This window comes from Zingiber officinale, chromosome 1A, assembly GCF_018446385.1.
Source record: "Zingiber officinale cultivar Zhangliang chromosome 1A, Zo_v1.1, whole genome shotgun sequence".
Classification (NCBI taxonomy): Eukaryota; Viridiplantae; Streptophyta; class Magnoliopsida; order Zingiberales; family Zingiberaceae; genus Zingiber; species Zingiber officinale.
In genome coordinates this window covers 184,995,182-185,139,360 of record NC_055987.1, presented here as the reverse complement: position 1 = coordinate 185,139,360, position 144,179 = coordinate 184,995,182, and the positions used below count along the sequence as shown (strand labels likewise).

The 144,179-nt window shown below is 36.7% G+C and overlaps 4 protein-coding genes and 2 pseudogenes across 4 annotated transcripts; 2 read left to right on the top strand and 4 right to left on the bottom strand.

Annotated features, from left to right (window-relative positions):
* Positions 1–13,103: 13,103 nt before the first annotated feature.
* Positions 13,104–15,563, bottom strand: LOC122007999 (probable basic-leucine zipper transcription factor I). Its single transcript, XM_042563562.1, has one exon. It carries the CDS (start codon positions 15,561–15,563, stop codon positions 13,104–13,106), a length of 2,460 nt encoding a protein of 819 aa, XP_042419496.1.
* A 20,345-nt stretch (positions 15,564–35,908) lies between these two features.
* Positions 35,909–58,697, bottom strand: LOC122007992 (disease resistance protein RPS2-like). Its single transcript, XM_042563548.1, has 3 exons — positions 58,589–58,697; positions 37,366–38,700; positions 35,909–37,312 (listed from the first exon to the last, which is right to left on the bottom strand). The coding sequence occupies exons 2-3, from the start codon at positions 38,691–38,693 to the stop codon at positions 36,064–36,066; spliced, it is 2,577 nt and encodes an 858-aa protein (XP_042419482.1). The 5' UTR covers positions 38,694–38,700; positions 58,589–58,697; the 3' UTR covers positions 35,909–36,063.
* Positions 58,698–65,515: 6,818 nt separating this feature from the next.
* On the bottom strand, positions 65,516–68,993 carry LOC122038653 (disease resistance protein RPS2-like). The gene is made up of 2 exons (XM_042598496.1): positions 68,844–68,993; positions 65,516–68,335 (listed from the first exon to the last, which is right to left on the bottom strand). The coding sequence occupies exon 2, from the start codon at positions 68,326–68,328 to the stop codon at positions 65,707–65,709; it is 2,622 nt and encodes an 873-aa protein (XP_042454430.1). The 5' UTR covers positions 68,329–68,335; positions 68,844–68,993; the 3' UTR covers positions 65,516–65,706.
* A 3,954-nt stretch (positions 68,994–72,947) lies between these two features.
* On the top strand, positions 72,948–109,173 carry LOC122007976 (annotated as a pseudogene).
* A 9,958-nt stretch (positions 109,174–119,131) lies between these two features.
* Positions 119,132–122,629, bottom strand: LOC122038652 (disease resistance protein RPS2-like). The gene is made up of 2 exons (XM_042598495.1): positions 122,501–122,629; positions 119,132–121,991 (listed from the first exon to the last, which is right to left on the bottom strand). Exon 2 carries the CDS (start codon positions 121,982–121,984, stop codon positions 119,363–119,365), a length of 2,622 nt encoding a protein of 873 aa, XP_042454429.1. The 5' UTR covers positions 121,985–121,991; positions 122,501–122,629; the 3' UTR covers positions 119,132–119,362.
* A 12,143-nt stretch (positions 122,630–134,772) lies between these two features.
* Positions 134,773–137,098, top strand: LOC122007968 (annotated as a pseudogene).
* The last annotated feature ends 7,081 nt before the right edge of the window (positions 137,099–144,179 follow it).

The following is a 144,179-nucleotide window of genomic DNA, read 5'->3' as shown; positions in this document are numbered from 1 at the left end:
AGAATGCCCATACAGCTCACACCCAAGTGGAATTCACAAGGCACAAGGAAACAGCGCCGGAATCTGAAGATGCGCAAACTCCAATCGATTGATCAGACCGATTCCGGAGTTGCTGATGGAATGGAGAACGCAAGTGTGATAGGAACCTCAGAGAATGCCCATACAGCTCCGGTGATGATGGAAATCGCGGATCGGAGAACGCCCCTGCATCCGGATTGTGAAATGGACAGAAACCAACTGCGCGGTCTGGAGAACACCCCTGCCGCTTCTGTGACCTCGGTCGATGATCGCCGTCAGCTCCTAGATCGTCGCCGGTGAAAAAGGCTAGCTCACGGATCTGGAATGAGGGAATGGGAGCGCCGGCCGTCGCGCGAAGAAGACGACACTGTAGCAAGAAATCGCGAAGCCGAGCCCCAAAGGTACTGTAGCTTCTCACGCGGCTTTTAAACCTCCTCAAAACTGATCGGATGGTCCAAATCGATCCAAAGCTTGATCGCCTCCTTTTGCCCTAGATTTGAGCCCAAGTGTGACCTGATCTGATCGGGTCCATGACCCTTTTGATGCCTACAAAATAATAAACAAATATTAGCATCAAATACCATGAAAATAGCTAATTTGCAATTAAGTCCAAGATTACATGCAATTATGAAATGTAATGTAAATGTGATAGTAAACTATGAATAGACCATTAAAAACCTGCATTATAAATTAAAATAATATAGCCAAAATCATGGTTATCAAATCCCCCACACTTAATCTTGGACGTCCCGTTCAAGTCAAGAAAATTAAAAATCATCTCTAAACAAATTCCCTAGCAATACCTAGAAGATGGTAAGAAGTAATTAACTAAAGTCATCTTAAAGAATCACAAACAATCATGAATACAATCCAAACAATAATCAGTAGGTATGGTAGTTTCAATCCAATTGAAAAATTAAGCAAGTTGCAATCTCACAAAGGATTTACCTATTCTAGCCCTCACACTCAAAAATACATATTAGTGGAGCTCACTCAATGTCACTCACAACATTTCACTACCATAAGCTTGCTTATTTTCTAATTCTCCACCACTATCAACATAGTATATATGAATCAAAAGGATTTTATCAACAAGAATTGAAATGAAAGCAAGAAGAACAATGAAAGTGAATGAAAATGGCAAAAGAAAAGTATTTAATGAAGAAAATGAGAAGATGAGAGTATTGGAGGAATATACTTGATGAGTTGACCATTTTGATGTGAAAAGAGATGAATACCATTTGTTTTTATCAATTCAAAATACCAAGCTAACCTCCCCTCCAATTTGAATGCCAACATAGAATCTTGATACATTGTCTTCCTTTTGATACTCTCTTGAATGTGCCAATTTTCAAAAAATTTTCTTTCACTATTTTTCCACTTCAATTTCAGCAATTTGGAAGCTCAAAAATAATCTCAAATCATGAAGAATAATTCCCTTCCCCCACACTTAAACTTGGTCATCTCCGGCAATAAAACACATCATGCATTCACTTAATTGATACTAATCTTGCCACTGTTTGCATCATTCTGCATATTTTGTTTTCTTTTCTTTCGGAATTCAAGTAACCAAGCAAATTGAATCAAAATCTCAATTCCAACAGGAGCTCAAATTATTACAGCAACTTAGAAATCAGAATTACAGCAACTTGCTTATCCACAATGTGTAGAAATCACACTGTCAACTTGGAAAGCCTTTAGTTGGCACAAAGATTCAGAATTCAAGAAATCAGAAAATCAAATCTAGCAGCACAAAAATTCACAATTTAAAGGATTTAAGTTAATTCGAAACATTATCAGTTGGCACACAACTTGATACACTTCCTTTGTGCCACTGTTTTTTTTTCTTTGCTGTTTTGCATCTCCAACAACCATTGTACCATTTACAAATTACCTCCTACGGATTCAGTTCTCAGTTTCCAGCTTGAGCATTTCAAAAATACTCCTATTCAATCCATCCTCAGAAAGACAATCCATTAAAAGCCCCTACTAAGCAATCCAACTACTGATTTCAGCTTTATTGTGCAGTTGATACCAGGTTCTGCATCTTTGGAAATGCTCTACATCATGCTACAAGTGCTGAAATTCAAGTGCAAAAGCATCCTCTTAGAATGTTGTCATGGAATATTGCAATAACATTTGAATGCAGCTCTTGAATTCCAGCTTATTTCACAAACAAATCTGTTAAACACCATTCTGCAACTCCTGCAAAAATCCAGCTCTCGAATTTCAGCAATTCAATTAATATAGTTCTGTTGAAGGCATGAAGAAATCAGCTCATATTCTGTAACTTAATGATACCAGTTCAAACTATACAGATTTTTGAATTCTGAATTCTGAAACTTGACATTCTAAAGTTCATTTGATACAAAAGATTTCTGAATTCTGTATCTGCAGTTCCTGATACTTTTCTCTGTTTCTGTCTTTTTTTTCTGTGGTTTCTCTTCAGTTACAGATTTCTCAAAAATACAATAGAAAAGTTCAAGATTTCAGAAGTTAAGCATTCAAGTAAATCTTCATTTCAACTACCATTCCAAGGCTTTATCAATAATTCCCTTCCAAATTCAGTAGCTCTGCTAAAGAGGTTTAGAACATAGCTCTCTTAAAATTCCAGAAATCAATAGCAAGAAAAGATATAACCTCTTTGTAGTGCAGTTAGATTTGTAAACAGATTCTGTTTCATTCTTACTTGACCTCTGCATTTTTGATATTCAATCACCAAGTTAATGCATCTTATGAATTCTGAATTTTTTTCTATCAGCAAATGCCTTTTGTGTCATGGGATATCTTGAAGATTTGCATCACCTTGAACATAAATAGAATTCTGGAACTCTGCATTTCAAATTCCAGCAACTCATAATTCTATTGTCTTACACATACACTTCATTGAATCACAGACATCATGTTTATTCAAACTAATTATCAGTTGCCTCGACAGTAATGACAATAAGAGAAAGAAGCAATTAAAGCTTCACAAGTTCAGCAGCAAAATTCAATAACTCAGCTCAACAAATCCTTACAATTTCAGGATTCCCAATCTGAATTTACAGATTATAAATTTGCAGAAGTGTGAGAAACTACTTCCATGAATTCTGCACTTCTTAGTGCCAGATTGCAGATTGTACAAAATTCCAGCAACAAAATCTAAATCCAGCAGCAACATTTTCAGGAATCTAAATTCAGTTAACACTATGCTATCAACAGTAGAATTGTTTTGATGCTGGATCACAATTTAGAAGGATATCATTAGCCAATGAATTCTGCAATTGTCAGAACTCGATCAGACCTCAAGTTTCTCAAACAGCAGTATTAATCACAGAATTTAGCAGCAACCAGCACAGCTCCAAAACTAGTAATTCAAATCTAAATCTATACTCACAATTTTTCAAAGTTTGCCTATTGCAGGAACAAGCTGAAACAAGTGCAGCAAGGTGCAGATTTCAGCATTTTCTTTAGCCACAGAAAGGAAACCATTGTTTTCCTCGTATACATCATTGGCAAGATGATCATTACTAATGTTAGGCTTTCACACTCATTTCCATTGCTTCCTTATCAACATACAAGTTCAGTGTCACAGCTCCATCTGCGTTTAACAAAATTTCCAGCTCTCCTAAACAGCTTGAAAAATGCATTCATGTATTTCAGCATGAAGGTTTGAAGAGAATAGAATACCAAAGGGTAATAGAAGATCATCAATTTCACTTGGACCTCTTGCTAATTAGAAGTCTATCACCAATACTTGGCATACAAATAAAACTGAATTCCGGATTCAAACATCTGCTGCACAAATTCTGTAAAGAAAATCTTATAAAACTGCAAAGGCAGTACCAAATAGTGGCAAGGAAACACAACATGTACCCAAAAACTTGATACTCTCTTAGCAACTATTTTCTAATTCTGCATCTCTAGTCCATTTCTCAATTCAGATTTAGATCCAGCAGGAGCACATATCATTATAGCTGCCAAAGATATAGAAAGTCACAGCCACTGCTGATTCCATTTCTGCACATTCTGGTCTTTGTACCAACTTGCCACTGTTTAGCCTCAATAAACTTTAATACTTTTTATTTTGCCTCTTAAGACTCTTTACAATGCATCACTGAGAAGCCTACAGGTTTTAGAATCTCTTAATAGTTACAATCCATATCTCAATTTGGCACAAAACTGCCATATTTCTGCAGAATTCTGCAATTCTAAATTTCTGCACTCTGCTCATTCCTTTCATTCCAGCATTCTGTACAGTTCAAGCAATTTCTAGACAATAGCAACTTGAGTTTAACTCTTGTTAATTCAGTGATCAATAAGAAGCCCTCAGTTACTTAGACAAAAGAAGAATGCAAAAAATGAAAGAAGTTACTGATAGTTACTGGAAAACAGATTGAATTAGTGTGGAAGCTGGAAATTCAGAAATCAGCTCCTATTCTGTGCAATTTGAGGTTGATATCAGATTTGAGGTTGAGTATGAATGTACATCAGAATTTCAAATTCTGAAATTGACTTCTGAAATCTATTGCTTTAAATTCTAATCACAGAAATTGTGAACCAACACACAGATTTGAATATTGCAATTCCCAGTACTTAAGAAATTAATTCAAGTATCAAATGTAAAGAAATTGCATATCTTCACAATTGCATCAAATCAGTAACTCTTTTCCTTTCTTTTTATTTTTCTCAAACTTTACTCTTCCACCTTCTATTCCAACAGCACAAGATCAGAGCCAAAAACAGAATTGAGGCTGATTCTGAACCTTAGTTTCAGAATTTGAATTCAAGGAGATCTTGGCTGGCTTCATGAAAAGTTAAACTTGGAAGTAGACATCTTTTAGCACTGCACTAATAGCAATTGAATTCACCCTTATTCCTGATCAGAAATTGGATTGAAAAGTTGGCACAACTAGCACATCTCCTGTAAATTTTTCTTATTGCTGCAGTCACTTCTTAACTTGAAATTCATCACTGCCTTCCTCCATTTCTGCTTCTACATCTAACAGCAGCCCTCAATTTGCTGTTAATGGACTTATTTGTAAAGCTTTGCTTGGGTTCCTGACTGATCAAGAAACTTTGAAAGAACTTGACACAATACTTGCTTCATCTACATTTCAGAGATCAGAGTTCATTCCTGCATTTCTGTTCATTTATGTCATTGCAGCAAACTTCTTCTTTAACCTTCATTTGTTTTATTCTAAAGCTGAAATTATAATCCTTGAATGAGTCTCACTAAACAACTTTTAAATCCATCACCGTCTTGTTTAATTTCTTCTTATGCAACCAGATTCAGCCTTCAAGCACTATCAAGTGTCATTGCTATTTCATACTTTTCAGTAATTGGATTCTGAATTTGTCTTTCTTTCTTTCTGATCTTCTCTAAATTCCCAACAACAGAATCTCGATTCAGAATGTTTTTTTCTCAAATTCTTTTAAAAACATGAGCCAAGCTTCATAGTAGAAATCAAGTCCAATTAAATTGGCACACAATAGTCAAAATTGATACTTCAGTTTCAAAATCTTCTCTGCAGTTTCCAACTTGCAGCAAACATTTCCCTTGTTACAACAATCCACTGCTAACTAAAATTCAGCACTGCATCTATTCATTTCTGAATTCCTGTCATTGCTCCAGTCTTTCCAATAGCTCACTATTTTGAGAATCAATTCCTGCCCTTTTCCTCAGCTTTTCAGAATTAAGGATACCATCTTGGAGTAGTTCATGACTAAAATGGTACTCCCCAATTGAAGTTCGAATTTTGATCCATGATTTAACATGCAAGAATTTTAGAACTGTAAACCTGCATACTGCTGTGAGCAGAATTTCAGAGGTTGAGTTGAGTTTAAGAGGAAATGCAGAAAGCAACTTGATACAAGTTCATACAAGTAGTACTTCTGATTTTACTGCACACTGTCACTGTCCATTTCAGCAACATCTCATTTTGATTCCATTCTTTGAATTTAGTTTCACTTCCCACTTGGAATCCACCTTTACCTTCTTTATTTCTTCTCATGCTTCAAGTGTGCTGTCAAGTATCCAGATTGGTAACTTGGTACACATGTAAAGAATTCTGTTTCAGCTCCATTTCTGATTTTCTTGTATTGTTTCAGTGATCCTTCACTCTGAAATGTTGTTCATAAGTTGAAAAGGCCACCAAGCAAGGATACTATTTGTTACAGCACAACTCAGCTCCTGCTCATTTCAAATTCTTCAGCTCTACTACACTCAATTCCCCTCTGCCATAGATGTGAAATTCAATTGTATTGGTACAACACTCTTGCATTTCCAATCTTCCTCATATCTAGATTCTTCACATAAACTTCACAGTAGAGCTTCAACATATTTCTCCTACAATTTCTACTTAGAACAATGTTTCAGATTCAAGCAACTTCATAAATTCAGTTCTTCCTCAATACTTAATTTCAGCACATGCAGATTTCAGCTTCATTTCACATCTTTCTGCAGATTAAGCACATCAACATCTTCTTGCCACATATGTCTCCTAGAGTTTTGAATGTATCAACATAGTACCAAGTTTTAAGATTCAAAACAATTGTAGCTTGTTCTTAACATGATAAAACTCAAGAAATGGACACATTTAGCATACAACATTAGAGTCATTCTTCCACAAACGAATTTTCAGAGTTTTGCACCATAAACACCTCCTAAAATCAGCCCTTGCTCAAACAATTTCCAAACCTTGATCCATTTCCGGATTGTACAGAATTCATACACCTCCCCCACACTTTATACTTTGTCCATCTAGTCAATCACTCATCAAGCTAATCACCCAAAACTCTCATTGAAATGAATGACAAGCAAAGAAGATCAAGAATAAGAATTCTAGATGACAATGTTTCAAGAAAATTATGAGGAAAGGAATTGGAAAGTATGGGGAACAAAATTGACAAAATCCTCAATTTCCATGTGCATACTTATGATATTGTGATTTTGAAAAGAAACTAAGCAAGTTCTAGAGTTTCAATTGCTATAAGTGCATGCCACACAAGAATATAATAGTGTTTAGGCTTAAAGTGGTCCTCTCTAGGTATTATTCATGCAAACAAGCTCAATCGATCAAATTGAAATGCATCACCATTTTAACCAATTTCATGTAAGAAAAGCATCCAATCATGCCAAGTGACCTAAAATTGATGGTCAAATTTAAGAGACTTTTACTATCTTAAAAGTATCACTAAACAATTCATGGAGACTTTTCTTCAAATGATATGCTATGTATACCAAACTAAATGCAAAGTATGGAAGCAAAATGTAAAAACAAAGTGCAAGTGCAAAGTATGAAACCAAAGAAACGTATAACGAATTTATTAACAAAGCATGAATTAAAATGCAAGAGCAAGCAAGATTGGAACCAACTCCCCTTAATTCCCGGTGGTTAAAGAAGGTTTAGAAGTAGTAGCCACCCCGGAAGTGGAGTAATCATGGTTCCACTTAAATTCTTCTTATTAATCCTTTTTCCCTTCACCATTCTTTCTGGAGGTCTTAATCGGTTCAGTTTTAGCACCCACTCTGGAAGCTCATGTTCTCCTACCACATCAATAAAACAAAACACCTCCCACACACATGTGGGGCAAAAAGAAAATAGGAGAATATCAGTGTGGTTAAAAGATATTTCAAGAATTGCATCACAACTAATAAAATCAACAATTGGTACCTCAATAAAATTCTCTGAAAAATTACACAAAATACTCACCTTGTCATCTTGAGAGGTACCTGGAGTGGTGTTTGTTACCTCTTTCCCCTCAAATAAATGCTCAGACTCCAGTTCTGGCGAATGTTCAACTTCATGTAGTGATTCTTGGGTGCTTGGCTCCATAGCACAAGTCCCTACACTTACATCCTCAATTCTGGGTGATTCTTGGGGTAATACTTCCAGTAAGCATTCCCCTACACTTAAATCATCTTCAAAAATAATACCTGCATCTTCAACAACATCTAAAGCAACAACATTAGTAGAATCAACAATTTGAACAATTACATCATCATCACAAATAATATTAGAAAATTCTTGTGAAGAAATAGAAGTAGTGTCAGGCCTGACAAGATCTCCACAATCCACCTCTTCACTGGCTCTTTGTGCTTGTAACTGATTAATAGATGATGCTATCTGATCTAACTGACTCTGTATATTCTGTATCCTTGCAAATTGCTGCTCTTGATGCTCTCTCATTTGCTGCATAACTTCATTGCATTTCCACATTGATTCTTCAATTTGTTTGTGTGCATCCTCATACCTATTCCGCTGCTCCATAGGTAGGTAGGACTGATAGAACTGAGTCTGAGGCTGATAAAAATAATTCTCCATCCCATCTCCAAAATACTGATGATATGGATCCATGGTCACATGAATTTCCTGTTCTTATACTGAAAACACTAGCAAATAAAATCATAAGACTCAGGAACAAATAAAATCAACACATGAATATATAATCATGAAAGCAATCAAAACAACAATCCTAAAATTACTAAACATTGCATATTAACGTTTTCCCCGGCAACGGCGCCAAAATTTGATAACGCGAATCTGTCACATCCGCTAATCAAATTGTACAAATGTATTTTCCACTGAACCCCTTAATTAAACAATAATGTTGTAGTAACGAGCCCAGGATCGATCCGAGGAACCAACGGTAGAATGTAATTTAGGATTGTCTTTTATTCCTATTTTTTAGGGGTTTTTGATATAAAAATGGAGTTGGGGGTTTAAAAGCTTTGAATATAAATCTACAAAGGAAAACATAGCAGTAAATAAATTAATCTAAAGCAAGAGTGAAACATAATGAACAAATCATTACGCATTGTCACACTACGTTGTGATAAATCCATCAACACACATCAAACTAAGGATGAAATTACGAGACTCAAATAAATCTGATCTAAAGCATGATTTAAACCCTAATTTGAAACCTACAACTTATCAATTAAACAAGCTTCAAAGAAGACTTAAACTAAGCTTCAATTACGTAAAGAAATGCTAAACTACTTGCTAAAACATAACAACCATTAAAATAAATATGTTCTAAGCTGTTGAACAGTAATAAAAAGAACTAGAATGAAATAAAAACCAATCCTCTCACAATCAACTCACAAACTTCATACTCTTGCCGTCACACAAGAGTACCAAAATCGAAACCACCCAATTTCGGACCTCAGTGGAGATTCTAAGCTGCAAATCAGTTCGAGGAATGCTCACAAGTGCCGACGGACCACCCCTGACACGTTGGAAACAACCCGAACCCAAGAAAATGCCGAAAATGCTGGAAATCTGGTCTCTGGATCTGATGGAAGGCTGTGGAACGCGGATGAACGTCGAGTAAAGCTCAGGAACACCGGAAGATCACCTCCGAATGTTGCTGATGGGAATCGGAGCCGTCGATTAGAAGACCACCTCCAAATCGAGCTGGAAAAGGGAGATGCCGCGATCCAAATTCCACCGGAGAGAACACCCTCCAATGGCTCCAGAAGATCGGGATGATGCCGACGAGATGCTCACTACCGAGATTGAAGCTCGGGAGAGTGATTGGAGAAGGAAAGGGGCCGAAATCCGGAAGATTGCCGCGAGGACGAGGCTGCTGCGCGCTGTGGAGTCGACGAAGAACACGAAGCACTGTAGCTTCTCATTTAAACAGATCTCAGATTTGAACTGACGGCTGAGATTGATTTGGAGCTAAATCAACGGTGAAAGCTTGCCCAAAATCCGATCCGAAGTTACTGATGTTGATCTAGGGTCTGGATCTACTCTCCCATAGGTCGGATCGATCAGATCATCACTGGATGGCCCAGATCGGCCCAGTCTTCATTGAACGGCCCAGATTAATTCGTCTTGATCAATGGCTAGATGAACTCAGATCTGGATCAAAACTTCTGGATCTTCATCAATGGCTCAGATCTGCTCCCCATTAAGTTGAATCGGCCAGATCTTCAACGGATGGTCCAGATCTGTCCTATTCTTGATAAACGGCCCATAATGCTTCAAAGCTTGATCTTCTCGTTTGAACTCCGATTTGAGCCCAATTTCGGTCCAAATAGATCCAAATTCAAGATCCTTTGATGCCTACAAAATAAGAATCAAAGATTAGCACCAAATAATATAAAAATAAAGTAATTTGTAATTAAGTCCAAAAAATACACACAATGCACAAAATGTGATGTAACCATGATTTTAACCTATGAAATCAATATCAAACCATGCATATATGAATCAAAATAATACAGTAAAATCATGGTTATCAAATCCCCCACACTTAAACCGTAGCTCGTCTCGAGCAATGAAAGCTCAACAAAATTGAAACAATAGCTATAGGAACAGATTTTCAATATCTGGTATGTTCTGTTTCTGCAGAAATTCAATTTACATTTAATCACTGATTATCTCTTCTGATTTACAGAAAATTCTTATCTTCAGATAGTTAACAAATTCCTTCTCACATTGGCATACTTGAACCAAATTCCCATTTCAAACAACTAGTATTAAAGGTCTGTTGCATGAAAAAAAAAACAAAGAAGATGCTCATAATTTCAGTTACTGAAATTTCCAGCCACAAATTTACAGCTCACTTTTCCAGCATTTTTTCCATTTCCTATATCCACAGCTTCCTTTTATATTTACCCAATTCTTCTTGAATTACACCTTCAATGACTACAAATTCAGCTAAACTGCAAATTAAAACTCAACTGCAAAATGGACAGAATCAGATTTCAAGTTCCAACTTCCAGTTTCCAGCTAATGTCACTGTTCTGTATCAAACTTCCATTCTAAAAACTCAGCTACACGATGAAGATGCAAAGTCTTCTTTTATTAACATTCTACAATCAGCCAGTTTCCAGAATTCCAGTGAAAAAAAATAGCTTTAAACCCAGTTATCACAGCAAAAACAGGTTTCCTGATTTTCCTGTACAGCCTCTGAATTTTGTATCAACTGAACATCATCAAAACTCCAAAAATTCCAATTTCTTCACATCTGTCCTCTTCAGATCCCTATCAAATTATCCTCCAAAGATTTCTGGATTTAAACAATTCAAGCTTGCTACAACTCATATTCCAGAATTTGTACATAATCTGCCCAGAAATCTGCAGATTTCTGCATTTACAGTTTCAGAATTTTTCTGCAGAATTTTAAGATATCTTAATGACATGTATCAATAGCACTTCACATCCCAAATAATATCTAGAATCACATTTCGATTAACTGCATTTAGAATTCATCAAAGTTCAACAATTTAGTTCTTCTGCCCTGCCCAGATTCAGCACTTCATATTCATAGTATTTAACTTCAATCTTCTCAAATTCTCTTCACTATTTTGAAGTTTGTATCAAGTAGTAGCTATTGTCCTCATTCCTTCAGTGTAAAAATTTCAATGCTGTTCATTTCCTGAATCTGCATTTTCATTGCAGTTCCTACAACTTCACAGATTTCATTTCAGCAATTTGATACTTCTAAAATTCCATCCAATTCAGCTTATGAAGTTATAGAAGGCAATAGAATTCCATAGTTACTGAAAATTCAACAGCTTCAATGTATTTCTTCATTGATTTGAGTGTTGTTACTGATAATGAGCACTGCTTCCATTTCTAGAATTTTGTTCACAGCATTGAAGAATTATCCCTGTCTGCCATTAATCTACAATAAAAGGTCTTCAACAATTCCTCACTGAATTTAACAACTAACAATGCCAAGTTGATACATCTTGGACAACATAAACAATCACAAACAAAATCTCAACAATTCACTCTTCATTTCTTGCAACTGCAATCACTGAATATTAGAGTATAAAAACAGCATCTCATCACAAATTCAGTATCTTGCAATCTAAATTCTAATTGCCTAGAATCAATACAGCATAAAGGGTACTTTCAAGGAATCACCATGGTACCAATTTCCGGAAATCAAAGCTAATTAAGCTCGCTCTATACATGATAAAGCTCAAGGAATGATTCTTTTTGACAATTCAATATTAAAAGCTTGGATTTAAAACCTTGCAATTCAAAAATAGAAACATCCATGAAGCAAATAACAGAAACTTACAAGTTCCAAATGCTTCCAAAAATTCAAAATCAATTCACATTTCCCCCACACTTAAATCCTTGTCCTCTTGGCCAAAGAATCCATCATATAACACTTAATGTATCCATATCCAAGATTTACAAATGAGAAGACAAAAATCGACATGAGGATTATCAAGAAAATTAGCAAGAATTCGTGTGGAAGAGAAACAAATTGATATACCTTCATAAACATGATTTAATCCATTGGATTGTGGTTTTGAAAGAATCAAAGCAAGTTCTAGAGTGCAATAACACAAGTGCATCACTCAATTAAGGCTCATCCTCACTAGGCATGAAAAAGCATCAATCTAATTTACCAATCAAGTGTCCATTATTAAGTAGAAACCTTGAGAAAATTAAAAATCCATTATAGACATTAAGCTCCAAAATAGATTCTCAAATCTAGCTCACATTCTCTATTCCTAACATGTTATAGAAAACTTGTAAAGGGGGTACCATTTTTTATTCCAAATTCAAACTTTATTCTATAGGAAAATTATAACAGTAAAGAATTTATTCCCATATACTAAACTTATTATTTGAAAACAAAGAATTTATTAAGCAACTAAGCAAGCTAAAAGAAACGAACTAAAAACTAAGTTGTGAAAGCAAAGACTTATTATTTGTGAAAGCAAAAATAAAAGCTAAGTTGGAACGAACTCCCCTTTGATTTTGGTGAATTGCATCATTATTGTCCACCTTGTCCACTCTGCATCATTTCCTCCCTCGAAGGAATTTCTTAAGTTGGTTGCTATACACTTTAAAAGGTTGACCAGTAGACACCTCCTGCATCTCAATCACACCATTAGAAAAAATATTGCTAACACAAAAAGAGTTCAATGGGTTAGTCATTTCCTTTGGTTGTCTCACTGGCTTTTCAACTTCCTCTGCAATGTACTTTGAAATTTCCTGTGATTCAATATCTAGTTCTGATGAAGGTACAATAATTGGTAGTGATTCTTGGGTGCTTGGCTCCATAGCACAAGTCCATACACTCTCTTCACTTACATCCAATTTAGGTGATTCTTGGGGTATTTATTCCTTGCAATCCCCTACACTTATAGATTCATCCACAGTAGTTTGACCACAATCAGATCTTACCTCAACTATTTCCCTGTTATCACTACAACCTCCGGAGTGTTTGGATTTACATCCCAATTCATCAGAGTCTGAAACAATTTCCTCACAATCTTCATCAACAAAATTCATAGTATCCAGCCATTCAGATTTATAAACACTGAGAATAGAATGGCTCTTCTTTTGTTGCATCGTGTCAAAAATACTGAATTGAACAACTACATCAGCAATCTCCATAGATAGAGTTCCTGCATGCACATCAATCTTGGTTCTGGCAGTCTTAAGGAATGGTCTTCCCAAAATAATTGGAGCTCTATTCATTAATACATCACCTTCCATATCCAAAATGTAGAAATCAGCTGGAAATATAAGGTCACTCACCTTAACCAAAACATTCTCAATCACTCCAGTTGGATGAGCCTGACTACGGTTGGCTAACTGAATAACTACTCCCGTAGGCTGTAGAGGACCAATACCCAATGATAGAAAAACTGATTTCGGCATTACATTAATAGAAGCTCCTAAATCCAGCATAGCATCCACAAATACATAATTTCCAATAGTACATGGCACAGTGAAAACTCCTGGATCATCACACTTCTGAGGAATAGGTCGAATAAGAGCAGAAACATTTTTTCCCATGCTAACTAATTCATTTCCCTTTAATTTCTTCTTATGCACACATACATCCTTGAGAAATTTTGCATATTTCGGAACTTGCTCTATCATAGTTAACAAGGGCACATTCACCTCCACTTTGCTAAACAAATTAACAAGTTCTTGAAATTCCCTAGCTTTCTCTTCCTCAACATGTTTCTTTTGCTGGATTCTTCTTTGAGGAAAAGGTAATGGAGCAGAAATCTCAGTACCTTGCTGTTGTGATTCTTTCTCTACATTTTGAGCTGAAATTGGAGCTGATTGCGCATCATTTTGTTCTGCTGAACCAAAATCTGTTGAAATCTGTTCTGCTGTATTTCTCCCACTGTTCTGTACTGGTTGAGTGGATTCTGAATTCAATTTTCTTGGTACAAGATCTGGTGATTGTGAGTCCGAAGCTGGTGCAACAAAATCTGATCCAATTGGAATATTCTTCATTGGTTCAGTTATGGTTCTTCCACTTCGAAGAGTCAACGAACTCACATTCTTTGGGTTTGGCATTGTTTGAGAAGGTAGTTTGCTTGAACCTTGAGCTTGCATTTGATTTAAGTTTGTTGCTAGTTGGCTAATCTGTCTTTCAAGATTTTGCAAAGCTGAATCTGTCCTTTGTTGATGTTGCTGCTGCTGTAAAAATAATTGCTGCTGTTGCAAAATCTGTTGCAACAAATCATCCATCTTCTGTTGTGAATCGGAATTAGAAGAGTTATTAGAACTTCCTTGAGTCAAACTTAACCTTGAAGGTGCTGGAAGTGCATTCTGGATTGCATTTTGCCCCTGCTGAACTCCCTGATTTTGGAATTGCCATTGCTGATTTTGATTTGGAAACTGCTGAAAAGGCTGAAATTGCTGCTGGAATTGATTTGCAGGTTGATAATATTGCTGGAAAGGCTGATTTTGCTGCTGGAAACTTTGCTGAGGTTGCTGGAAATTGCTGGAAGTGTGGCTGAACTGCTGATTTGAAAATGGTTGTCGATAGAATGAGTTGCTATACTTAAAATTAGGATGATCTCTCCAACCAGGATTATAAGTAGATGAGTGGGGGTCATATTTTTGAGGAAACTGAGCTCTAGAAAATGCTGCTACTGACTCATCTTGATGAAGATTTGGACACAATTCTGAATTGTGGTCTTGGCTTGAACAAATGCCACAAACTCCCTTCGATTGATATGGAAACTGTGTACTTGGCAAAATGGAAGCTTGATTAGCATTATTCAGTGCCAATTGCTTTACCAAAGATGTTAACTCCAATAATGAGCTTCTTATCTCCTTTTGTTCATTGGAAACCATTTGAACCTCTCCAACCCCTCTTGTTGTCAAAGCTCTACTTCCAAATTGTTGTGAATTTTCTGCCATGTTTGAAATAAGCTCCCTAGCTTGTTCTGGAGTCTTGTTCACTAAAGCTCCTCCAGCTGCTGCATCTATCATACTTCTGTCCATAGGTAGCAAACCCTCATAGAAGTATTGGACTAGTAGCTGCTCACTGATTTGGTGTTGAGGACAACTTGAACATAATTTCTTGAATCGCTCCCAATAGTCGTATAATGTCTCTCCCACCACTTGCTGAATCCCACAGATACTTTTCCTGATAATTGCAGTCCTTGAAGCTGGAAAGAATTTCTCCAAGAAAGCCTTCTTCATATCTATCCAAGAAGTGATGTATCCTGGTGGCAAATAATACAGCCAATCTTTTGCTACTCCAGTTAATGAAAATGGAAAGGCCCTCAGCTTGATATCTTCTTCTGAAATCCCTTGTGGCTTCATGGTTGAGCAGACCACATGGAATTCATGCAAATGTCTATTTGGGTCTTCTCTAGATATCCTTGATATTTTGGAAGCAAATGAATCAATCCAGATCTAAGCTCGAAGTCTCCTGCCAAATCTGGATATGTAATGCAAGAATATTTGAAAGCCTCATCAGGAGCTGCAAGCTCTTTCATTGTTCTGCTATGATCAGCCATGGGGGTATCTGAAGATGATAAAGAACTTCCTGAGTCCTCTGAAATGTTCTCTTGAATTCTCAAAGCTCTGAAGGTCCTTTCAATTTCTGGATCAAAATCAAGTAGTTTACCACACGAGGATCTGGTCATATTACCAAAAATCAATAGTTAGAATAAAAATAGATAGACAATTAAATCAAGAAAGTGAAGACAAGGAAAAGATGAACTATACGCAATCTAAAAACAAGCAAACTCCACTAGTTTATCCAGCAACGGCGCCAAAATTTGGTGTTAACCTTTTTGCATGTCACGAGGCACTCCAAATTAATTAAAATTAAAACTCATTTAACATAAAGATAAACATTGTAGCAACGAGTCCCAAGTCGTATTTTTTTTTCAAGGCAACTAGTAAGTGTGTGAAAATCCTAGAATTGTTTCAAATCAAAATCTTGCATTATCATGGTCCAGAATAGAATCAAGGTAAGAATGTTCTTAACTAGACATGCTCTATTAGATCTCATCACGTTAATATCAGTAAAGTTTAGCTCCCAAAGCATCATCAAATCAAATAATTCAATTCCCGAACTCCAAACCAAGTAAATTCAAAACTCAAGTCACATTTGCATAAATCAAACTACCTCCAATTCTCATTAACAATCACCTCAACAAACAAGCTCAAGAATTCAGTCACAATAAAATTGAATAGAGGTAGCAATCTAAACATCAAATTAAACATTCCAACACTTAAACAAAATTATAGAAACAAAGATTGAATTGCTAACTAAATCTTAAAACTCTACAAACTGTTAGTATCAGAATTGCAAAAACTAATCAGAATTAGGTCTAAGGGTGGGGTTTGTAAGCAAGAAATCACAAACAGAACTGCATAAGGAAACATGAAACAAAATAGAAATTGCAAAGAAATGTAATCAGATCACAAGATCTGAGCATGTTCGTGGACAATTCAAAGATTAAGAAATAAAGAAAACTAAACCCTAAAGCATTCCACATCCAAATCCTTACTGCAAAACCTTCATCATCCTGCTGTCAACAGAATTGCCTCAGAGAACGCCCATATGGCAATCGGCAGCAGATCTCGAGCTTCCAACTAATCCACCGGATGATCTCAGCCTCAGAGAACGTCCATACAGCTCACACCCAAGTGGAATTCATAAGGCACAAGGAAACAGCGCCGGAATCTGAAGATGCGCAAACTCCAATCGATTGATCAGACCGATTCCGGAGTTGCTGATGGAATGGAGAACGCAAGTGTGATCGGAACCTCAGAGAACGCCCGTACAGCTCCGGTGATGATGGAAATCGCGGATCGGAGAACGCCCCTGCATCCGGATTGTGAAATGGACAGAAACCAACTGCGCGGTCTGGAGAACGCCCCTGCCGCTTCTGTGACCTCGGTCGATGATCGACGTCAGCTCCTAGATTGTCGCCGGTGAAAAAGGCTACCTCACGGATCTGGAATGAGGGAATGGGAGCGCCGGCCGTCGCGCGAAGAAGACGACATTGTAGCAAGAAATCGCGAAGCTGAGCCCCAAAGGTACTGTAGCTTCTCATGCGGCTTTTAAACCTCCTCAAAACTAATCGGACGGTCCAAATCGATCCAAAGCTTGATCGCCTCCTTTTGCCCTAGATTTGAGCCCAAGTGTGACCTGATCTGATCGGGTCCATGACCCTTTTGATGCCTACAAAATAATAAACAAATATTAGCATCAAATACCATGAAAATAGCTAATTTGCAATTAAGTCCAAGATTACATGCAATTATGAAATGTAATGTAAATGTGATAGTAAACTATGAATAGACCATTAAAAACCTGCATTATGAATTAAAATAATATAGCCAAAATCATGGTTATCACCAGCCCCCTTATCATGGGTATGAAGGTGGGTATAGGTGGGTATAGTACTCTATAAATAAGAGGCTACGATAGGGACCGAGAGGAGGAATTGGTTTTGGTCTCCCGATAAAATTAAGCATCCCGTGTTCGCCCCGAACACACAACTTAATTTTATCAATAATAATTCATTCCACTAGAGAACTATTATTGAACTACCGCACCAATTCTAAATTACATTTTTGGGCTCCTTCTTATTATGAGTGTGTTAGTCTCCCTGTGTTTAAGATGTCAAATGTCCACTAATTAAGTGAGTTACTGACAACTCATTTAATTAATATCTTTATCCAAGAATAGTACCACTCAACCTCATCGTCATGTCAGACTAAGTCCACCTGCAGGGTTTAACATGACAATCTTTATGAGCTCCTCTTGGGGACATTATCAACCTAGTATCTCTAGGACACAGCTTCCTTCTATAATCAACAACACACACTATAAGTGATATCATTTCCCAACTTATCGGGCTTATTGATTCATCGAACTAAATCTCACCCATTGATAAATTAAAGAAATAAATATCAAATATATGTGCTTGTTATTATATTAGGATTAAGAGCGCACACTTCCATAATAACTGAGGTCTTTGTTTCTTTATAAAGTCAGTATAAAAGAAACTACCTCTAATGGTCCTACTCAATACACTCTAAGTGTACTAGTGTAATTATATAGTTAAGATAAACTAATTCCTAATTACACTACGATCTTCCAATGGTTTGTTCCTTTCCATTTTGGTCGTGAGCTACTGTTTATAATTTATAAGGTACTGATAACATCATCTTCTGCATGTGACACCACATACTATGTTATCTACAATATAAATTAATTAAACAACTACAAGCATGTTGGAGTGTATATTGAAAGCCTAAGCTTTTGTAAACATTTGTTTTGAATAAAGAATCACATTTGGTCAAATTGTCTACATTTGTTTTTAGTTGTTCAATTAATTTATATTGTAGATAACATAGTATGTGGTGTCATATGCAGAAGATGATGTTATCAGTACCTTATAAATTATAAACAGTAGCTCACGACCAAAATGGAAAGGAACAAACCATTAGAAGGTCGTATTGTAATTAAGTATTAGTTTATCTTGACTATATAATTACACTAGTACACTCAGAGTGTATTGAGTAGGATCATTTGAGGTCGTTTCTTTTATATTGACTTTATAAAGGAACAAAGACCTCAGTTATTATGGAAGTGTGTGCTCTTAATCCTAATATAATAACAAGCACATATATTTGATATTTATTTCTTTAATTTATCAATGGTTGAGATTTAGTTCGATGAATCAATAAGCCCGATAAGTTGGGAAATGATATCACTTATAGTGTGTGTTGTTGATTATAGAAGGAAGCTGTGTCCTAGAGATACTAGGTTGATAATGTCCCCAAGAGGAGCTCATAAAGATTGTCATGTTAAACCATGCAGGTGGACTTAGTCCGACATGATGATGAGGTTGAGTGGTACTATTCTTGGATAAAGATATTAATTAAATGAGTTGTCAGTAACTCACTTAATTAGTGGACATTTGACATCTTAAACATAGGGAGACTAACACACTCATAATAAGAAGGAGCCCAAAAATGTAATTTGGAATTGGTGCGGTAGTTCAATAATAGTTCTCTAGTGGAATGAATTATTATTGATAAAATTAAGTTGTGTGTTCGGGGCGAACACGAGATGCTTAATTTTATCGGGAGACCAAAACCAATTCCTCCTCTCGGTCCCTATCGTAGCCTCTTATTTATAGAGTACTATACCCACCTATACTCACCTTCATACCCATGATAAGGGGGTCGGCCAAGCTAGCTTGTGGTTCAAGCTAGGGCCGGCCAAGCCTTGATTCATGGGTGGCCGGCCCTAGCTTGAACCCAAGCTTAGGTGGCCGTCCCCCATTAAATTAAAAGGAATTTTAATTTTTAATTTGTATTATGTGGAAGATATAATTTATTAAAGAGAATTAAAATTAAAATATCTCTCTTAAAAGGATCTACAAAAGATTAAAGAAAGAGATTAGATCTCTTTCCTTATTTGTAGATTGGAAAGATATTTTATTTTCTCTTTGAAAATTATTCACATGTTGAAAAATTAAAATTATAGAAATTTCTTTTTATGAACCATGAAGGGTTTTTTGAAGAGAAAATTTATTTTTAAAATTTCCGGAAACAAATTAGGAAGTTTTAATTTGTTGATTGAAACTTGTCTAATTTGTCTCTCTATGATGTGGTCGGCCATTATAAGTTTAATTGGGAAATTTTATTTTATTTTTCTCAATTAATTCATGTCAAGGAAAATTAAGGAAATTTTATTGTAATTAAATTTCCTAATTTACCAAGGCTAAGGAATATAAAAGAGGGGGTTGGGGGTGCATTCATGAGGTACAACCTCTATTATTTTTCTCCCTCTCTTATTCCTTGGTGTGGCCGGCCATCCTCTTCCTCTCTTCCTCTTTGTGGTGGCCGAAACCTCTCTCTTGGCTTGGAGCTCTTGTGGTGGCCGGTTACTACTTGGAGAAGAAGAAGAAGAAGGAGAGAAAGCTTGCATCCCTTGGAGCTTGGTTGGTGGTTTTCTTCATCCTTGGTAAAGCTCTTGTTTTGGCCGAACCTAGCTAGGAGGAGAAGAAGGTGTTTTGGTGGTTTCTCATCTCGGAAGATCGTTGCCCACACAACGTCCGAGGTTAGAAGAGGAATACGGTAGAAGATCAAGAGGTCTTTCTAGAAGGTATAACTAGTAATTTTTCCTTTCCGCATCATACTAGTTATTTTTGGAAATAATACCAAATACAAGAGGCTTACGATTCTAGTATTTCGAATTTATTTTCGATGTAGTGTTCTTATGTTTATTTCTTTTCCTTGTGATTTGATTGTTCCTTTCGGTTAACCTAAAGTTATTTTAGGAAATTAAATATTAGCTTTCCATAAAAGGTTTTGTCTAGTTGGTGGTGGTTGCTCCCATATCCAAAAAGGCCATGTGCCTCGCCACGTCAGTACTGGGAACCAATTATGGAAATTAATATTTAATGGAATTAATAACTTAGGTGATTTGGATCAAACGTGTTAAGTTCCGTAGGAGATCCAAGTCTAAACCTAAAAGAATAAATAGATTAAGTTTTGGATCAAATGTGTTAAGTTCCGCAGGCGATCCAAGATTTAATTTAAAAGAACACATGGTAGCTAGGAAAAGGTTCAGACCTTTGTACAAAATTTTTGTACAGTGGAACCATTAGGTTTTCCGAGTAGCAACCAACAAAACAAATGTAGATAATTTGACCAAATGTGATTCTTTATTCAAAATAAATGTTTACAAAAGCTTAGGCTTTCAGTATATACTCCAATATGCATGGCGAGGCACATGGCCTTCTTGGATATGGGAGCAACCGCCACTGCCTAGACAAAGCCTCCTAAGGAAAGTTAATATTTAATTTCCTTAAATAACTCTAGGTTAACCAAAAAGAACAATCAAAGCACAAGTTCGAAAAGAAAACAAAAGAACACAACATCGAAAACTAATTCGAAATCTAGAATCACATGCCTCTTGTATTTGGTATTTTTACAAAGAAATAAAACTAGTATGATGCGGAAAACAATTACTAGTTATACCTTCCTTTGTGAACTTTTAATGACCTCTTGATCTTCTACCGTATTCCTCTTCTAACCTCGGACATTGTGTGGGCAATGATCTTCCGAGATGAGAACCACCAAGGCACCTTCTTCTTCCTTTCCTTCAAGTTTCGACCAAACAAAAGCGTCCAAAGGATGAAGAACTTTTTCCACCAACCAAGCTCCAAGGGATGCAAGAAACAAGCCTCCTTTCTCTCCTTTTCTCCAAGCTAGATCCGGCCACTTTTATGTCTCCAAGAGATGATGAAGTCTCGGCCACAAGAAGGAAAAGAGAGAAGGGGAAGGGGAACCTCTAGGGGCCGGCCACACCTAGGAAGAAAAGAGAGGAAGAAAAAGAATAGAGTCGTTCACCATTAAGGCACCTCTACCCCCTCTTTTATAATCCTTGGTCTTGGCAAATAAGGAAATTTTAATAAAACCTTCCTTAATTCTTTTGCCATGAAAAATAAAAATTAATTAATTAAAAATAAATTTCCTTTTTCCAATTTTCTTGGCCGGCCACTTTCTCCCCAAAACAAGGAAAGTTTTAATTAAAAACAAGAATTAAAACTTCCTAATTTGTTTCCAGAAATTTATAAAAATTTCTCCAATAATTTTTATCCCTTCATGATTGGTTAATAAAAAGGAAATTTTATAAATTAAAAACTTTCTTTTAAACATGTGGATAATTTCCAAAAAGGAAAGTTATCTCTAAAAATTAAAATCTCCTTTCAATCTACAAATAAGGAAAGATATTAAATCTTTTCTTAATCTTTTGTAGAAACTAATAAAAGAGAATTTTTAATTTTTAAACTTTATTTTAAATCATGGACATGATTAAAAGGAATGTTTTTACCAAAATTAAAATCAACCTTTTAATCTACAAATAAGGAAAGAGATTTAGCTCTTCTCTTAATCTTTTGTAGAATCTTATAAAATGAAAGATTTAAATTTTTAAACTCTCTTTTAAATCATGTTATCCACATAAGAAAAATTTTTAAAATTAAAATTCCTTTTTATTTTAATAGGGTCGGCTACCTAAGCTTGAGTTCAAGCTAGGGCCGGCCACATGAATTCACCCATGAACCAAGCCATGGCCGACCCTAGCTTGGTCTCCAAGCTAGCTTGGCCGGCCCCTATAGGATGGGTAAGAAGGTGGGTATAGGTGGGTATAGTACTCTATAATTAAGAGGCTACGATAGGGACCGAGAGGAGGAATTGGTTTTGGTCTCTCGATGAAATTAAGCATCCCGTATTCGCCCTGAATACACAACTTAATTTCATCAATAATAATTCATTCCACTAAAGAATTATTATTGAACTACCGCACCAATCCCAAATTACATTTTTGAGCTCCTTCTTATTATGAGTGTGTTAGTCTCCCTGTGTTTAAGATAACAAATGTCCACTAATTAAGTAAGTTACTGACAACTCACTTAATTAATATCTAGCTCCAAGAGTAGTACCACTCAACTTCATCATCATGTCGGACTAAGTCTACCTGCAGGGTTTAACATGACAATCCTTATGAGCTCCTCTTGGGGACATTCTCAACCTAGATCACTAGGACACAGTTTCCTTCTATAATCAACAACACACACTATAAGTGATATCATTTCCCAACTTATCGGGCTTATTGATTTATCAAACTAAATCTCACCTATTGATAAATTAAAAAAATAAATATCAAATATATGTGTTTGTTATTATATTAGGATTAAGAGCATACATTTCCATAATAATTGAGGTCTTTGTTCCTTTATAAAGTCAGTATAAAAGAAACGACCTCTAATGGTCCTACTCAATACACTCTAAGTGTACTAGTGTAATTATATAATTAAGATAAACTAATACCTAATTACACTACGACCTTCCAATGGTTTGTTCCTTTCCATCATGGTCGTGAGCTACTGTTTATAATTTATAAGGTACTGATAACATGATCCTCTGTGTGTGACACCACACACCATGTTATCTACAATATAAATTAATTGAACAATTACATTTATCATAAATGTAGACATTTGACCAATGTGATTATTATTTCTAGATAAATATTTATACCAAAATATAAGCTTTTAGTATACATCCTAACACTTAGCATAATGTGTTTCCAATGTTTTGTGCCCTTTTTAATTTATTCTTGTATTTCCTTATCAATTATCAATGTTTTCTTTAATCTCATTTGTAATTCAACAAAAGCTCTTAGATTAGTGAGGTGTTCAACACTATTTCCATGGTGTTTAAGTTTGTCACATAAATGTTTCCAGTCATTAACTCCTTCTTTTGCTAAATTACATTTGGTGTGTATTACTTTAAACAACTTACAACAAATACAAAATACTATGTCCAACTCCTTCTAGTACACTAACCATTTTCGATCATGAGTCTCACCATTTGATAACATTTGAACATAGTAAGTATGAGAAAAGTGTCAAGATTCTTTATCTAAAGGAAACTTGAGAATATCTTCTCTTTTATAACCTCTTTCCATAAGTAAATCTCTCATTTTTGTATCAAGAGTATCCCAAACTCTTGGATCAAATATGTTCAAATCATATTTAGGTGTCGAACATTGATATTTGTTTATACGCTCATCATCACAACACTTATCAATATCTTTAGTTTTGTCAATTTCAATTTCATCCAAAACATTAAAATCTGTATTCTCTTTGTTCTCATTTTCTACAAATTCTCATTCTTATTACTTTCATTTCTCACAAATTCTTCATTTTCATCATTCTTGTTTTCAACAAAATTTTCATTTACATTTGATTCATTAGTTAAAATCTGAACTAAGCTTTCCGTTGTGTTATGTGATTCATTACCAAAATATTTATTCAATAAACCTCTTAAGTTTTGTGTTATCCCTTTTTTTTGTTTGTCTTTTTTGATATCTAGAGAGTTGTTTCATAATGATAGATAATTATGAACAAAAAGTAATAAACAAATAACAATAAAACATGACATGGAGACTTTTTTTTATTCGAAATCCACTTATACAAGACCTTACACAGATATCCTGTAAGTTTAAAAAAAAATGCTATTCAATTGTTTAGAAGTTAAGACCTTATTCGTATTATTAAAGACAATAGTAAAATAATGTTCCAAAAAAAGAGAACACTGAAGTCAACTAAATTTCTATGTTTAGATTGCTATATTATATTGTTTGCTATTGGATTTTAACCAATAATTAAGAAAGAAATTAACTAGGTTATTTATTAAAACAATCCATCATATCAAAGATTATAAATAGAATAAGATTTTCAAGTAATACTAATTTCTTTATATTAAGTTTGAATATAATAAAAAAATTAGAGAGCTATTATGTGAAATTATGAAACATGCATCTATCATAATATGAAATTGTCAATATGTTCAAATGTCTATAACAAGGATTATAAATCAGTTGGTAGAACACCCTTAACTTTAGAGTCATTATAAAAAATATTCCACCAAAAATCATCTTATATTTGAGAGTATATATTTGATTCATTTGACACATATTATATTTGAGTTATAAAACTGATTGTAACATGTGATTTGATTCGTTCCTATCCATAATGTCTAGAAGCTTTCTAGGAATAATTGTTTATTTGAGCCATTTACCCTAATCATCAATCCCTAACCTCACTAAATTAGGTTGTCATAGGCCTATTCATATCTATTTATTTGCTAAAGAACCACACACCTACAATAGATATCCTATTTTGATGCAAAATTGTGCACACTATATTCACCAAATTGATGTATTGTTTGTCTTTTTTGATTGACATCTTATGCCATTGTTCTCACTATTATGTTTAACGGCTAAAATTGGCTCTATGGGAGCACAAGCCCTATCTTTAAATCGAAGTTGTACGAGTTGATCTAAACAGAAGAGATCAAAACAAAAAAACAAAGATGATGACCTTTAGAATTTACATAAGCATGAAGAAACAAGGCAATCCAGCCGCATAGAGGACGCCTTTGAGAGAGCCAGAGAGAGGCCATAGTCATTGCAATAAGGGAGGGAAGTGTTGGTTGCTACTCGGAAAACCTACTGGTTCCCTTACAAATTTTTTTATACAAGGTCTGAACCTTTTCCTAGCTACCATGTATTCTTTAGAAATTAAACTTAGAATCACAAATGAAACTTAACATTATTGATTCCAAATTTAACTTATCTGTTTTTAGAGGTTTAGACTTAGATCGCAAGCGGAACTTAGCACTATTAATCCAAGTCAGAGCCATGTTACAAAGTTGATTAAATATTTATTTCTAAAATTGGCTCCTAGGTCAAACATGGCGAGGCACTTGACCTTCTTGGGTATGGGATCATCTACCACTGCCTCGACAAAGCCTTTTAAAGAAATTCAATATTTAATCTACTTATGGTAACCCTAGGTTTAACCACTAAGAACAATCGAAATACAAGATCGAAAAAGAAAAGAAACATAAATCGAAATGAAAATTTGAAACTTAGAATCTCTAGCCTCTTGTGTTTGGAATTCATACAAAGAAAAACTAGTATGATGCGGAAAACAATTACTAGTTATACCTTTCTTTGTATGCAGCGATCTCTTGATCTTCTACCGTATTCCTCTTCTTATCTCGGACGTTGTGTGGGCAACGATCTACCGAGATGAGAATCCACCAAGCCTCCTTCTTCCTTCTTCCAAGTTTCGGCCACCACAAGAACTCCAAGAGAGGATGAGGTTCAGCCACCACCACCAAGCTCCAAGGGATGCTAGAAACAAAGCTTCCTTTCTCTCCTTCTTCTCCAAGCAAGATCCGACCACCTTCCAAGCTCCAAGGGATGAAGAGGTTCGGCCAAGGAGAAGAAAGAAAAAGGAGAAGGAAGAATAAGAGGGCCGACCACACCAAGGAAGAGAGGAGAGGAATAGAAGAGAGTTGTGTCTCATGAAGGCACCCCCTCCTTCTCTTTTATAATTCTTGGTCTTGGCAAATAAGGAAAGTTTTAATAAAAACTTTCTTATTTTTCTTTGCCATTGAAAAGAAAATTTAATTGATTTAAAAAATTTTCCTTTTCTTTTCTTCATGTGGTCGGCCACCTCTTAACTCCAAGCAAGGAAAGTTTTAATAATACAAGAATTAAAACTTCCAAATTTGTTTCCGGAAATTTTAAAATAAAAGTCTCTATTAAAATTCCCTTCATGGTTGGTTATAAAAGGAAACTTTTTATAAATTAAAATCTCTCTATTAAAACATGTGGATGATTTCAAATAAGAAAAGTTTTATTCAAAAATTAAAATCTTCCTTTTAATTCTACAAATAAGGAAAGATATTAAATCTTTCTTTTAATCTTTTGTATAAAGCTATAAAAGGAAAGATTTATAATTTTTAAAACTCTCTTTTAAATCATGAACATGGTTACAAAAAGGAAAGTTTTGTCAAAATTTAAATCTTCCTTTTAACTACAAATAAGGAAAGATTTCAAACATTTCTCTTAATCTTTTGTAGAAATCTATAAAAGGAAAGATTTTAAATTTTAAACTCTCTTTTAAACCATGACTTCCACATAAGAAAGATTTTAAAAAATAAAATCCTTTTTAATTTAATGTGGTCGGCCACACCAAGCTTGGGCTCAAGCTAGGGTCGGCCACACAACTTGGCTCATCCTATTTGCTTGGCCGGCCCAAGCTTGGGTTCCAAGCTTGTTTGGCCGACCACCTTAGGATGGGTATAAAGGTGAGTATAGGTGGGCATAATACTTTATAAATAAGATGTTACGATAGGGACCGAGAGGAGGAATTGGTTTTGGTCTCCCGATGAAATTAAGCTTCCCGTGTTCACCCTGAACACCCAACTTAATTGTTGGTTAGTCCTAGGAAGATCGTACCGGTTACACTGTACAAAAATTTTGTATAAGTGTCAAACCTTTCCTAAATAACCTATTTTGTTCTTTAGAAGTTAAATTAGGAATCGCAAACGAAACTTAAGATTATTGATTCCAAATTTAACTTATCTGTTCTTAGTGGTTTAGATTTAGATCGCAAGCGGAACTTAACACTATTGATCCAAGTCCAACCTATGTTACAAAGTTAATTAAATATTTATTTCTAAAATCGACTCCCAGGTCAAACATGGCGAGGCACTAGGCCTTCTTAGGTATGAGATTATCCACCACTGCCTCGACAAAGCCTTTAATAGAAATTCAATATTTAATTTCCTAAAATAACATTAGGTTTAACTAAAAAGAACAATTGAATCACAAATTCAAAAAATAAAACAAAAGAAACATAAATTCGAAACAAATCCGAAAACTCTATAATCATATGCCTCTTGTGTTTGGTATTTCCAAAAATAACTATACAAAGAAAACTAGTATGATGCGGAAAACAATTACTAGTTATACCTTTCTTTGTAAGCAAATAACCTCTCAATCTTCTACCGTATTCCTCTTCTAATCTCGGACGTTGTGTGGGCAACGATCTTTCGAGATGAGAACCACCCAAGCCACCTTGTTCTCCAAGTAAGATTCGACCACCACAATAACTTCCATGAAAGGATGAGGTTCGACCACCACCAAGCTCCAAGGGATGCTTCATTTCTCTCCTTCTCCAAACTAGAATCCGGCCACCTTCAAGCTCCATGAGATGATGAGGTTCGGCCAATGAAGAAGAAAGAAAAGGAAGAAGAGAAAACTTCTAGGGCCGGCCACACCAAGGAAGAGAGGGAGAGAAAAAGAATAGAGTTGTTCCCCTTGAAGGCACCTCTACCCCCCTCTTTTATAATCCTTGGTCTTGACAAATAAGGAAATTTAAATAAAAACTTTTTTAATTCTTTTTGCCATGAAAAGGAAAATTTAATTAATTAAAATCAAATTCCTTTTCTCACATATCATGGTCGACCGCATCTATTTCTCTTTCAAGGAAAGTTTTATTCACAAGAATTAAAACTTCCTAATTTGTTTCCGGAAATTTTTAATAAAAAATTCTCTAATAATTTTTCCCTTCATGATGGATTGTAAAAAGGAAATTTTATAAATTAAAATCTTTCTTTTAAAAATGTGGATGATTTCCAAAAAGGAAAGTTATCTCTAAAAATTAAAATCTCCTTTCAATCTACAAATAAGGAAAGATATCAAATCTTTTCTTAATCTTTTGTAGAAACTTATAAAAGGGAATATTTAATTTTTAAACTCTCTTTTAAATCATGAACATGGTTAAAAAAAGAAAAATTTTCTCAAAATTAAAATCTAGCTTTCAATCTACAAATAAGGAAAGATTTCAAATCTTTTCTTAATCTTTTGTAGAAATCTATAAAAGGAAATATTTAAATTTTAAACTCTCTTTTAAAACCATGATATCCACATAAGAAATAATTTTAATAAAAATCCCTTTTTATTTTCTAGTGGTCGGCCACCTAAGCTTGGGACCCCAGCTTTGGCCGGCCACCTAAAATTGGCTCCACCATTAGCTTTGGCTGACCCTAGCTTGGGCTCCAAGCTAGCTTGACCAGCCACCTTAAGGTGGGTAGAAAGGTGTGTTAGGATGTATACTAAAAGTCTAGCTTTTGGTATAAACATTTATCTAGAAATAAGAATCACATTGGTCAAATGTCTACATTTATGATAAATGTAGTTGTTCAATTAATTTATATTGTAGATAACATGGTGTGTGGTGTCACACACAGAGGATCATGTTATCAGTACCTTATAAATTATAAACAGTAGCTCACGACCATGATGGAAAGGAACAAACCATTGGAAGGTCGTAGTGTAATAAGGTATTAGTTTATCTTAACTATATAATTACACTAGTACACTTAGAGTGTATTGAGTAGGACCATTAAAGGTCGTTTCTTTTATACTGACTTTATAAAGGAACAAAGACCTCAGTTATTATGGAAGTGTGTGCTCTTAATCCTAATATAATAACAAGCACATATATTTGATATTTATTTCTTTAATTTATCAATGGGTGAGATTTAGTTCGATAAATCAATAAGCCCGATAAGTTGGGAAATGATATCACTTATAGTGTGTGTTGTTGATTATAGAAGGAAACTGTGTCCTAGTGATCTAGGTTGAGAATATCCCCAAGAGGAGCTCATAAGGATTATCATATTAAACCCTGTAGGTGGACTTAGTCCGACATGACGATGAAGTTGAGTGGTACTACTCTTGGAGCTAGATATTAATTAAGTGAGTTGTCAGTAACTTACTTAATTAGTGGGCATTTGTTATCTTAAACATAGGGAGATTAACACACTCATAATAAGAAGGAGTTCAAAATGTAATTTGGGATTGGTGCGGTAGTTCAATAATAGTTCTCTAGTGGAATGAATTATTATTGATAAAATTAAGTTGTGTGTTCGGGGCGAACACGGGATGCTTAATTTTATCGAGAGACCAAAACTAATTCCTCCTCTCGGTCCCTATCGTAGCCTCTTGTATATAGAGATTTATACCCATTATATACCCACCTTCTTACACATCCAATGGGGCCGGTCAAGCTAGCTTGAAACCCAAGCTAGGGCCGGCCAAGACCAAGTGGATGAGCCAAGTTGGTGGCCAGCCAAAGCTTGGGTCCCAAGCTTAGGTGGCCGGCCACTAGAATATTAAAAAAGATTTTTATTAAAATTATTTCTTATGTGGATATCATGGTTTTAAAAGAGAGTTTAAAAATTAAAAATTTCCTTTTATAGCTTTCTACAAAAGATTAAGAGAAGAGATTAATCTCTTTCCTTATTTGTAGATTAAAAGGATGGTTTTAATTTTTGGTAAAAACTTTCCTTATTTGTAAATTATCCACATGTTTAAAAGAGAGTTTAAAATTTGAAATCTTTCCTTATTTGTTGATTAAAAGGTGGATTTTAAATTTTAAGAAAACTTTACTTTTTAGCCATGTTCATGATTTAAAAGAGAGTTTAAAAAATTAAATATTCTCTTTTATAAGTTTCTACAAAAGATTAAGAAAAGATTTGATATCTTTCCTTATTTGTAGATTAAAAGAGATTTAAATTTTTAGAGATAACTTTCTTTTTATCCACATAATTAAAAGAAAGATTTTAATTTCCTTTTTATAATCCACCATGAAGGGAAAAATTATTGGAGAAATTTTTATAAAATTCCGGAAGCAAATAAGGAAATTTTAATTTGTGTTTAAAATTTTATTTGCTTGGATATTTGAATGTGGCCGGCCATGATATGTGAGAAAAGGAATTTGATTTTAATTTTCTTTTTCATGGCAAAGGAATTAAGAAAATTTTTATTAAAATTTCCTTATTTGCCAAAACCAAGGATTATAAAAGAGGGGGTAGATGTGCCTTCATGGCTAACATCTCTATTCTATTTTTCCTCTTTCTTCTCCTTGGGTGTGGCCGGCCCCTCTTTTTCCTCTCCTCTCCTTTGTGTGGCCGAAACCTTCTCTTGGTGGAGATAGCTTTGGTGGCCGAATCTAAGAAGGAGAAGAAGGAGAGAAAAGAAGTCTCTTTTCTAGCATCCCTTGGAGCATTGGTGGTGGTTGAATCTCTTCATCCTTGGAGGTGCTCTTGTTGTGGCCGAACCTTGCAAGGAGGAGAAGAAGGTGTTTTGGTGGTTTCTCATCTCGGAAGATCGTTGTCCACACAACGTCCGAGGTTAGAAGAGGAATACGGTAGAAGACCTAGAGGTTTTTGTTTGCAAAAGAAAAGGTACACTAGTATTTAATTTCCGCATCATACTAGTTTTATTTCTTTGTAAAAATACCAAATACAAGAGGCATGCGATTCTAGTTTTTTCGAATTAGTTTTTGATGTTGTGTTCTTTTATTTTTCTTTTCCTTGTGATTCGATTGTTCCTTTTGGTTAACCTAGAGTTATTTAAGGAAATTAAATATTAGCTTTCCTTAAAAGGCTTTGTCTAGGCGGTGGTGGTTGCTCCCATATCCAAGAAGGCCATGTGTCTCACCATGCAGTCCTGGAAGCCAATTTTAGAAATTAATATTTAATGGAATTAATAACATAGGTAGATTTGGATCAAACGTGTTAAGTTCCGCAGGAGATCCAAGTCTAAACCTAAAAGAACAAATAAGTTAAACTTAGGATCAAACATGTAAAGTTCCGCAAGCGATCCAAGTTTAATTTAAAAGAACACATGGTAGCTAGGAAAATGTTCAGACCTTTGTACAAAATTTTTTTGTACAGTGGAACCGTTAGGCTTTCCGAGTAGCAACCAACAAGGTGGGTATAATTCTCTGTATACAAGAAACTACGATAGAGACCAAGAGGAGGAATTGGTTTTGGTCTCCCGATGAAATTAAGCTTCCCGTGTTCGCCCCGAACACATATCTTAATTTCATCAATAATAATTCATACCACTAAAGAATTATTATTGAACTACCACACTAATCCCAAATTACATTTTGGTCTCCTTCTTATTATGAGTGTGTCAGTCTCCCTGTGTTTAAGATGTCAGATGTCCACTAATTAATTGAGTTACTGACAACTCATTTTAATTAATATCTTAGTCCAAGAGTAGTACCACTCAACCTTATCGTCATATCAGATTGAGTCCACCTGCTAGATTTAACACAACAAACTTTATGAGCTCCTCTTGGGGACATTATCAACCTAGATTACTAGGACACAGTTTCCTTCTATAATCAACAACACACACTATAAGTAATATCATTTCCCAACTTATTGGGCTTATTGATTTATCAGGCTAAATCTCACCCTTTGATAAGTTAAAGAAATAAATATTAAATATATGTGCTTGTTATTATATTAGGATTAAGAGCACATACTTCCATAATAACTAAGGACTTATTCTTTTATTAAGTCAGTATAAAAAGAATTTTCCTTAAATGATCCTACTCAATACACTTAAGAGTGTACTAGTGTAATTTATTAGTCAAGACAAACTAATACCTAATTACACTACGACTATTCCAATGGTTTATTCCTTTCCATCTTAGTCGTGAGCTACTGTTTATAATTTATAAAGAACTGATAACACGATCTTCTGTTTGTGACACTACACACCGTGCTATCTACAATATAAATTAATTGAACGACTACACTCAGTATATATAAATGTAGACACTTGACCAATGTAATTCTTATTTCTAAATAAATGTTTATACAAAAAACTAGGCTTTTAGTATACACTCTAACATTAATTTCATCAATAATAATTCATTTCACTAAAGAATTATTATTGAACTACCGCATCAATCCCAAATTACATTTTGGGCTCTTTCTTATCATGAGTGTGTTAATCTCCTTATGTTTAAGATGTCGAATGTCCACTAACTAAATGAGTTACTAATATCTCACTTTAATTAATATCTTAGTCCAAGAATAGTACAACTCATCCTTATCGTCATGTCGGACTAAGTCCACTTGCAGGGTTTATATGACAATCCTTATGAGCTTCTCTTAGGGACATTATCAACCTAGATCACTAGGACACAGTTTCGTTCTATAATCAACAACACACACTATAAGTAATATTATTTCTCAACTTATCAGGCTTATTGATTTATCGAATTAAATCTCACCCATTGATAAATTAAAGAAATAAATACTAAATATATGTACTTGTTATTATATTAGGATTAAGAGCACACATTTCCATAATAATAGAGGTCTTGTTCTTTTATTTAGTCAGTATAAAAAGAACTTACCTTAAATGATCCTGCTCAATACACTAGAGTGTACTAGTATAATCTTATAGTCAAGATAAACTAAAATCAAAATACACTACGACTATTCCAATGGTTTGTTCCTATCCATCTTAGTCGTGAGCCACTGTTTATAATTTATAAGGAACTGATAATATGATCTTCTGTGTGTGACACCACACACCATGTTATCTACAATATAAATTAATTGAACAACTACATTTAACATATAAATGTAGATATTTTTTACCAATGTGATTATTTATTTCAAAAATAAATATTTGTAAAAAGCTAGGCTTTTAGTATACACTCTAACAGGAAGGTGTGGCGAGGAGGGCTTCAACGCCTTTGAGAGAGCCAGAGAGGACCCGTAGTTGTCGCAGCGAGAGAGAGAAGGCGCAGCTAGGAGAATCGCGAGGGTGCTTCGCCGAGGAGAATCGGCACTTTGGCGAGGAGAATCATTGGCATTCGATACATGAAGGCTTTGGCGAGGGATTCGACGAGGGTTTCGGATGAAGTAAAACGTATATATAAACTTATAAAAATGGGCCCTTGGGTATTTTTGAGCCCTGATAGGAGTCCTAGTAGCCTTGGCCCAGGGCTGGCTCTGCCAAGTTCGATGAATTAATTTTGATAGTTGATGAAAAAATTTTATGGGATTGAATCGATCACCTCCCAAATTAATCGGCATAACCTAAATACACTATGTCAATTAAAATATATATATATAAAATTCTCTCTCAGCTCGATTAGAAGGAAATTGAATATTTGTTTGAGAATTTTAGTTGTAAATGTTAAAAAAAAAATTTTATTGTGATAATCACAACTGTTGTAATGTTTGAAAAATACATAGTTAATTACAACTGTTTTAATGTTTGATAAATATTTTAAGTTAGTCTACGGATTAACATAGTCCATAATTATATAAATAATTGTTCTAGTAAATTTTAGATCTATTTTTAACATATTCAGAATGATATTATCATTGTTTGCTATGATAAACATAGTCCATAATTATATGGATAATTAAACTGTGACGCAAATAATCTGTTGCTGAAGATATACAGAGTATTAGACGAATTTAAATACTCAAATTAAATTCAACTTACAGCTGAAATGACCTAAGCTAACTCAGGCTACCAACAGGGGCTGCTTTCTGCCAAGTGATGAAGACAGGCTGCACTGTGTTGATAAAGCGGGCTGAGCGACCAGGCAGGTCTGCCGAGCAGACAGTTTGTGCAGGAAGATCAGCCGAGCGGGTAGAGCGACTGATCGGGATTTAAAGCCGAGCGGTCTAGCAGACTAACCGAGTGATGTAGATAGGTAGGGTTGTTAGAGAGGCCGGGTGGTAGACAGGTCGGGCTGTCAGAGAGTCTCGGGTTGAGCAGACAGACCGGGCGACAAACAGGTCGGGCTGTTAAAGAGACTGGCCGACTGAGCGAGCTGACAGGTCGGGCGAAGATCCCGAGCGGGTAGAGAAGTCTGTCGGTCGGATAAAGAGACCAACCGAGCGAAATGACCGAGGCCTGCGAGTCGCAGTTTCCTTGAAACAGATCCGCCCACCTCCAGTTGTGCTTCGAGGCTTACAAGGGTCATCTGCTTCCCAAGATACAACGACCTACCATGAATCCGACCAAGCATTGGTGGTCATGGCGAGCTGAGTGGTACCCGAACGCTACCACGGGCACTCTGCCGAGCAGGAGTTGCACGACAGAGGAGGAGGAAGAAAAATGGAGAGCCTTTGCTTTAATGATCTTAATGGTCAATGCATCTGCGACAAAATATTAGTTGTTCCACTTGGGTAAATTTTGCCCCAACCGGTCCAACGTTCGTGTGCGTAAGTCGCACTCACACACAAGTTAAGTTGGTTTAGTGCAATCTGAGCTCTAGATTTATACTCTTTTTGTGTACTCACACATGAGAGAGAGTCTCTCTCCATGTATTTATTCACATTTTTAATGTATGTGAATCAATATAAACCAACAAAAATACCTTGAAACTTTCAATATGGAACTAAAGTTCCATTCACAATAGAACCTTTTTCCTCTTCCATTTTTTCTCCATTCATTTATATTTAACATAAACATAGTCCATAAATATTTTAAGTTAGTCTACGGATTAACATAGTCCATAATTATATAGATAATTGTTCTAGTAAATTTTAGATCGATTTTTAACATATTCAAAATGCTATTATCACTGTTTGCTCTGATAAATATTTTAAGTAATATTTGACTTGGGAAGAAGTCTCACTATTCGAAGGAAATTTTAGATTTTAGTCGGACTCGACATCAATGGATTTGATCTCACTCGGAATAGATAAATGGATCTAATTTGGTTTTGAGATGTTAATGTCATCGAAAGATTTCAAGCATCAACTTTGTCGTGTAAAAGATTTCGTGGGGATCCAAACATAGCATCAACTTTGTCGTGTAAAAGATTTCGTGGGGATCCAAACATAGGTGAAGCGTGGAACTCTCATGCTATCCATCATAAAGATGTTAAAATAGTTTTTTTTTTTTTATTTATAGATTATTTAACAATCGAATCATAATTTCAATAAATTAATAAATAATTTTTTTTCAATGAGTATATATATAGCATATAAAATATTGAACCGGGGAGTTAACAATATTGAATCGTCGGAGATGAGTATTATCGCTTTGTTTCAATAAAATATTATATTTTAGACATTGAATATTGCATACTCAAACTCTCGAATATATGACACTCATACGTCTCATAGAATTAAAATTAGTACAAAGATTTGCACAACTCTTGTACAAAATACTTGCATTGTTTGAAGAGCTGTACAAAATACTTATGGAACTTGAATTAAGCCCTCGTTACACAATATCATATTTTAGATACTCAGGTGGTGTCTGGTTAAATGATGCAAATAATTATAGGTATGAGTTTGATAGTAAAGTGGAATGAGAATGAAATCCACTTAGCTATATAAGTTTGACTGATTCTCAAAAATTTAGAAATCATTTTCAAATTATCATTTCTAAACTCATAATTTCAAATACTATCTTTTACTATCATTTCATTTACTCATTCTCAAACCTATCAACCAAACACCCCTTATTACATAATCAATCTCTCAAATACAGGACACTCATATATCGTAGACTTTCACAATATTTGCATAAAATGCCTACATTCTTCACATACCCATGATGAATTAGCCATCAATCTATATACATGGGTTTGTAGAGGTGTTGGAAGGACTTGGTTCGTTCGTCGCCCCAATTGAGCTGCTCCCACCATGATCTCTCACACTCGATCTCTTTCAGCCCATCAGCAACCAACATCAGCTTCGTCAGTTTGGGGCAATCTTCCACCTTGATAGTCTTCAACGATGGAAAAATTAATATTCGTTCCCCATCACTCAAACTCTTCAATTCTGGAAGCCGCCGTAGCACCATTGTGTGGAGATCAGGAAAGATTGTTATAACTGTCTCCCCACTACCATTTGCCTCTCCCTCCAATTTGATCAATCTATCTATTGCCCCGCAACCCTCAATTTTTAGTTCACGAAGAGTATTAGGGAACATAGCCCTCCAAACAAGCTTTGCTTTTGGGAGACTCGAAAGTTGAAGATCTTGTAGAGGTAGAAGAATAGGCTGACGATTGCCAATTACTACCTCTTCTAGCTCACTCATTGCGTGAAGCTGGATTTGACCTAGACTGGACATAGTTTCCGCGTGAAAATCCATGGATGGGATGTTGAACATCGTCAAATCTGGACACCCTTCTATATGGAGCCAGTGTGTCAATGGTGCCAGTCTTGGAGAGTCACAGAGGTTTTGAAGAGCAGCAAGCGTGCTGACTGTCATCCCAATGACTTTTAATCTCTTCAAGCTTTCCAGCTCTTCAAAACTCACACCTCCTTCGCAACTCTGTCCTTCCTTCCACCCACTGTAGCTGTCCATCATGATAAGCCACTGCAACTCTCGAAGACTGGAGATTAGTTGGTCAGGAATGATTCTCAAATATTTCATGAATGCCAACGACAAGTATTTGAGATTTACTAGTGCTGCCATCTCCTTAGGTAGAGAAGTAATCCTAGTTCTGGATAGTTCAAGAAAGTGTAGTTGCACCAGATTACCAATGCTTACCGGTAGCTCCTCTATAGAAGTATTTTGCAAATCAAGGATTCTGAGGAGAGGCATGTGCAAGAAGAAGCCATTAGGAATCTTCCTGAGAAATTTGTTAACTTGAAGATTCAGAAAAACCAAGTTAGGACATTGAGGTGCTTCTGGAAGGTCACTTATTTGGTTCCACACAAGTGCAATTCTCTCTGCATCTCGCCATTTCTCAGCTGCCGGTGCTTCTTCGACCCGCTCCCTATCCCGCACCAACCATTTGTTCTCCTTCTTCCCGCACTCACGTTCCACAATATCATGGCCCGGGTCATGGGATGCATCGTGAAGTAGTCATCATGAACCCTTACGGTTAAAGATGCTGCATGTAGTATGCCAAGTAGAAACTGTGTCTTGTGGTCAGCATCCATTACATTCTGCACATTATCAATAATCCCTTCACCTATCCATGAATTCCTAATATTATATTTGCCAATCCAAGATCCTTTTATGAATAATACACCATAAGAGGCGCAAACTCGCATGTTGTCACTGGATAGACGATCATAGCTTAATTTCAGGATAGAAAAAACATTATTTGTCATACCAGGAAGTTGGTGTGGTGTGTCCTTCATGATGGTCAAGGCATGCATCCACTCTTCCCAAGTCTTTTTAGGGGCCATTGCTTGTGCCAGCACAATGAGAGCTGCAGGCAAGCCGCTACATTCCTTGACTAAATCTCTAGCTTCGATCCGTACATTCTTGTCGGCGTCAATGACATCCATCCTTGCACTATTTCTGAAGAGATTCCAGGCTGCCTCCTCTTCTAAGCATTCCATTTTAATCATCTTTTCTGTGCCCATGTGGCTGCAAGTGTCTTCTGTTCGGGTTGTGAATATGATCTTGCACTTTGATGGAGGCGCGGGAAGTGGAATTCCAACAACCTGATAATTTAGGGGCTCCCATAGATTATCGAGTAACAATATGAATTTCAACGTACTCAGGACTCTAAATAATTTGGTTGCTCTGTCTCTGTGTGTGACCTCATCCTGCCATGTCAAACTCAGTCGATCGAATAAAGATTTCTGGACTTCCTCCAGCTTATAGTCTATTGATAGCTCAAGGAAGATTACCACGTCTGCCTCTGTTTCACTCGGGAAATCATTGTTGAATCTTCTCAAGAGTGCTGTCTTGCCCACACCACCCATTCCGTGGATGCCAATCACACTCAAACTATCATCTTTGGCATGGCGTTGAAGCTCCTCGAAGACCTTATCCATGCCGATAGTTTTGGTGGTTGGCATCTTGATGGAGCGGGTAAGATTCAGGTTATCTGCGAGCTTAGTGAACTCTACACTTTGTTTAAGCTCTCTGATTGTGGCAAGTGCTGCTTCAGCTCTGTTTCTGAGACGGTAGGCAGAACAAACGTTGAGTGGGAAGCTACACAAACACTTGATCTTTTGGTTGTATTTTCTCTCTATCGACTCGGCTTCACCTTCCATGTCTTGCACGGAGCTTAGCCACCCAAGCACTTCGCTCCTGGGAGTCTGGCCATCCCTTGTTGCTGCCTCGATATCTCTCTTGACATCGGAACTTTTGTCCTTCAGCTGCCCAACCTCACTGGCCAAGGAGCTAAAAGTCCCCTCATAGGTCATGATATAATTGCATGACGGAGAGCAACAAGCCTTCAATAAGTTGAAAATATCCATAAGAGAACTCGGGGAAACAGACCCCATTGTAGAGCTGCTGGAGACGTAACAAACATTTGTAAGAGCTAGTTTGATGTTCAATTTAATAAAAGTTTATTTTTGTTCATTCAGTATATACAAAATTAATTAAATAAAAAAATTTAAATAAATTATTAAATTAATGAACAAGTTTAAATAGATATATATTCAGTTTGTTAATATTAATGAATAAAAATTATGAACTCTTCATAAATAATATTTATGAATAATGTTACTTATAAAACATATTTATCAATAAACTCTTATCAACATTGACAAATAAATAAAATTTACAAATAAACTTGCATTATCAAACTCAATAACTAATCAAATAAGTTTAAAAAGTTAAAAATTTTAAACAATTAAATAAATTTGAATTGAGAGAGTTCAATAATATTTAGACAAACTAAGTTTAAATCAAATTTCAATTAAAAAAAGAAACCAAACTAAACTAAGCTTAAACAACTATTTTAATTGTTTGGTTCATTTTAAATTAGCTTTAATTTAGCTAGATTACCTTATTAAATAAGTCGAATTCTATAAATTTTAGCTGGACTGGACTCATTTACAACCACTTCTCCATTGTAGTTGTTGCAGCAATAGGGTTGGAGAAAGTCAAGTTTGATGCAGGAGAAAAATAATTATGAGATGATGAAGAAGGAGAATGACACGGTGCATTATAAATAGCAGATGTAGAATCAAATCCAAATCATGATTGCTCTATGTGGAAGCAAAGGAGTTGTGCAAAGAGAGAGGGCATCCCATGGGCATAGTTCTTGAAGAGAGCAAAGTAAAGAATAAAAGCTTGTGCTAAGAAAAGTATTTGGTCGGTACAGAATTTGTTCTCGATTTTATGTGGATTCGGAAGAAGGTTTTAACTTTTGTTGGCTTGTTTCTAAAACTAAAGAAGAGTGTGTTAATTAGCCTTATTAAAAGAAAAGTAAAAACTCTTCTATCAAATAAAAAATATTCAATTATAGTTTCTTTCTATAATTGTGTGATCAGACGATATAGTTTCCTTTTATGCATATCCAAATTTTATATTTAATAAAATATATACCTAATTATCATTATATTCTTCTTTCACTCTGTATATAAATCACCTGTTCCTTCAAACCACACTACGCAATCGAAACAACCATAAATTCTTCCCGACAATAACTATGTAAAATAATGCTTCTAGGGTTCTTCGTGGCAACAAGTTGTCTTTAAAAGACTTGAAGTAATCTAACGTTGCTCCAAATGAAGACATGTTATAAAATATTCATAATATGTACATATGAGAAATATATAACAAATGAATCATATTTGAAATTTAATCAATTTGAGTCTATATAGTATAATCAAGTTCCTTAGTTCCTAAAATTTGTTGAAAGGCTATAATTAATTTCTTTCTCAAATTTAGATCAACTCAGCTACACATAATAATTTTAAATGAAATTGTTACTTGAAACTTAAATAATTTGATTTCACAAATAAATATTTGTCTACGTGACTTTAAACTCTTTTGGCGTTTGTTCAATACCTTTCCCAATTTATATTAGTATATATTTGTATAGCAATCAAAATTATTATATATTGACTTAAACTTGTACAATTTTATAAAAAAATCTGTTTTTTTTTTAAGCATTTGGTCTCACTTTCATACTAGGAAGTAAAAAACATAGAAGAAAAATAAATCAAAATTCGGGAAAAAATAATAGAGAAAAAACAGTGATTTTCTTCTTTCATTTTCCATAACAGAATAAAATCAAGGTTTTTATCTTGTGAAATCAATTTTAGAATATTAGGAAAACATAAACAAAAGAATAATTTTGAACTTTATTGATTAAGTTCCGGGACCCTACTTTTTGCTCCGAAGCGTTTTTAAGAGGAAAAGCAATAAGAGAAGTGTTTTTTCACCATAGTTTTTTTCTTTCTCATGCTAAGAACACTGAGAAATTGGATCTTCCGATCATTAGAACAAACCCTTAATGTCTCCATCTCCTTCATGATATTCGCCGACGTAGATCCTTTTGTCTCCCTGGTACTTTGTTTTCTTCCGAAGTTCGATGCATTGTCCTTCTCTATTTTTGAATTTCCTTTTTTTCTTATATTTTTCCAATCAAGAATAACCATAAATTACGTATTTCAGTGATTAGTTCAACTAAATGATGTCTAATGATTATGAGATTACTAAATTTACACTGATAATTATAAGGAGTATTGTTTTCTTGTACTTCTTTATAATTGCTCATGCGACTATTATTTTTAGGGCATCTTCAATAGTTACACCTATAAATGAAATTTTTTATAGTTCCATTGTGTCACATCAAAAATGAAAAATCTACTATTTTTTTTTACCATGAAAAAACTCCTCTACAATTTTTTTATGAGCTCTATATTATAAATCATATAACTCTTTACATTACAAATCACACGTCATAATGCAACACTACTTTATCATTAATTACTAGTTCCATTTTCAAGAGAAAGAAAATAAGTAAGTTTGAGTTTTCAACACCATTCTTGAACTATAAATGTCAAATTTTATCCCTATAATATTTCAAACTTTTTTATTGAGATTTTTTAATTTTATAAATCTTTTGTAAAACTTATATTGGAGATGTCCTTATCCACTTTCCCTTTTAATGTAAAATAATAGTACTTTCTTGAGCAGCTGTATCCTATATCTATTTTTTAAATTTATGATTTCTCTTTTAATGTTCACAAATTACAAAAAAATTAACATAATTTACTTGTGGATATATTACACAACAAATAATCTTACCACATCTCTCATATCTATGGCTTTGAGGTGTAATCGAGTCGAGTCGAGCCAAATTCTTGAATGTTTAACATTGGCTCGTTTATAATCGAGCTGAGCTCGAGCTTTATTTAACGAATATATTCATACCTCACAAACTTATTTGAGCTTTTATCGAGTATAAACGAACTTAATAAATATAAATATAAGTATAAATTATAAATTTAAATATTTATTAAAATTAAATTATATATTTAGAGAAAATTATAATATTCATATTAAAATTTATAATTTTATTCTAATAAATAAATTTAATATATTTATCTATTATTTTCATAAGTAGAGTGTAAAATCTATAAATTCAATATCAAAACTATTATTTTTTTTTATTTAAAAGTTGATTCATGAGCTTACTAATGAACATGTTTACGAGCTAACGAGTGTATTGTGAAACTTAAGCTTATTTGTTTATCTTAACGAGCTTCATTAAATGAGCTTTTATTGAATCAAGTTTCGAATAAGTCATAAGCAGCTTGATTTATTTACCCCCTTAATTTGGAAAGATATTCCTTAGTATAAATGAGTTTTGGTTAAATAGTAGGAACAATTTTATTATGTGGTTCGTAATACACTTTTTCATTTTCAAAATTTTTTATAAAAAATGACAAATAACTGTTAAACTTTTAGAAAATTTTATATCCTCAATCATTAACATCATTATTTCATCTAGGTAAATACAAATATTATCACCATTTTTTCGTCTAGCAAAATAATAGCATGTCAAATTTTGCATGGTTGACATGCCCACTATTTTATCTACAAACATTTTCAAGTGATATATATGGAAGAAAGTGCATAATTTAATAAAAGGGAATATTGATCTGAAAAGTATTTGGCAATAACTTTAAATCTCTCATCATCGTGTCAGTTTGAAGACATTTGCACAAGTTTAAAACAATTAAATATAATTAGAAAAAAAATAGAGTGAATCAATCTATCATATGAGTGGATTTTGTGCAGATAATCTTTGTTAATATGAAAATTCATTCAACCATCCTTTGTATTATTTCTTATGTTTAAACTTGGTCCCTGGACTATGTACAACGGTCGAATATTTAGATTATCATCTACCCTACTTATTCACGGTTTGATCCTAACTATAATGTATTTGTAAAAATTTTTCTTCTAAATGGGACGTACAACCAAAGGATGTTGGGCTGTTGGGCTGGCTATCATGTGTACTTTCCAATTTATCTTGGTGGCCGATAAAAAAATTTTATGGGACTGGGCCAGTCACCCTATGGATAGTCAATGAGATCTGTAAAATATCGAAAAGGGGCGAATAATCATAAAAGAATTTTTTTACGAATTTTCAGAAATTTTCTAAGAATTTTTCAGAGCTCGTATGATAAATTTAAAGGGATTAAAAATTAGGTCAAAGGGAAATCTATTTAAACTACCCTATTTAAATGAGTAAAAATTGAATTTTTTTTTTCTTTTTCTTTTCTTTTTCTTCTCCCGTCACCATGCCACCGTGCCGTGTCCCTCTTCCTCTTCCTCGCCTAAGCTCCTCATCTTCCTCTCCTTCCCCAACCTTAGCCGCCGACGCCTCCTCTCCTTCCACTGTTATAAGTGTTAAAAATTTCTTTTTATTGTGATAATCGTTGTAATATTTGATAAATATAGAGTTAATCACGACTGTTTTAATGCTATTACACTGTTTCCTCTGATAAATATTTTAAGTAGTATTTGACTTGGGAAGAAGTCTCATTATTCGAAGGAAATTTTAGATTTTAGTTGGACTCGACATCAATGGATTTGATCTCACTCGAAATAGATCAACGGATCTAATTGAGTTTTGAGATGTTAATGTCACGGAAAGATTTTAAGCATCAACTTGACCGTGTAAAAGATTTCGTGGGGATACAAACATACGTGAAGCGTGGAACCCTCACGTTATCCATCGTAAAGATGTCAAAATAGTTACCGGAGCAGTCAGAGCATTTTTTTTTTTTTTTTTATCAATTATTTAAGACTCGAGTCATAATTTCAATAAATTTATAAATATTTTTTTCAATGAGTATATATATATAAATATAAAACTGATGATCTCATCGGTCCTCAATTTTCAAATCAAATTTTGCTCTCACGATCTTTTCTGTTGTTTTTAGTTAAATACGTTTTTAGCTCTGATAAATTAATTTCTGACTACGTAACTGGAGTTGCGCCAGAGTCTTGGTAGCTTGCCCATTTTACACCTCTTATTTAATATTGCAAAAACCCTTGTGCTACCTGGCTTGAGGATATAAACTATAATTTTATGGACACATACAAGACGACATTATAAACTATAATTTTATTCTCTATAGTTTATTTTTATAAATGATAGATAGTAAATAATACATGGGATGAATACTAATTATTTATATATGTATTTGATTTCATTAAATATAACGGGTATAAAAATAGAAAATTTAAAAATTGATAGATAAGAACCAATTAGATAATGTGTGCGCATGTGTGTATATATATACACACGTTGTGCGTAATATAATTTTAAGAATTAAAAATTAATTATTTAGGTAAGATTTATCAGACTCATGTAATAGTACAATAATGCAAGGGTGACGCTAGAGAATCCCAATAACAAACTACGGCTTCTTTATGTAAAAAATTAATTTAATTTAATATTATACTTATCTTAGTAAAAAAAACTAAGAAAAATATATTTTTTAACATCATCGGCCTAAAATATTTATAGAAACTTTTTGTGAGACTAAAGAGAACTATATTTTATTTTTATATAAAACAACAAGAGAAAATTAATGATGAGAAAAATTTATAATAAAACGTCGTAGCTGAGTCTCAAACTCTAGATCATTGTTTCGCTTGTGGAATTACTAATAAACCTTGGAATTATTTTTAGTGGGAATAGAAAAAGGATATTAACGTAAATTCATTTTAGGCTTCACCAAACTTATAGATATATATTAGTGATCGTGCACATCGCGTGTTTAATATAATACATTGAAATCACATTGACCCTTTATAATGAAATTATATTAATTAAAGTATTTTAGCATTAAAATAGAGTCATTAATAGAGTCATTAGGGTAAAATACCTGACTTTTGAAAATCTGAATTATTTGGGTCTTTGAAAATTCGAATTGTTTGAATTTTCGAGTGTCACCCTTACGACTTCCCTGTGAAAAAAATTAATTTAATTTAATATTATACTTATCTTAGTAAAAAAAACTAAGAAAAGTATATTTTTTAACATTACCGGCCTAAAATATTTATAGAAGCTTCTTTGATCATAGTGTTGTCAATTCTAAAATTTGGGACTAAAGAGAAATTATATTTTTTTATATAAAACAACCAGAGAAAATTAATGATGAGAAAAATTCATAATAATATGCCGCAGCTGAGTTTCGAACTCTAGATCACTGATTGTATCGTTTGTGGAATTACTAATAAACCTTGGAATTATTTTTAGTGTGAATAGAAAAAAAGATATTAACGTAAATTCATTTTAGGCTTCACCAAAGTTAGTTAATAAAAGAAGAAGATTTATATATATATATATCTTCTTCCTTTATTAACTAACTTTGGTGAAACATATATATAAAGAAAAAGAAAGGTAGTCTTAGTGTAACGGTAAAGTTATTATTTTGTGATAAAAAAGACATGTTTTCGAATCCTGAAAATAGTCTCTTGCAAAAAGCATGATAATATACGACTTAGTTCACACTATGCAGTAGACTAACCTGTATGTATAATCACCCACGTCGTAAAATGATGAAATAATATTTATTATTAATTTAAGCAAAACATCCTTATAATTTATCTAAAATCTTATATTTTAGACATTGAATATTGCATACTCAAACTCTCAAAAATATCTGACACTCATACCTCTCATAGAACTAAAATTAGTACAAAGATTTGCATAACATTTGTACACAAAACTTGCACTATTTGAAGAGCTGTACAAAATACTCATGGAACTTGAATAAAGCTCTCGTTACAAAATATCATATTTTAGACCCTCAATATTACATAATCAATCTCTCAAATACCGGACACTCATATATCTCTCATAAAACTAAAATTAGTACGGAGTAGACTTTCACAATATTTGTACAAAATGCCTACATTCTTCACATACCCGTGATGAATTAGCCATCAATCTATATACATGGGTTTGTAGAGGTGTTGGAAGGACTTGGTTCGTTCGTCGCCCCAATTGAGCTGCTCCCACCATGATCTCTCACACTCGATCTCTTTCAGCCCATCAGCAACCAACATCAGCTTCGTCAATTTGAGGCAATCTTCCACCTTGATAGTCTTCAACGATGGGAAATTTAATATTCGTTCCCCATCATACAAACTCTTCAATTCTGGAAGCCGCCGTAGCACCATTGTGTAGAGATCAGGAAAGATTGTTATAACTGTCTCCCCACTACCATTTGCCTCTCCCTCCAATTTGATCAATCTATCTATTGCCCCGCAACCCTCACTTTTTAGTTCACGAAGAGTATTAGGGAACATAGCCCTCCAAACGAGCTTTGCTTTTGGGAGACTCGAAAGTTGAAGATCTTGTAGAGGTAGAAGAATAGGCTGACGATTGCCAATTACTACCTCTTCTAGCTCACTCATTGCGTGAAGCTGGATTTGACCTAGACTGGACATAGTTTCCGCGTGAAAATCCATGGATGGGATGTTGAACATCGTCAAATCTTGACACCCTTCTATATGGAGCCAGTGTGTCAATGGTGCCAGTCTTGGAGAGTCACAGAGGTTTTGAAGAGCAGCAAGCGTGCTGACTGTCATCCCAATGACTTTTAATCTCTTCAAGCTTTCCAGCTCTTCAAAACTCACACCTCCTTCGCAACTCTTGTTAAATATCAACTCCAACCCAAATAAAGGATAAAACTTATCCAATAAAAGATAAGAGTTATAGATAAGATTTGATATTTAATTATTTATTTTTCTAATAGATAAAGATGACGACTTGGTAAAAGATAAAATTAAATGTGTGGTCAAGAGTGTTTTTCTCATTTCATGGATAAGAATTAGAATTTCAATGGCTAGGATTTAATTTAATTGAACGGTCCAGATTGTATGAAGAGTACTATAAATACTCTACCTTGTATTTAGTTTCATTGATCAATCAAGTATCAATTTGTGAGTCAAAGTTTTTTGTTTTTCTTCTTTATCTTAGAATTGTGAGTGATCCACAAAAAGGGTGTTGTAGTGTTGTTATTGTTAGTGTAAGACAAGTAATTTATTTACTTGTTTGTTGGTCCAATTTTCAACAATTGGTATCAGAGCCAAGTTAATCAGGGATTATTCTTGGTGGAGCTATCTTAGATTGTGAGGAGTTTTATGCTTTACAAGTTTTTTAATCAAACTTGTTTGGTATAATCAAAGCTTTTCGACGTGATGGGGGACCTTCAAGTAGTAGGAGGTATCAAGAAGCTCAACAACAAAAACTACAACACGTGGGCAACATGCATGGAGTCTTACCTACAAGGTCAAGATCTTAGGGAGGTTGTTGGTGGTAGTGAAGCTACGCAGCCGGCAGAAGACGCCAATGGCATTTTGCGAAAATGGAAGATTAAGGCAGGTAAAGCAATGTTTGCCTTAAAGATCACAATTGAAGAAGAAATGTTGGAGCACATCCGAGATGCCAAAACACCAAAGGAAGTGTGGGATATCTTTGCTACACTTTTTTCAAAGAAGAATGATACAAGATTGCAACTTCTGGAGAACAAGCTATTGTCAATAGCGCAATGTGACAAGACGATTGCCCAATACTTCCACAAGGTGAAGTTGATATGTCGCGAAATTTCAGAGCTAGATCCATCAGCTCCTATTGGGGAAGCAAGGATAAAAAGAATAATTATTCATGGTTTGAGGCCAGAATATCAAGGATTTATTGCCGCTATACAAGGATGGCCAACACAGCCATCGCTTCTTGAATTTGAAAATTTACTTGCAGGTCAAGAAGCTATGGCTAAGCAAATGGGAGGACTCTCACTAAAAGATGAAGAAGAAGCGCTCTACACCAACAAAAATAAAGGCAGCTTCAAACGGCACACTGGTGGATCTAAAAAGGATGGCGACAAAGGAAAAAGCTATCATGGGAGTGGAGGCTCTCGTCCAGGGGGAGCCTCGAAGAATTATGGTGATCGTAAAAAATTTTCTGGCGAGTGCTACAATTGTGGGAAGGTGGGCCACATGGCAAAAGATTGTTGGTCCAAGAAAAGGTTCGTTCAAAGCAACACTGCTACTTCCAATTCTAAAGAGAATAGCGAAGATGATTGGGATGCTGAAGCTTTGATGGCTACGGAGGAAAAAGACTTGGCTCTCACAACAACGCCAGAACAGATTGACTACAAAAATGATTGGATCGTGGATTCAGGCTGCTCAAATCATATGACGGGTGATAAAGAAAAATTGCAAAACTTATCTCAATACAAAGGAGCTCGTATGGTGGTTACAACCGACAACTCAAGGTTACCAATAGCACATGTTGGTAAGACGGTAATTACGCCTCGATATAATTCTAACCAAGTGCCTCTTCAAGATGTCTATCATGTCCCAGGAATGAAGAAGAATTTACTGTCTGTGGCCCAATTAACATCTTCAGGTCATTATGTTCTATTTGGTCCTGAAAATGTAAAGGTATATCGAAACCTCAAAATTTCAGAAACACCAACAATGGAGGGTCAACGATTAGAGTCGCTCTACGTGATGTCAGCAGAGTCTGCATATATAGACAAGACAAGAAAAAGTGAGACAGCAGTTATATGGCACATGCGGCTAGGTCATGTTAGCTATTCCAAATTAAACATGATGATGCAGAAGTCGATGCTCAAGGGACTTCCTCAACTAGACATACGAACAGACACAATATGTGCAGGATGTCAGTATGGTAAAGCACACCAATTACCATATCAGGAGTCAAACTTCAAAGCAAAGGAACCATTGGAGTTAGTTCACTCTGATGTATTCGGGCCTGTTAAGCAGTCGTCAATTGGTGGTATGCGGTATATGGTGACATTCATTGATGATTTCTCAAGGTATGTGTGGATTTTATTTATGAAAGAAAAATCTGATACCTTCTCAATGTTCAAAGAGTTCAAGCAGTCAGTCGAAGGAGAATTGGGAAAAAAGATATGTTGCTTGCGCACAGACAATGGAGGAGAATATAGCTCAAGAGAGTTCTCTCAATACTTGAGAGAAAGTCGAGTATATCATCAATACACTTGTGCCAACACACCACAGCAGAATGGTGTAGCAGAAAGAAAGAACCGACATCTTGCAGAAATTTGTCGAAGTATGCTGCATGAGAAGAATGTACCTGGACGTTTTTGGGCTGAAGCAATGAGGACTGCAGCTTTTATCATCAATAAACTTCCTCAACCAAGGTTAGAATTTATTTCACCCTTTGAGAAGTTATGGAACAAAAAACCTACAGTTAGCTACTTTCGAGTATTTGGATGTGTATGTTATGTATTTGTTCCTGATCACTTACGAAGCAAGTTTGACAAGAAAGCTATTAGATGCATCTTTGTGGGATACGATAGCCAGAGAAAGGGGTGGAAATGCTGCGATCCAACAAGCGAAAGATGTTACACTTCACGAAATGTAGTGTTCGATGAAGCATCTTCTTGGTGGACCACAGAGAAGGAGGTCTTGCCAGAATCTAAAGACCTTGAAGATAAAGTACAACAAAAGATGAGGGAGCATATAGTTCAACTTCAATCAGGTTCAGATGAATCAGGAGGTCCAAATGATAATGATGAAGAGCAAAGAGTGACTCAGAGTCCTTGGCAAACCGGCATATATCAACATCCAAATGAAGAAGAAAGGCCTAATGAAGTGGAAGAATTAACTCCACAATCTCAACTCCGAAGGTCAACAAGAACACAAAGGCCAAATCCAAAATATGCAAATGCAGCCATAGTTGAAGAAGCAGTAGAGCCTGAGACGTTTGAAAAAGCATCACAAAGTTCTGAGTGGATGACAGCCATGAAACAAGAGATTGATGCACTGCAACAAAATCAGACTTGGGATCTCATACCAAAACCAAGAGATGTGAAACCCATTTCGTGCAAATGGGTTTACAAAATAAAGCATCATCCAGATGGGTCAATTCAAAAGGTTTCGTGATCAACTCGGCATAGTACAAAGGGTTGGTGTTGAGGGGGAGTGTTAAATATCAACTCCAACCCAAATAAAGGATAAAACTTATCCAATAAAAGATAAGAGTTATAGATAAGATTTGATATTTAATTATTTATTTTTCTAATAGATAAAGATGACGACTTGGTAAAAGATAAAATTAAATGTGTGGTCAAGAGTGTTTTTCTCATTTCATGGATAAGAATTAGAATTTCAATGGCTAGGATTTAATTTAATTGAACGGTCCAGATTGTATGAAGAGTACTATAAATACTCTACCTTGTATTTAGTTTCATTGATCAATCAAGTATCAATTTGTGAGTTAAAGTTTTTTGTTTTTCTTCTTTGTCTTAGAATTGTGAGTGATCCACAAAAAGGGTGTTGTAGTGTTGTTATTGTTAGTGTAAGACAAGTAATTTATTTACTTGTTTGTTGGTCCAATTTTCAACAACTCTGTCCTTCCTTCCACCCACTGTAGCTGTCCATCATGATAAGCCACTGCAACTCTCGAAGACTGGAGATTAGTTGGTCAGGAATGATTCTCAAATATTTCATGAATGCCAACGACAAGTATTTGAGATTTACTAGTGCTGCCATCTCCTTTGGTAGAGAAGTAATCCTAGTTCTGGATAGTTCAAGAAAGTGTAGTTGCACCAGATTACCAATGCTTACCGGTAGCTCCTCTATAGAAGTCTGTTGCAAATCAAGGATTCTGAGGAGAGGCATGTGCAAGAAGAAGCCATTAGGAATCTTCCTGAGAAATTTGTTAAATTGAAGATTCAGAAAAATCAAGTTAGGACATTGAGGTGCTTCTGGAAGGTCACTTATTTGGTTCCACACAAGTGCAATTCTCTCTGCATCTCGCCATTTCTCAGCTGCCGGTGCTTCTTCGACCCGCTCCCTATCCCGCACCAACCATTTGTTCTCCTTCTTCCCGCACTCACGTTGCACCCACAATATCATGGCCCGGGTCATGGGATGCATCGTGAAGTAGTCATCATGAACCCTTACGGTTAAAGATGCTGCATGTAGTATGCCAAGTAGAAACTGTTGTTGGTGCAACATCCCTCAGGTCAAGGTTGACCTAGTTGACCAAGCTTGAGTCTTGGTTTGAGTTTCGATGTTTGACAATGCAAGGTTGATTGAAGAAGAGTCAAGTAGGTCAAGGATGACCGGATACTTGACTGGGAAGTCCTAACTGGGATGTTAGGCAGGAGGAAAATCCTGGTGAGTGAAGCCAGGTGAAAGACCTAGTGAGTGAAGCTAGGCAATTGGGAAGTCCTAGTGAGTGAAGCTAGGCAGGAGAAAAATCCTGGTGAGTGAAGGCAGGTGAAAGACCTAGTGAGTGAAGCTAGGCAATTGGGAAAGTCCTGGTGAGTGAAGCCAGGCAAGAGAAATCCAGAAGGGTCAAGGTTGACCAGACATCTGGTGAGAGTCCAAGTAGGTCAAAGGGATTGACCGGATACTTGGCACGAGAAAGAAAAGTCCAAGTAGGTCAGAGGGACTGACCGGATACTTGACAAGAAGAGAAAAGTCCAAGTGGGTCAAAGGGATTGACCAGACACTTGGTGAGAGAGTCCTAGCCGGTCAAGGGTGACCGGATGCTAGGTCTTATGTACCAACAAGTCATGGTTGACTAGATGTTAGTTTAGGGAGCTTTGGACTTGGTTTTGGGCAAAAACCAAGGTTTGGATTGATCCGTGGATTGATCCAGCAGGTTTGGATTGATCCGTGGATTGATCCAGCAGGTTTGGATCGATCCGTGGATCGATCCAGCAGATCTGGATCGATCAGTGGATCGATCCAGAAGATTTGGATCGATCCGCCGATCGATCCGGTGAGTCCCCGCGAACAGAACCCCTCTGGATCGATCCGTGGATCGATCCAGAGGTCCCAATCGATCAGTGGATCGATTGGGACGCTGCTGCTTCGCGCGATAAGCGCTGGATCGATCCGTGGATCGATCCGTGTATCGTTCGATAAGCGCTGGATCGATCCGTGGATCGATCCAAAGCCTCCCCGATCGATTGGGAGCAATCCAATCGATTGGGATTCGACCGTTGGCGTCGTTTATAGCTGTTGGCGTGCGATTCCTTCGGTAGAACTTCACCGTTTCATCTCAGATCTTCGCCAGCTCCTCCACAGCACTCTCAAAGCTCGTGATCGCCAGTTCTTGAAGGTTCTTGGAAGCTCTCCGAGTCAAGAGGCGGATCAAAGGCAAGAAGAGAAGCTAGGGTTAGGGTTTTCTGCATTCATTGTAAGCTTTGTGCTTGTATTTTGTTTCCCTTTCCTTCTTCTTGTACCGAGAGTCTTGTAGGCCTTCTCCGCCCTCGGTAGTTACCGAAAAGGAGTGTTTCATAGTGGAGGGTGCGTGCGTGGTGTGGATCCTTGGATTAGTCACCTCCTTTGGAGGTGGATACCAAGTAAAATCCTAGTGTTAGCGTGGTTGTATTTGTTTCTGTATTTTCCGTTGCATATTCTTGAAGAAACAAGCAACGACGAGCAACGCCAAGCACCGAGCGAACGCGACGAGCTATTCACCCCCCCCCCCCTCTAGCTAATTTTGGTCCTAACAAGTGGTATCAGAGCGAGGTTGCTCTTCACCGGAATCACCGCCAGAAGGGGCAAACATATCAAGAAAAGCTAGAGGGTGAAGAAGTTGGAGCAATTTCTTCAAGTTCAAGACTTTATCAAGCTCAACTTCAAGATGCAATTCCAAGATGGGCTTGGATTTGACACAAGGGTGGCTCCACCATACACTTCTACGAGTTTCGATTCTTGGAAATCAAGAATCGAAAATTTTCTTATGATGGAGATAGAGCAATGGTTTGCTCTAATGGAAGGCTTCAAGGCTCCAAGAAATTCAAAAGGGTAAAGTTCTAAAGAAAAGCAAATGGAGCCCGGAGCAAGTCCAAAGGTGCGAGGCAAATGACAAAGTGACCAAGCTTTTGGTCAATTTATTGCCAAGCACCATTCTTTGCAAAATTGGAGAATTTGAAGATGCAAAGGAACTTTGGAGCAAATTGGCTAAGCTTCATGAAGAGATCCCCTCCACTGTACAAGATCATGAAGAATCCAGAGAGGGTGACTCTTTGGAGCAAGACCAAGAGGAGGACTCCGAGGTTGAGAGATGCTCAACCTCCGAAGAAGAGGAAATCCAAGAAGCTTTATCCTCAAGGGAATGCACCGAAGGGAACAAGGAGGGAGCATACTCCTTGTTTCATGTTCAAGATGATGAAGCCTCCACCTCTAGGATTGAGGGGGAGCAATTCTTGGTGACGCCGGATCAAGAAGAAGGAGAAGCTTCTACATCCGGGTCAAGTGAAGAAGAAGAAGATGGTGCCACCTCCGAAATTCAAGAAATATCAAATGGAGGAGCAAGTGTCATCCCTATACAAGAAGGTATAAATGTTTCAATTAAAAATAAAAATCATATAATATGTTTTGAGTGTAGGGAAAGTGGGCACTACAAGAGTAAATGCCCTAAATTGGCCAAGAAGAAGGGCCAAGTGGCACAAAAGGGCAAGGTGAAGCCCAAGGAGACCATTCCCGGAACAAAGAAGAGCAAGGAGCATATCATATGCTTCTCTTGCAATAAAAAGGGGCATTACCGAAGTCAATGCCCTAAGAGGAAGAAGGTGGTCAAGGCTCATGGAGGAAGCTCTAGTCAAGGGGGAGCCTCGAAGGTAAAGAAAAAGGTAACATTTATTGAAGCACTTTAGGGCAATCTAGGTTTAAGTTGTAAGTTTAGCTAAGGTTTTAAGGATACTTAGATAGTTAATCTAGGTATATTTTATTAATGCTAAATCTTGCCATGATTGTTTGCCCATCATATGCCATGACATCAAGTTTATTTGTGCATTCATGACTTATTATGAAAATACAAAAATACCATGTCATGTCATACATACATCATGTAATTATAGGAATCTTTCTTTTGAAAGTTATTTCATTTTGATGTATGCCATAGCATAATCATGCATTAAGTTTAATTCCTTGTAATTAAGGACAAATGGCATTTAACAACACTTATTAACAAGTGACATCCTGGGTGGATGTCTAATATCTCTAAAATGCCTAGATAGATATGCATGATCCCTAGAATAGGTCAAAACCAAATTTTACATCTCACAAAGACCTATAAGATGACTTGTATGTGTTTTGTCCACAATAGATACAAGTGACATGTTAGGATGATGAACAAAACTCAACATGTTGATTTAGTGCATTCTTTTGAGTTTTAGGTTCATCAAAACACATAGTTATGTGTATTCCCATCATTGGGAAAGCTAATGTACAAGTCATGTGCATTAAGCCCAAGGAACATGGTGGGATATTGGTTTTGAAAATGTTTTTAAAATGTTTTTGGAAAACCTTGGTGAAGGCTATCTTTTGATAGTAATCACCATTGAATAGTTAGACACAAACTTGAAGAAAACACTAAAGTTTTTGCAAGTTCTCAAGTTTGTGTCAATCTTTGAAAATATGATGTATTTTCATAGAAAACTATTTTTCCATGATAAATTATACCCTAAATAATGTCTACACAAATTTTTACGATTTTTGAAATTTTGTAGAATTTTCTAGGGGTTTCTGAAATTAGCTGAAATTGAATTTCAGCAATTTCAGGCCTCCAATCGATCAGTGGATCGATTGGAGTGCCTCAATCGATCAGCCGATCGATTGAGAAGGCATTTCTCGCGAGCAGAAGCTCGCTGGATCGATCAGCCGATCGATCCAAGAAGACTGAATCGATCAGTGGATCGATTCAGCAGGGTTTAATCGATTGGAACCCAACTCCAATCGATCGAAGATGCTGATTTTGGCTGGGAAAGCTTATTTTCAGCATTTTGAACCTATTTTAGTCTAGGTAACAATTCCAAACCCCTGAAAATACATTTGTATACATAAAAAGGGTGTTTTCGTGTGGAAAACAAGGATGGATTGATTAAGGAAGGCTAAGTTGAAGTTTAGGTTGAGTTTTGTTTCAAATTTTAAATATTTGAACCTCAAAACTTCTAAAATTGGGTTTCCTAAAGTTTTGGGGATTCCAAGTCATTGTTGGTGCAATGACAGAAGTTACCACCATGTCTTTAGGGGGAGGGACTCTTTAAAGACATAAAAACTATTTTTCATGAACCTTGGAAGGTGGTCAACCTTCCGTTAAGAACATGCTCAAGGTTGAGCATTTGACCTTTAATGGGGAGTGGATATCCTCATTGTTCAAGTGGCTTCAAGTGGATAATGCTCAAGGATGGGCATTTGCCTACATTGGGGGAGAATGTAGGGTTAAGGTTAATGAAGGGTATGGGACTTTCATTATCGTGTTGGTCACAACGAGTGAAGTTGTGAACAACGATGAGCAACTCTTCAGGGGGAGAGTTTTCAACAATGGGGCATTTGTTGAAGAGTGCCCAAAATTGAGGCACGGGTTGATGTGTGCTCAAAGATGGTTTGATGTGTGCCAATAGGGGGAGAATGAAAGGGAGTAAGTTAGGCTTTCATTACCTAGAGGGAGTTTGCCTTCTTAGGGGGAGAATGAAGGGCTTAACTTATGTATTCATTACCTAGTGGCATAAAGAAGGTTTAGGCTATGGAATTAGCCTAACTTACATGTGGTATTGTAAGTGATAGTGTTGGTATTGTCAAACATCAAAAATGGGGAGATTGTTGGTGCAACATCCCTCAGGTCAAGGTTGACCTAGTTGACCAAGCTTAAGTCTTGGTTTGAGTTTCGATGTTTGACAATACAAGGTTGATTGAAGAAGAGTCAAGTAGGTCAAGGATGACCGGATACTTGACTGGGAAGTCCTAACTGGGATGTTAGGCAGGAGGAAAATCCTGGTGAGTGAAGCCAGGTGAAAGACCAAGTGAGTGAAGCTAGGCAGGAGAAAAATCCTGGTGAGTGAAGCCAGGTGAAAGACCTAGTGAGTGAAGCTAGGCAATTGGGAAAGTCCTGGTGAGTGAAGCTAGGCAAGAGAAATCCAGAAGGGTCAAGGTTGACCAGACATCTGGTGAGAGTCCAAGTAGGTCAAAGGGATTGACCGGATACTTGGCACGAGAAAGAAAAGTCCAAGTAGGTCAGAGGGACTGACCGGATACTTGGCAAGAAGAGAAAAGTCCAAGTGGGTCAAAGGGATTGACCAGACACTTGGTGAGAGAGTCCTAGCCGGTCAAGGGTGACCGGATGCTAGGTCTTATGTACCAACAAGTCATGGTTGACTAGATGTTAGTTTAGGGAGCTTTGGACTTGGTTTTGGGCAAAAACCAAGGTTTGGATTGATCCGTGGATTGATCCAGCAGGTTTGGATTGATCCGTGGATTGATCCAGCAGGTTTGGATCGATCCGTGGATCGATCAGATCTGGATCGATCGGTGGATCGATCCGGAAGATTTGGATTCCGCGATCGATCCGTCCTCGCGGTCAGAACCCCTCCGGATCGATCCGTGGATCGATCAGGTCCCAATCGATCGTGGATCGATTGGGGCGCTTTCGCGCGATAAGCGTGGATCGATCCGTGGATCGATCTGGATGTTTCCAGAGCACAGAGACGCTCTGGATCGATCCGTGGATCGATCCAAAGCCTCCCCGATCGATTGGGAGCAATCCAATCGATTGGGATTCGACCGTTGGCGTCGTTTATAGCTGTTGGCGTGCGATTCCTTCGGCAGAACTTCACCGTTTCATCTCAGATCTTCGCCAGCTCCTCCACAGCACTCTCAAAGCTCGTGATCGCCAGTTCTTGAAGGTTCTTGGAAGCTCTCCGAGTCAAGAGGCGGATCAAAGGCAAGAAGAGAAGCTAGGGTTAGGGTTTTCTGCATTCATTGTAAGCTTTGTGCTTGTATTTTGTTTCCCTTTCCTTCTTCTTGTACCGAGAGTCTTGTAGGCCTTCTCCGCCCTCGGTAGTTACCGAAAAGGAGTGTTTCATAGTGGAGGGTGCGTGCGTGGTGTGGATCCTTGGATTAGTCACCTCCTTTGGAGGTGGATACCAAGTAAAATCCTAGTGTTAGCGTGGTTGTATTTGTTTCTGTATTTTCCGCTGCATATTCTTGAAGAAACAAGCAACGACGAGCAACGCCAAGCACCGAGCGAACGCGACGAGCTATTCCCCCCCCCCCCCCCCCCTCTAGCTACTTTTGGTCCTAACAATTGTGTCTTGTGGTCAGCATCCATTACATTCTGCACATTATCAATAATCCCTTCACCTATCCATGAATTCCTAATATTATATTTGCCAATCCAAGATCCTTTTATGAATAATGCACCATAAGAGGCGCAAACTCGCATGTTGTCACTGGATAGACGATCATAGCTTAATTTCAGGATAGAAAAAACATTATTTGTCATACCAGGAAGTTGGTGTGGTGTGTCCTTCATGATGGTCAAGGCATGCATCCACTCTTCCCAAGTCTTTTTAGGGGCCATTGCTTGTGCCAGCACAATGAGAGCTGCAGGCAAGCCGCTACATTCCTTGACTAAATCTCTAGCTTCGATCCGTACATTCTTGTCGGCGTCAATGACATCCATCCTTGCACTATTTCTGAAGAGATTCCAGGCTGCCTCCTCTTCTAAGCATTCCATTTTAATCATCTTTTCTGTGCCCATGTGGCTGCAAGTGTCTTCTGTTCGGGTTGTGAATATGATCTTGCACTTTGATGGAGGCGCGGGAAGTGGAATTCCAACAACCTGATAATTTAGGGGCTCCCATAGATTATCGAGTAACAATATGAATTTCAACGTACTCAGGACTCTAAATAATTTGGTTGCTCTGTCTCTGTGTGTGACCTCATCCTGCCATGTCAAACTCAGTCGATCGAATAAAGATTTCTGGACTTCCTCCAGCTTATAGTCTATTGATAGCTCAAGGAAGATTACCACGTCTGCCTCTGTTTCACTCGGGAAATCATTGTTGAATCTTCTCAAGAGTGCTGTCTTGCCCACACCACCCATTCCGTGGATGCCAATCACACTCAAACTATCATCTTTGGCATGGCGTTGAAGCTCCTCGAAGACCTTGTCCATGCCGATAGTTTTGGTGGTTGGCATCTTGATGGAGCGGGTAAGATTCAGGTTATCTGCGAGCTTAGTGAACTCTGCACTTTGTTTGAGCTCTCTGATTGTGGCAAGTGCTGCTTCAGCTCTGTTTCTGAGACGGCAGGCAGAACAAATGTTGAGTGGGAAGCTGCACAAACACTTGATCTTTTGGTTGTATTTTCTCTCAATCGACTCGGCTTCACCTTCCATGTCTTGCACGGAGCTTAGCCACCCAAGCACTTCGCTCCTGGGAGTCATGCCATCCCTTGTTGCTGCCTCGACGCCTCTCTTGACATCGGAACTTTTGTCCTTCAGCTGTCCAACCTCACTAGCCAAGGAGCTAAAAGTCCCCCCACAGGTCATGATATAATTGCATGACTGAGAGCAACAAGCCTTCAACAAGTTTAAAATATCCATAACAGAACTCGTGTATACAGACTCCATTGTAGAGCTGCTGGAGACGCATCAAATATTTGTAAGAGCAAGTTTGATGTTCAATTAATAAAATTTATTTTCGTTCGTTCAGTATATATAAAATTAATTAAATGAAAAATTTTAAACAATTTGTTAAATTAATGAACAAGCTTAAATACATATGTAAATAAAGATTATGAACTATTCCTAAATAATATTTAATTTATGAACAATAGTAATAAATAAAATTTATAAATCATATTTATCAATAAATTCCTATCAACGTTGACAAATAAATAAAATTGACAAATAAATTAATATTATTAAACTCAGTAACTAATTAAATAAGTTTAAATAGTTAAAAGTTTTAAACAATTAAATAAGTTCAATAATATTTAGACTGATCAAGTTTAAATCAAATTTAAGTGCATACAAAAAAAACCAAACTAAACCAAGCTTAAATAACTAATTCAATTATTTGGTTTATTTAAACTCGATTTAATTTAGCTCGATTACCTTATCTGAATTCTATAAACTCTAGCTTGACTGGACTCATTTACAGCCCCTTCTCCATTGTAGTTGTTACAGCAATAGGCTTGGAGAAAGTCAAGTATGATGCAGGAGAAAAATAATTATGGGATTATGAAGACGGAGAATGACACGGTGCATTATAAATAGCAGATGTAGAATCAAATCCAAATCATGATTGCTCTATGTGGAAGCAAAGGAGTTGTGCAAAGAGAGAGGGCATCCCATGGGCATAGTTCTTGAAGAGAGCAAAGTAAAGAATAAAAGCTTGTGCTAAGAAAAGTATTTGGTTGGTACAGAATTTGTTCTCGATTTTACGTGGTTTCGGAAGAAGGTTGCTCCAAATGAAGACATGTTATAAAATATTCATAATATGTACGAATGAGAAATAACAAATGAATCATATTTGAAATTTAATCAATTTGAGTCTATATAGTATAATCAAGTTCCTTAGTTCCTTAAATTTGTTGAAAGGCTATAATTAATTTCTTTCTCAAATTTAGATCAACTCAGCTACACATAATAATTTTAAATCAAATTGTTACTTGAAACTTAAATAATTTGATTTCACAAATAAATATTTGTCTACGTGACTTTAAACTCTTTGGCGTTTGTTCAATACCTTTCCCAATTTATATTAGTATATATTTGTATAGCAATCAAAATTATTATGTTGACCTAAACTTGTACAATTTTATAAAAAAATCTGTTTTTTTTTTGAAGCACTTGGTCTCACTTTCATACTAGGAAGTAAAAAACATAGAAGAAAAATAAATCAAAATTCGGAAAAAAAAATAGAAAAAAAATGAAAGCAATGATTTTCTTCTTTCATTTTTCATAACAGAATAAAATCAGGATTTTTATCTTGTGAAATCAATTTTAGAATATTAGGAAAACATAAATTACAAAAGAACAATTTTGAACTTTTCCGGGGCCCTACTTTTTGCTCCGAAGTATTTTTAAGAGGAAAAGCAATAAGAGAAGTGTTTTTTTCTTTCTCATGCTTAGAACACCGAGAAATTGGATCTTTCGATCATTAGAACAAACCCTTAATGTCTCCATCTCCTTCATGATATTCGCCGATGTAGATCATTTTGTCTCCCTGGGGCTCTGTTTTCTTCCACTGTTCGATGCATTGTCCTTCTCTATTTTTGAATTTCCCTTTTTTCTTATATTTTCCCAATCAAGAATAACCATAAATTACGTATTTCAGTGATCAGTTCAACTACATGATGTCTAATGATTATGAGATAACTAAATTTACACTGATAATTATAAGGAGTATTGTTTCCTAGTACTTCTTTATAATTGCTCATGCGAAACTATTATTTTTAGGGCATCTTCAATTGTTGCACCTCTAAATAAGATTTTTTATAGTTCCATTGTGTCACATCAAAAATAAAAAATCTAGTATTTTTTTACCATGAAAAAACTCCTCTACAATTTTTTTATGAACCCTACATTATAAATCATATAACTCTCTACATTACAAATCACAATGCAACACTACTTTATCATTAATTACTAGTTCCATTTTCAAGAGAAAGAAAAAGGTAAGTTTGAGTTTTCAACGATGGAAGGAAAGGATGATGAGGTAGGAGGTGTAGAGAAAAAGGAGAGAACAAACTATACTTTAAGTTGTAATTGAAACTCACAAAGTTAATTCTGTGTCAATACAAGCACCCTCATGGGGTATTTATACTATCTTAACATTGGTTGAAGAAGTTTACTAAAATACTCAATAGTATTTCAAGAGACCAACTTTAAGATCCTTTATTGCCCTTGAAATTGATGACATTTATTACTTTGCCAACTTGTCTTCAAATTGCACTTGTCTTCATGCAATGTTCTTTAGTGTCGTGAGACAATTAACTTTGGATTGTAGCATTTGATATCAACTGCAACAATCTCCTCCTTGACATCAGAGTTGCAAGTTATTCCAAGCCTTTCTCTAAGCTTTTCAAACCTTGCTCGTGGCAATGGTTTCGTCAGAACATCAGCCACCATTTCTTCTGTTGAAATGTGTTCCATATGGATTTGTCACTCCTCCATTTCCTTCAGATAATAAAACTTTATCTTCATGTGTTTAGTTCTATTGTGAAAAACTGGATTCTGGCTCATGGCTATGGCAGACTTGTTGTAGCACAAAATTGTTGTTGCCACTTCTTGATCGTGATTCAAGTCGCTCAGCATCTTCCTGAGCCATATAGCTTGATTAGTTGCTCCTGTTGCAGCAACATACTCAGCCTCGGCAATGGACTGTGCTACTACTTCTTGCTTCTTAGAGTTCCAAGTGATCATCCCCGATCCAAGAATGAAGCAATGCCCTGAGGTGCTTTTCATGTCTTCTTTTGAGCCGCCCCAGTCACTGTCTGAATACCCGTACAACACTACCTGTTCATTCTTCATGGACTTATGATACAGAATTCCATGGGTTCTGGTACTCTTCAAGTACCTCAAGATTCTCTTTGCTGCTACCATATGTCAACGCAGCGGATTGGCCATATATCTAGATAGGTAGCTTGTTGCAAACATGATATCCGGTCGGCTATGTGCTAAGTATAATAGGCTACCTATCGGACTTCGAAACTTTGTTGTGTCTGGCAAACTCATTTCATTACCATCATTAGTTCGGTCATAAACCATAGGAGTGGGCATTGGCTTACATTTCTCCATGTTGTGCGCCCTTAGGACCTGCATAAGATATTTTTGTTGATATAAGAAAATACCATTGGCTTGTCTTTGGATCTCCAGGCCTAAAAAAATAAGTCAACTCTCCAAGCTTGTTCATCTCAAACTTCTCCTCCATAGTAGCTTGAAAATCTTTTATTTGAACTTAGCAGCTCCCACTGATCAGAATATCATCAACATATATAGAGACTATGAGTATTTGTTCACCTTTGTTTTTGATGTAGAGAGTTGCTTCATTCCAACTCCTGAATTCTTGCGAGATCAAATAGTCGTCAATCTTTGCATACCAAGTTCTCGGCGCTTGTTTTAAGCCGTACAATGCTTTCTTCAGCTTATACACCTTCATCTCCTCACCTTCTTTGTAGAATCCTTCTGGCTGCTCTACATATATCTCTTCTTGGAGATCGCCATTCAAGAAAGCGGACTTCACATCCATTTGATAGATTTTCCAAGAATGGTGAGCGGCCAAAGCTAAGATAAGACGTATGGTATCATACCTAGCCACCGGTGCAAAGGTTTCGGAATAGTCTATTCCTTCCTTTTGAGCATAGCCTTTGACAACAACCTAGCCTTATACTTGTTCAAGCTTTCAACTGGATTGAACTTTAGCTTGTATATCCACTTCACGCCTATAGCCTTCCTGTTGCTTGGTCTGTCCACTAGACCCCAGGTTCCGTTCTTCTCTATCATCTCAAGCTCTTGTTTCATTGCTTGTTCCCATTCAGGAATGTCGTATGCCTCTTCAAAGCAAGATGGCTCTTCAATAGCCGCATTGCATCTTTCATAGATGTCCGAGAGGCTTCGAGTTCCTCTTATCAGGATGTCATCTTTGTCTTCCTCCAAAATTAATTCCGATTGGTTGACTTCCTCATCGTCTTCATCATGCATGACATTCAACACTGGCGTTACAGCATGGATAATTTTCTTGTCCTCCCAATTCCATATGGAATGCTCATCCACCTTGATATCTCTTGCCACGATAATCTTCTGACTTTCAATGTTGTAGAGTCTATAGCCTTTGGAATGTAGGCTATAACCAACAAAGATGCAAATGTCTGCTCTACTATCTAACTTGTCTCTTCTTATATCTGGAACCCAAGCATAACATGGACTTCCGAAGATTTTGAGATGTCCCACTTGTGGATTCTTATCAAACCAAGCTTCGTATGGCGTCTTCCCTTCCACAGCTTTAGACTTCGTTCAGTTCTGCAAATAGACATCAGTGTTTACTGCTTCTGCCCATAGAAACTTTGGTAAGGACTTCTCGTGTAGCATGCATCTTGTCATGCCTAGAATAGTCCTATTCTTCCGCCCACTCACTCCATTTTGTTGAGGAGTGTAATGTTGGTGCAACATCCCTCAGGTCGAGGTTGACCTGGTTAACCAAGCTGAGTCTTGGTTTGGGTTTAGATGTTTGACAATAAGATATTGATTGAAGAAGAGTCAAGTAGGTCAAGGTTGACCGGATACTTGACTGCGAAGTCCTAACTGGAATGTTAGGCAGAATGAAAGTCCTGGTGAGTGAAGCCAGGCAGAAGGAAAGTCCTGGTGAGTGAAGCCAGGTGAAAGTCCTGGTGAGTGAAGCCAGGCAAGGAAAAATCCAGATGGATCAAGGATGAATCGGACATCTGGTGTTGGGAAGTCCAAGTAGGTCAAAGGATTGACTGGATTCTTGGCACAAGGAAATCCAGATGGGTCAAAGGGATTGACCAGACATCTGGTGGAAGTCCAAGTAGGTCAAGGGAGTGACCAGATGCTAGGCATGATGTACCAACAGGTCAAGGTTGACCGGATGTTGGTTTGGGAGTCTTGGAACTTGGTTTTGGGCAAAAATCAAATTCTGGATCGATCAGTGGATCGATCCAGACCTTTCCCAGCGAACAGAAAGCTTCTGGATCGATCCGTGGATCGATCCAGAGGTCCCAATCGATCAGTGGATCGATTGGGACGATGCTGCTTCGCGCGATAAGCGCTGGATCGATCTGTGGATCGATCCAGGCGTTTTTCCATAGCACAGAGGCGCTCTGGATCGATCCGTGGATCGATCCAAAGCCTCCCCGATCGATTGGGAATAATCGAATCGATCGGGATCCGACCGTTGGCGTCGATAAAGGCCGCAGGCGCACAATTCCTTCGGCATCTCTTCGCAGATTCATCTCAGATCTCTCGCCAGCTTCTCCACAACACTCACAAAGCTCAGATCGCCAGTTCTTGAAGGATCTTGGAAGTTCTCCAAGTCAAGAGGCGGATCAAAGCCAAGAAGAGAAGCTAGGGTTTGGGTTTGTACTCATTGTAAGCTTGTAAGCTTGTATTTCTTGTATCCTTTCCCTCTCTTCTTGTATTGAGTCTTGTAGGGCTTCTCCGCCCTTGGTAGTTACCATAAAGGAGAGTTTTACTTAGTGGAGGGTGTGTGTGTTGGTGTGGATCCTTGGATTAGTCACCTCTTATGAGGTGGATACCAAGTAAACCAACCGTGTTAGCGTTGTGTGATTGTTTCTTTGTATTTCCGCTGCACATCATTGAAGGAACAAGCAACGCCGACCACCGAGCGAAAGCGACGAGCTATTCACCCCCCCTCTAGCTACTTTTGGTCCTAACATGTAAGGAACGGTTAGCTGGTGATGAATTCTAGCTTCTCTCAACATGTCTTTAACTGCCGTGCGGTAAATTCTCCACCGTTGTCACTTCTGAAACTAACAATTTTCCTCTTCGTTTGAGTCTCCACCATTTCCTTGAAGTACTTGAAATGGCTAAACACTTCCGACTTGATCTTAATGAAATAAGCCCAAGTGTACCTGCTTAAATCATCAATAAATATTACAAAATACCGACTCCCATTTAATGAAGGTATATTCAGAGGACCAAACACATCGCTGTGTATCAGTTGGAGCTTCTCCTTAGCTCTCCACACTTGCCCAAGTCCGAATGGCTGTCTATGAAATTTGCCGAGTTGACAGATTTCACAAATCCCATTTGTCTCTTTAAACTTCGGCATACCTTTCACCAATTCTCTTCTTGACAGGCTAGCTAGCGACTGATAATTGCAATGTCCTAGCCTTTTATGCCATAGCTCTCTCTCATCGGTGCTTACAGCATTTGCCAGAACTTCTCCCCAATTTATAGGAAAGCTCCTATCCACCATCTTTACAACAACAATTAAGTTCTTTTGAGCATCTCTAATTTCACACTTCTTATCAAAGAAATGAACATCATAATCTTCTTCTAACAATTGTCCAATGCTTATTAGACCTTGATGCAAATCAAGAACATAAAGCGTAGTGAATTTGGTTTTTGTACCTGAAAGTGTTGGTACTTCAATGTTGCCCTTGCCTTGCACACGAACTAGCTTTCCATCACCCATTCTTACTCGCAAGCAATTGCATGAGTGAACAATATCAAACAATGATCCGTTCGGCGTCATGTGATGAGTACAACCACTGTCAAGTAGCCACGTATCTTCTTTCCCTTCGACAGTCTTATGCACTTCCATTTTAGCCATCAAGGCTATTTCTTCAACCTCTTGATCATCCCTTTTGACTTGAGAATTTTGTTGTTGAGAAAATATAGAAAATATAAAAATTGATAGATGAGAGCCAATTTTATATATATATATATATATATATATATATATATATATATATATCTAAAGAAGGGTAGTCTTAGTGTAACCGTAAAGTTATTACTTTATGATAAAAAAGTCACGTTTTCGAATCCTGGAAATAGTCTATTGCAAAAAGCATAGTAAAGTACGACTTAGTTCACACGATGCAGTAGACTAACCTATATGTGTATCGCCCACGTCATAAAATGATGAAATAATATTAAAGCATTGTCTTTGCGCTCATTTCTTTCATTATAAAATGGAGATAAAATGTTTTGTAAAGTTCTTTATCTTTCCCATGCAAAGGACCTTTTTACTAGGACAAAATAGCCATGTGACATAAGTTCTACTTGTAAAAAGAGAGAGAGGTGTCAAATAATTATATTTTTTTTATTTTTTATTTATAATTATTTATTTAATTAATATATTAAAATAATATTAGTTATATTTTAAGCAAACATCCTTGTAATTTATATAAAATATTATATTTTAGACATTGAATATTGCATACTCAAACTCTCAAATATATCTGACACTCATACTTCTCATAGAACTAAAATTAGTACAAAGATTTGCACAACATTTATACAAAATACTTGCACTGTTTGAAGAGCTGTATAAAATACTCATGGAACTTGAATTAAGCTCTCGTTACAAAATATCATATTTTAGACACTCAATATTACATAATCAATCTCTCAAATACAGGGCACTCATATATCTCTCATAAAACTAAAATTAGTATTGATTAGATTTTCACAATATTTGTATAAAATGCCTACGTTCTTCACATACATCCGTGATGAATTAGCCATCAATCTATATTCATGGGATTGTAGAGGTGTTCAAAGGACTTGGTTCGTTCGTCACCCCAATTGAGCTGCTCCCACCATGATCTCTGACACTTGATCTCTTTCAGCCCATCAGCAACCAACGTCAGCTTCGTCAGCTTGGGGCAATCTTCCACCTTGATAGTCTTCAACGATGGGAAATTTAATATTCGTTCCCCATCACTCAAACTCTTCAATTCTGGAAGCCGCCGTAGCACCATTGTGTGGAGATCAGGAAAGATTGTTATAACTGTCTCCCCACTACCATTTGCCTCTCCCTCCAATTTGATCAATCTATCTATTGCCCCGCAACCATCAATTTCTAGTTTAAAAAGAGTACTAGGGAACGTAGCCCTCCAAACGAGCTTTGCTTTTGGGAGACTCGAAAGTCGAAGTTGCTGTAGAGATTGAAGAATCGGTTTAAGATTGCCAATTACTACCTCTTCTAGCTCACACATTGCGTGAAGCCGGATACAAAATACTTCGAGCATATTTTCCAGATGAAAATCCTTGGATGGGATGTCGAACAACGTCAAATCTCGACACCCTTCTATATAAAGCCAACATGTGAATGCTGCTAGTCTCGGAGAGATACAGAGGTTTTGAAGAGCAGCAAGCGTGCTGACTGTAATCCCAATGACTCTTAATCTCTTCAAGCTTTCCAGCTCTTCAAAACTCACACCTCCTTCCCAAATCTGTCCTTCCCTCCACCCAGTGTAGCTGTCGCACATGTCAAGCCACTGCAATTCTCGAAGACTGGAGAATAGTTGGTCAGGAATGATTCTCAAAGATGTCGTGAATGCCAACGACAATAATTTGAGATTTACTAAAGCTGCCATCTCCTTTGGTAGAGAAGTAATCCTAGTTCTGGATAGATCGAGATAGTGCAGTTGCACCAGATTACCAATGCTTGCCGGGAGCTCCTGTATAGAAGTGTTTCGCAAATTAAGGATTTTGAGGTGAGGCATGTGCAAGAAGAAGCCATTTGGAATCTTGCTGAGAAGTTCGTTAAACTCTAGATTCAGAAAAATTAAGTCAGGACATTGAGGTGTTTCGGGAAGTTCTCTTATTTGGTTTACCCCCAGTGAAATTCTCTCTGCATCTCGCCAATTCTCTTCTTTGACCTGCTCCCTATTCAGCACCAACCATTTGTTCTCCTTCTTCCCGCACTCACGTTGCACCCACAATATCATGGCTCGGGTCATGGGGTGCATCGTGAAGTAGACATCATCGACTCTTACTGTTAAAGATGCTGCATGTAGTATGCCAAGCAGAAATTGTGTCTTCCGGGTAGCATCCAATATAGTATCGGCATTATCAATAATCCCTTCACCTATCCAATAATCCCTAATATTATATTTGTAAATCCAAGATCCTTTTTCGAATAATGCACCATAAGAGGCGCAAACTCGCAAGTTGTCACTGGATAGACGATCATAGCTTAGTTTCAGGATAGACAAAACATTATTTGTCATACCAGGAAGTTGGTGTGGTGTGTCCTTCATGATGGTCAAGGCGTGTATCCACTCTTCCCACGTCTTTTTAGGCGCCATTGCTTGTGCCAGCACAATGAGAGCTGCAGGCAAGCCGCCACATTCCTTGACTAAATCTCTAGCTTCGATCCGTACATTCTTGTCGGCGTCAATGACATCCATCCTTGCACTATTTCTGAAGAGATTCCAGGCTGCCTCCTCTTCTAAGCATTCCATTTTAATCATCTTTTCTGTGCCCATGTGGCTGCAAGTGTCTTCTGTTCGGGTTGTGAATATGATCTTGCACTTTGATGGAGGCGCGGGAAGTGGAATTCCAACAACCTGATAATTTAGGGGCTCCCATAGATTATCGAGTAACAATATGAATTTCAACGTACTCAGGACTCTAAATAATTTGGTTGCTCTGTCTCTGTGTGTGACCTCATCCTGCCATGTCAAACTCAGTCGATCGAATAAAGATTTCTGGACTTCCTCCAGCTTATAGTCTATTGATAGCTCAAGGAAGATTACCACGTCTGCCTCTGTTTCACTCGGGAAATCATTGTTGAATCTTCTCAAGAGTGCTGTCTTGCCCACACCACCCATTCCGTGGATGCCAATCACACTCAAACTATCATCTTTGGCATGGCGTTGAAGCTCCTCGAAGACCTTGTCCATGCCGATAGTTTTGGTGGTTGGCATCTTGATGGAGCGGGTAAGATTCAGGTTATCTGAGAGCTTAGTGAACTCTGCACTTTGTTTGAGCTCTCTGATTGTGGCAAGTGCTGCTTCAGCTCTGTTTCTGAGACGGTAGGCAGAACAAATGTTGAGTGGGAAGCTGCACAAACACTTGATCTTTTGGTTGTATTTTCTCTCTATCGACTCGGCTTCACCTTCCATGTCTTGCACGGAGCTTAGCCACCCAAGCACTTCGCTCCTGGGAGTCATGCCATCCCTTGTTGCTGCCTCGACGTCTCTCTTGACATCGGAACTTTTGTCCTTCAGCTGCCCAACCTCACTGGCCAAGGAGCTAAAAGTCCCGTCATAGGTCATGATATAATTGCATGACGGAGAGCAGCAAGCCTTCAGTAAGTTGAAAATATCCATAAGAGAACTCGGAGAAACATACCCCATTATAGAGCTGCTAGAGACGTAACAAACATTTGTAAGAGCAAGTTTGATATTCAATTTAATAAAAATTTATTTTTGTTCTTCGGTATATACAAAATTAATTAAATAAAAAATTTAAAATAAATTATTAAATTAATGAACAAGTTTAAATAGATATATGTTCTGTTTGTTAATATTCATGAATAAAAATTATGAACTATTCATAAATAATATTTATGAATAAAGTTAACGAACAAAATTTATAAAACATATTTATCAATAAACTCTTATCAACATTGACAAATAAATAAAATTGTCAAATAAACTTGCATTATCAAACTCAATAACTAATCAAATAAGTTTAAAAAGTTAAAAGTTTTAAACAATTAAATAAATTTGAATTGAGAGTTCAATAATATTTAGACAAACTAAGTTTAAATCAAATTTCAGTTAAAAAAAGAAACCAAACTAAATTAAGCTTAAACAACTATTTTAATTGTTTGGTTCATTTTAAATTAGATTTAATTTAGCTCGATTACCTTATTAAATAAGTCGAATTCTATAATTTTTAGCTGGACTGGACTCATTTACAGCCCCTTCTCCATGGTAGTTGTTGCAGCAATAGGGTTGGAGAAAGTCAAGTATGATGTAGGAGAAAAATAATTATGAGATTATGAAGAAGGAGAATGGCACGGTGCATTATAAATAGCAGATGTAGAATCAAATCCAAATCATGATTGCTCCATGTGGAAGCAAAGGAGATGTGCAAAGAGAGAGGGCATCCCATGGGCATAGTTCTTGAAGAGAGCAAAGTAAAGAATAAAAGCTTGTGCTAAGAAAAGTATTTGGTCGGTACAGAATTTGTTCTCGATTTTATGTGGTTTCGGAAGAAGGTTTTAACTTTTGTAATTGGCTTGTTTCTAAAACTAAAGAAGAGTGTGTTAATTAGCCTTATTAAAAGAAAAGTAAAAACTCTTCTATCAAATAAAAAATATTCAATTATAATTTCTTTCTATAATTGTGTGAGACGATATAGTTTCCTTTTATGCATATCCAAATTTTATATTTAATAAAATATATACCTAATTATCATTATATTCTTCTTTCACTCTGTATATAAATCACCTGTTCCTTCAAACCACACTACGCAATCGAAACAACCATAAATTGTTCCCGACAATAACTATGTAAAATAATGCTTCTAGGGTTCTTCGTGGCAACAAGTTGACTTTAAAAAACTTGAAGTAATCTAACGTTGCTCCAAATGAAGACATGTTATAAAATATTCATAATATGTACATATAAGAAATATATAAAAAATGAATCATATTTGAAATTTAATCAATTTGAGTCTATATAGTATAATCAAGTTCCTTAGTTCCTTAAATTTGTTGAAAGGCTATAATTAATTTCTTTCTCAAATTTAGATCAACTCAGCTACACATAATAATTTTAAATCAAATTGTTACTTGAAACTTAAATAATTTGATTTCACAAATAAATATTTGTCTACGTGACTTTAAACTCTTTGGTGTTTGTTCAATACCTTTCCCAATTTATATTAGTATATATTTGTATAGCAATCAAAATTATTATATTGACTTAAACTTGTACAATTTTATAAAAAAATCTGTTTTTTTTTTTGAAGCATTTGGTCTCACTTTCATACTAGGAAGTAAAAAACATAGAAGAAAAATAAATCAAAATTCGGAAAAAAAAAATAGAGAAAAAAAAATGAAAGCAATGATTTTCTTCTTTCATTTTTCATAACAGAATAAAATCAGTGTTTTTATCTTGTGAAATCAATTTTAGAATATTAGGAAAACATAAACAAAAGAATAATTTTGAACTTTATTGATTAAGTTCCGGGGCCCTACTTTTGTTGATCCCCGTGTAGCTTCTGGAGTATGCAAACTGATCGTCGAGGCTAGTGTTCGACACTCTCTCCGTAAACGATATTGCTCCGCTACGGTGCTTAACGGATTGTTGCAATTCGTTCCCAAGATACAACGACGACGAACGTCTCGGAATCGTAGCACTCCGACTTCCGAGACCAGCGAACCTTTTAGTAGACTTCTTGGACTCTTGAATGCACAAGATGAGATGAATGCTTGAGGAGGAGAAGAGAGGATTGAGTGAGTATTCCATCATCTGGAGGGTTCTATTTATACTGAAAGAAGAGGTTGAGTGTCCTTTGAGTGAGTGGATGTGTTCCTTGGGCTGGATCGATCTAGATCATCTATTCTGAAGGGTTGTAACCCTTCACCAAGCCCACTTCAATCTCATCCATCAGATCTGAGGAGTTGTGACCCTCAGATCCCGCCTATTGTCATCGGCCATCGGATCTGGATCCATTGATTCGATGCTTCAGATCAAGTCTCATCCCAGGCCGTCAGATCTTTACTCTTTGCGATCTAACGCTCTAGATCACATCACAAGCGATCCATCATACCTATTTGATCAACGTTGATCAACGGTAGCCATCCATTCCCTAAGTCAACTGTCCAGTCATCTCCCTTTGCCCACGAGGATGACGCATAGGTACTGCCACGTCAGGTACGAGCCTGACACGTCACCCGAGTGCCACGTAGGCACTGCAATGTCACCTGGAGCATAAATTTAAGCTCCTCAATGCGAAATGCAAAGTGTGCCTACAAAGCGCCCATTGCGCACGTGGCGGGCTCACATGCTCGCCCTGAGCTAAGGGGTCACCTTTTATTTTTGTGTTAACTCCATTAACACATCTTCATTAATAAGTAGAGAATACACATCGAGAATTTCCGATGTGGGACTATTCTCCCATGCACTTTATTAATGAATAATAAATATTATTTTGGGCTGACTTTAAACATTAATTTCTCATTCACCCTTAATCGGTTTTGAGCAAATTAATAGTCTAAATCTATCTACGCGAATCGTAGATTTCAATTTTGAAGTCAATTACGACTTTCAACAATTGATGGCTTCCTTCCTCTAAATCGTTTTGGTCCATTTAAGGCCCCAATATCCAACAACTTTTTGCTCCGAAGCATTTTTAAGAGGAAAAGCAATAAGAGAAGTGTTTTTTCACCATAGTTTTTTTCTTTCTCATGCTAAGAACACCGAGAAATTGAATCTTCCGATCATTAGAACAAACCCTTAATGTCTCCATCTCCTTCATGATATTCGTCGACGTAGATCCTTTTGTCTCCCTGATGCTTTGTTTTCTTCCACTGTTCCATGCATTGTCCTTCTCTATTTTTGAATTTCCCCTTTTTCTTATATATTTTCCCAATCAAGAATAACCATAAATTACGTATTTCAGTGATCAGTTCAACTACATGATATCTAATGATTATGAGATAACGAAATTTACACTGATAATTATAAGGAGTATTGTTTCCTGGTACTTCTTTATAATTGCTCATGCGAAACTATTATTTTTAGGACATCTTCAATTGTTACACCTCTAAATAAGATTTTTTATAGTTACCATTGTGTTACATCAAAATTAAAAAATCTAGTATTTTTTTTACCATGAAAAAACTCCTCTACAATATTTTTATGAACCCTATATTATAAATCATATAACTCTCTACATTACAAATCACAATGCAACACTACTTTATCATTAATTACTAGTTCCATTTTCAAGAGAAAGAAAAAGGTAAGTTTGAGTTTTCAATACCATTCTTGAACTATAAATCTCAAACTTTATCCCTATAATGTTTCAAACTTTTTTATTGAGGTTTTTTAATTTTATAAACCTTTCACAAAACATACATTAGAGATGTCCTTATGTGAGACATCGAAAAATTTAAATAAATAGGGTTATTTGAGAAATAGCCTTATAAAATTTTCTGAGAACTTTTAGGAACTCGTACGAAGGGTTTTGAGGGGATCAATCGGCGGACGCGGATTAAGCCTGGGATACTCATTTAAGTGACGAAATGTTTTAATATATATTTCCTTTTCTTTTATTTATCTCCCAAAACGCCGATTTCCCGACCCTCTCCTTCCCTGATCTCTCCTCTGCTCGACGCTCTCTCACAGACGACTCGACGACGACGGAATGGAGCTTCGACCTCCGGAGATCTTCCTCTGCCGGCATCGACACCCTAAGCTCAGATCCAGCCGGTGCTTTTCCTCTCTGGGTCGCAGACATGACGTCGCGTCTCCTCTAGCCGACTGTCGACGCCACTAGGTCGAGTCTTTTCCATCCGATCGTCTGCGTGAAGAGGCAATTAGGGCTCCGAAGGTAAGGCATCATGTTCGGTTGATCGTTAAGGATTTCGTGTGATGATTCTTGATCCTTCTTCATTGGACTCTCTCCGAACCGTGCCCTAGGTCCATCGCCGGTGCTTTGCCTTCGAATCGTTGCTTTGTGTGAGCAAATCTCCGATCAAGAAGGGAGAACCTAGCCCTAGCCTCGGTATTTCCTCTTCATCACCGGCTTGGATCTACTTTGCCGTGCCCTAGCTCCGAGCTTCGTCTCCTCTTCATAGTAGCGGTGTTCGGGGAAGGTGACAGCAAGGTGAGGTTGTTTGTTTGATCTGTGATTTCCACTGATTGATTTCTACTTGATCCGATTGATTCCAATCTTGAACCGAACAGTATACTGGAATCCAGCAAGGTTGTGTTCTGTGGATCCGAAGCTCTATTCTATGGGGTGTTCCCATTCCGGCAACACTCCAACTAGCAACTCCCTTGGTTGCAGCAATCAACAGTGGCTGTTAATTGAGGTATGTGTAGAGGTAATTGATACATGTTTTAGATGAATTATGTTTATGTGTAGATTTAGGCATGATTTGATTACATGATCATGATTTGAATTAGGGTTATGTATGTATTGAATTAAGAATAAATTTGATTACTAGTTGCTACATGATTAGAGTGATTGATTAGTTGAATATAGGTTTTCATCTTAGGTGTAGATCATGGTTAGATTTGATTATTTTAGATGGTGATACATGTTGTAATTAGTTGTTGATTGTTATTAGATTTATTTGCTTAGATTAATCTAATGGAATGATTAGGGTTAAGACAATTAATCCTAGTCAACTATTGGATTTAATTTAAGTTTAGACTACTAATCTAATTGGTGATTAGGGATTAGGTAACTAACCCTAATTGACCGTTAGATTTAATTAGGTAGGTTGTGATTGTGTTTGATTAGGGTTTTGCCCTAATTTAGTTTTGGAGATTTTATTTAGCTATTCATTTGGATTTAACTAAATAATATATATATATATATATATATATATATATATATATATATATATATATATATATATATATATATATATATATATATATATATATATTTATATATATATATATATATATATATATATATATATTGACGCAGGACTCTGATTCGAGACGAGCGTCTCGACCTTGGATTGCTTGATTGGACCCTATATTTGAGGTGAGTACACTTTAACTTATCTCTTGATAGTGTCTTATGATACTTATAGTATATATATAACTAGTGGTAATTGGTAGATTTATCTCTTCCCTAGTTTTAGCTTATTTGATACCTGATACATGCTTCTACTGTTATCTGCTATACTTTAGTCTAGTATGCTTTTATCTCTTACTGTGTGTATATATGTTCATAGAGATAGATATTTAGAGTGCTTCTTTATACTTGATTAGTTGCTAGACATACTTGTTATGTGTTCTTGGATTTATGTTACTTATATCATTGTTATATATGCGTTTATCTTTCTGGCACATATATATGGATGAGGATATGTTCAGGTATGACATACTGTAGCATCATGCACCATCCCGCATAATTGCATGCTGGGCGATTGACGACTCCATTATTGTTGAGCTCGTCAGCCGACTACATGGGCCTGCACACAACGTGACCACTGCATGGGTAGTGACACAACACCCAGGGTGTGTATGCCAGTTTGCTCTGTAGGGCACTGCTGGTCCGCTCATGGGTAGTGTGACTGCAGCGTAATAGCAGGCAGGGATCCCTCCCTGTCATCGCGTACCGGGAGATGAGAGCATTGCGCTCCCTCATTATGATTTGAGGTAGGAGGATACCTGTACTCCGACAGCATCCCGTCCACCCGGTCACTCATCAGGAGTAGTGATGACAGAGTGCACGGTGTCACAGCCCTACCCACTCGGTCTCACTATCGTGTGTGAGATGGCTGACTGGCGTCAGGGGTGACCAGGACATGTCATTTGCATCATATGTACAGATTGCATTCTTTGTGATTGTTGCATATTATATGATATATTTTGATGACTGCATATGATTGACATGCATACAAGATACATTCTTTTACTCTGACTATTTTTATCTGTGTATGTTCACAATTACTGCTCAGAGGACTTGCAGGTAAGTACAGTTTATTTCAGTTATGCATGTCTTATTATTCTTGCTATAAACTGTATTACATGCTTATTGTTAGTTATTACAGTTTATTCAGCTATACATACCTGTTATACTATTAGGAGACTGTACTATAAGTTCTATGGTTTAGGAGATTGAACTATAGGTTATTGCTGGTGGTTATATGTTGTTGTACATATCTATTGGTTACCTGCTGAGTTCTTTGGAATCACACTGTTATATTACCACTTTTCAGGTTGAGGTCGTCGGGAGATTCCAGTCGCTATCCCCCCTTGTTGCAAGGGTTTTCAGTTCTCGACTTTTGTTTTCAATTTTATGTCCTTATACACTTGTGATGTGGGTTTTTGTATTATGGACTTTATGTTGACATTTGAGTTTGCTACTCTTGTTTTCCGCTGCGGATGTTCTCATTACTTCGTGGATTTCATTTCTTCGTTGTAGTGGAGTAGGATTTATATATATCTGTGATGATTTCTTTATCGTCTTTTCTTTTAGTAATTTTTGTTGTCAGTTGGAGACTGTATATTAAACTGCGTGGATTGTTTGTTATTTGTGTTATATTTGTTCCGGCCGTGTGGGTCGAGGTATATGTATTCTTGGATTCATATTGTCATCAGTACAGGAGAGATACTGTCGAAATTTTATCGGTAGGGACTACCTGGGGCGGGACACCTTATCCACTTTCCCTTTTATTGTAAAATAATAGTCCTTTCTTGTGCAACTGTATCCTATATCTATTTTTAAATTTTATGATTTCTCTTTTAATGTTCACAAATTACAAAAAAAGTTAACATAATTTACTTGTAGATAGATTACACAACAAATAATCTTACCACGTCTCTCATATCTATGACTTTGGTGTGTAATTGAGTCGATCCAAATTTTTGAATGTTTAAGTTTGACTCGTTTATAATCGAGTTGAGCTCGAACTTTATTTAACGAATATATTCATATCTCACAAACTTATTTGAACTTTTATCGAGTATAAACGAGCTTAATAAATATAAATATAAATTTAAATATTTATTAGAAATTAAATTATATATTTAGAGAAAATTATAATATTCTTATTAAAATATATAATTTTATTCTAATAAATAAATTTAATATATTTGTCTATATTTTTCATAAGTAGAGTGTAAAATCTATAAATTCAATATCAAAACTATTATTTTTTTATTTAAAAATTGATTCATGAGCTTACTAACGAATATATTTACGAGCTAACGAGCATATTGTGAAACTTAAGCCTGTTTATTTATCTTAACGAGCTTCATTAAATGAGCTTTTATCGAATCAAGTTTCGAATAAGTCATAAGCAGCTTGATTTATTTACCCCCTTAATTTGGAAAGATATTCCTTAGTATAAATGAGTTTTGGTTAAATAGTAGGAACAATTTTATTATGTGGTTCGTAATACACTTTTTCATTTTCAAAATTTTTTATAAAAAATGACAAATAACTGTTAAACTTTTAGAAAATTTTATATCCTCAATCATTAACATCATTATTTCATCTAGGTAAATACAAATATTATCACCATTTTTTCGTCTAGCAAAATAATAGCATGTCAAATTTTGCATGGTTGACATGCCCACTATTTTGTCTACAAACATTTTCAAATGATATAGATGGAAGAAAGTGCATAATTTAATAAAAGGGAATATTGATCTGAAATAAAGTATTGGCAATAACTTTAAATCTCTCACCATCGTGTCAGTTTGAAGACATTTGCACAAGTTTAAAACAATTAAATATAATTTAGAAAAACATAGAGTGAAACTCACCCAGATCAATCTATCATATGAGTGAATTTTGTGAAGATAATCTTTATTAATATGGAAAATTCATTCAACCATCCTTTGTATTATTTCTTATGTTTAAACCTGGTCCCGGATTATCTACAGCGGTCGAATATTTAGATTATCATCTAAGTATTCATGATTTGATCTTCGTTATAATATATTTGTAGAATTTTTTTCTCTAAATGGAGTGCACAACTAAAGGATGATGGGCTCTTAGGTTGGCTACTGCGTGCACTTCCCGATTTACCCTGATGGCCGGTGGAAAAATTTTGTGGGGTTGGGCTAGTCATCCTATGGATAGTCAATGAGGTCTATAAAATACCGAAAATGGAAGAATAACCATAGGGGAATTTTTTTAGAAATTTTATGAGAATTTTTCGGAGCTCATATGACGAGTTTAAGGAGATCAAAAATTGAGCCAAGGGAAAACATGTTTAAGCTACCCTATTTAAACGAGGAAAAGTTGAATTTTTCTTTTCTTTTTCTTTTTCTTTTCATTTTCTTTTTCTCCTCCCATCGCCGTGCCGTGTCCCTCTTCTCTTCCTCTTTGTTGCCGAAGCTCCTCATCTTCCTCTTCTTCCCCAACCTTCGCCGCCAACGCCTCCTCTCCTTCCCTCCCACGCGTACAAAGCCTTCGGCCGAAGATCTCCCTCACTTGTCTCACCCGACACCAACTCCCCTTCTCTCCCGATCTCCCCTGCGCCGACGTTGTGCCCTACTCCCGAATCAATCTATCATATGAGTGAATTTTGTGAAGATAATCTTTATTAATATGGAAAATTCATTCAACCATCCTTTGTATTATTTCTTATGTTTAAACCTGGTCCCGGATTATCTACAGCGGTCGAATATTTAGATTATCATCCAAGTATTCACGATTTGATCCTCGTTATAACATATTTGTAGAATTTTTTTCTCTAAATGGAGCGCACAACTAAAGGATGATGGGCTCTTAGGTTGGCTACTGTGTGCACTTCCCGATTTACCCTGATGGCTGGTGGAAAAATTTTGTGGGGTTGGGCTAGTCATCCTATGGATAGTCAATGAGGTCTATAAAATACCGAAAATGGAAGAATAACCATAGGGGATTTTTTTAGAAATTTTATGAGAATTTTTCGGAGTTCATATCACGAGTTTAAGGGGATCAAAAATTGAGCCAAGGGAAAACATGTTTAAACTACCCTATTTAAATGAGGAAAAGTTTGAATTTTTCTTTTCTTTTTCTTTTTCTTTTTCTTTTCATTTTCTTTTTCTCCTCCCATTGCCGTGCCATGTCCCTCTTCTCTTCCTCTTCGTTGCCGAAGCTCCTCATCTTCCTCTCCTTCCCCAACCTTCGCCGCCAACGCCTCCTCTCCTTCCCTCCCACGCGTACAAAGCCTTCGGCCGAAGATCTCCCTCACTTGTCTCACCCGACACCAACTCCCCTTCTCTCCTGATCTCCCTTGCGTCGACGTTGTGCCCTACTCCCGAATCACCGCCAAGCCCTAGCTTCCGTACCCGACGTCGGTAAAGGACTTGCCGCACCGACCTTCGCCAGAGCAACCTGAGGCCAGCTCTACGACGACCACGATCTGCCACCGTCGACCCACTACCGCCCTGCCGTGGCCACCACTCGGGGTCCTTATGACGTCGCCGTCCCTCTGCTCCAGTTCACTTCCTCAGTAGCCACCCACTTTGACCTAGCATCGTTGATTTCCCCTTTCCTTTACCCTCTGCCTTTGCCAAAGAGGATCAGATTCCGGCAGGAGCTCACTGTGTGTTGGCGTCTCTTGACCTAGTGCCACCACCAGCATTTGATTTCCTGCTGCCATCACCGAAGAAGAGGTAATCGGCTAACACTAGCACGATGTGAGGGTTTGGTTATTCTTACTGCTAATTAGGGGTGTTTGTGTTGGAGATCAACTACTCTGCTATGGATCTGAGCATCACCATCTAAGGGCGACTCACAACTCTGGCCACAATTTCCAACAGCAAGATCCCTGGCAGTGAATTGATAAAAGGATACTCAAATTCGGGTAACCTGAGTTTGATTCATGAATAAATTTAAAACCCGTTGGGTTGGTGACATAGCTGGAATTACTAAATCCGAATTAAGCTAGAAAGCTTAGGGATAATGTCCATGTGGTTTCGGTATGATTGAGGTTAAAATGTTGGATTCAATCTAGGCTTTGGATTGGATCCGATTTATTTAGTTAACCGAGATCAATGAAGGAAATTAGGATTTCCTGGTTAATAGAAATTTTGATTAAGCTATTGGATATCTGTGAGTGTGGCTTAATAATATGTATGTTGTTACAAGACTCTGAATTGCGACGAGTTGCCTTACGTGGGATTACTTTTGGCACGCACTATTTTGGAGGCGGATATCTGGACTTATCTTTAGATATTGTCATATGATATGCATAGTAAATTTTAACGAGTAATAATAATTATGTATATATCTGCATTGGTATGCCAACTTTTAGTTACGAGCACAAAATATTTGATATCTTCATATAGGTATTTTGATTGAATCAGCATTGCTAATGGGTAAATAAAAAAATTTGTAAAGTGGTTGACTAATAAATGCACCTACAAAACATAATGGCAACCATAAAATTTGATATAGTGTGCACTGAATGAATATAAATAAAATACAAAGGTTCATCAATATTTCTGAAAATTAAAATAATTAGGAAAGGTGAAAGTCTCAGGATCACTAAGATGAGTAGAAATTTGTTCTTATTGAGTAATTAAGATCTTTTAAAAGAGGAAATTTTGCTAGAGATAGTTCAAACTTGTCAAATTATGGCATACACGTACTTCCTTCCTAAGTCTGCCGTTTGTTAGTAATATATTAAAACACGATCAATGCAATTTTCTAATCACATTATTTGCATGTAGCTAACAGTGCAAGTCTTTAATTTAGTTGTTTACTTCTACATGATTATGTCTTATTAACATATCAAGAGTTAAGAACTATGCAATAGATACTCACAAATGGCCTGTACCACTACACTATTTGTACCTAGACAGCTTCCATGCAATGGCCATTAGCCTCTTCGATTGATCTTCCATTTTGGTAAGTTTCTATTTGATGTGTGCAGTTTTTATTTTCAATCAACTTCCCACTTCCCTATTCTTGCTTGCGACATAACGACATTAGTTCTCTACTTCTCTTGCTTTTGAATTGTTGTGTATTTTGTGTCGTTACAAAAGCAAGGAAAAAGGTGAGAGGGAGACAAAAGCAAAATTGATTTTTCTTGTAATCTTGTTCTCTACTTCTCTTCTACCGCTCTGCTCCAGAGCTTCCAATTCGATTCAATTAGTTTCTATCATTCAAGTAAGAGCTATTCTTATTAATTTTTCTATCTTTTATTTTATGTCTTTTAGGCTTAGTGGAGTTAGGGAGGAAGCAGGGTGAACAACCCTATCATTTTTTTTTGCTCATATCTTCTGTAGTTCTTGTCTCAATTGAATATGAGAAAAAGGGAAAAAAAGGAAAATGCCATTTTTCCACTGAAAAATTCTTTCAACTTGTTTATAATAGTTGCTTGATACTTGTAAATTATCTTTGGCTTTGCTTTCTGCATGTTGGCTAGGAGTTGGATAGAAGTTCTTGGTTGGATTGTGGATAGCCTCTATAGTTGCATGGTTAACTGCCTTATATTTAAGTCAGGTTCAGGCATCCAATTAAGTTGAACCATGAGATTTGGATTAAGTTTGAGTTTGTTTCAAGTTGTGAGCTCTTCTGGTCGCATTTGTGTATTTGTTACATTAAGTTGGGTATCTATTGTAAATTTTGTGGCTCGGCTTTCTTCATACTTGCTTGGAGTTGGATAATTCTGCAAGTGGCTTCCACACTTTTAAAAAAAAAGCAAGAGATATGCTACGATGATTTTTTTATATGTAAGTTGTTGTTTTCTTCCTATTCATCTGTTTGAGCGTAGCTTTTTGGCTCGAATCTATCATTTTGATTTTATTTTATGCTCATTTGTTATTGTAAAGGAGGACCTAATTGATTTAACCTCCCCGGCAAAAAACAAGCAATGAACAGGATCCCTCGTGCTGCACTTGAATTGTAGCAGCATAAAATCTTCATGACTAGTTATGAGTGCAACTAGAGTCATTTGCTGTGTCTTTGAATTCATGGCTAGTTTCGAGAGCAACAAGAATAGGCCATTGTAGTAAGTGTTTCTTTATATCTAATTAGGGCTTCCTTTTGTTCCCTCATGGATTGAATGGATGTTAGTGAGTGTTTCTTTACTTCTAATTAGATATACTTTTGATAGATATTCCTCACAAAGTTGTCTATCTCACACTTCAAATTGCACTTTTTTTTGATTTGGATGCGTTCTTTTCCAAATGCTTACTGTCCTTATATTGTTGGGAACCTGCAGGGGAAGTGAAGTGGACCAATCTGGCATAGCCGAGATCGCAACATTCTTCCCAAACTACACACGACAACGAAAGCCCTCACGTAATTTTTTTCCTTATCTTTCTTTAGCTATCTTTCTTTTTCTTTTTATTCTTTAAACTTTTTCTCTTTTCCCTTCTTATTATTTATTTATTTTCTTACACATTCATTTTTAATATTGTTTAGGTATAATATATAATCATGCCTCCAAAATATTTATCTGGATCTCAAAAAAGAAAAAGAAAACATAGAGAAGAGGCACTTATTCAAAGTTAGGCAGGAGATATTAATAAATACTTTAATATCAATAACAAAATAACTGTGGAACAGAAGATTGATAACTTGTTGGATGTTGAACAAGAAATTGTGAATGACTTGGATGAAGAAGATAATGATAATATTTCTGTTATTCAGCCTGAAACTATAGATCAAGAGATTATTTCAGATTTGAATATTGATGATCCTGGAAAATGGGAAAAAATTGATCAAAAATTAAGAGATTTTTTAGTGGAAAAAGGTCCAACAAGAATTGATGGCATCTTGTTTCCTAAAGATAAAGCTGGTAGACATTTTGATGCATTGCATTATAACCGAATACTGCAAAATGGAGAAAAAAAGGATAGAAAATGGCTAGTTTATTCATCTTCCTTGGATAGAATATTTTGTTTTTGTTGTAAGTTGTTCATAAATCACAACAACAAGACTACAATTAGTCAATTAGCTACTGAAGGCTACAAGGATTGACATAATTTGACTCGATGTCTTACAATGCATGAAGGAAGTAAGGAACATATTGGTTGTATGACAACATGGAATGATTTGGAGAAAAGACTGAAAAAAAATAAGACAATTGATGAAACCATTTAGATAGAAATTAATAAAGAAAAAGAGCATCGGAGATTAGTATTAAAGCGGTTAATTGCTATTGCCTATAGACTTGCAAAAAATAATCTAGCATATCGAGGAAATTGTGAAAAGCTTTATGTTGAGAATGATGGTAATTTTTTGCAAATGATTGAAATGATTGCTGAGTTCGATTCAATAATGCAAGAGCACATACGACGTATTCAAGAACATGAGACACATTATACATATCTTGGTCCAAAAATTCAAAATGAACTGATTCAGATGTTGGCAAATGAAGTAAAATCTGCAATTCTTAGAAAAATCAAAGAAGCAAAATATTATTCAGTTATACTAGATTGCACTCCAGACATAAGTCACGAGGAACAAATGTCTCTTGTAATACGTTGTGTGGATAATTCAACAAGCTCTGTTATGGTTGAAGAATAATGGGTATCTTTTTTGAAAGTAGATGACACTTCTAGATTTGGACTTTTTACTGAACTAAAAAATGTGTTGAATGATCTCGAGCTTAATATTGATGATATAAGAGGACAGGGGTATGACAATAGATCCAATATGAAAGGAAAATATAATGGGGTGCAAAAAAGATTACTTGAAATAAATCAAAGAGCCTTTTATACACCTTGTGGATGTCATAGTTTGAATTTGGCATTATGTGATATGGCTAATTGTTGTTCTAAAGCTATGTCTATGTTTGGAGTGATACAATGTATTTATACATTGTTTTCCTCTTCTACAAAGCGTTGGAAAGTTTTTAAAAATCACGTAGAAGGCTTGACAGTTAAGCCATTGTCACAAACTCGTTGGGAAAGTCATGTTGAAAGCGTGAAAGCTATAAAAGAACAAACATAAAAAATTAGAGATGTTTTACTTGATTTGGCACAAACGAGTAAAGATCCAAAAACAAAGAGTGAAGCTAAATCATTGGCAACATATGAACTTGAAAATTTTGAATTCTTACTTGGCAGGGTAATTTGGTACAAGTTGCTGCATGCGATCAATACTGTCAGTAAATTTCTTCACGGTGAAAATATGAATATTGATATTGCAATTAAACAATTAAAAGGACTTATTCTTACTTTTGAGGAGTATCGAGAGTTTGGATTTGATAAGGCCATGATAGAAGCAAAGCAAATGGCAGAAGAAATGGAGATTGAAGCTACATTTAAAGAAAAACGCATTATCCGAAGAAAGAAACAATTTGATGAAAGTAGTAGTGAAGATGTGATGCAATCAGCTGAAGAGTCTTTTAGAGTTAAGTATTTTATTTTCTTAATGGATCAAGCTATTTCTTCACTAAAAACTCGATTTGAACAATTTCAAGAGTACGAAGAAACATTTGGGTTTTTGTTCAATCCAGAAAGATTAAAGTTTGCTAATGATGATAATCTAATGAAATCTTGTAAAAATCTCGAAGAAACATTGAGATATAATGGCAAGTCAGATATTGATGGAGATGATCTGTATATGGAGTTATCAATCTTGAAACAGTCTTTACCAGTGGAAGCAAAAAGAGCAATAGATGTTTTGAATTATCTGAAAAATATGGATGATTGTTATCCAAATACTCATGTTGTATACAGAATTTTATTGACCATACCAGTTACAGTGACATCTACAGAAAGGAGCTTTTCCAAGTTGAAGTTAATTAAAACATATCTTCGATCAACCATGTCACAAGAAAGATTAAATGGATTGGCGATGTTGTCTATTGAAAAAAAAAATAGTTGAACATCTTGACTATACAAGCTTAATTGATATTTTTGCAGCTAAAACAGCAAGACGTGTTGTATTCAAATGATTATTGATAATATTTATTTTTTATTATATTTTGAAATATTCATGTTATTCAACTCTTTATTTTATTGTAAATTTTGTAGTTTCGTTAAAAAATTTTGATCACACATGTAAAGGAAGATTATTGTGTAAAAAGGCCCTTTTGATTGAAATTCGATTCAGACCATCCAAATCTCAGGTACGGGACTGCATATCTGACACTCCAAATCCAATCGCGAAAAGGCATGGCCAGGAGGCCTTATTGACCGCTAGATCAATAATGGACGAAGAGGATTAAGATTGTGTGAGTCGGTGCGACGCACGTCGTGGGAGGGCATCTGCCCATTAATTTACACTATTCGCAGTTTTATAACTATAAAAAAATGCTCTATAATTTTTATTTTAAACAAACTCTTCTATTATTAAAGATAAATTAATAAAATTTATAAAAATATATATATAGGAGTAAAATCGAATTCGTGAATAATAATAATAATAATATAAAAAATGTCATTAAAAAAAATACTTGTAGTTCAATTCTACTGATGGAAAAGATTATACAGACGCAAATCAAAAGATATATTGAATAAAATAATAGAAAGTGTTTGTCGTAATGCTCAGCAGAGTTACGATCAAAACTCAAATAAAAACATAGTATCTCATTCTAATAAATGACTGATCTAAAAATACTAATTTAATAGATTATCTATTATAAGTATTTTTTTTAAATTTATTTTAATGATTAATAAAATTTTTTTATAGGATCAATATTTTAAAATTAATTAATATAAATTAGATACATAGTGCTAATTAAAAAAAATAAAAAAAATCTTTATTTTGAGATAATAGTGTAACGGTAGGATACTTTTTTTAATTTTCTAGACTTCTATGGATCGAGTACCAATTTTCAAAGTCGGTATTTATTGTTTAAAGGCCCTGAGTAAAACTATCAATTATGTTCCAATTTTATCTTTCTATTAATTTAAATAATAATTATTTTAATCTATAAAATTTTGTTTCTAACAAATGGGATAAGGAAATAAGATTTTTTATCTTAGGGTGATTGTTCCGTTTTTATTTACATATAAATTTCTACAATTCTAACATTGAAATGAGAATGAAGTATTAATTTTAAAAATATGGATATAATTTTTTTTCCATTCTTACACTATTAAATTATCCAAAATAATAATTCTATTTATAATCAATTTCATTTAGAATGCAAGAGGTGTTTATAAAGATCAATCACTTGAATTTTTAGCAAAATAATGATGACAATGAACAAAAATTTAATTCAAGAATGTAAAGAAATAAGCAAAGTAATGTAACATAAAATCCTGATGCTAAACTGGGCAATAATAAAGAAGTGCAACCTAGTCAACTTATATCCATAATCCTTATTTTCAACATCAACGAATCTGGAAGATCAAAGAGAATATCAGCACAAATATATTCACTTCGAGTTTAAGCAACTTAAATAATTTATTCAATATAGTGGCTAAAAATTAAAATCTTTTTATAAAAAAAAAAAGGCATTGCTTATATACTTCATTTGATAAGAAAAATTAAAACTTAGTATAAATGAATTTAATATTATGCATAGGAATCCTAGCAATGACAAAAATTAAAAACACTGTAAATTTTTAAAATTTCAAATCGACTAGGGCATCATATGATAAGCAAAAACTTTCCATAGAGAATGACCTACTTGGTTACTCAATACAGAAAGTAAAATAATTTTTTCTTTATGAAAACTTAAAATGTTAGTTGCTTAGAATTAGCATAAACCTTCCACCTTGTTGGATGCCTCCTCGTTAATTTTGCATCTAAATCCAAAGTATCGCTCACATAAGACGTTGTAAACCTTCTTCTTCGCTTCCTCCTCACTAAATCAGAAGAAAAAATGAGAGTGAATGTTGTAATAGACCTATAAAAAGCACAGAGGTAATTCATTTAAAGTGTCTTCGTGATGCACTTTTAAAGGTAAAATCATCAATAATATCATCACATTCAATATTTTCTAAAAAAAAAAAATTCAATGCATAAAATTGCTAATTCATTTAGTCCATCTTAAGTCATTGTGGTTTGTAAATACGATTTTATTCATTTTAATTTTGAAAAACTTCTTTTGGCAGATGCCATTGTCACGGGTATTGTTAATAATATCCGATAAGTAATTATCATATTCGGAAGCATAATCCATTATTTTTAAAAACTCTAATATTTGAATGGAAGATCATTTTTTATTTGTTTAATAAGATTCACTTGGTAACATTACTTACAAAACTTGTAATTTTGAAAACATATATTTGACATCAATATCAGAAGTGTCACCATTTTTAAAGTATTTTTAAGATTCACACAAGAACTCATCAATTCATCATCATCCATTGAAACTAATTTTGCGACATCATATAAGAACCTTGTCAGGGTCGAAATGTGCTCTGGGGGGGTGAATAGCTCGTCGCGCTTCTCGTTGCTTGCTTTGATGTTAATATGCAGCGGAAATAGACTCAAAACAAACTCTCCAATGCTAACACAAGGGATTTACTTGGTATCCACCTCAAGAAGAGGTGACTAATCCAAGGATCCACACACGCGAGCACTCTCCACTATGAAAACACTCCTTTACGGTGACTACCGAAGGCGTAGAAGCCTTACAACACTCTTAGTACAAAAAGAAAGAAAGGGAAGCAAATACAAGTAAAATCTTACAAGATTTACACTGGTAAACCCTAACTTCTTCTTCTTGTTGTAGAATGCCTGTTGACTTGGACGTGCACCAGCACTTGCCTCCAAGAACCTTCAAGAATTGGCGGTGAGAGCTCGGAGATAATCGCTGAGGAGATCGGAGAAGAGTCGGGTGAAGAACTGGGAGGAAAGCGCTCGCCAACGGCTATAACCTGCGCAACGGTCGGATCTCAATCGATTGGGGAGAATTTGAATCGATTGGTTGATCGATTCAGAGCACCTCTATACTCTCTGGAAAATGCCTGAATTAATTACCCGATTGATTCAGCCTATATGCGTGATTTCCAATCCTCCAATCGATTGGAGGTGTCCAATTGATCGGCTGATCAATTGGGAGAGGTTCTGTGCTCATGATTTTTGCCCCCCAATCGATCAATCGATCGATTGAGCCACTGCTTACCGCAACACAACCCTCAATCGATCGGCTGATTGATTGAACCCCTGTTCAATCGATCAGTTGATCGATTGGACTCCCTTTGACTTGCTTAAACCAAGTCTAGGGTCCTCAATTCCAACATCTGGTCAACCGTGACCCTGTTGGAACATCATGCATAGCATCCGGTCAACTTTAACCTGCTAGTACTCCTTCACCAAGTGTCTGGTCAATCCCTTTGACCCACTTAGACTTTTCTTCTCGTGCCAAATGTTCGGTCAACCTTGACCCATTTGGACTTCCTTCCACTAGATGTCCAGTCATCCTTGACCCATCTAGATTTTCTTATGTCAAGTATCCAGTTAACCCTTGTTTACATCAATCTGGTCAAACCGTGACCAGAGAAGAATTGCACCAACAATCTCTCCAATCAGATGATTGCACCTGCAATCTCCACGTATTGTCAAACATCGAAACCCAAACATCAAGACTCAAGCTTGAGCCAACTCAAACCTAGTCAACCTGGTCACCCTTGACCCAGAGGATATTGCACCAATAATCTCCCCCTTTTTGATGTTAGATAATACTTTTAAGTTAGACTAATTTCATAACCTCAACTTCCTTTCATGCTAAAGTATGAATGAGAGTTTCCTTCATTCTCCCCCTTTCCTAGAGGGCAAACTCCCTCTTTAGGTAATGAAGGCCTAACTTATTAGCACACATCAAAAAGAATTCTCCCCCTGAAGAGCTACTCACCGTTGTTCATAACTTCACTCGTTGGTCACAACATCACAATGAAGGTATCATACCCTCCACTGTATCCAAATGATCACCCTTGAGCATTAATGCTTATCCTTAAGCATTCATCATTTTAACAATGAAGGTCCCACACCCTTCACTGTATCAAATGCTCACCCTTGAGCACTACTTCCTGTTATGATGCTCATCTAGAGCATCCATAACTCCACAATGAATATATTCACTCTCCATTATTTTTCAACGCTCAACTTTGAGCATTTTTCCTAAATGAAGGTTTAACCACCTTCAAAGGTTTCAGAAAATAATTTTCATGTCCTTAGCGAGTGACTCCCCCTAAAGACATGCTCGTAACTTCTGTCATTGCACCAACAATGACTTGGAATCCCTAAATCGTTAGGAAACCCAAATTTAGATGTTTTGAGGTTCAAAATTTTAATATTGAAATCAAACCTCAATCTAAACATCTACTTAGTCTCCCTTAACCAATCCATCCGTGTTTTCATCATGAAAACTTCCCCTAAATGTATACAAATGTATTTCAAGGGGTTAGGAGAGGTTACCTAGACTAAAAATGGTTTAAAAATGTTGAAATCAGACATTTACAGTCAAAATCAGCATTCTCAATCGATTGGGTTGGGTCACCTTCTCTAGGTCAACTCTAGGGATAACTTCCCTTGTGACGTTCTTAGTGACTTTGTGTCACGCCCTGGGGGAGTCCCTGTCCGAAGAAATTTCGGCAGCATCTCCCCTGTACGACGGACAATCTGAAACTTTCTACATCGCCCTCTGGGTCACATATACCTCGGCCAACACGGCCGGAACAATAACAGATAATAAAACAATCACCCATGCAGTTAATAATTTAACAAGCCGTAACAGTGATAATATGACTAAAAAACAACCCTACTCAACTACACCCACAAAGCTCAAAACATATTCCTACTCCACTACACTCATAAAGCTCAAATCCGACAATAAGATCAACTTACCTCTTCTGTCGTCCAGGCAGGCATGTAGTAAAGCAAATCCAAATAAAAATTCATCGACAATGTCCATATAAGATCCAAGTTATCAAAATAGAACAAGTCTCAACATAGTCTAGTAAAAGACACCAAAAGATAAATAAACATCCTCGTAGATTACAGGGGACTAGCGACTGGAACTCTCTGGACAACGTCAACTTGAAAATAACAACGGAGGAGGGTGTGAGTCCAACACTCAGCGGGTAACAACTGATATGCATAATAAAGAAAATAACATGCATCACTAATCATGCGTACAGTCTCCTGATACAAGAAGGATAAACGCAACTGAAACAAATAGGAGAAAACTGTACTAACCAGGACCAAGGTATAAGTACAACAGGGTCGTCAGACCGAGAGTGTCATAATCCTGTATGCATGTCAATCATATGCATCCATATAAATGCAGCAAGTAAATGCAGCAAACACAAGTAATAAATGCATCATGCATATGATGCAAATGTCATGGTCACCCCTGACGCCAGTCAGTCATGTCACACACAATGGTGAGACCGAGTGGGTAGAGCTGTGACAACCGTGCACTCTGCCACCACTGCTCCTGATGAGTGACCGAGTGGACGGGATGCTGTCGGAGTACACCAATCCTCCTACCCCAAATCATAAATGGGGGAGCATAATGCTCTCATCTCCCGGTACATGATGACGGGGAGGAATCTCTGCCGGCTACCACGTTGCGTCACACTACCCATGAGTGGACCAACGGAGCCAAACAGAGTCCAACCGCCTGCCGGCTACCACGCTGCTACACTAAACCAGCGGAACCAAACAAAGCAGAACTGCCTGCCGGCTACCACGCTGAGTCACCAGACCAACGGAGCCAAACAATAGAACTGTCACACACCTGTCTGATATACCACTAACCCATGAGTGGTGGTGTGTACGGATACATGTAACTGGCGATGTGCTTGACAATAATGGAGCAGACTATCGCACAGCATGCAATCATGCAAGATGATGCATGACACTAAACATGGCAATATCATGAATAGCATAACAAGATCCATATATAAATATAAAATATGTACCACAGGACAATGTATCATATGAAGGTACACAGATCAGATAGGGTACCAAATAAACCCTAGGTCCTGAACATAATGTATAATATGGTTGTGTCACTACCTCTAAAAGCATGTATGATCAGGTAAGTACTAACATGCAGTGCATAATAAGTAAACAAGCAAGCATGTAACAGATCATGTAGTGACCAACCGAAACAAATGGAAAACACAATCATTGTTATATGTTAAAAACATTATTATGCATATCAAAAGACATAAGTCAAAGAACCCGCCTCTAATCGAAAAGTTCAAATCTGGTAATCGAGATACTCGTCTCGCGTCACAGTCCTATGATATCAAACATAATGTCTAGTTTAGCTAATTCTATCATACCACAATTAGCCAAACTAAATTCTAATCCAATTTAAGAAGTTCTAAATTGGATCCAACTAATCCATCCAACACAATTAATGAACCCTAATCAACACATAACAATCTATTTCTTAATTCCAACTCATACCTAATTCAACCTATACATGATCAACAGCACAAATCAAATCCCTATGTCATACCTTAAAATCTATAGCCGTTCCTACAGTTGGATATACCCGTTGTCGGAGATTCGTTGCCGGAAACTGTGAATAGTTGCTGCGGAGAACACACAATCACTGTACCACAGCGATTAACCCATCATTCCAGCACAAAAATGAAAATCCAAATACCCAATAAACCTTACCTACTCGATACCTTCATGTTTTCTCTCTGCCGGCGACTGGTGGCGAAGAAAGAAGACCCACAGTGGAGTTAAGGCATGAAAGTGAGCAGGGGGGAGGCACTCTGCACTATGGCTCGCGGCGAGAAGGAAGACTAGGGCACTGTGGTCGGCTGCCGGCGCTGGGCATAGCAAGGACTGTCACGCCCCAGGTAGTCCCTGTCCGAAGAAATTTCGACAACATCTCCCCTGTACGGGTGACAATATGAATCCAGAATACATATATCTATACCTCGGCCACACACGGCCGGAACAATACAATACAAATAAGAACAAACCACGCAGTTTATATCAACATTCCACATAATTCAACATATAATCAATCCACGCAGTTTAATAAGGAAAGACGATATAGAATCTCGAAGATATATGTAAACATCCTACTCCACTACATCGAAGAAAACCAAATCCACGAAGTAATAAAAATATCTGCAGCGGAACACAATAGTAGCAAACCCGAATGTTTAATGTCCACAATACAAACCCACAATACAAGTATATAAGATGCAAAAGCAGAATAAAATCCGACAAAGAAAATCCTCGCGCTAATGGGGCTAGCGACTGAAATATCTCCCGACGGCCTCAACCTGAAAAATAGTAACAACGGGGTGAGTTCAAAGAACTCAGCAGGTAATCCAATAGATATGTACAACAACATATAACTACCAGCAACAATCCTACGGTACGGTATCCTAACAGTACAACATATAGTACAGTCTCCTAACAGTAAACAAGTATGCATAATTGAATAAACTGCAGTAACCAATAATATACATGTAATACAATCTACTGCAAGAATAATAAGAAATGCAATACTGAAATAAACTGTACTCACCTGCGAGGCTTGGGCAAATGACTGTGGACATACACAGACAAAGATAGTCAGAGCAAATAAGCATGTATCCTGTATGCATGTCAATCATATGCAGTCACCCAAGTGTACCATCTAATATGCAACAATCACAATAAATGCAATCTGTGCATATGATGCAATATGACATGGTCACCCCTGACGCCAGTCAGCATCTCACACACAATGGTGAGACCGCGTGAGTAGGGCTGTGACACCGGGCACTCTGTCGTCACTACCCCTGAAGAGTGACCGAGTGGACGGGATGCACCGGAGTACACCTATCCTCCAACCTCAAACATAGTGAGGGAGCGTAACGCTCTCATCTTCCGGTACGCAATGACGGGAAGGGACCCCTGTCCTGCTACTACGCTGCGTCACACTAACCCATGAGTGTACTAGCGGAGCCCTCGACAGAGCAACCTACCATACACACCCTGAGTGCTGTGCCACTACCCATGTAGTGATCACGTGTGTAGAGGTCCATGTAGCCGGCCGACGAGCTCAACAATAATGGAGTCGTCAATCGCCCAGCATGCAATCATGCGATATGGTGCGTATGGCTACAGTATGTCATATCTAAACATATCCTCCTCCATATGCGTAGGTGCCAAAAAGGTAAACGCATATATAACAAAGATATAAGCAACATGAATCCAACAACATATAACAAGTATCTACAGCAACTAATCCTGTGTAGATAAGCACTATAAATATCCATCTCTATCAACATACGTACATTTGGTAAGTAGTAAAGGTATACCAGACGAAAGTATAGCAGATAACAGTAGCAACATGTATCAGGTATCAACTAAGCTAACACCGGGGAAATGCTAAATCTACCAATTACTAGTAATTATATATAAGCTACACATATCATAAGACAATATCAAAAAGATAAGTCAAAGGTACCCGCCTCAAATAGAAGGTACAATCCAGTCCTAATCCAATATCAAGATGCTCGTCTCGAATCAGAGTCCTGTGTCAAACAACATATATATTTTATTTATCTAAATTTAAATGAAATAGCTAAATAAAATTCTAAAAACTAAATTAGGGCAAAACCCTAATCACGTCATCATTATCCTTCCTAAACTAATCTAACAATTGATTAGGGTTTATCCATTAGATTAGATACAATCAACATCTACTACAACCTCTAATCAAACCTACACATAAACCCAATTCCATGCATTTACATCAAGTATCAACTAATGAATCAATCACCATACACTTTACCTCTATCTCCAACCTCTGCTATTGATCCGCAGCCAAAGAGGTGCTGTTGGAACCCAAACAACACCACAGCAACAGAGCAGAACCTCGCAGGAATCTAAAGCCTCTGTCAACAACACCATGAAAGATAGTTTCCTTACTGGATCAAAAGAACCACAACAAGCTCTACTGGAATTCCACAACAAGCTCTACTGGAATTCTTCCTCACTTCAACCGAGACCTCAATCACAGTGAAGAAGAGAACATCCAAGTACTGATCTAGGGATTACAGCAAACAATTGGATCCGACAACAAGATCGCAACAAAGAAAAGAGAGTAAGAATCGGCAATGCCTTACCTCGATCGGTTGCCTCCAGAAGGTGTTGCTCAATCTGATCCAACTTGAGTAGACACAGATCGTTCCGTGAACAACTCAAGAAAGAGGAATGAAGGTCAATCAACTGAAGACAACACGATTCAAACCCTCTACCGTGTGTGGAATGGAAGCTAGAACATGAAACAGTGGATCCAAGCCGGCGATGGATCTAGGGTACAATTCAGAGAGAGTCCAGGAAAGAAGGATCAAGAATCGATCACATAAACTCCTCTACAACCAACTGAAACGATGTCTTACCTTCAAATTCACATTTAGGGCATGGATCGATGGTAGCTAGGGTAAGATCGTCGCTGCCACTTGCCGTCGACGATCGGCACAAGACACCACTGAACAGAAATCCCTCGGCCGAAGAAGACCTGGAGCCTGTCAAACTCCGGTGATGTGCTCCTCCAGTCTCGGCGCCAAGTCATCCGCGAGAGGGCTGAGAGAAGAGATCGAATTTGGGGCAGAGGTAAGAGGCACGGGTTCGAAGGAGAAGGAGAGTGGAGACCGGAGACTCGACAAGCTTCCCTCCTTGCTCCAAGATTGATCCCTGCCGGCGACACCAAGAAGAGTAAAGGATCACCCGGAGGAGAACCGCTCGAGGAACAGAGAAGAAGAGAGGAAGAAGGGAGAAGGGAAAGCTCGGCGTCAAGGGAGAAAATAAGGTCGGGATCGGCGATGAGGGAAAAGAAAAAGGAAATATATTTATAAAATATTTTCTCACTTAAATGGAAATCCCAAACAGGCCTTATTTGTACCCGGAATTGATCCCCTTAAAACCCGTCGTACGAGCTCCGAAAAATTCTCAGAAAATTTCTAAAAATTCCGGAAAAATTCTATAAGGCTATTTCTCAAATAACCCTATTAATTAAATTTTTCGAGATCTCACATCCTCCCCTACTAATAAAAATTTGGTCCCCAAATTTCGCTATAACCAACAGCAAACACTAGGATATAACCAAACAGTATAAATGCTGAAAGAAACTCTAACCCACATACCTCAAGTAAAAAGATGAGGGTATCGAGCTCGAAGCTTATCCTCCAGCTCCCAAGTAGCCTCCTCGTCAGAATGATGCTGCCATCCGACTTTAACCAGTCGGACAGTCTTGTTCCGCAGCTGACGCTCTCTATTGTTCAGAATCCGCACCGGAACCTCCTCGTAAGTAACATCAGGCTGAATAGGAACAGATATATCTGACAGAACATGTGCCGGATCGGATACGTATCTCTTCAGCATAGATACGTGGAATACATCGTGAATGCCAGCTAGAGATGGTGGTAGCGCCAAACGGTAAGCTACTGCTCCAATCCTCTCCAAGATCTGGAATGACCCAATATATCGGGGAGCTAACTTACCTCGGAGACCAAATCTCTTCACCTCTTTCATGGGTAAACTCTCAAAAACACATGATCACTAGTAGAGAACTCCAGGGGTCTCCGTCACCGATCTGTATAACTCTTCTGACGGTCCTGAGCCTCTGACATCCTCCGTCTGATAGTACGAATCAACTCTGCCTCCTGCTGAGCTCTCTGAGGTCCTACCAACTGGGCTTCCCCAACCTCTTCCCAGAGGGTGGGTGTCCGACAAGGTCTACCATACAACGCCTCAAACTGTGCCATCTGGATAGCCGAATGATAGCTATTGTTGTAGGCGAACTCTACCAATGGCAGATGGTCCTCCCAACTGCCTCCGAAATCCATAACGCAAGACCTCAGTAAGTCCTCCAAAGTCTGAATGGTCCGCTCTGACTGTCCATCTGTCTGCGGATGGAATGCGGTACTGAAACAGAGCTGTGTGCCCAAGGCCTGCTGTAGACTCTGCCAGAATCGGGACGTGAACCGTGGGTCTCTATCCGATATGATACTCAAAGGAACACCATGTAATCTAATAATCTCACGACAGTATAGCTCTGCTAATCGATCCAGAGAATCAGTCTTCCGGATCGCTAAAAAGTGTGCGGATTTGGTTAATCGGTCAACGATTACCCAAATCGCATCATGACCTCGTCGAGTCCTAGGCAATCCTACCACAAAATCCATAGTAATATGCTTTCACTTCCACTCTGGAATAGGGATCCTCTGAAGTAAACCAGCAGGTCTCTGGTGCTCCGCCTTCACCTGCTGACAGACAAGACATCTAGCTACAAAATCTGCAATGTCTTTCTTCATACCGTTCCACCAATAGGAACGCCTCAAATCACGATGCATACGGGTCCCACCAGGGTGGATAGCAAATCTAGAACGATGAGCCTCCTGAAGTAACTCCTCCATGACCGGGTGAGACTGAGGTACACATAATCTGCCTCGGAAATAAACAATCCCCTCATCATCTCGTGTAAACTCGGTCTGCTGTCCGGAAGCTATCTGGCTGCTAATGAACTGTAAATGCTAATCTCCGGCTTGGGCCTCTCGAATCCTCATCCTGATCGACGACTGAGCAACCATAGTAACAAGAATACCCTGCTCTGTCCGTCCCTGCTCCTCAAGGCCCAACTCGGAGAATCTCTAAATCAAGTCCTTGACTAACACTCGGTGACAAGCTAAAGTCCCTCTAGACTTTCTGCTAAGTGCATCAGCAACCACATTAGCTTTACCCGGATGGTAGCTAATAGTACAATCATAATCCTTCAGGAACTCCATCCATCTCCTCTGTCGGAGATTGAGTTCCTTCTGTGTAAAAATATATTTGAGACTCTTATGATCAGTAAGAATCTCAAAAGTAATACCATAAAGATGATGTCGCCAAATCTTCAAAGCAAAGATAATAGCGGCTAGCTCTAAATCATGTACTGGGTAGTTCTTCTCATGCTCCTTCAACTGACGAGAAGCATAGGAGACTACCCTACGATGCTGCATCAAAACAGCGCCGAAGCCCTGAAGAGATGCGTCTGTGTAAAGTACGAATCCGTCATCACCAGAAGGTAAAACCAAAACTGGTGCTGATACTAATCTCTGCTTCAGCTCCTGGAAGCTGATCTCACAAGCCTCTGACCACGTGAACTTCACGCCTTTCCTAGTCAGACGTGTCAATGGCATAGCAATGCTGGAGAAACCCTCAACGAATCGTCGGTAATATCCAGCCAAGCCCAAGAAACTAAGGATCTCTTGGACTGACTTCGGCTGCTCCCAGCTAGTGATAGCCTCGATCTTATGAGAATCTACTGAAATACATCGGCTAGACACCACATGTCCCAGAAAACCAACTGAGGATAGCCAAAATGCACATTTGCTGAACTTCGCATACAGATGATGTCGTCGAAGAGTCTCCAAGACTATGCGAAGGTGCTGCGTATGTTCCTCCTCGGAACGTGAATAAATCAATATATCGTCGATAAACACAATCACAAACTGATCTAGATACTCCAGAAAGATACGGTTCATCAGATCCATGAATACTGCGGGAGCATTGGTAAGCCCGAATGACATTACCAAAAACTCGTAATGCCCGTATCTGGTGCGAAATGCTGTCTTCTGAATGTCAGAATCTCTAACTCTCAGCTGATGATATTCAGACCGCAGATCAATCTTAGAATACACTGATGTATCTCTGAGCTGATCAAATAAGTCTTCAATCCGTGGTAAGGGGTACTTATTCCTGATAGTCACTGCATTCAGCTGCCTATAATCGATGCACCACCTCAGAGTACCATCCTTCTTCTTGACGAATAGTACAGGAGAAAACTAGGGCGGAATACCGTGGGGTTCTCCACAAGGACATCGGAATGCTCCTTCCCGTGCATGCCATATGCAGCTGCTGCAGGACGGGTTGTCCTCTGCTGACGATGCGAAGATTGGGCTTTCGACCCTCCTCGCTGAGTCCCAGACTGACCAAGTGGTCCTCCCGACACAAAAACTCCGGAAGCTACATGCTGGGCCTTCAGCGAACAGCCTCGGCTGATGTGCCCAGGCAGTTTGCAATAATAGCAAACTGACTGTCCCAGAGTACATGCAGAGATGATGTGATCTCGAGACCCGCATCGGGTGCAGTGAGAGTCACCGGTGGACTGTTTCCGGTTCTGTTGAGAAGACCGGGAACGTCCTGATGCAGAGCGTCTGGACTTCTGGGGTCGGCCAAATGACTTAGAAGTACCCTGACCCGTCTGAGTGTGACTGCTCTGCTGCTGCCCAGTAGCCTGTGGCTATTGGGTCTGTCCAGAAGTCCGATCAGTCTACTTCCTCTTTTGTCTGCATTCACTCTCTGACGAGCAAACTCAATCATAAGAACCCTATCCAGTACCTCTGTGTATGATACTATACCAAGACCAGCAATCTTCACCTGAAGATGCCCGTCCAGTCCCTGGACAAACTGGAGCAAACGAGATCTGTCTTCGGCAACCAACTTAAGATAGAATCTGGCCAACCGATTAAATTCGGCATTATACTCCATCACTGAGCGGTTATTCTACCGAACACTCAGAAAATCCTGCCGACGTGTCTTCTGATACGCACGGGGAAAATACTGACTCTCGAATGCCTCCCTAAATATTGTCCAGGAAATATCCTGCTCGCCTATAATGGAGCACTGTGTGTCCCACCAGATCTCTGCCCCGTCTCGTACCTCAAGTACGTAGTAGTAGACACGACTGGAGGGGGTGCCGGGTATACTAAAGGTGATACCACTAGCTATACAATCGAGGTATGTACCTCTAAAGTCAGAACCGTCGGGATCTTATAATCCGACGTGCCTATAATATCCTGATGAGTCTGTCCCTAACGGACAAGCTCGACTCTAGCAGATCTCTCTGGAGACTCTGTCTCCGGAGAATCTATCGCCCTCTTATGGGGGCGATCATGTACAGGTGCTAAAATACGTGTATGTGTCATATCTGTAACCAAAATGTTACCCAGATATCACTTTAGGTATAAGAACTATACAGTTACCTAATTTACCTTATTTGCCGTCTGGAGATGTCCTGTCGTTGCTTAGCCCCAAATAGAACCTATAAAACCTCGTCAAAATACCTCGAAATTCCGAAACGAGTAAGTCGACGAAAATCCGTACAAATCTGAAAACACCCAGATAAACTCGTAAACTCCAGAACACGAGAAACAAGTATCAGAAAGCCACTCTGATACCAAAAGAATTGATATCAGATAAACTCACAAATCACAAACACGAAAGCAGGTATACTTGCTCTGATACCAAATAAATTGGTATCAGATAAACCTCGAAAATCCAAAACGAAGAGCAAGTATCGTGTACCTTGCTCTGATACAAGTATCTACCATCAGCAAGTGCTAGCAACAAATAGATAGTATAAATGTTGGAAGGAACTATAACTTACATACCTCAAGTGAACAAGTGGGGGGTATCGAGCTCGGATCGTATCCTCGAGCTCCCAAGTAGCCTCCTCGTCTGAATGATGCTGCCATCCGACTTTAACCAGTCGGATAGTCTTGTTCCGCAACTGACGCTCTTTCCGGTCCAGAATTCGTACCGGAATCTCCTCATAAGTGACGTCAAGCTGAATTGGAACTGAGATATTTGTCAGCACATGCGTCGGGTCGGGTACGTATCTCCTCAGTATAGATACGTGAAACACATCGTGCACGCCTGCTAGGGACGGTGGTAGTGCTAGCCGGTAAGCTACTGCTCCAATCCTCTCCAGGATCTGGAAAGGGCCAATGTATCGCGGAGCTAGCTTACCTCTGAGGCCAAATCTCTTCACCCCTTTCGTGGGTGAAACTCGCAAAAATACATGATCACCAATAGAGAACTCCAAAGGTCTGCGTCTCCGATCAGCATAACTCTTCTGACGGTCCTGTGCCTCTGACATCCTCCGTCTGATAATACAGACCAACTCTGCCTCCTGCTGAGCTCTATGAGGTCCCAACAGTTGGGCCTCTCCAACCTCATCCCAGAGGGTGGGTGTCCGACAAGGCCTACCATACAACGCCTCAAACGGTGCCATCTGGATAGCCGAATGAAAGCTGTTGTTGTAGGCGAACTCTACCAACGGCAAAATGGTCCTCCCAACTGCCTCCAAAATCCAATACACAAGATCTCAGCAAGTCCTCTAGAGTCTGAATAGTCCGCTCTGACTATCCATCTGTCTGTGGATGGAAAGCTGTACTAAATCGGAGCTGCGTGCCCAAGGCCTGCTGCAGACTCTGCCAGAAACGAGACGTAAACCGGGGGTCTCTATCCGAAATGATAGTCAAAGGGACACCATGCAATCTGATGATCTCGCGGCAATACAAATCTGCCAATCGATCCAGGGGATCAGTCCTCCGGATCGCTAAGAAGTGCGCGGATTTGGTTAATCGATCAACGATTACCCAAATCGCGTCATGGCCTTGTCGTGTCCTCGGCAAACCCACCACAAAGTCCATAGTAATATGTTCCCATTTCTACTCAGGAATAGGAATCCGCTGAAGTAATCCGGCAGGTCTCTGATGCTCAGCCTTCACCTACTGACAGACAAGACATCTAGCTACAAATTCCGCGATGTCTTTCTTCATACCGTTCCACCAGTAGGAACGTCTCAAATCTCGATACATGCGAGTCCCGCCTGGATGGATCGTAAATTGAGAGCGATGAGCCTCCTGAAGTAGCTCATGTAAGACCGGATGAGACTGAGGTATGCATAATCTGCCTCGGAAGTATATAATACCCTCCTCGTCTCGTGTGAATTCGGTCTGCTGCCCGAAAGCTATCTGGCTGCCAATAAACTGTAAATGTTGATCACCAGCCTGGGTCTCTCGGATTCTCGTCCTGATCGACGACTAAGCAACCATGGTAACAAGAATATCCTGCTCTGTATGTCCCTGCTCCTCAAGGTCTAACTCGGAGAAACCCTGAACCAAGTCTGTAACTAAAACTCGGTGGCAAGCCAAAGTCCCTCTGGACTTCCTGCTGAGTGCGTCGACAATCACATTAGCTTTCCCCGGGTGGTAGCTAATGGTACAATCGTAATCTTTCAGGAACTCAATCCATCTCCTCTGTCGGAGATTAAGCTCCTTCTGAGTAAAAATATATTTGAGACTCTTATGATCAGTGAGAATCTCAAATGTAATGCCGTATAAATGATGCCGCCAAAGCTTCAGAGCAAAGATGATGGCAGCTAACTCCAGATCATGAATTGGGTAGTTCTTCTCATGCTCCTTCAACTGTCGAGAAGCATAGGAGACTACCCTGCCGTGCTGCATCAGAACAGCACCCAAACCCTGAAAAGATGTGTCGGTGTAGAGTACAAATCCATCCTCTCCAGAAGGTAACACCAAAACTGGAGCCGACACTAATCTCCGCTTCATCTCCTGAAAGTTGGTCTCGCAATCCTTGGACCACGTGAACTTCACGCCTTTCCTGGTAAGACGTGTCAGCGGCATATCAATACGCGAGAAACCCTCGACAAAATGTCGGTAATATCTTGCTAGTCCCAGAAAACTACGGATCTCCTAAACTAATTTTGGCTGCTCCCAACTGGTGACAGCCTCAATCTTCTGAGGGTCTACTGAAATACCTCTGCTCAAGACCACATGTCCCAGAAAATCGACTGAGGATAACCAGAATGCACACTTGCTGAACTTCGCGTACAACTGATATCGTCGAAGAGTCTCCAAGTCTATGCGAAGATGTTGTGCATGCTCCTCCTCGGAATGCGAGTAGACCAATATGTCATCAATGAAAATGATAACAAACTGATCCAGATACTCCAGAAAGATGCGGTTCATCAAGTCCATAAACACCGCTAGAGCATTGGAAAGCCCAAATGGCATTACCAAAAACTCATAATGATCAATCAGTGTATTCTAAGATTGATCTGCGGTCCCTTATTCTAAGATTGATCTGCGGTCCCTTATTCTAATATTAATAAGGGAATTTTTCACTTTGTTCGACTTCTTAGAAGTCTTAGTCACTTTTGTCGTTGCAAAGATACTCCTAGGGATAACTTCTCTTGTATTCTTGACTTGACCGCTAGATCTAGGGTTGGTTCCATAGCTATATGGAACCTTATGATAAGAAGGCAGATCCTTTTTGGTTTTAGGTTTGTATCCCAAACCCCTATGATCATTGGATGACCCTTGTTGTTTTCCTAGACCTAGTTTACCCTCATTTTGCCCCTTTAGGATATTTTCCATCATTTTTAGAATTTTTTCCATTTTATCAAGCCTTGACCTCAAGGCTTGATTTTCTTTTCATAAAATTCTTTAAAAAAATCATTTTAAATTTCATTTTAACACTAAAACACATAACTTAAAACTTAAATCCTAATCAAATCAATCAAAATTCAATTAATCTAAACTTTAAACTTAATTAAAAAATAAATAATTAATTAAAACTTAGTTATTTAGTCTAATCTTATTTAAGAGCTTAGTTGACTTAATCAGTATCTTAATTTAACCTAATTGAAATATTAACTTTATTCATTTTAAAATCAAACTTGACTATACATTAAAACGTTAATCAAAATTTTAATTTTACTTTAATTAAATTCTAATTTATCTCAATTAAAGGTTAACTTAAATTGAACTTTAACTTTACTTAACTTTATTTAATAATTTTAATGAATTTAATTCTCAATTAATACTGACTTAGTTAATCTAAGGATGATGCAAATGAAAAGTTAAATTATAACTAAGGCTTCATTATATCAATTAACTCAATCAATTAATATGAAATTTACGTTGTTTTATTCAAATAAGTATTAAATTGAGTTAGTAACAAATCATTGCATTTAAGTTGAAACTTAAATGAATAATTATAATAAATATATAGAAATACTTATGAAAATAGTATACTGAATATGAGTGTTACTGACCAAATTCCCTTAAAACACTTAAGTAGATAAATATACTAATGCCTTGAAATTGAACATACCCAAACTCTAGTACAAATTAAGGAGGAGTGTTAAGGAGGAGTATCAAGTTCAGGAGGAGGATCAATTTTTTTTTAAAATGATTAAAATCCTTAACCATTTCCTTTTTTAAAAAAATCCTTTTAAAAGTTTTTATTTTACTTTGAAACTTTTACTTCCATTTTTTTTAAAGCCTAAGTTCAAAAAATGCTCTTAAACTTCTTTTTGAAAAATCTTGACTTTTGGTACTTACAGAAAATTTTTTGTTCACTATATCCCTTAGAAAAATATTTTAAATCATTTTTGTAACTAGACAATTTTGTTAAAATTGTTTTGGCAAAGTTACTTTGATATTTTTTTACTCAAAAAAGTTTTTACAAAATTTTACTTTAAAAAATTCTCTTAATAATAAACTCCTTCAAAGTTCAGCTTGCTTTAAAACTTTCATTGAAAATATTACTTAACAATTTCTCTTTAAAATTTTTTCTTCTTAAAGATTTTTTTTTTTTGTTACTTTTCTATACAAAGTGTTTTCAAAAGGGCTTTCTACTTAGAAAATTTTAAATGTTTGGAAATAATTTTCGAAAAGTTATTAATTGTGAAAACTTACTTTTATCACTTAGAAAATTTTGTTTAAAATTATTTTGACACAATTACTTAGAAGTTTTCTTAAAAAGCTTTAATTCAAAAAATTTTCTTCAACAGTTAAAGACACTGTTTATTTTTGTAATAATGTCAGGTTCAGGGGGAGGATTAATAACTTTAAAGATTTTTTTCAGAAAGAAAAATTTTTTCTTTGAAAACTACTTCATTTTTTTAACTACTAGCATTTTCAACGCTGTAAAACTTTTTTTTGGCCTTATAAATGTCAAAAGTGTTTTAAAAGATAGCTTTTAAAAATAGGTTTGACAACTGTTTAAGTTTTTGAAATGTTGCTTTAAAAGATAGTTTTAAAAACATCTTACTTCAGTTTTACTATTTTATTCATTTTTAAAAAACATCCCTTGTATCTTTTTCAAAATTCTAATTTTGAAAAAGTTTTTCAAATGTTATCTTAAAAAACCTAGCTATTTTCAAAATATTTCTTGTTTTTATTTTGAAAAATTTTGAATTTTCTAACTTTAAAGTTATTTTTGCAAAAACTTTTCTTTTGAAAACCTTATGAAAAAATAGTAGATTTCGAAAACAATTTCAAATTTTCTAATATTTAAAGTTATTTTTACAAATATTTAGAATTATCAAATTTCTATACCTTTTGGAAATCTTATATTTTTAAAACTTTGTAGATTTGGAAAACAATTCCACAATCACCTTATTTCTGGAAATTCTGACATAAAGTTTTTACTTTTGAAAATCACTTTATAAGATATCTTTAAAAATTTTCCTCAAGTAAATTAACTTATTTTATAAGTTAGCTCCCCAAATAATCCTGAACATTTTCTATTGTCAAGATTTTTTTACTTAGCAAATTTTTCCATAAATTATCTATTTCTATTTTTTGATAAATGTCAAAGGGGGAGGATTAGGTGGATTAAGTTATCAAAGATACTAAAGAACAACATTAAAACAAGACTAACTTAAAAATCATGTTATTTTTGCATATTATTTTTTCCTAACTTAACTCAGGTTGTTATTGCATCAAAAAAGAAAAGATTGTTGGTGCAGGTTGCACTAATGGTCTAACTCAGGTTTTGATGAATAACAAAGTAAATTAAGTTAGGTTTATTATGATATAACGAGTTAACTAAATGTGCAGGAAAAGTCCAGATAAGTTGATGGGCTGATCGGATATCTGGCACGAAGTTCAGCTAGGTCAACGGGCCCATCAGATAGTTGGCACGAAGTCCAGATAGGTCGACGGGCTGACCGGATATCTGACACGAAGTCCAGTTAGGTCAACGAGTCGACCGGATAGCTGGCACGAAATCCAGACAAGTCGACAGGCTAACCGGATGTCTGGCAAAGCGATAAGTTAAGGTAAGTCACTGGAGAAGAGTGACATTTGTGAGGACGCGTTCTCCATTTGAGGGAACAGTAGGCGTCGATCCAACTTAGATCCATTTCGAAAATCTAAGTTAAGATCTTAACTAGATTATGGTCTCGAGGAGACAGAATCTAATTACTACTCTACTTGTTACATATTGTGCTAACTTTATTTTGTAGGGTAGTATAATTTCTATTTGCCTCGGACTAACTTTTTCTTGCAGGAAAATGCTTTACTGGAAAAGGTGGTCCGCCCTTCCGGGCGCCTGGAAGGGATCCGGGCGCCCGGAGTGGTCCAGTGGTTGGAACTAGTCCGGGTGCCCGAAATGCCCAAGGATTATCTGCTCACCAGCTTGGAGCACACTGATTGGTTGGCTGACGTCACAGTCCAGGCACCCGGAACTGGCTATATAAGCAGCCTTCGACAAGGAGCACATAACACAACTTCTGCGATTGCCTTCTTACGCAGTGCTCCAAAGAAGTTCCTGTGACTCCACGACGTGACTCCGATGGCTGAGTGATGCTGCTCCGACGACCGAGCAACACAACTCCGACGATAGAGTGACGCGACTTCAACAACTGAAAGCACAACCTTCCAGATCTCTAAGAAGTTGTTGGTATACTTGTTTATTCCTGCACTTAAATTATACATTCATTGTATTTCTCTTGTATAAAAGATTTGCGAATTATTAGTGAATTGTCCTCCAAAAACACTCTCACGTGTGGGCCTTGGAGTAGGAGTCAACGAAGGCTCCGAACCAAGTAAAACTTGGTTTGTTAGCGTTGTTTTCATTCTTATCTTTCCGTTGCATACTCGATTTAATTCTGGATTTTCGACAATTGCTTTTCACCCCCCTCTAGCGTTCTTCATGATCCAACAAAATGTTCTTCCATTATTGGATCAAAATCTGCAATCATTTCAAGTGGACTCAAAAAATTATCATTACGATCTTCACAAATTTTGTCACGTGTACCATGAAATATCAAATTATGTATAGCAAGACATTTGACAACATCAACTATTCTTAGCATAATGTGTTTCCAATGTTTTGTGCCCTTTTTAATTTATTCTTGTATTTCCTTATCAATTATCAATATTTTCTTTAATCTCATTAGTAATTCAACAAAAGCTCTTAGATTAGTGAGGTGTTCAACACTATTTCCATGGTGTTTAAGTTTGTCACATAAATGTTTCTAGTCATTAACTCCTCTTGCTAAATTACATTTGGTGTGTATTACTTTAAACAACTTACAACAAATACAAAATACTATGTCCAACTCCTTCTAGTACACTAACCATTTTCGATCACGAGTCTCACCATTTGATAACATTTGAACATAGTAAGTATGAGAAAAGTGTCAAGATTCTTTATCTAAAGGAAACTTGAGAATATCTTCTCTTTTATAACCTCTTTCCATAAGTAAATCTCTCATTTTTGTATCAAGAGTATCCCAAACTCTTGGATCAAATATGTTCAAATCATATTTAGTTGTCGAACATTGATATTTGTTTGTACGCTCATCATCACAACACTTATCAATATCTTTAGTTTTGCCAATTTCAATTTCATCCAAAACGTTAAAATCTGTATTCTCTTTGTTCTCATTTTCTACAAATTCTCATTCTTATTACTTTCATTTCTCACAAATTCTTCATTTTCATCATTCTTGTTTTCAACAAAATCTTCATTTACATTTGATTCATTAGTTAAAATCTGAACTAAGCTTTCCATTGTGTTATGTGATTCTTTACCAAAATATTTATTCAATAAACCTCTTAAGTTTTAGGCTATCCCTTTTTCTTGTTTGTCTTTTTTGATATCTAGAGAGTTGTTTCATGATGATAGATAATTATGAACAAAAAGTAATAATCAAATAACAATAAAACCTAACATGGAGAATTTTTTTTTATTCGAAATCCACTTATACAAGACCTTACACAGATATCCTGTAAGTTTAAAAAAATGCTATTCAATTATTTAGAAGTTAAGACCTTATTCGTATTATTAAAGACAATAGTAAAATAATGTTCCAAAAAAAGAGAACACTGAAGTTAACTAAATTTCTATTGGTTAGATTGCTATATTATATTGTTTGCTATTGGATTTTAACCAATAATTAAGAAAGAAATTAACTAGGTTATTTATTAAAACAATCTATCATATCAAAGATTATACATAGAATAAGATTTTCAAGTAATACTAATTTCTTTATATTAAGTTTGAATATAATAAAAAAATTAGAGAGCTATTATGTGAAATTATGAAACATGCATCTATCATAATATGAAATTGTCAATATGTTCAAATGTCTATAACAAGGATTATAACTCACTTGGTAGAACACCCTTAACTTTAGAGTCATTATAAAAAATATTCCACCAAAATTCATCTTATAATTGAGAGTATATACTTAATTCATTTGACACATATTATATTTAAGTTATAAAACTGATTGCAACATGTGACTCGAATCGTTCCTATCCATAATGTCTAGAAGCTTTCTAGGAATAATTGTTTATTTGAGCCATTTACCCTAATCATCAATCCCTAACCTCACTAAATTAGGTTGTCATAGGCCTATTCATATCCATTTATTTACTAATGAACCACACACCTACAATAGATATCCTATTTTGATGCAAAATTGTGCACAATATATTCACCAAATTGATGTATTGTTTGTCTTTTTTGATTGACATCTTATGCCATTGTTCTCACTATTATGTTTAACGGCTAAAATTGGCTGCCCTATCTTTAATTCGAAGTTGTACGGGTTGATCTAAACAGAAGAGATCAAAACAGAAAAACAAAGATGATGACCTTTTAGAATTTACATAAGCATGAAGAAACAAGACAATCCAGCCGCATAGAGGACGCCTTTGAGAGAGCCAGAGAGAGCCCATAGTCATTGTAATAAGGGAAGGAAGTGTTGGTTGCTACTCGAAAAACCTACTGGTTCCCCTGTACAAAAATTTTTGTACAAGGTCTGAACTTTTTCCTTGCTACCATGTGTTCTTTAGAAATTAAACTTAGAATCACAAACGAAACTTAACATTATTGATTCCAAATTTAATTTATCTGTTTTTAGAGGTTTAGACTTAGATCGCAAGCGAAACTTAACACTATTGATCCAAGTCAGACCCATGTTACAAAGTTGATTAAATATTTATTTCTAAAATCGGCTCCCAGGTCAAACATGGCGAGACACTTGACCTTCTTGGGTATGAGATCATCCACCACTGTCTCGATAAAGCCTTTTAAAGAAATTCAATATTTAATCTACTTATGGTAACCCTAGGTTTAACCACTAAGAACAATCGAATCACAAGATCGAAAAAGAAAAGAAACACAAATCGAAACGTAAATTCGAAACCTAGAATCTCTAGCCTCTTGTGTTTAGAATTCATACAAAGAAAAACTAGTATGATGCGGAAAACAATTGCTAGTTATACATTTCTTTGTATGCAACGACCTCTTGATCTTCTACCGTATTCCTCTTCTTATCTCGGACGTTGTGTAGGCAACGATCTACCGAGATGAGAATCCACCAAGCCTCATTCTTTCTTCTTCCAAGTTTCGGCCACCACAAGAACTTCAAGAGAGGATGAGGTTCGGCCACCACCACCAAGCTCCAAGGGATGCTAGAAACAAAGTCTCCTTTCTCTCCTTCTTCTCCAAGCAAGATCCGGCCACCTTCCAAGCTCCAAGGGATGAAGAGGTTCGGCCAAGGAGAAGAAAGAAAAAGGAGAAGGAAGAATAAGAGGGCCGACCACACCAAGGAAGAGAGGAGAGGAATAGAAGAGAGTTGTGTTTCATGAAGGCACCCCCTCCCTTTCTTTTATAATTCTTGGTCTTGGCAAATAAGGAAAGTTTTAATAAAAACTTCCTTATTTTTCTTCGCCATGGAAAAGAAAATTTAATTGATTTAAAAAATTTCCTTTTCTTTTCTTCGTGGTCGGCCACCTCTTAACTCCAAGTAAGGAAAGTTTTAATAACACAAGAATTAAAATTTCCTAATTTGTTTCCGAAAATTTTAAAATAAAAGTCTCTATTAAAATTCTCTTCATGGTTGGTTATAAAAGGAAACTTTTTATAAATTAAAATCTCTCTATTAAAACATGTGGATGATTTCAAATAAGAAAAGTTTTATTCAAAATTAAAATCTTCCTTTTAATTCTACAAATAAGGAAAGATATTAAATCTTCCTTTTAATCTTTTGTAGAAAGATATAAAAGGAAAGATTTATAATTTTTAAAACTCTCTTTTAAATTATGAACATGGTTACAAAAAAGGAAAGTTTTGTCAAAATTTAAATCTTCCTTTTAACTACAAATAAGGAAAGATTTCAAACCTTTCTCTTAATCTTTTGTAGAAATCTATAAAAGGAAAAATTTTAAATTTTAAACTCTCTTTTAAACCATAACTTCCACATAAGAAAGATTTTAAAAAATTAAATCCTTTTTAATTTAATGTGGCCGGCCACACCAGGCTTGGGTTCAAGTTAGGGCCGGCCACACAACTTGGCTCATCCTATTTGCTTGGCCGACCCAAGCTTGGGTTCCAAGCTTGCTTGGCCGGCCACCTTAGGATGGGTATAAAGGTGGGTATAGGTGGGTATAATACTTTATAAATAAGATACTACGATAGGGACCGAGAGGAGGAATTGGTTTTGGTCTCCCGATGAAATTAAGCTTCTCGTGTTCGCCCTGAACACCCAACTTAATTTCATCAATAATAATTCATTCCACTAAAGAATTATTATTGAACTACCGCACCAATCTCAAATTACATTTTGGGCTACTTCTTATCATGAGTATGTTAATCTCCCTGTGTTTAAGATGTCGAATGTACACTAACTAAATGAGTTACTGACAACTCACTTTAATTAATATCTTAGTCCAAGAGTAGTACCACTCAACCTTATTGTCATATAAGACTAAGTCCACCTGCAGGGTTTACATAACAATCCTTATGAGCTCCTCTTGGGGACATTATCAACCTAGATCACTAGGACACAGTTTCCTTCTATAATCAATAACACACACTATAAGTAATATTATTTCCCAACTTATCAAGCTTATTGATTTATCGAACTAAATCTCACCCATTGATAAATTAAAGAAATAAATACTAAATATATGTTCTTGTTATTATATTAGGATTAAGAGCACACACTTCCATAATAACAGAGGTCTCGTTCTTTTATTTAGTCAGTATAAAAAGAACTTACCTTAAATGGCCCTGCTCAATACACTCAGAGTGTACTAGTGTAATCTTATAGTCAAGATAAACTAAAATCAAAATACACTACGACTATTCCAATGGTTTGTTCCTATCCATCTTAGTCGTGAGCCACTGTTTATAATTTATAAGGAACTGATAACATGATCTTCTGTGTGTGACATCACACACCATGTTATCTACAATATAAATTAATTGAACAACTACACTTAACATATAAATGTAGATATTTTTGACCAATGTGATTATTTATTTCAAAAATAAATGTTTACAAAAAGCTAAACTTTTAGTATACACTCTAACAGGAAGGTGTGGCGAGGAGGGCTTCAACGCCTTTGACAGAGCCAAAGAGGACCCGTAGTTGTCGCAGCGAGAGAGAGAAGGCGCAGCTAGGAGAATTGCGAGGGTGCTTCGCCGAGGAGAATCGACGCTTTGGCGAGGAGAATCATTGGCATTCGGTACACGAAGGCTTCGGCGAGGGATTCGACGAGGGTTTCGGATGAAGTAAAACGTATACATAAACTTATAAAAATGGGCCCTTGGGTATTTTTGAGCCCTGATAGGAGTCCTAGTAGCCTTGGCCCAGGGCTGGCTCTGCCAACTTCGATGAATTAATTTTGATAGCTGATGAAAAATTTTTATGGGACTGAATCGATCACCTCCCAAATTAATCGGCATAACCTAAATACACTATGTCAATTAAGAAATATATAAAAAAAATCCTCTCTCAGCTCGATTAGAAGGAAATTGAATATTTGTTCGAGAATTTTAGTTGTAAATGTTAAAAATTTCTTTTTATTGTGATAATCACAACTGTTGTAATGTTTGATAAATACATAGTTAATCACAACTGTTTTAATGTTTGATAAATATTTTAAGTTAGTCTACGGATTAACATAGTCCATAATTATTTAAATAATTGTTCTAGTAAATTTTATATCTATTTTTAACATATTCAGAATTCTATTATCACTGTTTGCTCTGATAAACATAGTCCATAATTATATAGATAATTAAACTGTGACGCAAATAATATGTTGCCGAAGATATATAGAGTATTAGCCGAATTTAAATATTCGAATTAAATTCAACTTACAGTAGAGATGACCTGAGCTAATAATCTCAGGCTACCAACAGGAGTTGGTTTCTGTCAAGTGATGAAGACAGGCTGCACCGTGTTGATAGAGCGGGCTGAGCAACCGGGCAGGTCGGCCGAGCAGACAGTTTGTGTAGGAAGATCAGCCGAGCGGGTAGAGCGGCTAATCGGGATTTAAAGACGAGCAGTCTAGCAGACTGATCATGCGATGCAGACAGGTAGGGCTATCAGAGAGGCCGGGTGGCAGACAGGTCGGGCTGTCAGAGAGTCTCGGGTTGAGCAGATAGACCGGGCAGCAAACAGGTCGGCCTATCAAAGAGACTGGCCGACTGGGCGAGCTGACAGGCCGGGCGAAGATCCCGAGCGGGTAGAGAAGTCTGTCGGTCGGACAAAGAGACCGACCGGGCGAGCTGACCGAGGCCTGCGAGTCGTAGTTTCCTTGAAACAGATCCGCCCACCTTCAGTTGTGCTTCGAGGCTTACAAGGGTCGTCTGCTTCCCAGGATACAATGACCTACCGTGAATCCGACCAAGAACTGGTGGTCATGGTGAGCTGAGTGGTACCAGAACGCTACCACGGGCACTTCGCCGAGCAGGAGTTGCACGACAGAGGAGAAGGAAGAAAAATGGAGAGCCTTTGCTTTAATGATTTTAATGGTCAATGCATCCGCGACAAAATGTTGGTTGTTCCACTTGGGTAAATTTTGCCCCAACCGGTTCAACATTCGTGTGCGTAAGTCGCACTCACACACAAGTTAAGTTGGTTTAGTGCAATCCGAGCTCTAGATTTACACCCTTTTTGTGTACTCACACATGAGAGAGAGTCTCTCCCCATGTATTATTCATCTTTTTAATGTATGTGAATCAATATAAACCAACAAAAATACCTTGAAACTTTCAATGTAGGACTAAAGTTCCATTCACAATGGGGCCTCTTTCCTCTTCCATTTTTTCTCCATTCATTTATATTTAACATAAACATAGTCCATAAATATTTTAAGTTAGTTTACGGATTAACATAGTCCATAATTATATAGATAATTATTCTAGTAAATTTTAGATCAAGTTTTAACATATTCAGAATGCTATTATCACTGTTTGTTCTGATAAATATTTTAAGTAATATTTGACTTGGGAAGAAGTCTCACTATTCGAAGGACATTTTAGATTTTAGTCGGACTCGACATCAATGGATTTGATCTCACTCAGAATAGATAAATGGATCTAATTTGGTTTTGAGATGTTAATGTCACCGAAAGATTTCAAGCATCAACTTTGTCGTGTAAAAGATTTCGTGGGGATCCAAACATAGGTGAAGCGTGGAACTCTCATGCTATCCATCATAAAGATGTTAAAATAGTATTTTTTTTATTTCAATAAATTTCAATAAAATAGTATAACAATCGAATCATAATTTCAATAAATTAATAAATAATTTTTTTTTCAATGAGTATATATATAGCATATAAAATATTGAACCGGGGAGTTAACAGTATTGAATCGTCGGAGATAAGTATTATCGCTTTGTTTCAATAAAATATTATATTCTAGACATTGAATATACTCAAACTCTCAAATATATGGCACTCATACGTCTCATAGAATTAAAATTAGTACAAAGATTTGCACAACTCTTGTACAAAATACTTGCATTGTTTGAAGGGTTGTACAGAATACTATGGAACTTGAATTAAGCCCTCGTTACACAATATCATATTTTAGATATTCAGGTGGTGTCTGGTTAAATGATGAAAATAATTATAGATATGAGTTTGATAGTAAAGTGGAATAAGAATGAAATCCACTTAGCTATATGGGTTTGATTGATTCTCATAAATCTAGAAATCATTTTCAAATTATCATTTCCAAACTCATAATTCAAACACTATCTTTTACTATCATTTCATTTCCTCATTCCCAAACCTATCAACCAAACACCCCTTATTACATAATCAATCTCTCAAATAAAGGACACTCATATATCGTAGACTTTCACAATATTTGTATAAAATGCCTACATTCTTCACTCATATCAAGTTTGATGTTCAATTAATAAAATTTATTTTCGTTCCTTCAGTATATATAAAATTAATTAAATGAAATTTTTTAAACAATTTGTTAAATTAATGAACAAGCTTAAATACATGGGTAAATAAAGATTATGAACTATTCCTAAATAATATTTAATTTATGAATAATATTAATAAATAAAATTTATAAATCATATTTATCAATAAATTCTTATCAACGTTGACAAATAAATAAAATTGACAAATAAATTTATATTATTAAACTCAGTAACTAATTAAATAAGTTTAAAAAGTTAAAAGTTTTAAACAATTAAATAAGTTCAATAATATTTAGACAGACCAAGTTTAAATCAAATTTAAGTGCATACAAAAAAAACCAAACTAAACCAAGCTTAAATAACTATTTCAATTATTTGGTTTATTTAAACTCGATTTAATTTAGCTCGATTACTTTATCTGAATTCTATAAACTCTAGCTTGACTGGACTCATTTACAGCCCCTTCTCCATTGTAGTTGTTACAGCAATAGGCTTGGAGAAAGTCAAGTATGATGCAGGAGAAAGATAATTATGGGATTATGAAGACGGAGAATGACACGGTGCATTATAAATAGCAGATGTAGAATCAAATCCAAATCATGATTGCTCTATGTGGAAGCAAAGGAGTTGTGCAAAGAGAGAGGGCATCCCATGGGCATAGTTCTTGAAGAGAGCAAAGTAAAGAATAAAAGCTTGTGCTAAGAAAAGTATTTGGTTGGTACAGAATTTGTTCTCGATTTTACGTGGTTTCGGAAGAAGGTTGCTCCAAATGAAGACATGTTATAAAATATTCATAATATGTACGAATGAGAAATAACAAATGAATCATATTTGAAATTTAATCAATTTGAGTCTATATAGTATAATCAAGTTCCTTAGTTCCTTAAATTTGTTGAAAGGCTATAATTAATTTCTTTCTCAAATTTAGATCAACTCAGCTACACATAATAATTTTAAATCAAATTGTTACTTGAAACTTAAATAATTTGATTTCACAAATAAATATTTGTCTACGTGACTTTAAACTCTTTGGCGTTTGTTCAATACCTTTCCCAATTTATATTAGTATATATTTGTATAGCAATCAAAATTATTATGTTGACCTAAACTTGTACAATTTTATAAAAAAATCTGTTTTTTTTGAAGCACTTGGTCTCACTTTCATACTAGGAAGTAAAAAACATAGAAGAAAAATAAATCAAAATTCGGAGAAAAAAAAATAGAAAAAAAATGAAAGCAATGATTTTCTTCTTTCATTTTTCATAACAGAATAAAATCAGGATTTTTATCTTGTGAAATCAATTTTAGAATATTAGGAAAACATAAATTACAAAAGAACAATTTTGAACTTTTCCGGGGCCCTACTTTTTGCTCCGAAGCATTTTTAAGAGGAAAAGCAATAAGAGAAGTGTTTTTTTCTTTCTCATGCTTAGAACACCGAGAAATTGGATCTTTCGATCATTAGAACAAACCCTTAATGTCTCCATCTCCTTCATGATATTCGCCGACGTAGATCCTTTTGTCTCCCTGGGGCTTTGTTTTCTTCCACTGTTCGATGCATTGTCCTTCTCTATTTTTGAATTTCCCTTTTTTCTTATATTTTCCCAATCAAGAATAACCATAAATTACGTATTTCAGTGATCAGTTCAACTACATGATGTCTAATGATTATGAGATAACTAAATTTATACTGATAATTATAAGGAGTATTGTTTCCTAGTACTTCTTTATAATTGCTCATGCGAAACTATTATTTTTAGGGCATCTTCAATTGTTGCACCTCTAAATAAGATTTTTTATAGTTCCATTGTGTCACATCAAAAATAAAAAATCTAGTATTTTTTTACCATGAAAAAACTCCTCTACAATTTTTTTATGAACCCTACATTATAAATCATATAACTCTCTACATTACAAATCACAATGCAACACTACTTTATCATTAATTACTAGTTCCATTTTCAAGAGAAAGAAAAAGGTAAGTTTGAGTTTTCAACGATGGAAGGAAAGGATGATGAGGTAGGAGGTGTAGAGAGAAAGGAGAGAACAAACTATACTTTAAGTTGCAATTGAAACTCACAAAGTGAATTCTGTGTCATTACAAGCACCCTCATGGGGTATTTATACTATCTTAACATTGGTTGAAGAAGTTTACTAAAATACTCAATAGTATTTCAAGAGACCAACTTTAAGATCCTTTATTGCCCTTGAAATTGATGACATTTATTACTTTGCCAACTTGTCTTCAAATTGCACTTGTCTTCATGCAATGTTCTTTAGTGTCGTGAGACAATTAACTTTGGATTGTAGTATTTGATATCAACTGAAACAATCTCCTCCTTGACATCAGAGTTGCAAGTTATTGCAAGCCTTTCTCTAAGCTTTTCAAACCTTGCTCGTGGCAATGGTTTCGTCAGAACATCAGCCACCATTTCTTCTGTTGAAATGTGTTCCATATGGATTTGTCACTCCTCCATTTCCTTCAGATAATAAAACTTTATCTTCATGTGTTTAGTTCTATTGTGAAAAACTGGATTCTGGCTCATGGCTATGGCAGACTTGTTGTAGCACAAAATTGTTGTTGCCACTTCTTGATCGTGATTCAAGTCGCTCAGCATCTTCCTGAGCCATATAGCTTGATTAGTTGCTCCTGTTGCAGCAACATACTCAGCCTCGGCAATGGACTGTGCTACTACTTCTTGCTTCTTAGAGTTCCAAGTGATCATCCCCGATCCAAGATTGAAGCAATGCCCTGAGGTGCTTTTCATGTCTTCTTTTGAGCCGCCCCAGTCACTGTCTGAATACCCATACAACACTACCTGTTCATTCTTCATGGACTTATGATACAGAATTCCATGGGTTCTGGTACTCTTCAAGTACCTCAAGATTCTCTTTGCTGCTACCATATGTCAACGCAGCGGATTGGCCATATATCTAGATAGGTAGCTTGTTGCAAACATGATATCCGGTCGGCTATGTGCTAAGTATAATAGGCTACCTATCGGACTTCGAAACTTTGTTGTGTCTGGCAAACTCATTTCATTACCATCATTAGTTCGGTCATAAACCATAGGAGTGGGCATTGGCTTACATTTCTCCATGTTGTGCGCCCTTAGGACCTGCATAAGATATTTTTGTTGATATAAGAAAATACCATTGGCTTGTCTTTGGATCTCCGGGCCTAAAAAAATAAGTCAACTCTCCAAGCTTGTTCATCTCAAACTTCTCCTCCATAGTAGCTTGAAAATCTTTTATTTGAACTTAGCAGCTCCCACTGATCAGAATATCATCAACATATATAGAGACTATGAGTATTTGTTCACCTTTGTTTTTGATGTAGAGAGTTGCTTCATTCCAACTCCTGAATTCTTGCGAGATCAAATAGTCGTCAATCTTTGCATACCAAGTTCTCGGCGCTTGTTTTAAGCCGTACAATGCTTTCTTCAGCTTATACACCTTCATCTCCTCACCTTCTTTGTAGAATCCTTCTGGTGCTCTACATATATCTCTTCTTGGAGATCGCCAGTCAAGAAAGCGGACTTCACATCCATTTGATAGATTTTCCAAGAATGGTGAGCGGCCAAAGCTAAGATAAGACATATGGTATCATACCTAGCCACCGGTGCAAAGGTTTCGGAATAGTTTATTCCTTCCTTTTGAGCATAGCCTTTGACAACAACCTAGCCTTATACTTGTTCAAGCTTTCAACTGGATTGAGCTTTAGCTTGTATATCCACTTCACGCCTATAACCTTCCTGTTGCTTGGTCTGTCCACTAGACCCCAGGTTCCGTTCTTCTCTATCATCTCAAGCTCTTGTTTCATTGCTTGTTCCCATTCAGGAATGTCGTATGCCTCTTCAAAGCAAGATGGCTCTTCAATAGCCGCATTGCATCTTTCATAGATGTCCGAGAGGCTTCGAGTTCCTCTTCTCAGGATGTCATCTTTGTCTTCCTCCAAAATTAATTCCGATTGGTTGACTTCCTCATCGTCTTCATCATGCATGACATTCAACACTGGCGTTACAGCATGGATAATTTTCTTGTCCTCCCAATTCCATATGGAATGCTCATCCACCTTGATATCTCTTGCCACGATAATCTTCTGACTTTCAATGTTGTAGAGTCTATAGCCTTTGGAATGTAGGCTATAACCAACAAAGATGCAAATGTCTGCTCTACTATCTAACTTGTCTCTTCTTATATCTGGAACCCAAGCATAACATGGACTTCCGAAGATTTTGAGATGTCCCACTTGTGGATTCTTATCAAACCAAGCTTCGTATGGCGTCTTCCCTTCCACAGCTTTAGACTTCGTTCAGTTCTGCAAATAGACATCAGTGTTTACTGCTTCTGCCCATAGAAACTTTGGTAACGACTTCTCGTGTAGCATGCATCTTGTCATGCCTAGAATAGTCCTATTCTTCCGCCCACTCACTCCATTTTGTTGAGGAGTGTAATGTTGGTGCAACATCCCTCAGGTCGAGGTTGACCTGGTTAACCAAGCTGAGTCTTGGTTTGGGTTTAGATGTTTGACAATAAGATATTGATTGAAGAAGAGTCAAGTAGGTCAAGGTTGACCGGATACTTGACTGGGAAGTCCTAACTGGAATGTTAGGTAGAATGAAAGTCCTGGTGAGTGAAGCCAGACAGAAGGAAAATCCTAGTGAGTGAAGCTAGGTGAAAGTCCTGGTGAGTGAAGCCAGGTGAAAGTCCTGGTGAGTGAAGCCAGGCAAGGAAAAATCCAGATGGATCAAGGATGAATCGGACATCTGGTGTTGGGAAGTCCAAGTAGGTCAAAGGATTGACTGGATTCTTGGCACAAGGAAATCCAGATGGGTCAAAGGGATTGACCAGACATCTGGTGGAAGTCCAAGTAGGTCAAGGGAGTGACCAGATGCTAGGCATGATGTACCAACAGGTCAAGGTTGACCGGATGTTGGTTTGGGAGTCTTGGAACTTGGTTTTGGGCAAAAATCAAGTTCTGGATCGATCAGTGGATCGATCCAGACCTTTCCCAGCGAACAGAAAGCTTTTGGATCGATCCGTGGATCGATCCAGAGGTCCCAATCGATCAGTGGATCGATTGGGACGATGCTGCTTCGCCCGATAAGCGCTGGATCGATCCGTGGATCGATCCAGGCGTTTTTCCATAGCACAGAGGCGCTCTGGATCGATCCGTGGATCGATCCAAAGCCTCCCCGATCGATTGGGAATAATCGAATCGATCGGGATCCGACCGTTGGCGTCGATAAAGGCCGCAGGCGCACGATTCCTTCGGCATCTCTTCGCAGATTCATCTCAGATCTCTCGCCAGCTTCTCCACAGCACTCACAAAGCTCAGATCGCCAGTTCTTGAAGGATCTTGGAAGTTCTCCAAGTCAAGAGGCGGATCAAAGCCAAGAAGAGAAGGTAGGGTTTGGGTTTGTACTCATTGTAAGCTTGTAAGCTTGTATTTCTTGTATCCTTTCCCTCTCTTCTTGTATTGAGTCTTGTAGGGCTTCTCCGCCCTTGGTAGTTACCATAAAGGAGAGTTTTACTTAGTGGAGGGTGTGTGTGTTGGTGTGTATCCTTGGATTAGTCACCTCTTGTGAGGTGGATACCAAGTAAACCAATCGTGTTAGCGTTGTGTGATTGTTTCTTTGTATTTTCGCTGCACATCGTTGAAGGAACAAGCAACGCCGACCACCGAGCGAAAACGACGAGCTATTCACCCCTCTAGCTACTTTTGGTCCTAACATGTAAGGAACGGTTAGCTGGTGATGAATTCTAGCTTCTCTCAACATGTCTTTAACTGCCGTGCGGTAAATTCTCCACCGTTGTCACTTCTGAAACTAACAATTTTCCTCTTCGTTTGAGTCTCCACCATTTCCTTGAAGTACTTGAAATGGCTAAACACTTCCGACTTGGTCTTAATGAAATAAGCCCAAGTGTACCTGCTGAAATCATCAATAAATATTACAAAATACCGACTCCCATTTAACGAAGGTATATTCAGAGGACCAAACACATCGCTGTGTATCAGTTGGAGCTTCTCCTTAGCTCTCCACACTTGCCCAAGTCCGAATGGCTGTCTATGAAATTTGCCGAGTTGACAGATTTCACAAATCCCATTTGTCTCTTTAAACTTCGGCATACCTTTCACGAATTCTCTTCTTGACAGGCTAGCTAGCGACTGATAATTGCAATGTCCTAGCCTTTTATGCCATAGCTCTCTCTCATCGGTGCTTACAGCATTTGCCAGAACTTCTCCCCAATTTATAGGAAAGCTCCTATCCACCATCTTTACAACAACAATTAAGTTCTTTTGAGCATCTCTAATTTCACACTTCTTATCAAAGAAATGAACATCATAATCTTCTTCTAACAATTGTCCAATGCTTATTAGACCTTGATGCAAATCAGGAACATAAAGCGTAGTGAATTTGGTTTTTGTACCTGAAAGTGTTGGTACTTCAATGTTGCCCTTGCCTTGCACACGAACTAGCTTTCCATCACCCATTCTTACTCGCAAGCAATTGCATGAATGAACAATATCAAACAATGATCCGTTCGGCGTCATGTGATGAGTACAACTACTGTCAAGTAGCCACGTATCTTCTTTCCCTTCGACAGTCTTATGCACTTCCATTTTAGCCATCAAGGCTATTTCTTCAACCTCTTGATCATCCCTTTTGACTTGAGAATTTTGTTGTTGAGAAAATATAAAAATTGATAGATGAGAGCCAATTATATATATATATATATATATATATATATATATAAAGAAGGGTAGTCTTAGTGTAACCGTAAAGTTATTACTTTATGATAAAAAAGTCACATTTTCGAATCCTGGAAATAGTCTATTGCAAAAAGCATAGTAAGGTGCGACTTAGTTCACACGATGCAGTAGACTAACCTATATGTGTATCGCCCACGTCATAAAATGATGAAATAATATTAAAGCATTGTCTTTGCGCTCATTTCTTTCATTATAAAATAGAGATAAAATGTTTTGTTAAGTTCTTTATCTTTCCCATGCAAAGGACCTTTTTACTAGGACAAAATAGCCATGTGACATAAGTTCTACTTGTAAAAAGAGAGAGAGGTGTCAAATAATTATATTTTTTTATTTTTTATTTATAATTATTTATTTAATTAATATATTAAAATAATATTAGTTATAATTTAAGCAAACATCCTTGTAATTTATCTAAAATATTATATTTTAGACATTGAATATTGCATACTCAAACTTTCACATATATCTGACACTCATACTTCTCATAGAACTAAAATTAGTACAAAGATTTGCACAACATTTGTACAAAATACTTGCACTGTTTGAAGAGCTGTACAAAATACTCATGGAACTTGAATTAAGCTCTCGTTACAAAATATCATATTTTAGACACTCAATATTACATAATCAATCTCTCAAATACAGGGCACTCATATATCTCTCATAAAACTAAAATTAGTACTGATTAGATTTTCACAATATTTGTATAAAATGCCTACATTCTTCACATACATCCGTGATGAATTAGCAATCAATCTATATTCATGGGATTGTAGAGGTGTTCAAAGGACTTGGTTCGTTCGTCACCCCAATTGAGCTGCTCCCACCATGATCTCTGACACTTGATCTCTTTCAGCCCATCAGCAACCAACGTCAGTTTCGTCAGCTTGGGGCAATCTTCCACCTTGATAGTCTTCAACGATGGGAAATTTAATATTCGTTCCCCATCACTCAAACTCTTCAATTCTGGAAGCCGCCGTAGCACCATTGTGTGGAGATCAGGAAAGATTGTTATAACTGTCTCCCCACTACCATTTGCCTCTCCCTCCAATTTGATCAATCTATCTATTGCCCCGCAACCATCAATTTCTAGTTTAAAAAGAGTACTAGGGAACGTAGCCCTCCAAACGAGCTTTGCTTTTGGGAGACTCGAAAGTCGAAGTTGCTGTAGAGATTGAAGAATCGGTTTAAGATTGCCAATTACTACCTCTTCTAGCTCACACATTGCGTGAAGCCGGATACAAAATACTTCGAGCATATTTTCCAGATGAAAATCCTTGGATGGGATGTCGAACAACGTCAAATCTCGACACCCTTCTATATAAAGCCAACATGTGAATGCTGCTAGTCTCGGAGAGATACAGAGGTTTTGAAGAGCAGCAAGCGTGCTGACTGTAATCCCAATGACTCTTAATCTCTTCAAGCTTTCCAGCTCTTCAAAACTCACACCTCCTTCCCAAATCTGTCCTTCCCTCCACCCAGTGTAGCTGTCGCACATGTCAAGCCACTGCAATTCTCGAAGACTGGAGAATAGTTGGTCAGGAATGATTCTCAAAGATGTCATGAATGCCAACGACAATAATTTGAGATTTACTAAAGCTGCCATCTCCTTTGGTAGAGAAGTAATCCTAGTTCTGGATAGATCGAGATAGTGCAGTTGCACCAGATTACCAATGCTTGCCGGGAGCTCCTGTATAGAAGTGTTTCGCAAATTAAGGATTTTGAGGTGAGGCATGTGCAAGAAGAAGCCATTTGGAATCTTGCTGAGAAGTTCGTTAAACTCTAGATTCAGAAAAATTAAGTCAGGACATTGAGGTGTTTCGGGAAGTTCTCTTATTTGGTTTACCCCCAGTGAAATTCTCTCTGCATCTCGCCAATTCTCTTCTTTGACCTGCTCCCTATTCAGCACCAACCATTTGTTCTCCTTCTTCCCGCACTCACGTTGCACCCACAATATCATGGCTCGAGTCATGGGGTGCATCGTGAAGTAGACATCATCGACTCTTACTGTTAAAGATGCTGCATGTAGTATGCCAAGCAGAAATTGTGTCTTCCGGGTAGCATCCAATATAGTATCGGCATTATCAATAATCCCTTCACCTATCCAATAATGCCTAATATTATATTTGTAAATCCAAGATCCTTTTTCGAATAATGCACCATAAGAGGCGCAAACTCGCAAGTTGTCACTGGATAGACGATCATAGCTTAGTTTCAGGATAGACAAAACATTATTTGTCATACCAGGAAGTTGGTGTGGTGTGTCCTTCATGATGGTCAAGGCGTGTATCCACTCTTCCCACGTCTTTTTAGGCGCCATTGCTTGTGCCAGCACAATGAGAGCTGCAGGCAAGCCGCCACATTCCTTGACTAAATCTCTAGCTTCGATCCGTACATTCTTGTCGGCGTCAATGACATCCATCCTTGCACTATTTCTGAAGAGATTCCAGGCTGCCTCCTCTTCTAAGCATTCCATTTTAATCATCTTTTCTGTGCCCATGTGGCTGCAAGTGTCTTCTGTTCGGGTTGTGAATATGATCTTGCACTTTGATGGAGGCGCGGGAAGTGGAATTCCAACAACCTGATAATTTAGGGGCTCCCATAGATTATCGAGTAACAATATGAATTTCAACGTACTCAGGACTCTAAATAATTTGGTTGCTCTGTCTCTGTGTGTGACCTCATCCTGCCATGTCAAACTCAGTCGATCGAATAAAGATTTCTGGACTTCCTCCAGCTTATAGTCTATTGATAGCTCAAGGAAGATTACCACGTCTGCCTCTGTTTCACTCGGGAAATCATTGTTGAATCTTCTCAAGAGTGCTGTCTTGCCCACACCACCCATTCCGTGGATGCCAATCACACTCAAACTATCATCTTTGGCATGGCGTTGAAGCTCCTCGAAGACCTTGTCCATGCCGATAGTTTTGGTGGTTGGCATCTTGATGGAGCGGGTAAGATTCAGGTTATCTGAGAGCTTAGTGAACTCTGCACTTTGTTTGAGCTCTCTGATTGTGGCAAGTGCTGCTTCAGCTCTGTTTCTGAGACGGTAGGCAGAACAAATGTTGAGTGGGAAGCTGCACAAACACTTGATCTTTTGGTTGTATTTTCTCTCTATCGACTCGGCTTCACCTTCCATGTCTTGCACGGAGCTTAGCCACCCAAGCACTTCGCTCCTGGGAGTCATGCCATCCCTTGTTGCTGCCTCGACGTCTCTCTTGACATCGGAACTTTTGTCCTTCAGCTGCCCAACCTCACTGGCCAAGGAGCTAAAAGTCCCGTCATAGGTCATGATATAATTGCATGACGGAGAGCAGCAAGCCTTCAGTAAGTTGAAAATATCCATAAGAGAACTCGGGGAAACATACCCCATTATAGAGCTGCTAGAGACGTAACAAACATTTGTAAGAGCAAGTTTGATATTCAATTTAATAAAAATTTATTTTTGTTCTTCGGTATATACAAAATTAATTAAATAAAAAAATTTAAAATAAATTATTAAATTAATGAACAAGTTTAAATAGATATATGTTCTGTTTGTTAATATTCATGAATAAAAATTATGAACTATTCATAAATAATATTTATGAATAAAGTTAACGAACAAAATTTATAAAACATATTTATCAATAAACTCTTATCAACATTGACAAATAAATAAAATTGTCAAATAAACTTGCATTATCAAACTCAATAACTAATCAAATAAGTTTAAAAAGTTAAAAGTTTTAAACAATTAAATAAATTTGAATTGAGAGTTCAATAATATTTAGACAAACTAAATTTAAATCAAATTTCAGTTAAAAAAAGAAACCAAACTAAATTAAGCTTAAACAACTATTTTAATTATTTGGTTCATTTTAAATTAGATTTAATTTAGCTCGATTACCTTATTAAATAAGTCGAATTTTATAAATTTTAGCTGGACTGGACTCATTTACAACCCCTTCTCCATGGTAGTTGTTGCAGCAATAGGGTTGGAGAAAGTCAAGTATGATGTAGGAGAAAAATAATTATGAGATTATGAAGAAGGAGAATGGCACGGTGCATTATAAATAGCAGATGTAGAATCAAATCCAAATCATGATTGCTCCATGTGGAAGCAAAGGAGATGTGCAAAGAGAGAGGGCATCCCATGGGCATAGTTCTTGAAGAGAGCAAAGTAAAGAATAAAAGCTTGTGCTAAGAAAAGTATTTGGTCGGTACAGAATTTGTTCTCGATTTTATGTGGTTTCGGAAGAAGGTTTTAACTTTTGTAATTGGCTTGTTTCTAAAACTAAAGAAGAGTGTGTTAATTAGCCTTATTAAAAGAAAAGTAAAAACTCTTCTATCAAATAAAAAATATTCAATTATAATTTCTTTCTATAATTGTGTGAGACGATATAGTTTCCTTTTATGCATATCCAAATTTTATATTTAATAAAATATATACCTAATTATCATTATATTCTTCTTTCACTCTGTATAGAAATCACCTGTTCCTTCAAACCACACTACGCAATCGAAACAACCATAAATTGTTCCCGACAATAACTATGTAAAATAATGCTTCTAGGGTTCTTCGTGGCAACAAGTTGTCTTTAAAAAACTTGAAGTAATCTAACGTTGCTCCAAATGAAGACATGTTATAAAATATTCATAATATGTACATATGAGAAATATATAAAAAATGAATCATATTTGAAATTTAATCAATTTGAGTCTATATAGTATAATCAAGTTCCTTAAATTTGTTGAAAGGCTATAATTAATTTCTTTCTCAAATTTAGATCAACTCAGCTACACATAATAATTTTAAATCAAATTGTTACTTGAAACTTAAATAATTTGATTTCACAAATAAATATTTGTCTACGTGACTTTAAACTCTTTGGTGTTTGTTCAATACCTTTCCCAATTTATATTAGTATATATTTGTATAGCAATCAAAATTATTATATTGACTTAAACTTGTACAATTTTATAAAAAAATCTGTTTTTTTTTGAAGCATTTGGTCTCACTTTCATACTAGGAAGTAAAAAACATAAAAGAAAAATAAATCAAAATTCGGAAAAAAAATAGAGAAAAAAAAATGAAAGCAATGATTTTCTTCTTTCATTTTTCATAACAGAATAAAATCAGTGTTTTTATCTTGTGAAATCAATTTTAGAATATTAGGAAAACATAAACAAAAGAATAATTTTGAACTTTATTGATTAAGTTCCGGGGCCCTACTTTTGTTGATCCCCGTGTAGCTTCTGGAGTATGCAAACTGATCGTCGAGGCTAGTGTTCGACACTATCTCCGTAAACGATATTGCTCCGCTACGGTGCTTAACGGATTGTTGCAATTCGTTCCCAAGATACAACGACGACAAACGTCTCGGAATCGTAGCACTCCGACTTCCGAGACCAGCGAACCTTTTAGTAGACTTCTTGGACTCTTGAATGCACAAGATGAGATGAATGCTTGAGGAGGAGAAGAGAGGATTGAGTGAGTATTCCATCGGGTTCTATTTATACTGAAAGAAGAGGTTGAGTGTCCTTTGAGTGAGTGGATGTGTTCCTTGGGCTGGATCGATCTAGATCATCTATTCTGAAGGGTTGTAACCCTTCACCAAGCCCACTTCAATCTCATCCATCAGATCTGAGGAGTTGTGACCCTCAGATCCCGTCTATTGTCATCGGCCATCGGATCTGGATCCATTGATTCGATGCTTCAGATCAAGTCTCATCCCAAGCCATCAGATCGTTACTCTTTGCGATCCAACGCTCTAGATCGCATCACAAGTGATCCATCATACCTATTTGATCAACGTTGATCAACGGTAGCCATCCATTCCCTAAGTCAACTGTCCAGTCATCTTCCTTTACCCACGAGGATGCCGCATAGGTACTGCCACGTCAGGTACGAGCCTGACACGTCACCCGAGTGCCACGTAGACACTGCAATGTCACCTGGAGCATAAATTTAAGCTCCTCAATGCAAGTGCGCCTACAAAGCGCCCATTGCGCTCGTGGCGGGTGGCGGGCTCACAAGTGCAAGCACCTGCTCGCCCTGGGCTAAGGGAGCATCTGTCCTTTTATTTTTGTGTTAACTCCATTAACACATCTTCATTAATAAGTAGAGAATACACATCGAGAATTTCCGATGTGGGACTATTCTCCCATGCACTTTATTAATGAATAATAAATGTTATTTTGGGCTGACTTTAAACATTAATTTCTCATTCACCCTTAATCAGTTTTAAGCAAATTAATAGTCTAAATCTATCTACGTGAATCGTAGATTTCAATTTTGAAGTCAATTACGACTTTCAACAATTGATGGCTTCCTTCCTCTAAATCGTTTTGGTCCATTTAAGGCCCCAATATCCAACAACTTTTTGCTCCGAAGCATTTTTAAGAGGAAAAGCAATAAGAGAAGTGTTTTTTCACCATAGTTTTTTTCTTTCTCATGCTAAGAACACCGAGAAATTGAATCTTCCGATCATTAGAACAAACCCTTAATGTCTCCATCTCCTTCATGATATTCGTCGACGTAGATCCTTTTGTCTCCCTGATGCTTTGTTTTCTTCCACTGTTCCATGCATTGTCCTTCTCTATTTTTGAATTTCCCCTTTTTCTTATATATTTTCCCAATCAAGAATAACCATAAATTACGTATTTCAGTGATCAGTTCAACTACATGATATCTAATGATTATGAGATAACGAAATTTACACTGATAATTATAAGGAGTATTGTTTCCTGGTACTTCTTTATAATTGCTCATGCGAAACTATTATTTTTAGGACATCTTCAATTGTTACACCTCTAAATAAGATTTTTTATAGTTACCATTGTGTTACATCAAAATTAAAAAATCTAGTATTTTTTTTACCATGAAAAAACTCCTCTACAATATTTTTATGAACCCTATATTATAAATCATATAACTCTCTACATTACAAATCACAATGCAACACTACTTTATCATTAATTACTAGTTCCATTTTCAAGAGAAAGAAAAAGGTGAGTTTGAGTTTTCAATACCATTCTTGAACTATAAATCTCAAACTTTATCCCTATAATGTTTCAAACTTTTTTATTGAGGTTTTTTAATTTTATAAACCTTTCACAAAACATACATTAGAGATGTCCTTATGTGAGACATCGAAAAATTTAAATAAATAGGGTTATTTGAGAAATAGCCTTATAAAATTTTCTGGGAACTTTTAGGAACTCGTACGAAGGGTTTTGAGGGGATCAATCGGCGGACGCGGATTAAGCCTGGGATACTCATTTAAGTGACGAAATGTTTTAATATATATTTCCTTTTCTTTTATTTATCTCCCAAAACGCTGATTTCCCGACCCTCTCCTTCCCTGATCTCTCCTCTGCTCGACGCTCTCTCACAGACGACTCGACGACGACGAAATGGAGCTTCGACCTCCGGCGATCTTCCTCTGCCGGCATCGACACCCTAAGCTCAGATCCAGCCGGTGCTTTTCCTCTCTGGGTCGCAGACATGACGTCGCGTCTCCTCTAGCCGACTGTCGACGCCACTAGGTCGAGTCTTTTCCATCCGATCGTCTGCGTGAAGAGGCAATTAGGGCTCCGAAGGTAAGGCATCATGTTCGGTTGATCGTTAAGGATTTCGTGTGATGATTCTTGATCCTTCTTCATTGGACTCTCTCCGAACCGTGCCCTAGGTCCATCGCCGGTGCTTTGCCTTCGAATCGTTGCTTTGTGTGAGCAAATCTCCGATCAAGAAGGGAGAACCTAGCCCTAGCCTCGGTATTTCCTCTTCATCACCGGCTTGGATCTACTTTGCCGTGCCCTAGCTCCGAGCTTCGTCTCCTCTTCATAATAACGGTGTTCGGGGAAGGTGACAGCAAGGTGAGGTTGTTTGTTTGATCTGTGATTTCCACTGATTGATTTCTACTTGATCCGATTGATTCCAATCTTGAACCGAACAGTATACTGGAATCCAGCAAGGTTGTGTTCTGTGGATCCAAAGCTCTATTCTACGGGGTGTTCCCGTTCTGGCAACACTCCAACTAGCAGCTCCCTTGGTTGCAGCAATCAACAGTGGCTGTTAATTGAGGTATGTGTAGAGGTAATTGATACATGTTTTAGATGAATTATGTTTATGTGTAGATTTAGGCATGATTTGATTACATGATCATGATTTGAATTAGGGTTATGTATGTATTGAATTAGGAATAAATTTGATTACTAGTTGCTACATGATTAGAGTGATTGATTAGTTGAATATAGGTTTTCATCTTTGGTGTAGATCATGGTTAGATTTGATTATTTTAGATGGTGATACATGTTGTAATTAGTTGTTGATTGTTATTAGATTTATTTGCTTAGATTAATCTAATGGAATGATTAGGGTTAAGACAATTAATCCTAGTCAACTATTGGATTTAATTTAAGTTTAGACTACTAATCTAATTGGTGATTAGGGATTAGGTAACTAATCCTAATTGGCCGTTAGATTTAATTAGGTAGGTTGTGATTGTATTTGATTAGGGTTTTGCCCTAATTTAGTTTTGGAGATTTTATTTAGCTATTCATTTGGATTTAACTAAATAATATATATATATATTGTTTGACGCAGGACTCTGATTCGAGACGAGCGTCTCGACCTTGGATTGCTTGATTGGACCCTATATTTGAGGTGAGTACACTTTAACTTATCTCTTGAGAGTGTCTTATGATACTTATAGTATATATATAACTAGTGGTAATTGGTAGATTTATCTCTTCCCTAGTTTTAGCTTATTTGATACCTGATACATGCTTCTACTGTTATCTGCTATACTTTAGTCTAGTATGCTTTTATCTCTTACTGTGTGTATATATGTTCATAGAGATAGATATTTAGAGTGCTTCTTTATACTTGATTAGTTGCTAGACATACTTGTTATGTGTTCTTGGATTTATGCTACTTATATCATTGTTATATATGCGTTTATCTTTCTGGCACATATATATGGATGAGGATATGTTCAGGTATGACATACTGTAGCATCATGCACCATCCCGCATAATTGCATGCTGGGCGATTGACGACTCCATTATTGTTGAGCTCATCAGCCGACTACATGGGCCTGCACACAACGTGACCACTGCATGGGTAGTGACACAACACCCAGGGTGTGTATGCCAGTTTGCTCTGTAGGGCACTGCTGGTCCGCTCATGGGTAGTGTGACTGCAGCGTAATAGCAGGCAGGGATCCCTCCCTGTCATCGCGTACCGGGAGATGAGAGCATTGCGCTCCCTCACTATGATTTGAGGTAGGAGGATACCTGTACTCCGACAGCATCCCGTCCACCCGGTCACTCATCAAGAGTAGTGATGACAGAGTGCACAGTGTCACAGTCCTACCCACTCGGTCTCACTATCGTGTGTGAGATGGCTGACTGGCGTCAGGGGTGACCAGGACATGTCATTTGCATCAGATGTACAGATTGCATTCTTTGTGATTGTTGCATATTAGATGATATATTTTGATGACTGCATATGATTGACATGCATACAAGATACATTCTTTTACTCTGACTATTTTTATCTGTGTATGTTAACAATTACTGCTCAGAGGACTTGCAGGTAAGTACAGTTTATTTCAGTTATGCATGTCTTATTATTCTTGCTATAAACTGTATTACATGCTTATTGTTAGTTATTACAGTTTATTCAGCTATGCATACCTGTTATACTATTAGGAGACTGTACTATAAGTTCTATGGTTTAGGAGATTGAACTATAGGTTATTGCTGGTGGTTATATGTTGTTGTACATATCTATTGATTACCTGCTGAGTTCTTTGGAATCACACTGTTATATTACCACTTTTCAGGTTGAGGTCGTCGGGAGATTCCAGTCGCTATCCCCCCTTGTTGCAAGGGTTTTCAGTTCTCGACTTTTGTTTTCAATTTTATGTCCTTATACACTTGTGATGTGGGTTTTTGTATTATGGACTTTATGTTGACATTTGAGTTTGCTACTCTTGTTTTCCGCTGCGGATGTTCTCATTACTTCGTGAATTTCATTTCTTCGTTGTAGTGGAGTAGGATTTATATATATCTGTGATGATTTCTTTATCATCTTTTCTTTTAGTAATTTTTGTTATCAGCTGGAGGCTGTATATTAAACTGCGTGAATTGTATATATAAACTGCGTGGATTGTTTGTTATTTGTGTTGTATTTGTTCCGACCGTGTGGGCCGAGGTATGGATATATGTATTCTTGGATTCATATTGTCATCAGTACAGGAGAGATACTGTCGAAATTTTATCGGTAGGGACTACCTGGGGCGGGACACCTTATCCACTTTCCCTTTTATTGTAAAATAATAGTCCTTTCTTGTGCAACTGTATCCTATATCTATTTTTAAATTTTATGATTTCTCTTTTAATGTTCACAAATTACAAAAAAAGTTAACATAATTTACTTGTAGATAGATTACACAACAAATAATCTTACCACGTCTCTCATATCTATGACTTTGGTGTGTAATTGAGTTGATCCAAATGTTTGAATGTTTAAGTTTGACTCGTTTATAATCGAGTTGAGCTCGAACTTTATTTAACGAATATATTCATATCTTACAAACTTATTTGAACTTTTATCGAGTATAAACGAGCTTAATAAATATAAATTTAAATTTAAATATTTATTAGAAATTAAATTATATATTTAGAGAAAATTATAATATTCGTATTAAAATATATAATTTTATTCTAATAAATAAATTTAATATATTTGTCTATATTTTTCATAAGTAGAGTGTAAAATCTATAAATTCAATATCAAAACTATTATTTTTTATTTAAAAATTGATTCATGAGCTTACTAACGAATATATTTACGAGCTAACGAGCATATTGTGAAACTTAAGCCTGTTTATTTATCTTAACGAGTTTCATTAAATGAGCTTTTATCGAATCAAGTTTCGAATAAGTCATAAGCAACTTGATTTATTTACCCCCCTAATTTGGAAAGATATTCCTTAGTATAAATGAGTTTTGGTTAAATAGTAGGAACAATTTTATTATGTGGTTCGTAATACACTTTTTCATTTTCAAAATTTTTTATAAAAAATGACAAATAACTGTTAAACTTTTAGAAAATTTTATATCCTCAATCATTAACATCATTATTTCATCTAGGTAAATACAAATATTATCACCATTTTTTCGTCTAGCAAAATAATAGCATGTCAAATTTTGCATGGTTGACATGCCCACTATTTTGTCTACAAACATTTTCAAATGATATAGATGGAAGAAAGTGCATAATTTAATAAAAGGGAATATTGATCTGAAATAAAGTATTGGCAATAACTTTAAATCTCTCACCATCGTGTCAGTTTGAAGACATTTGCACAAGTTTAAAACAATTAAATATAATTTAGAAAAACATAGAGTGAAACTCACCCAGATCAATCTATCATATGAGTGAATTTTGTGAAGATAATCTTTATTAATATGGAAAATTCATTCAACCATCCTTTGTATTATTTCTTATGTTTAAACCTGGTCCCGGATTATCTACAGCGGTCGAATATTTAGATTATCATCTAAGTATTCATGATTTGATCTTCGTTATAATATATTTGTAGAATTTTTTTCTCTAAATGGAGTGCACAACTAAAGGATGATGGGCTCTTAGGTTGGCTACTGCGTGCACTTCCCGATTTATCCTGATGGCCGGTGGAAAAATTTTGTGGGGTTGGGCTAGTCATCCTATGGATAGTCAATGAGGTCTATAAAATACCGAAAATGGAAGAATAACCATAGGGGAATTTTTTTAGAAATTTTATGAGAATTTTTCGAAGCTCATATGACGAGTTTAAGGAGATCAAAAATTGAGCCAAGGGAAAACATGTTTAAGCTACCCTATTTAAACGAGGAAAAGTTGAATTTTCTTTTCTTTTTCTTTTTCTTTTCATTTTCTTTTTCTCCTCCCATCGCCGTGCCGTGTCCCTCTTCTCTTCCTCTTTGTTGCCGAAGCTCCTCATCTTCCTCTTCTTCCCCAACCTTCGCCGCCAACGCCTCCTCTCCTTCCCTCCCACGCGTACAAAGCCTTCGGCCGAAGATCTCCCTCACTTGTCTCACCCGACACCAACTCCCCTTCTCTCCCGATCTCCCCTGCGCCGACGTTGTGCCCTACTCCCGAATCAATCTATCATATGAGTGAATTTTGTGAAGATAATCTTTATTAATATGGAAAATTCATTCAACCATCCTTTGTATTATTTCTTATGTTTAAACCTGGTCCCGGATTATCTACAGCGGTCGAATATTTAGATTATCATCCAAGTATTCACGATTTGATCCTCGTTATAACATATTTGTAGAATTTTTTTCTCTAAATGGAGCACACAACTAAAGGATGATGGGCTCTTAGGTTGGCTACTGCGTGCACTTCCCGATTTACCCTGATAGCCGGTGGAAAAATTTTGTGGGGTTGGGCTATTCATCCTATGGATAGTCAATGAGGTCTATAAAATACCGAAAATGGAAGAATAACCATAGGGGATTTTTTTAGAAATTTTATGAGAATTTTTCGGAGTTCATATGACGAGTTTAAGGGGATCAAAAATTGAGCCAAGGGAAAACATGTTTAAACTACCCTATTTAAATGAGGAAAAGTTTGAATTTTTCTTTTCTTTTTCTTTTTCTTTTCATTTTCTTTTTCTCCTCCCATCGCCGTGCCGTGTCCCTCTTCTCTTCCTCTTCGTTGCCAAAGCTCCTCATCTTCCTCTCCTTCCCCAACCTTCGCCGCCAATGCCTCCTCTCCTTCCCTCCCACGCGTACAAAGCCTTCGGCCGAAGATCTCCCTCACTTGTCTCACCCGACACCAACTCCCCTTCTCTCCCGATCTCCCTTGCGTCGACGTTGTGCCCTACTCCCGAATCACCGCCAAGCCCTAGCTTCCGTACCCGACGCCGGTAAAGGACTTGCCGCACTGACCTTCGCCAGAGCAACCTGAGGCCAGCTCTACGACGACCACGATCTGCCACCGTCGACCCACTACCGCCCTGCCGTGGCCACCACTCGGGGTCCTTATGACGTCGCCGTCCCTCTGCTCCAGTTCACTTCCTCAGTAGCCACCCACTTTGACCTAGCATCGTTGATTTCCCCTTTCCTTTACCCTCTGCCTTTGCCAAAGAGGATCAGATTCCGGCAGGAGCTCACTGTGTGTTGGCGTCTCTTGACCTAGTGCCACCACCAGCATTTGATTTCCTGCTGCCATCACCGAAGAAGAGGTAATCGGCTAACACTAGCACGATGTGAGGGTTTGGTTATTCTTACTGCTAATTAGGGGTGTTTGTGTTGGAGATCAACTACTCTGCTATGGATCTGAGCATCACCATCTAAGGGCGACTCACAACTCTGGCCACAATTTCCAACAGCAAGATCCCTGGCAGTGAATTGATAAAAGGATACTCAAATTCGGGTAACCTGAGTTTGATTCATGAATAAATTTAAAACCCGTTGGGTTGGTGACATAGCTGGAATTACTAAATCCGAATTAAGCTAGAAAGCTTAGGGATAATGTCCATGTGGTTTCGGTATGATTGAGGTTAAAATGTTGGATTCAATCTAGGCTTTGGATTGGATCCGATTTATTTAGTTAACCGAGATCAATGAAGGAAATTAGGATTTTCTGGTTAATAGAAATTTTGATTAAGCTATTGGATATCTGTGAGTGTGGCTTAATAATATGTATGTTGTTACAAGACTCTGAATTGCGACGAGTTGCCTTACGTGGGATTACTTTTGGCACGCACTATTTTGGAGGCGGATATCTGGACTTATCTTTAGATATTGTCATATGATATGCATAGTAAATTTTAACGAGTAATAATAATTATGTATATATCTGCATTGGTATGCCAACTTTTAGTTACGAGCACAAAATATTTGATATCTTCATATAGGTATTTTGATTGAATCAGCATTGCTAATGGGTAAATAAAAAAATTTGTAAAGTGGTTGACTAATAAATGCACCTACAAAACATAATGGCAACCATAAAATTTGATATAGTGTGCACTGAATGAATATAAATAAAATACAAAGGTTCATCAATATTTCTGAAAATTAAAATAATTAGGAAAGGTGAAAGTCTCAGGATCACTAAGATGAGTAGAAATTTGTTCTTATTGAGTAATTAAGATCTTTTAAAAGAGGAAATTTTGCTAGAGATAGTTCAAACTTGTCAAATTATGGCATACACGTACTTCCTTCCTAAGTCTGCCGTTTGTTAGTAATATATTAAAACACGATCAATGCAATTTTCTAATCACATTATTTGCATGTAGCTAACAGTGCAAGTCTTTAATTTAGTTGTTTACTTCTACATGATTATGTCTTATTAACATATCAAGAGTTAAGAACTATGCAATAGATACTCACAAATGGCCTGTACCACTACACTATTTGTACCTAGACAGCTTCCATGCAATGGCCATTAGCCTCTTCGATTGATCTTCCATTTTGGTAAGTTTCTATTTGATGTGTGCAGTTTTTATTTTCAATCAACTTCCCACTTCCCTATTCTTGCTTGCGACATAACGACATTAGTTCTCTACTTCTCTTGCTTTTGAATTGTTGTGTATTTTGTGTCGTTACAAAAGCAAGGAAAAAGGTGAGAGGGAGACAAAAGCAAAATTGATTTTTCTTGTAATCTTGTTCTCTACTTCTCTTCTACCGCTCTGCTCCAGAGCTTCCAATTCGATTCAATTAGTTTCTATCATTCAAGTAAGAGCTATTCTTATTAATTTTTCTATCTTTTATTTTATGTCTTTTAGGCTTAGTGGAGTTAGGGAGGAAGCAGGGTGAACAACCCTATCATTTTTTTTTGCTCATATCTTCTGTAGTTCTTGTCTCAATTGAATATGAGAAAAAGGGAAAAAAAGGAAAATGCCATTTTTCCACTGAAAAATTCTTTCAACTTGTTTATAATAGTTGCTTGATACTTGTAAATTATCTTTGGCTTTGCTTTCTGCATGTTGGCTAGGAGTTGGATAGAAGTTCTTGGTTGGATTGTGGATAGCCTCTATAGTTGCATGGTTAACTGCCTTATATTTAAGTCAGGTTCAGGCATCCAATTAAGTTGAACCATGAGATTTGGATTAAGTTTGAGTTTGTTTCAAGTTGTGAGCTCTTCTGGTCGCATTTGTGTATTTGTTACATTAAGTTGGGTATCTATTGTAAATTTTGTGGCTCGGCTTTCTTCATACTTGCTTGGAGTTGGATAATTCTGCAAGTGGCTTCCACACTTTTAAAAAAAAAGCAAGAGATATGCTACGATGATTTTTTTATATGTAAGTTGTTGTTTTCTTCCTATTCATCTGTTTGAGCGTAGCTTTTTGGCTCGAATCTATCATTTTGATTTTATTTTATGCTCATTTGTTATTGTAAAGGAGGACCTAATTGATTTAACCTCCCCGGCAAAAAACAAGCAATGAACAGGATCCCTCGTGCTGCACTTGAATTGTAGCAGCATAAAATCTTCATGACTAGTTATGAGTGCAACTAGAGTCATTTGCTGTGTCTTTGAATTCATGGCTAGTTTCGAGAGCAACAAGAATAGGCCATTGTAGTAAGTGTTTCTTTATATCTAATTAGGGCTTCCTTTTGTTCCCTCATGGATTGAATGGATGTTAGTGAGTGTTTCTTTACTTCTAATTAGATATACTTTTGATAGATATTCCTCACAAAGTTGTCTATCTCACACTTCAAATTGCACTTTTTTTTGATTTGGATGCGTTCTTTTCCAAATGCTTACTGTCCTTATATTGTTGGGAACCTGCAGGGGAAGTGAAGTGGACCAATCTGGCATAGCCGAGATCGCAACATTCTTCCCAAACTACACACGACAACGAAAGCCCTCACGTAATTTTTTTCCTTATCTTTCTTTAGCTATCTTTCTTTTTCTTTTTATTCTTTAAACTTTTTCTCTTTTCCCTTCTTATTATTTATTTATTTTCTTACACATTCATTTTTAATATTGTTTAGGTATAATATATAATCATGCCTCCAAAATATTTATCTGGATCTCAAAAAAGAAAAAGAAAACATAGAGAAAAGGCACTTATTCAAAGTTAGGCAGGAGATATTAATAAATACTTTAATATCAATAACAAAATAACTGTGGAACAGAAGATTGAAAACATGTTAGATGTTGAACAAGAAATTGTGAATGACTTGGATGAAGAAGATAATGATAATATTTCTGTTATTCAGCCTGAAACTATAGATCAAGAGATTATTTCAGATTTGAATATTGATGATCTTGGAAAATGGGAAAAAATTGATCAAAAATTAAGAGATTTTTTAGTGGAAAAGGGTTCAACAAGAATTGATGGCATCTTGTTTCCTAAAGATAAAGCTGGTAGACATTTTGATGCATTGCATTATAACCGAATACTGCAAAATGGAGAAAAAAAGGATAGAAAATGGCTAGTTTATTCATCTTCCTTGGATAGAATATTTTGTTTTTGTTGTAAGTTGTTCATAAATCACAACAACAAGACTACAATTAGTCAATTAGCTACTGAAGGCTACAAGGATTGACATAATTTGACTCGATGTCTTACAATGCATGAAGGAAGTAAGGAACATATTGGTTGTATGACAACATGGAATGATTTGGAGAAAAGACTGAAAAAAAATAAGACAATTGATGAAACCATTTAGATAGAAATTAATAAAGAAAAAGAGCATCGGAGATTAGTATTAAAGCGGTTAATTGCTATTGCCTATAGACTTGCAAAAAATAATCTAGCATATCGAGGAAATTGTGAAAAGCTTTATGTTGAGAATGATGGTAATTTTTTGCAAATGATTGAAATGATTGCTGAGTTCTATTCAATAATGCAAGAGCACATACGACGTATTCAAGCACATGAGACACATTATACATATCTTGGTCCAAAAATTCAAAATGAACTGATTCAGATGTTGGCAAATGAAGTAAAATCTGCAATTCTTAGAAAAATCAAAGAAGCAAAATATTATTCAGTTATACTAGATTGCACTCCAGACATAAGTCACGAGGAACAAATGTCTCTTGTAATACGTTGTGTGGATAATTCAACAAGCTCTGTTATGGTTGAAGAATAATGGGTATCTTTTTTGAAAGTAGATGACACTTCTAGATTTGGACTTTTTACTGAACTAAAAAATGTGTTGAATGATCTCGAGCTTAATATTGATGATATAAGAGGACAGGGGTATGACAATAGATCCAATATGAAAGGAAAATATAATGGGGTGCAAAAAAGATTACTTGAAATAAATCATAGAGCCTTTTATACACCTTGTGGATGTCATAGTTTGAATTTGGCATTATGTGATATGGCTAATTGTTGTTCTAAAGCTATGTCTATGTTTGGAGTGATACAATGTATTTATACATTGTTTTCCTCTTCTACAAAGCGTTGGAAAGTTTTTAAAAATCACGTAGAAGGCTTGACAGTTAAGCCATTGTCACAAACTCGTTGGGAAAGTCATGTTGAAAGCGTGAAAGCTATAAAAGAACAAACATAAAAAATTAGAGATGTTTTACTTGATTTGGCACAAACGAGTAAAGATCCAAAAACAAAGAGTGAAGCTAAATCATTGGCAACATATGAACTTGAAAATTTTGAATTCTTACTTGGCAGGGTAATTTGGTACAAGTTGCTGCATGCGATCAATACTGTGAGTAAATTTCTTCACGGTGAAAATATGAATATTGATATTGCAATTAAACAATTAAAAGGACTTATTCTTACTTTTGAGGAGTATCGAGAGTTTGGATTTGATAAGGCCATGATAGAAGCAAAGCAAATGGCAGAAGAAATGGAGATTGAAGCTACATTTAAAGAAAAACGCATTATCCGAAGAAAGAAACAATTTGATGAAAGTAGTAGTGAAGATGTGATGCAATCAGCTGAAGAGTCTTTTAGAGTTAAGTATTTTATTTTCTTAATGGATCAAGCTATTTCTTCACTAAAAACTCGATTTGAACAATTTCAAGAGTATGAAGAAACATTTGGGTTTTTGTTCAATCCAGAAAGATTAAAGTTTGCTAATGATGATAATCTAATGAAATCTTGTAAAAATCTCGAAGAAACATTGAGATATAATGGCAAGTCAGATATTGATGGAGATGATCTGTATATGGAGTTATCAATCTTGAAATAGTCTTTACCAGTGGAAGCAAAAAGAGCAATAGATGTTTTGAATTATCTGAAAAATATGGATGATTGTTATCCAAATACTCATGTTGCATACAGAATTTTATTGACCATACCAGTTACAGTGACATCTGCAGAAAGGAGCTTTTCCAAGTTGAAGTTAATTAAAACATATCTTCGATCAACCATGTCACAAGAAAGATTAAATGGATTGGCGATGTTGTCTATTGAAAAAAAAAATAGTTGAACATTTTGACTATACAAGCTTAATTGATATTTTTGCAGCTAAAACAGCAAGACGTGTTGTATTCAAATGATTATTGATAATATTTATTTTTTATTATATTTTGAAATATTCATGTTATTCAACTCTTTATTTTATTGTAAATTTTGTAGTTTCGTTAAAAAATTTTGATCACACATGTAAAGGAAGATTATTGTGTAAAAAGGCCCTTTTTATTGAAATTCGATTCAGACCATCCAAATCTCAGGTACGGCACTGCATATCTGACACTCCAAATCCAATCGCGAAAAGGCATGGCCAGGAGGCCTTATTGACCGCTAGATCAATAATGGACGAAGAGGATTAAGATTGTGTGAGTCGGTGCGACGCACGTCGTGGGAGGGCATCTGCCCATTAATTTACACTATTCGCAGTTTTATAACTATAAAAAAATGCTCTATAATTTTTATTTTAAACAAACTCTTCTATTATTAAAGATAAATTAATAAAATTTATAAAAATATATATATAGGAGTAAAATCGAATTCGTGAATAATAATAATAATAATATAAAAAATGTCATTAAAAAAAATACTTGTAGTTCAATTCTACTGATGGAAAAGATTATACAGACGCAAATCAAAAGATATATTGAATAAAATAATAGAAAGTGTTTGTCGTAATGCTCAGCAGAGTTACGATCAAAACTCAAATAAAAACATAGTATCTCATTCTAATAAATGACTGATCTAAAAATACTAATTTAATAGATTATCTATTATAAGTATTTTTTTTTAAATTTATTTTAATGATTAATAAAATTTTTTTATAGGATCAATATTTTAAAATTAATTAATATAAATTAGATACATAGTGCTAATTAAAAAAAATAAAAAAAATCTTTATTTTGAGATAATAGTGTAACGGTAGGATTATTTTTTTAATTTTCTAGACTTCTATGGATCGAGTACCAATTTTCAAAGTCGGTATTTATTGTTTAAAGGCCCTGAGTAAAATTATCAATTATGTTCCAATTTTATCTTTCTATTAATTTAAATAATAATTATTTTAATCTATAAAATTTTGTTTCTAACAAATGGGATAAGGAAATAAGATTTTTTATCTTAGGGTGATTGTTCCGTTTTTATTTACACATAAATTTCTACAATTCTAACATTGAAATGAGAATGAAGTATTAATTTTAAAAATATGGATATAATTTTTTTTCCATTCTTACACTATTAAATTATCCAAAATAATAATTCTATTTATAATCAATTTCATTTAGAATGCAAGAGGTGTTTATAAAGATCAATCACTTGAATTTTTAGCAAAATAATGATGACAATGAACAAAAATTTAATTCAAGAATGTAAAGATATAAGCAAAGTAATGTAACATAAAATCCTGATGCTAAACTGGGCAATAATAAAGAAGTGCAACCTAGTCAACTTATATCCATAATCCTTATTTTCAACATCAACGAATCTGGAAGATCAAAGAGAATATCAGCACAAATATATTCACTTCGAGTTTAAGCAACTTAAATAATTTATTCAATATAGTGGCTAAAAATTAAAATCTTTTTATCAAAAAAAAAAAGGCATTGCTTATATACTTCATTTGATAAGAAAAATTAAAACTCAGTATAAATGAATTTAATATTATGCATAGGAATCCTAGCAATGACAAAAATTAAAAACACTGTAAATTTTTAAAATTTCAAATCGACTAGGGCATCATATGATAAGCAAAAACTTTCCATAGAGAATGACCTACTTGGTTACTCAATACAGAAAGTAAAATAATTTTTTCTTTATGAAAACTTAAAATGTTAGTTGCTTAGAATTAGCATAAACCTTCCACCTTGTTGGATGCCTCCTCGTTTTGCATCTAAATCCAAAGTATCGCTCACATAAGACGTTGTAAACCTTCTTCTTCGCTTCCTCCTCACTAAATCAGAAGAAAAAATGAGAGTGAATGTTGTAATAGACCTATAAAAAGCACAGAGGTAATTCATTTAAAGTGTCTTCGTGATGCACTTTTAAAGGTAAAATCATCAATAATATCATCACATTCAATATTTTCTAAAAAAAAAAATTCAATGCATAAAATTGCTAATTCATTTAGTCCATCTTAAGTCATTGTGGTTTGTAAATACGATTTTATTCATTTTAATTTTGAAAAACTTCTTTTGGCAGATGCCATTGTCACGGGTATTGTTAATAATATCCGATAAGTAATTATCATATTCGGAAGCATAATCCATTATTTTTAAAAACTCTAATATTTGAATGGAAGATCATTTTTTATTTGTTTAATAAGATTCACTTGGTAACATTACTTACAAAACTTGTAATTTTGAAAACATATATTTGACATCAATATCAGAAGTGTCACCATTTTTAAAGTATTTTTAAGATTCACACAAGAACTCATCAATTCATCATCATCCATTGAAACTAATTTTGCGACATCATATAAGAACCTTGTCAGGGTCGAAATGTGCTCTGGGGGGGTGAATAGCTCGTCGCGCTTCTCGTTGCTTGCTTTGATGTTAATATGCAGCGGAAATAGACTCAAAACAAACTCTCCAATGCTAACACAAGGGATTTACTTGGTATCCACCTCAAGAAGAGGTGACTAATCCAAGGATCCACACACGCGAGAACTCTCCACTATGAAAACACTCCTTTACGGTGACTACCGAAGGCGTAGAAGCCTTACAACACTCTCAGTACAAAAAGAAAGAAAGGGAAGCAAATACAAGTAAAATCTTACAAGATTTACACTGGTAAACCCTAACTTCTTCTTCTTGTTGTAGAATGCCTCTTGACTTGGACGTGCACCAGCACTTGCCTCCAAGAACCATCAAGAATTGGCGGTGAGAGCTCGGAGATAATCGCTGAGGAGATCGGAGAAGAGTCGGGTGAAGAACTGGGAGGAAAGCGCTCGCCAACGGCTATAACCTGCGCAACGGTCGGATCCCAATCGATTGAATGGATCTCAATCGATTGGGGAGAATTTGAATCGATTGGTTGATCGATTCAGAGCACCTCTATACTCTCTGGAAAATGCCTGAATCAATTACCCGATTGATTCAGCCTATATGCGTGATTTCCAATCCTCCAATCGATTGGAGGTGTCCAATTGATCGGCTGATCAATTGGGAGAGGTTCTGTGCTCATGATTTTTGCCCCCCCCCCCCAATCGATCAATCGATCGATTGAGCCACTGCTTATCGCAACACAACCCTCAATCGATCGGCTGATTGATTGAACCCCTGTTCAATCGATCAGTTGATCGATTGGACTCCCTTTGACTTGCTTAAACCAAGTCTAGGGTCCTCAATTCCAACATCTGGTCAACCGTGACCCTGTTGGAACATCATGCATAGCATCCGGTCAACTTTAACCTGCTATGACTCCTTCACCAAGTGTCTGGTCAATCCCTTTGACCCACTTAGACTTTTCTTCTCGTGCCAAATGTTCGGTCAACCTTGACCCATTTGGACTTCCTTCCACTAGATGTCCAGTCATCCTTGACCCATCTAGATTTTCTTATGTCAAGTATCCAGTTAACCCTTGTTTACATCAATCTGGTCAAACCGTGACCAGAGAAGAATTGCACCAACAATCTCTCCAATCAGATGATTGCACCTGCAATCTCCACGTATTGTCAAACATCGAAACCCAAATATCAAGACTCAAGCTTGAGCCAACTCAAACCTAGTCAACCTGGTCACCCTTGACCCAGAGGATATTGCACCAATAATCTCCCCCTTTTTGATGTTAGACAATACTTTTAAGTTAGACTAATTTCATAACCTCAACTTCCTTTCATGCTAAAGTATGAATGAGAGTTTCCTTCATTCTCCCCCTTTCCTAGAGGTCAAACTCCCTCTTTAGGTAATGAAGGCCTAACTTATTAGCACACATCAAAAAGAATTCTCCCCCTGAAGAGTTACTCACCGTTGTTCATAACTTCACTCGTTGGTCACAACATCACAATGAAGGTATCATACCCTCCACTGTATCCAAATGATCACCCTTGAGCATTAATGCTTATCCTTAAGCATTCATCATTTTAACAATGAAGGTCCCACACCCTTCACTGTATCAAATGCTCACCCTTGAGCACTACTTCATGTTATGATGCTCATCTAGAGCATCCATAACTCCACAATGAATATATTCACTCTCCATTATTTTTCAATGCTCAACTTTGAGCATTTTTCCTAAATGAAGGTTTAACCACCTTCAAAGGTTTCAGAAAATAATTTTCATGTCCTTAGCGAGTGACTCCCCCTAAAGACATGCTCGTAACTTCTGTCATTACACCAACAATGACTTGGAATCCCTAAATCGTTAGGAAACCCAAATTTAGATGTTTTGAGGTTCAAAATTTTAATATTGAAATCAAACCTCAATCTAAACATCTACTTAGTCTCCCTTAACCAATCCATCCTTGTTTTCATCATGAAAACTTCCCCTAAATGTATACAAATGTATTTCAAGGGGTTAGGAGAGGTTACCTAGACTAAAAATGGTTTAAAAATGTTGAAATCAGACATTTACAGTCAAAATCAGCATTCTCAATCGATTGTGTTGGGTCACCTTCTCTAGGTCAACTCTAGGGATAACTTCCCTTGTGACGTTCTTAGTAACTTTGTGTCACGCCCCGGGGGAGTCCCTGTCCGAAGAAATTTCGGCAGCATCTCCCCTGTACGACGGACAATCTGAAACTTTCTACATCGCCCTCTGGGTCACATATACCTCGGCCAACACGGCCGGAACAATAACAGATAATAAAACAATCACCCACGCAGTTAATAATTTAACAAGCCGTAACAGTGATAATATGACTAAAAAACAACCCTACTCAACTACACCCACAAAGCTCAAAACATATTCCTACTCCACTACACTCATAAAGCTCAAATCCGACAATAAGATCAACTTACCTCTTCTGTCGTCCAGGCAGGCATGTAGTAAAGCAAATCCAAATAAAAATTCATCGACAATGTCCATATAAGATCCAAGTTATCAAAATAGAACAAGTCTCAATATAGTCTAGTAAAAGACACCAAAAGATAAATAAACATCCTCGTAGATTACAGGGGACTAGCGACTGGAACTCTCTGGACAACGTCAACTTGAAAATAACAACGGAGGAGGGTGTGAGTCCAACACTCAACGGGTAACAACTGATATGCATAATAAAGAAAAATAACATGCATCACTAATCATGCGTACAGTCTCCTGATACAAGAAGGATAAACGCAACTGAAACAAACAGGAGAAAACTGTACTAACCAGGACCAAGGTATAAGTACAACAGGGTCGTCAGACCGAGAGTGTCATAATCCTGTATGCATGTCAATCATATGCATCCATATAAATGCAGCAAGTAAATGCAGCAAACACAAGCAATAAATGCATCATGCATATGATGCAAATGTCATGGTCACCCCTGACGCCAGTCAGTCATCTCACACACAATGGTGAGACCGAGTGGGTAGGGCTGTGACAACCGTGCACTCTGCCATCACTGCCCCTGATGAGTGACCGAGTGGACGAGATGATGTCGGAGTACACCTATCCTCCTACCCCAAATCATAAATGGGGGAGCTCAATGCTCTTATCTCCCGGTATACGATGACGGGGAGGAATTTCTGCCGGCTACCACGTTGCGTCACACTACCCATGAGTGGACCAACGGGGCCAAATAGAGTCCAACCGCCTGCCGGCTACCACGCTGCTACACTAAACCAGCGGAGCCAAACAGAGCAGAACTGTCTGACGGCTACCACGCTGAGTCACCAGACCAACGGAGCCAAACAGTAGAACTGTCACACACCTGTCTGATATACCACTAACCCATGAGTGGTGGTGTGTACGGATACATGTAACTGGCGATGTGCTTGACAATAATGGAGCAGACTATCGCACAGCATGCAATCATGCAAGATGATGGATGACACTAAACATGGCAATATCATGAATAGCATAGCAAGATCCATATATAAATATAAAATGTGTACCACAGGACAATGTATCATATGAAGGTACACAGATCAGATAGGGTACCAAATAAACCCTAGGTCCTGAACATAATGTATAATATGGTTGTGTCACTACCTCTAAAAGCATGTATGATCAGGTAAGTACTAACATGCAGTGCATAATAAGTAAACAAGCAAGCATGTAACAGATCATGTAGTGACCAACCGAAACAAATGGAAAACACAATCATTGTTATATGTTAAAAACATTATTATGCATATCAAAAGACATAAGTCAAAGAACCCGCCTCTAATCGAAAAGTTCAAATCTGGTAATCGAGATACTCGTCTCGCGTCACAGTCCTGTGATATCAAACATAATGTCTAGTTTAGCTAATTCTATCATACCACAATTAGCCAAACTAAATTCTAATCCAATTTAAGAAGTTCTAAATTGGATCCAACTAATCCATCCAACACAATTAATGAACCCTAATCAACACATAACAATCTATTTCTTAATTCCAACTCATACCTAATTCAACCTATACATGATCAACAGCACAAATCAAATCCCTATGTCATACCTTAAAATCTATAGCCGTTCCTACAGTTGGATATACCCTTTGTCGGAGATTCGTTGCCGGAAACTGTGAATAGTTGCTGCGGAGAACACACAATCACTGTACCACAGCGATTAACCCATCATTCCAGCACAAAAATGAAAATCCAAATACCCAATAAACCTTACCTACTCGATACCTTCATGTTTTCTTTCTGCCGGCGACTGGTGGCGAAGAAAGAAGACCCACAGTGGAGTTAAGGCATGAAAGTGAGCAGGGGGGAGGCACTCTGCACTATGGCTCGCGGCGAGAAGGAAGACTAGGGCACTGTGGTCGGCTGCCGGCGCTGGGCATAGCAAGGACTGTCACGCCCCAGGTAGTCCCTGTCCGAAGAAATTTCGACAACATCGCCCCTGTACGGGTGACAATATGAATCCAGAATACATATATCTATACCTCGGCCACACACGGCCGGAACAATACAATACAAATAAGAACAAACCACGCAGTTTATATCAACATTCCACATAATTCAACATATAATCAATCCACGCAGTTTAATAAGGAAAGACGATATAGAATCTCGAAGATATATGTAAACATCCTAC

Bases quoted from the DNA above. Each gene is read 5' to 3' on its own strand.
- LOC122038652 (XM_042598495.1), bottom strand. From the start codon at position 121,984: ATGGGGTATGTTTCCCCGAGTTCTCTTATGGATATTTTCAACTTACTG.
- LOC122038653 (XM_042598496.1), bottom strand. From the start codon at position 68,328: ATGGGGTATGTTTCTCCGAGTTCTCTTATGGATATTTTCAACTTACTG.
- LOC122007999 (XM_042563562.1), bottom strand. From the start codon at position 15,563: ATGAAGCCACAAGGGATTTCAGAAGAAGATATCAAGCTGAGGGCCTTT.
- LOC122007992 (XM_042563548.1), bottom strand. From the start codon at position 38,693: ATGGGGTCTGTTTCCCCGAGTTCTCTTATGGATATTTTCAACTTATTG. The intron at 37,313-37,365 runs GTTTCTACTTGG...GGGTTCATGATG, and splicing joins GATGCTGACCACAAGACACA to ACTACTTCACGATGCATCCC.